This window comes from Acanthochromis polyacanthus, chromosome 10, assembly GCF_021347895.1.
Source record: "Acanthochromis polyacanthus isolate Apoly-LR-REF ecotype Palm Island chromosome 10, KAUST_Apoly_ChrSc, whole genome shotgun sequence".
NCBI lineage: Eukaryota > Metazoa > Chordata > Actinopteri > Pomacentridae > Acanthochromis > Acanthochromis polyacanthus.
Genome location: NC_067122.1, coordinates 25,032,810 through 25,176,988, shown reverse-complemented (window position 1 = coordinate 25,176,988; position 144,179 = coordinate 25,032,810). Strand labels below are relative to the sequence as shown.

Here is a 144,179-nt window from a genome sequence, read left to right as displayed (position 1 = left end):
CTCTGCAATCCATGTATTCATCTTTGTGCAGTTTATTAAGTCAAAGCTGCACAAATCAATAGTTTTAAATTAGAAGTGGATCAAATTACCACATTTAATACAAAAGGAGGTTTCTCATGACAACCTCGCAGAGAATTATCTCGGTGCCCGGCAGCTTTTTCAGAGCGGTTTAGCATCTTTCAAATGGTTTTGGTTTAGTTTTATCCGTCTCTCTGTTTTTATTTTTCATTCTACCAGCTTCAATATGCAGCAGTCCTCTGAAAGAAAGAAAGAAAAAAAACCCTGATAAAATCCATTGTGTGCTACCTGCAAAGCACCTGATAACTGATACAATTAGTGCCTAGCCGGTGAACACAGTCACATATTTCCCACAAGAACTGACTGGGACCAAAAAATGGCTCAAAACAGTCAAATTACATTCACTGAGGAGCAAAAAACAAATGAATTGCTAATGTGCTCATATTGCTTTGTCTCTTCTAGATGTGTAAACGGGAAACAATTTTTCAGGAAGTTGAGTAACTTATGCAAAGATTAGATGTAAATATTATGTGTACAGCTTCTTCTAATGCCCTTAAATGCTCTTTCCAAATAACTAACGTATTAATTTATAACACAAAAATGTTGTATATGGCCAAGATTAATAGCTTCTTCTATTTAAAAATGAATACCACAACGGATGACAACTTTATCAGTTTTACTGTAGGAAGCATTAGGAATGTATTCCGTGCAGGTGAATATGCGGTCAGTTTAAAACAATTTTCTAAAAACTGCACCAGAAAAAGGAGGATTAGAGGCTGGCCTGTAAGAGCTGCTGATTCTAAAGCAGAAATATTATCATGGCTGTTGCAAAAAGCTTTGGGGAGGAGGCCTGAACTGCGAGAACACTTTATTATAATGGTTGTTTCCTGGGAGACTGGAAGCTGGCTTTAAACAGCTTGGCTGGAATAGGGTCAAGAACACAAGTGAATGACTTCATCCTGCTAATTGCAATACTGATTGCATCTTCTGTCATCATATAATAAGATGACATTCTAGGTGGAGTTTCATGGACATGCAGATCTCAGGGAGTAGTTTCATCTACATTAGCAGCTCTTGCACCTACTGTCGCCATTTCTTCACTTAAAGTCTGTGTAAAGTGATAAAAAAGGAAAACGTTTTCTGCATTTGTCCCTGTGCCATTAGTATCCAGCAAATCTGAATGAATAAATGTCTAATACATTTTCAAAATTGTGACAAAATAAGCTTTATGCTTTGCTCTAAAATGCTGGGAGGATGTTCACTGAAGGTAGGGGCTGACAGCTTTCACAGCAGCCTAAATGAACCCTATTAGCAAACCAAACAGCTCAGAACTATTCCATATCTTTATTCAAGTTTTCAGTATTTGTCAGTTCACTTCGCATCTCTGGACACAGGATAATATTGATAATAGCCTGCATTAGCACAGTTAGTTATGACGATTAAGAGTAGGTTAAAAAAAGTAATAGAAAACTAAATAAACAGAAATTTCTAGAAGACAAAACCTTAAAACATGTACAAAAGTTGAGCAGGGGCGTGGGCACATTATGTTGAATCCAAGTACTGTAGATATGTTGGTGGTGATGCTCAGCATTCACTGTAGTTCCTCACAAAAATCAATCCGCTTCATCTTAATCCAACTTCATCTTTATCTCAACATTGTGAGGAAATTTTAAGTGTTACTTCCCTCCAGGGCGGACCCAAACTCCACCCACTGCTTAATTTTGAGCACACAGTGTGGATTGGCAGGAGTTAACGCAGAATCTGTCACACTGATTCCGAACAGGGATTTTTATCCTCCAGAATTCCTTAAAGCAGGCAGGAGGTCCATGGTGATCCGGAACAATATCAAAAGCACAAGCCCAAACCATTCTACTAAAATGGAAATTTACAAAATTAGCATACTAAAATAGAAGGTTATCCAAAAAAAAAAAAAAAATTGCATAAGATCCTGTGAATGATGAGTCTTGATGAGCACATACTGGTGTTGAAGTAAGAGCAGATTCCCAGACACCCACTCAAGGCCAGGGGCTGAAAGATGTAGGCCGCCCACCTCTGATTAGACACCATCATCATTCATTCATACATATATATATAAATGTCATGATGCAGACAAATTCCAAACAGTTGAATATGTCAGCTCTGGTCTTACAAACTTAGAATAGAATAGTCCTTTATTGTCATTGTAGCCAGTACAACGAAATTTAAAAGTGCCAGACAGTCAGTGCATCATTAAAAAAAGACAACACAAGTTAATAAAATAGAAAAACAATAAATACATAAATACTCAATCAGACATGACATTCCTTAAGGCATTGAGGGTAGTTATTGCTGTGGGGTAGAAACTGTTTTTCAGTCTATTTGTTCTTGATTTGAGTGTCCTGTAACGTCTGCCTGACGGCAAAAGTTCAAACAATGAGTGACCAGGATGGAAAATGTCTTTAACAATGCTCTGAGCTTTTTTAGCAGAGCAAGCACTGTGAAGGTCATCCAGTGAGGGAAGGGGGCAACCGATTATCTTCTGGGCTGTGTTGACGACTTGTTGGAGAGCCTTTTTCTGGGCCACAGTACAGCTGCTAAACCATACACACATACAGTTAGAGTGGCTTCTATGGAGCACCTGTAAAAGGACACCCACAGACTTCGTGTGATGTTGTAATTCCTGAGGGTCCTCAGGAAGTGGAGACACTGATGGGCCTTTTTAATCACCTTCATGGTGTTCACTGTCCAGGCCAGGCCCTCCTCGATCTGAACACCCAAGAACCGGATATCCGATACCTGCTCCACACAATCCCCGCTGATGATGAGTGGAGTGATGTCAGTCTTTGTCCTCCTGTAGTCAATCACCAGCTCCTTCGTTAACTTGAGAATTTTGATGTCGTGTTGAGCCATTATGAACTCATGGAATGTTTTTTTAAGAATAAATTTGGTAGGAATGTGCTTCATCACAGCAGATTCATATGAATTCATTTTAAAATTCCAAAACATCCATAGGAGTGAAGTACCACTTTGAAACTGTTGCATCCAGGGTTGAGGCATTTGGTGAATGAAGCCAGTAAACTAGACTGCAGTAGGTATAGTTGCTTGCAGTCAAACTAAAGAACTACTCATGCTGATGTCATTTTATACTATATATAGATAGAGATAAAGACAGAGAGATATAGAAAGAGAGATAGGTAGGTGTGTGTGTGTATATATATATATATATATATATATATATATATATATATATATATATATATAAACACATATGGAGATATATATATATATATATATATATATATATAGAGAGAGAGAGAGAGATACAGAGAGATAGAGATAGAGAGAGATATAGAGGTAGAATCATTCAGCCATTTGTGAGCACAAATGAAAGACTTCTTTGTGATCTAACTCCACAATTCAGGACAAAAAACAGTCTTTCCACAATCAATTTCTTCAGCAAGTCTTTAAAGTTTCTTCACATGGACTTAAAAATGGAGCCAATTCTTTTCATACGGCAAATAATGTTCCATTATTTAGCTTTAAAGCAAGGTGAATTTAGAATATTGTCAGTTGCGGACAGATTTTGGATAATTTTTGTTGAAAGAAGCAGCATGTGTTTTCCGATATGTGCAGGAGCCAACTGTATCTGCTGGGAGCCTTAGTGTATTGTTAAAATGTACAAGGTCATCAGCTGAGATATGTGGAGGTGTATCCACTAGTTGTGAAAATGTAGCTGAACCTTCACAGTCAGCGTCCTTTCGTGGGAAAACGAAGTGGTAATAAAGCGCTCTTACTCAAATACAGTCACACAGGGCACACGCTGCTGTAATAACCACAGCAAGCATTCAAGGTGCTGAAAAATGTCCAAAAAAGAACAGTTGGAGCAATTCTGCTTCCTCATTTTACCCTCTGTATATAAAAGCTTTCACTGGTGTGGCTGAGGCAATGAAAGAAATACAAATAAAGGGAATCTGAGACCCATTAATGAACACGAATAATTCAACCTGCTAACGTCAAGTTTTGGTCTACTCTGTGAACTACCTTAGTCAGCCAAGGATACAATGTTGCCGTTTCCTGCCATATCATTTTTTCATTTCTTGCACGATGTGGAAAGTGACAAACTCAAGATGTGTGCCTGTTCTCCAGCTCCAGCAGTGAGAAAATGTTCTTGCATTGGAATAATGGGAGTAGCAGTTGACAAAGTCAGGCAGGAGGGAGGTGGCCTCACTGAGGACACCAGCTCCACACGCCACATCGGGAGCAGTGGGTCGTGTTGTTGCCTACTTTATGGTGAACCTTGGATAGTCTCCGAAGGCGAGGGGGGAAGTGCAGCAACTCTCCACCTTATATGATCTCAGGTAATGACTTTGTGTTACGTTGGAGTCACGAGGAGGGCAAACATGTTCCTTCCCATCCTGAAGACCGTAAAAGCCAATATGCATTCGCTTCCATGTTTGCAGTAATACATAGGACTGATAGTAATCCAATTCTGTTAACTGGGATTGGAAATTAGAGCAGTAACGTTACTCTTAGTGCAATTATATTGTGTACAAATACAATTTTATGCAGGTTTTCAATGAGAATTGTTTTACTTTTCTCATTTAGAGCACTTATTTAGCAGCAAATAGACCACTTTCAAGACCAAGAATTTCCACCCAAAATATCTGATCAACTTATAGGGCATGATACACTTACATAAATGTAAAAAAAAAAACAACAACATAAAACTCAGAATTATTTCAAACAAAATCGGCTAAAACATTAAAATGCTGCTTGATATTGGCACTTTCAGTAGCTATTCTAATTCATCCTACATCACAGATGGGAATAAAGGGGCGGAAAGGAACCTCATCAGAAAACATGGATCAATTCTTGAAACAGAGTTTTCAGACGGATGTGCACAGAGCAGTTTGGCAAATTGCACTTCTGCTTTGTTTCCTTTAATGACAAAACTGTTGGCTCGATATCGAGGATTTGTAAGAACTGAGACCTGAAACTGCATCCCAGTCTTTTAAAACGTGGACCTCTGGAGATGAACTTTTTTCATTGGAGAAGCTGAAGTGTCTCAGAGTGAGTCGTGGCAAAGCAACAGTGAACCAGCACAAACAGTAAGTGGCGCCTTAAAACATTCAGCAGTCGTTCATTAATAAAACAGTATTTACACCTGTGTTTTTCTTCTTCTGTGCAAAAAAAAAAAAAAAATCTCCTCTGTTACAAAAAGGCCTGCTGTTGAGGATTGTGTGGAAAAGATGAGTGACCTCTGTTTCTGCTGTAATTCATATTTTATGTGAAGCAAAATAATGCCATGTCCCATGTTTTCCACCCATGTCCCATAAAATATACAAAAGTTGTTGCTACATTTTCAGGAGATACGATTATAAATATTTTAAATGACAGATCAATGATGAGAAAATACTACAATACTACAATTTCATTTAGCAGACGCTTTTGTCCAAAGCGACGCACAACACAAGCAAGAATTCAGACATAAGGAAAAAGGAAAACAGTTTATAAAACCACCAAGTTATTTTGTGTAAGATCCAAATGTAATTATTTCCTCTATAACAACTGCTTACCAGATTTTGTTTTTAGTCCTATATTGATTTTAGGGAGTAATAACTAATAAAGAAACAGATGGGGTCATTGTTTATTAACTTTCTAGTAATATATATTCTACAATTTCATTCAGCAGATGCTTTTATCCAGAGCGACGTACATCTGAGAGTAGATCCAACACAAAAAAAACAAGGAGCTAATCAGGAGAAAACACCCTGGATAAGAGCCATAACACTAGTTCAAGTGTGATAATAAGACCGTGGTGTGTACAGACAATGCAAACTAGTTTGCAATGTACTGTGAAGACACAACTCGTCTGCTCAACTGTGATACGCGCTCTGCAACATGTGCTGCAGACAGTTGAAGTAGCTCTACTAGACAAACTATGAATGAATTCAGGCTACTTTTCTGCATTATGTTTTGGAAAAAAGAAAGAAGTTTGGATATTGGCTCACTTTTGAAATCCTACACCAATGCTGATAAATCTGTAAAAAGCCAATAAGGACAAAAATAAAGTCAGGACAGAATTCATTAATGCTTGAATGAGCATTCCGATTTGTATGGAACTCTGAGAAACAAGTGACCTATATTGACATCCCACCTTTACATTACATTCCTCCCAGTGATCCTTTATGCATGAGCTGACCATGCAACTCGCATATAGATTTCCATGACGCACTCTTGAATAAATTAAAGGAAAAACATAGGAATGTTGATGATTATTCTGAATGTAATCAAACAGACCACTGAAACACCTGCTGGGCAGCTCTACAGCTTCCTGGTGGGACACTGGTTAGATGCTTTCGCGATCAGGCTTTGATTTCTGTTTGCCACTTTTTTAACAAGGTGTTAAAGAACACCACAGTTATTTAATCATCTCTCTCTTTGCCCCTCTGCGACTCGCCACCCATCTAAATCACTTTTCAGCGCAAAGTGTGTGTCATTAGATATGTAATTTAAAACCACATTACACTTTACAGGACCCCGGTGAGCTTTAAAACTGACTAACAAACATCCTATTGAGTATAAAGTAATAATACACGATTAAACAGATGTCCCATCTCAGGTATTATTTCAAGGCAATAACTGAATCCCTGCTCTGTAGGAACTGAGTTAAAGTGCACAGTAAGTGAAAAATATTTTGTACTAAAACCTGAGTCTGTACCCTGCAATAGCCCGAAATGAACAGTCAAGTTAATTATCATTCTCTGGTTCTTAAGTGTATAAAAAGTATATTAGCAAATGTGATTCGCTATCTTTTCTATATTTTATGGGAAGGGACTAAGCAGATAACAAGCAAATGGTACAATTAAAATTGGCCCATGGGTAATAGGAAATATAGGTCAGACAATGAGAGGAATGATGGCAAGAAAGCTCTTGATTTTCCGCTTCTAGTTAAAGGGTTGATAAGACAATAAAACTTCCAATTTTTCCAAAACAGCCCTTTTCACGGTCCCTAAAGCCAGTGAGACTTTCACTGCCTTGTGGTTTGAGCAGACCAGGCGGTTTTCGCATCGCTGGAGCCTGATGATCTTACGACCAGGGTTAAAAGGTCGAATAAGCAAGAAGCAAAGAGACCGTCATGACATACTGATCCCCACACACAGTGGAGGGAATCGGTCCAACACTGCAGACAAATTCACAAGCAAATTGGCAGCAACCAAGGTGGGAATTCGCTGGCCGGTCCCAGAGCTGCGGGGCTCAGGTGGAAATGGCATTTTGAGGGGAAAATTCCTCCCATACTTCGCAGCCGCGGCCAGAAGGCTTACACCTGCAGCCCTGACACACATCAAGGAGGTGAAGCACTTCTGGGGCAAATCCTGCAGGCAGGTATCCATCAAAGGACTGCAGTCAGTCATCTTTGATATCCTTCGTTTCAATTCAAACATAATGCAGATTAAATGACAGGAAACAGTTCTGTATGAAGTCCATTAACTGCTCTAAGATGCATCATTTACTTTGTACAGCATGTATGTTCCTCTCCATTTATATTTTTATAGTGTATTATCATTATATCATTTAATTGCTTCTTTAACTTTGATTCAATTCCAATTCAGTTGTATTTATATAGCATGAATTCACAACATCGGTCATCTCATAGTGCTTCACATAGCAAGGCAAACAGCTAAGGAATTTTATTTATCATTACTTGATTTCATTGTTCATTTTATTCTGTTTTACCCTTTGTTTAATTATGTTTGTATTTACTATCACCATTATTTTTTAGCCTGGTGTTTATCATCTTACCCTCCATTTTCCTTTTGTACCATTTGTTCTTTCCAATCCTTGGATCTGGCATTGTACTACTAATTTAGAGAATCTTACCATGGTTGAACTAACCAGCCTTCTGATGTATAATGTTCTCCTGAGTATCCTTTTCTTTTATGCACTGTCTGTAAAGCACTTTGTAAACTCTGTTTTTAAAAGGCACTATACAAATAAAGTTATCACTTTTATTACTGGTAGTGTTAATGGAAATAAGATGATGAAGAAAAAGAACAAAATTGCTACTTTTAAAGCTAAAACTTGACAATGTTTGAAAAACTTTTGCCGATTTAATTTGACTGAGGTATTTTTTAATTTAAAAAAAGAAAATTTACATAGTAACACTCTCTTACTATAAGTAATGTCCCTGAAAAATAGAGGGAAATGCATTAAGTCTTAGGAACGAAGCACAGTGCGTCTCATTCTTCTTATTGTGTCCCATTAGCCTAATCCTGAAGATCTGAAAGAGTTCTTGCTAATGCTCTGCATAATGGACTCCAAGGGAAAGCTCTTGTATAGGCAATAGCTGATAAAAAAAAAAGCGCTTGGTAAACTGCATGTACTGAACTCGTCCTGCACACCTCTCACTGCGCCCAAATGAGGTGTCTGAGCATATTAAATAAACATCATTTCTGCAGTTAGTTTATTTTCAAGAGAATATTTTGAAGCCGGTTCTTTATTAACGTGCAGCGGAACATGTCTGCAAAATCTGAATTTCAAATTAGTATCCTTTGAAGATGTGTTAAAAGAAAAAGTTAAAAAAAAAATTAAAAAGCCTCTTACGTTAAGAAAAAGAAGATATGTCCCAGTGGGAAGTGTGTGGTGCAGCCCAACGATTTCCTGTTGGTCAGGCAGCAACAGCGGGTCAAACAGGTACACACTGTGAATATGCTCTGAAAGTGGATAATAATTACACAGCTGAAGCAGAGCACTCTAGGATGCCGGCCAGTTGAGCTGATGAGTCCTGGGGATTGGAGATGTCGCTGCAGAGGCAGGCAGAGTTATCATGTGACGGGGAAGCTGAAGACTTCTCCATCTGACTGTGCTCTAGTCTAGTAGGAGCTCGTTTCAGATGTAGTGGCCTCCAAATGAAAACAAGATTAAAGCTATGATAGAAACATTTTTACAGCTGGTAGCACAGACTCAGCTTACCCTCCCTTAACACACTAGTACAGATGCTTCTGAGGGCTCTCTGGTGAGAAAAGGGTCATTTTATGTGTACTTTCCTCCTTGTGTTTACTTTGCTCACAAAATGAGAAGCTCCAAGTGGGAGAGAACAGGGTGACTATTACTGCCGGCAATATCAGAACATCCCCTTTTTTCTGTATTTAGCTGTAGGCTTGAGCACTGTCAGGTTCACAGATAAAGAAAACTTAATTTCCTGTATAGAATTGCCATATCTAAATTAAAAAGTAACACTTCTGGACTCAAATAAAAAGCCTAAAGTGAAAAATTAATGATTCAAGTTCCATGTCTGATGATACAATAGGCAGTTAATAACATGTTCAGGATCACCAGAATGAATAGTGATTCATAATAGAGTGTAATTTTTTTTCTCACTTTGGAAAAAAAAAAAAAAAAAGGTCTTCTGTTGACCAGAGATGTTCAAAGAAAGATTTAGAGCCAGTGGAGGAAGAGTGCATGGGAGAACATAATAATTAGCAGCTCAAATGTCACCGTCACCAAGGAGCAACCGATTTAGCATGCAGACATCACATCGCAGCCTCCTTCTATTTGGGACAGACAGATATGATAGCTGTCCTCAGGAAAGTAGACAGAAACCATCACTGACTAAAAAAAAAATAAAAAATAACAGTCTGTGGGGGGGATGTGACCCTCTACATGTTCCATCCCCGGAGAGGTTGCCCAGCCTGCCTGCCTCCCAGAGGGGCTGCAGCAGTCTGTAGGCTTGGCTAAGCTTCATCTGCCGGCCCTCCTGGGATGCCAGAGCCCTCCTGCAGCTGTACCAACACTCGAATCTCTGCTTCAGCAATCAGCCCGTACCCCATTTACAGTTTAGAGCCACACAAGCAGCGATTTCATTACAAAAAAGTTCGACAATGCGATGCTATCTGCGCGTTGTGTTCTACATTCGACGTCGTGTGATTGAAGTGAGGACTTGATGTGGGCTTGTATGTGGCCCGCGAGTGTTGTGGAGTGCTATCAGTACAGCACGGCTCAGCAGAATAAACCGCACTCAGGTTCTCCACACAGAGCTCTCATGATTAGATTCTCCAAGGGCTCCGGTAAAGATAACATTCGCGACGATAAGCCTTTGCATGGTGGGATATGTACAGTGTGTGAATGTGCGTCTGGGGGAGGCGGTGGTGGTGTGGAGGGTCACACACTTTGCCTGGTGAGCATGTAATGTTGTTGTCAAGGCCACAGACACCTCCACAGAGCGCGGGGAAGATGAAGGCTGATGCGTCTCTCCCGCCATTTCTAAGCAGATTATTTTCTCCCACCGCATTGAACTCTTCCCCTGCACTTGTTGAGCCCCCGCAGACGCACACGGGAAGCTGTGTTAATCTGGAGAGATTCGTTCAAAGGGTTAAAATGTCACAGTCAATATTAAAAGGAAGCCTATTGAGTGGTTGTAGCTGAATCCTGCGGAGACATTAAGTCTGAAGCTTCCACAGATCCAGGCGTCGCTGGATATAACGGGTTTAGACTATCGCAGACACCATCTTTATCGCATTAATCGGCCACGAAATGCAGCCTCCTATATTCACCTCACATAAGAAGTAGCAGCAACATAAAACGACACGCAGGGACGGATGTTAATTTCTGTTCAAAAATAGGACAAAAATATTAATCTTGATCATGATTTTGACTTCCTGTGACGAAGCAAGCATGATTGACTGCTATGTTGACATTTAACACCCTGAACCTCAAAGGGTAGTCTTTGATTTTTTTTCTTTCCCAAAATAACAGCACTTTTATTAGAGGCAGAAACTGACTGTCCTTGACTGTCCCACTACGTGTTATAATAGAGAAACTAACCAATTCAAAGCGTAAATTGATATTTAATCAGAATCCCATTATTCTACGCCTCATTTAAAAGTTTTCCAAAACTAAACCATTAGCAGTAACCAGGTTCTCTAAAAAATTAAAAATCCTCTCCCACCCAGCACAACCAGGAAGTCATTAGTGACTCAGATGCGACCAATATACTTGCGACAAAAAAAAAAAATCATGGTCTATACAGCTGAACTGGAGGCTTTGTTTACACAGAAAATATGAGACAGGGATGGAAACTAATAAAAAAATGAATATATATATATATAGTATGTAGAGCCTCCATTGTCTCAATGCTAATAACACCTGTGGGCACGTGGGAATGTGCCGTACCTACAGCATGGTAAGAGGGGGAACCACGCTACAGGAATTAAGAAACCCGGGCTACCACCCTGTTCATGAACAGGTCACACAGATTTAAATTTAAACTAGAAAGACATGTTTTAAAATTATGAACAAAAATATAATTTTATAAAATAATCTACTCAATACTTGCTTGCTGGGAGTTGGTTAAAAAAGGCTAAAGACTAAATTGAACCTAAAAATACACCAAAATATGTATTGTAATAATCTAATAATAATAGATAATAATTTTGTCATTATTTTTAAGAAAACACTTCCAGCACAATAAAAATCAGCAAATGGAGGTGAAAAGAGGGCGGAAGTCAGCATTGGGGAGGTAGCTAATTATTTAAGAGTGTTCCAGCAACAACTTAGTCACAGCTCTTCAACTCATGGCAATTAGGAAACACTGGAAACAGGCGTATAATACTGTGTCCCAATGGTTCTACCACTACAACCTGCGAAAGGAGCCACACTAGAGGCCTGCCTAGTGTCTGCCTACCTTGTTTAGCCTCCACCATTAGCCAGAAAACAGCTGCACTAGTCAGGGTTAATCACCAAGCAATGCTTAGACAAAAATGAAGGAATAATTGCCAAAAAATTTCAGCCAAACAGACACCAGACAGACACAATGAGGCAGACTGGAGACTGTCGCACAAATGCACCTTAGTCGCTATGTGCATAGAAATCAATGGAGATGGGACCTACTGTGCCAAGGCTTTTAAGCATGTGTCAAGAAATCCTGGAAGTCTTTTATGAGGTGTGTATTGAGGCTTTCTTCTTAACTGATGATGTCTGAAGCCTCGTTGCTTCAAGAAGTGTCCAAGTGTTGGTGTGAACATATATAAAGAGCACTGGATCGCCGCAAAATGTGCGTGTTCGTGTTGAAGTTTCACCAATTTACCTTCAACACAGAGGAACTTGTTTTCATGGAGCCTGCTAAAAGGAGAAGCATGTGGGATACTCGTGCGCCCCTGCCTACTCAGTACCATGTGAAAGGGTTTTCTCCAAAACCGGAGAGGCAATTTCCAAAAAGAGAAACCAACAGAGTCCAAGCACAGTGGAAAAAATACTGCTTTTGAATAAAAATGAATAAAGCCACCATCACACCAGTATTCACAAGCACAATCCCTACCGCATCTTTGAAAACACTGCCACAGTTTTAGCAAATATCTTAAGTCCTTTCAGATTTATTTAAACTTTGACTGAAATGATACATTAACAGAACTTAGTGCCATTGCTCACACATTAATCGAAAACAGATTATATGAATGATTGAAGTCAAATTAAAGTGTTTTTAGTTCTATTCTTGTCAATGATTATTCCAATGCAGACACTGCTGTAGTAGAATGACAATAGAGGACAAAGATTTTGACCAGGAGTGTGGTTTGTTTGCAAATGCAGCCTCGAGAAATGAACCTTTTTCCTGAACCAACCATCTAAGCATCACTACACATCAACAACAACACAGCCTTTAAACAATCCAAACTACATAGCTTACCTCAGAGTCACAAAGAAGAAGTCCATGTGGCGACCAGAAAGCATAGACAAAAGTCTCTCATGAAGCCACAGCTGATTTAAATACTTTCAGGTGAGGCCTGGAACATGGGAGGAATCGACCCACATCTGTGGTGGTGCATTCAACAACTATCAGAAATCACAAGATCTACCTGAACACACGTGTTCCTACTACATACAGGCTGATTCAATTTTTTTTTTCCAGTTACTGTTTTTTAATGATTTATCGAATTTTACACATTGTTCAGTGGACATCTCTGAGTTATTTCTACCTCTGGTATGCTGTTTCCATAGAGGTGCAGGACTCTTTATTGCAGTGAAAAATGAGCCCAAAGGGACAAAAAATTGTGACAGAAGCAAACATCCATCCATCCTCTATACACCGCTTTATCCTCACTAGGGTCGCGGGGGTGCTGGAGTCTATCCCAGCTGACTCTGGCGAAGGCAGGGGACACCCTGGACAGGTCGCCAGTCTGTCGCAGAGCTACATATACAGACAAATAATCACACTCACATTCACACCTACGGGCAATTTAGAGCAACCAATTAACCTCTGCATATTTTTGGACTGTGGGAGGAAGCTGGAGTACCCGGAGAAAACCCATGTATGCACAGGGAGAACAAGCAAACTCCATGCAGAAAGATCCCAGGCCGTGATTTGAACCGGAGATCTTCTTGCTGCAAGGCAAAAGTGCTAACCACTATCCACTGTGCAGCCCACAGGAGCAAACAAACATCCAGAAACTGCTTGGGGTTCAGAGAGTTAAAATTCAATTCAATTTCAATTCAATTTCTAAAACATTATTTGTCCCCTAGGGGTAAATTCAGGGCACATGGGGCAGTTAGACACAGAACAGTAGCAGCAATTGTAGTAGCAGGCATGTGGTGGTTAAAAAGGATTTACATTTAAATATTAAAAATGGAACACACAGTGATAAGAATTAAGTAGAATAACGTATTGACAGCAAATGCTAAATGCATGCTTGGCCATAACAAATTCGACTGCATATCAAATGAAGCTCTTCCAAGGCAGCCATTTATTTACTGGGGAGCCATCGAGATGTTTTGGCTTTACTTTTTGGTAGTTGTCATGCTGCTGCACATGTATTCATGCATTCTGTGTAAAGAAAATGCTGGATGTTTCAGCTTCTGACCAGTTTAGGGAAAGTAATATACAGTAAAACCAAATGTCTGGATCAGAAGGTGAAGAGCTACTTCTTGAAAATGGATCTCTTGTTTGGAAATATTTTGGATTTAAGGCCAGAAAGAACTTAAAATGTAAAGATTGTCTGCATAGCAGCACCACTAACTTGTGTAACCACCTGAAAAAATATCACAAACTGCAGCACCAAAAGCAGGAAGAGTTGTGTTGCTAATGTTAACTCACTAAATCACTGTCCTTGTCCAGCATCAACTCAGTCATCAGGAACACAATGCTTTGAAGTGCATCACTGTATTGCATAACAAGAAAAGTGAAAGCAGCGCTTCATTGAATGTGAATGTCTAAATCTGAGTGAAAAGTTTTGGTAAAATTTTATTCCTAATTTGCTTTCAGGAGCTTTTTGGAGACACTCTGCACAAGGAGCAGTCTTTATTTTTGACGCAAATACGTGAATTTTAGCAGGAATGAAGCACAACATGGAAGAGAAAGCAGGACTCTTTCAATGTGAAATCACAATAAGACATATTTTGTGTCATAAATAATGACTCCTCAGGATAAATAATCATGATTATCAATATTGATCAGAAAATACATGATTAGCAAAATTGTGCAGAACCTACTTTGCACATTCTTTCATTCACAAACCTTTTGCATGTTTGTGGGAACAAACAGATCCCAACACAGCACTTTACTGCATAGATATTCCAGTGAGAGGCAGCAGTGCAAAACATTTATGTATCACAATGCTATAAAACGCCGCTGCCTCTTAAAGTTAACAAGGGGAAATCAAAATCCTCTCCCCCTTCTTTTACTTCCTTTCAGAGATGCTCTTAGAGCTGTCGAACCGTTGTCAAAGTTTTTTTTTTTCCCAAACTGCAAGGAGCACTTCCATATCCTTTGTGAATAACATTGTCGGGGAAACAGCGTCCATCAGCAGCGCATTGAAAAAGAAATGCAAATGTTCCAGCATCTCTAGGTGCGATGCATTTTGTCAGTTGTGGCATAAAATGTACAGCGCAGTCCATCAACTCTGTGATCATGATTGTGTATTGACTGTTGAAAGGTTTGGCTGTATCTGTATGTTACCTGGCAACAGCTTCGGTTTCAGCATCTCTGTAGTGGTGTCATGGCTACACACAAAGTAAAGATCCCACTCTGCCTAGAGTGTCACAACTTTCTCAGCAAAGTGCCGCCTGGAAGTTGCTAAACACGGTACTTTTACGACTCTCACACTGCAAACTGTGCTCTTTTCCCTGATTGAGCGACTGAGCAGCTGGAAAATGTTGGGCCACGGTGGTATTCCTCTTCAACCAAGAAGTTTCTCCCTGCCTGCTGCAGATTTGCTATCACTTCATTCCCGGAAACGCTGTACCTTCAGGCATTTATTTATTAATTACCAGCCTGTTCAGTGGTTTGAATTGCTACTTCACCCCGTGCACGACCTTGTGAATTAACAGTACATTGCCAGAGAGATGTGAAGTAGAATCTTGCATGCTCCAGCAGCTGAGGCGACCGTGGCTGGTATATCCACACTCCTCCGTCTCCAACGCTGAGGCCCCAAGGCAGCAGTGTTAGCGCCAAATTGACAAAGCAACTAGATGTGACAGGGGGAGTCATAAAATTGCATTTTGTAGGATCAGTGTTTTCCCCTCCTCTCTCGTCCCTCAGCACTTCGACAATTAGATCATTGCTCAATTTAAACCGATATGATTTACCTTCGACTGCATCCACGTTCGCCACTCGTTGAGTTAAGATGGAAGACGATGAAACCTGCAGCCTCTGGGGCACAGAACATGTAGATTTGACGTGGTGGTACTCGCCGCACAATTTCTGTCCGGTCTTTGACAAATACACATCGTCTTTATGATTCTGTGAGACGTATTATGAGCGGGTATTTCCATCAGTGTCATTTCAGGGCAAATTGCAGTTTTCAGGTGACACATTTTATGTTTTTTTCAAAGCTATTACAAGGCCAGGTGATGACTGCAGCAGCACTGAAAGTTGTGCGCACAATCGTTTATAGAGAGATGGAAATGTTTGCCGTCGGCATCAGATGTGTTCACAATCTGGAAGATGGTCATGTGGTACGCCGCACCACAGTTGTGCAAGCATTCATTACAATGGAATAATTGTTGCCACCCAGGGAATATTCTATAAAACCCCAATGGCTTAGCAGGGATTCTTTCTGCAGGACCCTCTGGCTGCTAGACCCCAGCTTTCTGATTGCATGAGAGAGACAGCCCTCTAAGCAAAGATGAAATGTATCAATGCCACTGGAGCTACCCTCCCATCCCTAATTTCTCGGCTGCTACTGCTATAGATTGCAGAGAGGCTCCCTGAAGCATGAAGGCCTGGCTGAATACTAGGTCAGCTTACAATCTAAGACCACACAGACACAGAGGCCATGTTTCATATTGGTCCACACCTACTGTCCAGCAAACTGAGAGGAGATGCAATTGAAAACACGAAGCTGAAGCATTTTCTGCAACTCCTGAAAGCTAACCTCCAAGTTGTCGGGTTTTTTTCCTTCTCCTGTGTAAAATGAGGTCAAATTTCCTTCTGTAATTATCTTCTAAAGGACGCCGCGCTGCCACTTCCAGAGGTGTTACGGTGCATGTCTTTGCATTGCTTAAACATCTCATGGTGTGAAAGGGCAAGAACCTCCTGCCTTCAGTGATGAATTGCGGCATAGTCTGATCATGTAAATAATCTGCTCTTTATGCAAATCCACAACCACTTAATAGCTGCTGATTGGCGTACTGCTACTGATTGTTGGTGCTTAACATGATCACAGTAAAATACTGCAGCATGCCATTTATTTCCTACCACAAATACCCCGCAACAATCACATACCGGGGCGAGTGCATTTTGCAACATTAGTATCACAAGCCCTAATAAAAAAGAATAATGTGATGAATACGTCCACACATTCGCCTGGCTCTGAGACGAATAAAAAAAAAAGTCGCTTCCCTTTGCAGTGGAATTCTTCATGGCTGCAAGCAGACACCAGGAGGATGAAGTAGCATTTGGCTGCTCAATTAATTTTAAAGGTTTTTACACTATTAAGCACAATTTAACCAGCAGCTATTACATCCTCCTCTTTCTCTTTCTTGTTTCTCTTTGATATTTTTGGTGCACCAGCAAAAAAAATCCTGTATTTTAATCTTGTGTATTAACATGCCGTGCCGTTTGTCAGTCAGGTCCATTTCAGCAAAACCGCGCTTTTCATGTTGTGGGTGGACACATGACCACTGCAGCAGCCTGTCATCATTTTGTAATAATAGTAATCATAAGGAAAAGCAATCAAAAAAGTGCTTTTCTTCCTTTCTTCCTGTGTATAAATGACCTACCTGTGTGTGTGGTTATTGCAAATACTTACATAAAAGTGCATTTGAGAGATTTTAAAGGAAAAGCAGCCAAACTGGTGAACATTTGCTTCGTTCAAATAGCATCAAATATTCAGAAGATGGTGTGGATATTATCAAATTCAAACTATTAATTTTTCACTGCTTTGAGCAACACAAATGAAACTCTGGATTCATTGTAACGTAGGTGGTCTTCAATTAAAGCTCATGTTCCTCACTTTCAGTTTGTGCATCCATTAGCAATTTTTCTCACCAACACAGGGCTTGTAGGTAGAGAAGCAGCGTTTTCCTCGGACCGTTTCAAGACGTAAGCCAAAGTATTGTTCTTCAGCCTGAGCTCAATGAAGACAAAAATAACTAAGAGTAGAGATTAGTAGCTACTTTCATTTAGTCTCCAGGTCGATGAGCTACACGGCCAAAGAATTCCTCATCCAACCATTTCTTGTATCAGCTGTATATCATGCTATGCTGCTGCCTTTTTGGAGACGTGAGCAGAACAAATGCACAGCCAGCATCATATTATTTGACACTCTTTGTCTCTACAACCTGCAGCAGCTCAACAGCGAAGCACAGAGAACAGTGTCATGTGCAAAACATCAGCGATTTATTTAAATGACATTCACTGAAAGAAAATGCTCTCCTCTCTGTGCTCTTTAGCTGGTGCAGCTACAGCACACCTCCCTCAGGGGAGCAAATGGCACTTTTCCCCTGAACGCAAAAGGAAAAGTAAGTCATGACAGGGTTAATGAATGTCACAGAGCAGTGATAGAAATATGTGGTGAAAGCCCTGCAATCCTTCAGCAGAATGTCCACAGTTTAGGTTAATTACCTTCATTTCTATTAGAGTCAGTGTCATGCTTGTGTGGTAATTGGTCCCTAAATTACAATTACAATTACCAATTGTGTTATTAACCTCATGAGAACTAGTTGGATGATTGAATATGAAGTTATGCTTTTTGTCACACTAAAGAGTAACTGGGTGAATTTTGTTCTGTTATTGACTGAAATACAGTATTTTTTTTTTGTTTTGTTTTTTCTTTCCTGATCAAACAAACCTTCTTTTGATAAGGGATTTGAAACTGGATTCATATTTGATGAAATGCCACATCCCTGGCAGAGAGTTCTCTCTTGGAACGCAGCTTTGTTTTGCCAGTGCCGTTTTATATGGTGCACACTGCAGCAATGAACTTTAGCTTTTGGCTTTTCTTTCTGCTAATGTGGAAAAAGTACAAATTGTAAAGTTTTTCGTTTTGCAAAAATAAGTGAAACTGTGGGGGTTTTTGAGTCAAATCCAAACAAAACCTCACAAAAAGATTTATAGCGAGATTATCAGTGACCCTATAAATGTCCTTTATGACTAATTTAATGCCTTAATAGGGCTGAAAATGAAAACCGCAGACAGAACGTGCCACTCCATCATGAAAATTAATATTCGATTGTAAAAAGAGATCTACAGCAGCCTTGCGAGTGGTCGTTGCTGCACTGAATAACCTACATGATGGACATAAGTCACACCATGTCACGTTCATGGACTGAAATGTAGCTCAACCTGTAACAAGTGAATAATTCAACAACTGTGTGGTAATGATGGCAAAGTTCACAACCCAGCTCAACCTACCATTATACCAACGTTCCACCGCGAGCAACCCGAAGGCGCATCCCAGAAATGAGCACCAACATCAGTATCTGTTGTGTCACTCGTTTTTTGACTTCTTATGGACACAATGTGCAAAAATAGACACTTGATGGTTTGACCCGATGGTTATAACTGAACATCTTCTTTAGCCAATTTTGCTGCGCCTGAAGGCTGTGCTTCAACTCGCCAGTATATGAAGCAAACAGAGGTTTAGTTTTATTGCAGTCTCCTCGGTGCAGAGATTGAGGCACTTTTTTGGCATAATGTAGACAGATATTATGCTTTATTGTCCCAGTGGGAAACTTGTCTTGGGCTGGAAGCCACTGAAACTGATGCATATCCTGTATAAATTACACGCCCTGTCAAAAGTTTTGAGACACTTTCTCATTCAAATAAATTAGAACCTGTCTAAAAACGTTTGACAGGGGGTGTATATAAAAAGGTGCCTAATTTTGCCAAGAAAAAGTTACAATTATTTTTTTTTAAAATCACAAATAAGCAATAATTGCTAACTGTTTGAAAGCAATAAAAAAGATTGTAGATTTAAAACGTACAGTCAAATCAGTGATTCTATGCCATAAGAGGTGATACAGTTTGATAAAATAGATAATGAAATCACAAAGCCCTCTTACCTGCACCTAATTAACATCTTAATGGCAAATGTAATGATTGAATTCTTGTTTTGATGCAGTTTGCATTTTTGGTATCTTTGGCATAAAGTGGCAACACTTCTGGATTCATGATATGTTTGTAATCTCTTGAGCACACATTTTTCATTAAAAAAAACACAAAGTAGTCGTGTTTCTTTTAGCCTGATGTTTGAATAAGATGCGCAGACTAAGACTTTAACTGTTCTGACAGGTGCTACGTCATATACTAATACACTTTGTGATATTTAGCATCAGCCACTAACCTTTATGTATCTTATGTTTCATTTACATACACATGGCAATGAATACTTTGAGTTCCTGACTTTGCGAACTTGCTTGCATCAAATTGCTACTTAAGGGACAGAAAGACCTGTTTGAATTAAAAGCACTTCAAATGCACACAGTACATACAAAAAAATGAAACTATCCGCAAGGCCAGATAGCGCCAAGGGGTAAACTGACCCTTTGATTAGACCATTTTCAAAACAAAATACTGCAAATGAGCCCATTTGAAAGCTTAGCGGCTGCGTTTCAACAGTGTCTAAGTTTAATGCTACAGCCATCAAAGCAAAGGCAAATGTGTAGCAGCCACATCAAAACGAGTAAAAAAAAAAAAAAAGTGTTATCTGTCGCCAGAGCACCTAGGCATGTCAAAATAGGATATATATTATTTATCACACATCATGCTTTCAGTGAAAAAAAGAAAGAAAACCAACATGAAGCAACTTCTAAGCCCCAAAATTTTTTCAACAGCAGGTGTCACATTTCATCCCCGGCTTTGGTTGTTAGAAGGCAGCCCTCGCATTTGCAGTTGTTTCTTCTTGCTAGTTTTCCTATTCAAGTCCGCAGGGACGCGAATGCTACACTGATTCATACTGTACCTGTCTTCAAGGACTGTGACAGCAGAAGCAGGATGATTGCAAGGGTGATTTGGTTCCACAGAGTCTTGTTTATTGGCAGCAATTTAGCCAAGCGTGTCTTCAAAACCTCAACAGAATAATTTATCAGTATATGCAGCAGTATTCTCCGAGAGATACGCTCCAGAGCAAAGAAACTGTAGTGCTGGCAGGAGAAATGTCATGAGATTACAGATATCTTGTCTGGTCATAGTGTGGTGTGTGCACTGCTGGGAACTCAGCCTTGTCCAGTTTTTGTGGGGAAATATTCCATTTCGAGTTGAATAGACACAAAGTAAGCCCATATTTGCTGCTACAAACACGTGAGCTATTCTTTCCGTGACTCCTTTCATTAATTCTTTTTTTCTTCTTTTTTTCTTAAGATATCACATTTCATTAGAAAGGACCCTGCCCCTAATCCTAACAACAAAGCCACATAATGGGAACCGGCCCATGTCAAGTGATACTGCAATGAAGGGAAAGATTTAAGGATAAATCCTGCTTTTATTGGTGTGATATTCACACACGTCTTTTGAACGGTCTAAGACCAGATTAAACTGGAATACAAGCAGCGGCCCTCAGAGGAAATAAAAGAAACTGTGGTATTGTGGTTTTTCAGGTGTTTTGAAAAGGCACACGATAGCTGATACGTGACAGAAAAGCTGCAACATCTCTGAGCAGCCACATCGGTTTTGCGACTCCTGCATCATACTTTAATGTGAAGTGGTGCCAGTATAGCGGGGGAAAAAACAGCTATGCTGTGCCATTAAGTAACATGTTGTTTCTCAAGAAAACATGCCAACACGTCTCACGTGAACCCTGATCGTGACTGATAGCATTTCTTGCATGCAGTTATTTACAATCTGCTCCGAGATGACAAAAACTGGCACAGGACAGACCGTAATGGAATATAAGTGAAGAAATGGGAATTTCCGTCTTGGACTTAATCTTTTCGCACTGCCTGGGGCTTCATGTCCCACCTCAGGGGAGCCTTGGCAATCCCCAAACTCTCTCTGGAGACCCGCAGAGAGAACTGTGCAACAGAATGGAAATCTCTACACTCTCAGCCCTCCCAGATTGCTATTGAAAGCATTTACAGTACAGTGGGTAAGACATGCAACCAAGCATTGATAATGAGGAAGAGGGCGAGAGAGAGAAAGTGTTATATGGGCAATATTTGCAGGCAAATACAAGGCAGGAGAGTCGACGCTTATTTTTATTTACTCCTCGAGTGCAGCTGGCTATCAGCAGAGGCCTTTGCTCTCCATCTCTTTGATGCGGTGTTAGTGATCTTATGAATGACCATCATGTGGTGGGTGTGAGGGGATTTCAGATGCGGTGGGACTGGGAGACAGAGTTTCCTTAACAGTGGGGCTAACAGAACTGTGCAATCACCTGCCATACAGAGAGAGAGAGTGGACAGAAAGAGAGAGAGGGGCATCCATAAAACAATTATCATAGACAGGCTTGACGTGCCTTATAGGGCCGATCGCCTCCCCGGTGCCGGTGATGAGCGGGGTGGGGGGGTTCAGAGGGAGTACACTTGGCAGATGACTACATTATTTATAGATGAAAGAGGATCCAAAGCAGAGCGATCAGTGCACAGATGAGGCCGGCAACCAAATGACTCCAACCTGGGCGGCGCAGAATGTGATGTGAGCACTGCAGAACAGGCAGGTGCAGGGCTATTTTAATGGCTCCCTGCCCCCCATTCCCCTAAAACAAACCAGCTATTAAACGGCCACTTCTATCACTCTGACTGTGGGCGACAAAAAACCCCACTCTCGTCCTTATTTGGAAGAACTCGAGCAAATGAGCCGGCGTGACCACCGAGGAGTTACAACCATTTGGGGCAGATCCATCAGAGCAGTTTTGCGGGCCACGTTTCCGCGTTTGAACACATTCCTGCACACAAGCACCCTCACAAATCTTTTGTTATCACCAAAGTGGCCACCGTGAAAGCACTACACCATGTGTGATGCGGACCCCTCGCGCTAGCCAGGGAGGTGCCGAAGGGACAGGAAGTAGGACCTTGGAGAGTACATTAACCCGCACCGATCTGCCAAATACAGCAGCAATTTCACACCTGAGTGGATAAAAACATGACCATTCATTTTTGCTGGTGACAGGGAAAAAAAAAACCCTCACGGCTTGAATCCAACCATCGGGTTATGAGACATATGTTCCCCATCATTCAGGGCTGTGTTTTGCAGCAGCTGGGGAGGTTATTACATTTATTTTATTGTAATTATCTCTTCCATTATTTCATTATTTTCCTTGAAATCGCTTGTCTTCTCACAGACATTTTCTTCAGTTTGGGCAGATCACATGATTTAATGTTTAGTATGACTAACTCTAATTAGGCATGTCTGCAGTGTGGGCTGGTGAAAAACAAAACAACAGCCTTCAGAGATGGAACTCATTCATGATTGTTGTCAGCAGTCACCTGCAAACAAAAGACAGTGGGGTATTCTTTATCTTTTTTTTTAATTTATTTTGACGAAAACAAGATAAGAATTGTTAAACAGTTTTGGGAAAATGGTTATAAATGATGTAAAATGGTAGTTTTTTAAGGAGCCATTGTAATGCTGGATGACTTAAAAACACACTCTGCTGAACCAACAACATTAGTCTTAAGTGGTGCAGGTAAATCCCATCTCTACGAGATTACAGGGCATATGTCAAGTCACACTGGAATAATAAGAGCGTATGTTTACAGACACAATCTAAACCCCTCTAACATGCCCAGGCTCCATTTTCTCCTTTATTCTTCTATGAAATCACACAATAGTGCCACGCAGTTATTTTTCTCATGTAACTATCTCCTTGCATTAGCTCCAGCCAGTGTGTCTAAGGTGACAGGTTTTAGCGAGGATCTCAAAGGGCTCATCGATTTAACACTGTGTACTGTAGACTGTAAATATAATGCTGGATGGCTCCAATTTGTTCTTCTCTCCTTTTCCTTTCCTGCAAAATTTTTGATGTGCGGCTCTTATCAGGACCTCAGCGGTACGAACTTGGAGTTGACACCACGGGAGAGGAGTTTTTAGATCCTTTGATGTGTGATTTCTAGTGAACAAGGGCGAATGTGATGTATATGCGAGAAAAGACACCAATTAAGGAAGGCGCCACACTCCCAGGGAAGTCACACCATTATTTCTTTGAGACCCACTCAAACTCTGACAAAGGGCATGAATCAAACCAAACCCTTAGGCGAGGGCAGGAGAGGAAAATTTTGTGTGTGTGTGTGTGTGTGTGTGTGTGTGTGTGTGTGTGTGTGTGTGTGTGTGTGTGTGTGTGTGTGTGTGTGTGTGTGTGTGTGTGTGTGTGTGTGTGTGTCTGTGAGAGTTTGTGTGTGCATTTGTAGACTGCTATCTGGCACAGCCGAGCTCTGAGACTGGGCAGTAACAAACAAGATAAGACAGTCAGTGAAGGAAGAGAAGGGTGAAATTTCAGGGATCTTCAACACGAAGAAGCTCTTGAGACAGACAAGGTGATACTCAGAGCCATAAGGCATAAGGGCCATGCTCCCACTGAGCACTTTTGTGGCAGTTTACTTGAATTCTGAAAAGTTTATTCCTGTTAATTGGTTGTTTGAGAAAGTGTCAACATTGTGATTATCTGGCATGCACCAAATAACTGCTAATGGTTGGTCTGAAAATCTTTTCTCCTTTGGTGCAGTCAGAATGTAGGCTGAACCAAACTGTAGCACAAAAACAAGCAGCGTCTATGTGATGCCATTAAAGCAAGGATCTTGACATCCGGCTTTTAAAATGAGAAAGCGAAATGTGCCCATGTAAACAAAGGAACAAAGCCCAGAGTGATCAGATTTAGCCGTTTCTTAATGTATTTTTGAATTTACATGAAGCACCGAGGTAAAAGAGGTGAACTGAAGTTCCCAGTCCATCATTTTTAGCTAAAAAGACAGCAGTTCAATAGCATTGTACCTTCTAATGGAATTGTTTCAGGGGCTTTAATGTTGTCTCCAGACAGTTCACCAAAAAACAGGCCAGCAAAGAGGTAAACATAAATCAAAAGCAAGTCGGTGTTTTGCTTGTATTTGTACAGGATAAATCTATGCTGCTACACACTTTTCTGCTGAGTAGATTTTCAATTACTTTCATGCTGGGATGCACATTTTAAATGATTTGCAATAGTTGGTCCCAACAATGAACTAATCATTGAAACAAATAGTATATAATGGATGTTTGTCCATATGCTGATGAAACCATATTCAACCACTGACATGTGCAAAATCTGCTCAGCTACATTAGAAATATGAGCAACAAGTAAAGTAAACACAATGACTTTGTTAAAATTTCTATTTAACAATTGGCCCCAAACATGTTGAAAACAGCAAATGGGCTGCAGTTTTCCGCAGTAAATATTCTGTAATGTTATTAATCTCTTCTAAGCTGTTTTCTATGAAAATAGGCCACAAATCTGATCTACATGACTAATTGTTGTTAATGTAAGTTAAAGATGTCTACAAATATGGCTCCAGAAATTTTTATCAGTTCCACAAAATCTGTCAGTGTATTTATACATTTATACACATCATCGCTTTAGTTTGAATGGTGCTGGTAGCAGTGGTGTAGTCTAGCTTATTCTAGTGGGTATAATCTGATTTTTCCCCTCCCAGCCTTGTCCTGGAGCAACATCTGTCCGGCAGCAGCTGCACCAAAATGGCCCCACACAAGAACCACTACGCTCAGTAATGCATCCACATATAAAGACTGGTTACATATTATCTAAATGTAAATGTAGTGTAAGCAGCACAAGATGTGTATCAGTTAAAAACAGCTGGACTTTAATTAACCGTTGAACAACCAGTGATCCTTCCGGTAATTATCATGCATCCCTAAAGAAAATGCACGAAAAATAGACTAAAGGAGGCAAAAATTCCACTCTTTCAATAGCTCGAATTATGTGACAACTATAACATATCAGTTAGTCATTTAATGTTGTACATGTAACACATATTACTTTAACTTACTCTTAACTTTTTACATTTAAATAGTTTCTACTGGGTTTAAATGCCGTCTAATATTTAAATAATTTTACGTTTCTCCACTCTAAACAAGGAAGATTGTTTTTAAATTCCTTCACCTGACTCTTACTCCACAAGACTGGCCAGGTCAAGTTCTCATCCATACGTGTACACACACACACGCACAGCAGCAGCTCCTTAATTTCAACCAAACCACCAGTTAGCTAGTTGTAGCTGTAGTTCTATGTGTCAATCACCTGCTGCTACAATAGTGTTTACTATTATTATAACATACGCGATAGCGTCGGCAGGCTCCTCTTCCCCGCCATCAGGTAGAGCTGATGTGGCCTCTTCATCTAGCTCCTTTTCTGAAACGTTAACGTTAGCTCCAGCTGTAGTGTCCCCCGAAGTGGCAGTATTCACAGAACAAAGAGCAGGCCTATTGAAACACCAAAATAGTTTCATTATACCATCAAGGAACACGGCGGAGTTATGTGACGATCGGCGTACGTTTGTCTGTGAATCTGTCCTTCCGTCTGTGTGCAAAATGACTTAAAAATGGACCGACGGATTTGGATGAAATTTTCAGGGAAGGTCAGAAATGACACAAGGACCACCTCATTAGATTATAGCAGTCATACAGCTTATAGTCTGGAGCCACGGATTTGTTAAGGATTTCCCATTGCGACATATTGTGGCCAGCACTGCATCACCGTAACCATGACAACAAGTGAACGCTGTGTCAGTTGCCTGCATCAGTTCACTTGACTACATATTTTGGTCATGCAATGCGGTATCTGGACATTATATATATATGCATATCACGTCTGTACTCATGCAATGTAGTTTTTATTTACTTAGTTTGCGGGTTGATCTATATTAAATGTCCAGATTCTATGTTGCCGTGATTTCTGAACACACAAAGTGATGTATGAACAGTCTTGGCGGAGTACTGTGCTCTCTGACTGCATTTCTTGTTTGTTTTTTTCTTTCTTTTCATTGTTTTTCTCCACTGACTAGCGTCGGACCATTTACGGTTGTTAATTCGTGCCCCTCTTCTTCTAAGCCATACTCCATTTTTCTCGCCATACAACTTCACCGCTTCCTGAGTAGTTTACGTAGGGTTCATGTCACGCCTCACGGAAGCCCCTGTGGTCAAAAAGAGCCCACTTCGTAACACAGAGAAGGCGCATGTATGAACGGGAAAGTGAACTATTATGTCAAGAAACATAATAGTATGTACCTTTGTGCGTTTTTAAGAGGTTATATGGAAATTCGAGACCTTTTCTACTCAGTATGTGGCGTATACTTGCGGATCATGTAGACTACACCAGTGGCTGGCAGCATGTAATCAGAGTCCTGCTGCTCCTGACTGTTAGCAGTGATAGCAGATACAGCATCTCTCTACTAATAGACACTCAGCTCTTAGTTTAGCATTAACATTAGCATCGGGTAGCAAACACCTGACAACAGGTTGATGCTGCAGACCTCATCAACATGATTGTTAGCAGTTCAACATCAGGTCAGGCATGTTTGCTTTTTTCTGGGATTTTTTGCGCACATGACACATTTTTTGGCGGTCAGCAAACACACCTGTAACTCCATCTCATCAAACAACAAGAGGCTCCACCTGGTGACAAAGCTAGATACTACAGCAAATCTATAATACATTTTTGACCATCCACTGCTTGTGCCTCTTCTTCTGCCTTATTGGGTAACATAGTTTTAATTGATGAACAGCAAATAACAGACTAACAAATAATCCTCCCTGGCTGCTATAAGATAAATATTGTTTATATGCTATATGCTTGTTAAACTGTCAACGACCATAAAGATAAGGCTTCTTGTAGAGAGTGCAAATGTTTCACAACACTACATAACATAGATACTATACACGCCAAACAACATGTTCAAAACCAATGTCAGGTTTCCCAATGCATTTGGTAGCAACAGTAGCCACACTAGCATTACTGCAGTGAACTGGCTGGTGAATGGTTTCACTCAACTTGTGACATACTGCTGCTTTATCAAGACTCCTGGACATCAAGTTTGAGCCTTTGTTGAATCTTTCAGCCTGTATGGGCACTTTGACAGACCCATATATTTTCCTGAACATCTTAAATAGACACCATGAGACTGTAGACAAATCGTCACCACCTTGTAGTTTGCCTTGTAACGTGCTTAATGTTGTGATAGAGTGCATTTTCTTTGCCTAAACTTAATCAAACAGTGCTTAAAAATGGCAGTAGACAGTTAATGAACACCCAATTTGACTCACAAATCTAAATAAACGAGGGAAAAACTAAAGTTCCTACACAGTACACAACGTCTCAGTCTCTTGGGTAAAACTCCTGTGACATACGACACCACCAACCCCACAAACCCTTCTTGGGATTCTTGTTAACAGCAGAAAGAAAGTCATTTTCATTTCTCAGGTTTAAATAAGTGGCCTCGACATCAAAGGACACCTTTTGTGCGTCTCTCAGACTAGAGCAACTTTGGCAAAATGGCAGATTTTGACAACCTAAAAATGAAAATAGGTTGATAATGGAAACCTAAAAGAACCAAAAATGGAAATGTCACCTTCCCACGGTTCATCTAAATACTAATTGTCTTCAATGCAGACAAGCACCCATCTAAGCAGCACAGACACACAAATCACTGGACACGTGAAATCTTGACCATCCTACAGTAATAGCGGTAACTATAGTATTATGGATTAGAGATAAATAGTTATGGATCAGGATGTTCTACTTTGATATGTGCCTATTATCATCATTCTGGTTACACTAAATGTGCATGTAATATGTATCTAAGTCACAGTTATGTGTCAAAGTGTTAGAACACACATCAGTTGAGAGAGAGTGTCACTAGTTGTCAGGGAGCCCAGAAATCATAGTGGCTTTCCTCCAGACGGTGCTGCATGGCTGTGCAGAAAGGACAGGAAATATAAGTCACTTAGTACGTTTTAATAGCTGACACCTTAATGAAACAATGTACTTTTTCTATTTTACACGAAGTTACAAGCCCGTCCAGTCAATTTTAATGACTGAACTTCCTTCTCCAAAGACCTTAAATCAGCATATCACAAGGGGGATTTTGATACGTCGGCTTGAAGGAGGGATGGCTACATAGAAATTCATAATAATATAGCAACTGCTCATTTTCTTCATACTTTCCTGAGTTTAAAAGGATAAATAGAGAAAAATAATGACATTTTTCTAAACCTCTCAAACGGAAGAGGTTTAGCAATTGCTAAGTTACGGTTGCTATGGTACAGAATAATTAGAGAGTGTGTGCACGAGGGTGTGACTCAGCACTATCAGTGTACGAATGGGAGCCAGTGAATAAACATTAGAGGATGTGAAATAAAGCATTGTTTATGCAGCTGCTGCCTCCGTCGAGTAAGTAGCCTATGCCAGCATCTTAATTCTATTCCTGTTCTTCAAGACTGTCCAAGGAAGAGGGAAGTAAAAAGACCAGAAACCAGCTTTTATGGATGCTTATATAAATGCAGATGAGGAGTCCAGAGTCCTTAAATGTGGGGAAAAAAGTGAGTATAAGCGCTAGATAAGATGCAGGGGTTTGTGCTTTGAGCTGTGAGAATGCAGTGATCTGTTCGCAGTGTTGGTATATTTAGCAGAGATTAAAAACCATGTGATGCAACAGCAACACAAATGGTTGAAAGCTGCACTTTCTGTTTTCTGTTTCTGTGGGTAATTCATTGAAAAGAGGACAAGTCAATTCTACACAGCAGCAGGTAACATTAAAAGATGACTCATTCAGCACTTCTATGACAAACCTCACGCATACCGTCCTCCCTGCGTCTCTATTTCACATTTAAGCATGAGCCGTGCAGTCTCAATGCGTATCATGTATATGAAGCCAGACCTTAATTTCATAAGCTACATTCTCTTTAATTTACTCATTTCATTTTAGAATGAATATCCTCTCTAACATTTCACTTAATTGTATGTGAGAATTTAGCCCCTGAGGATTTTTCACACTAGAGCTATGTAATAACCACACAGTGAAGAGAGCGGCTCCAAACATCCATCATTCCCTGCTCTGCTATGATCCAGTTTAAACACTACTGGGCTTTGGCAGCAAAGCTGCAATAAAAGCAACTTGACATTGTACACTGTCACATGATTCCCTGCCTACAAAACTCTTTCTGTGAGAGCTCAGCATGAGAGGGATAAATCTGCATAAGCACCGCAAATATATAAACAACGATTCCAGAGAGCATTTGCAGAGATTTTAAAGTTTTGCTGCAGTTTCCCACCTGACATGTAAATTACACAAGCTCTGAAGTTTAAGGTGATTCGGTCCATAAATCCTCAGGGTCATCCTCAAGAAAGGCACCGTGTACTTTAGCAGAGGCAAATGGAGATCTACTGGTGCATGACCTGATCAATAAGTGAGACACGGACTCTAGGTAGGGGTGTTACACATTTCTTTGTATTTATCTATCTAATTCTGCCAGCGGGCACCAATGCGTCAATGTCAGTCTGTTACTGGAAGGCTCAGACAGAATGAGACTGAGGCAGTTCCAGGTCACATGGGGTGATGCGCTGGACTTCAAAGCTCTCCAAGCAGGACGAGAGAGAACTGCCACAGGCAGTGTGGTGCAAAGTTTCAGATTACACCCTGGTCGAGAAGCTAATTAGCCAGTGGTGTGTTTTAACTTTAGTCTGCTGATAATTTAACTCCTCCATTAATTGGTGTTAGCTTTTACAAACCCTCCACAGTGGCAACCAGCTAACATTAAAATGTCCATGGAAATAGTGTACGTACACACATTGAACTTATTTTCTGAAATGCTCATTGTGAAAGCACGTTGTGTTCTGCGGCAGGACACCAACTTAACCCCTGATCAAACACCTGAAGCTGGGTGTTGGTACACAACTCCAAAAACATACAGGATTAAATTACGAGCGATGAGTCTAGTGGGAAATTAGAGGATTCTTCAAATACGCAGGTTTGGTTGCAGTGATGGAACAGCCAACCCTCAACATAGTGAGACATTTTAACAAGGAGCTCAGGTCCAATTATTGACTGAACAGATGTTGCATTCTTATTTCAGGGCACGGTTGTCATGTCAACCAACGGAACTCAAAAGGAACTCATCCATTTCATTTTTCAGACCGACACTTACTGAAGGACAAACTAATAAGCTTTGGGGATGCACTGTCTGTTCCCTGGGAGAGGCCCATTTTAAAGCTTTCTTGACTGGAACAGAACAAATGCCATGAAAAGAGAAACCAGATCAGGACAATGAGAGTGCATCTATTTATAAATGATACAGTGCCAACTTTTCAGAATATATTTGGATTTGTTCAACCATACGCAGAGGCGAAGATGGGCCGCTGGCCGGAGTTATTGCAGGTCAATTAACCAGTGATTTTTGCAGTCATGAGCACTGAGTTCAGCACAACATCAGTTATGATGTACAATGACGGCTGCCAGTGCAGCTGTCACACTGAACACCAGTGCAGCTCAGGTGGCCACTGGCAGGCCATGGCTGACTGCTACAAAGCATTACGTTTTACAAAAACACCATCACACCTCACTGAAAGGTAATTTAAAACAGATAAAACCAGAAGGCATTGAAGTAAATGTATTCAAAAATGAAGCCAACCATTTGCTGTTGCACACTTACTGTCATAAGGGCGCAACTTCATGTCGAAAATAAAGCACACACTTATGCAAATACTTGCTTTGTTTAATGTCTAATTCAGATTGGTGCCTGTATCCTTATCACATATTCATAGAGCCCCTCAACATGCTATAAAGTATTTACATTAAGACTCTCTGAAAGGCATTCTACATAGTGGGGCTCTTTAAGTTACGTGCACAACCTGAGGGGAGAGCAGAAGCAGGAGGCTTTTGCAGATGCCACAGACTCACTGATTACCAAAGGCCAAAAATCACTGCAGCCACTGAAAAAGCAACAACAACAAAAACTGTGTATGCTCTTCATTTTGCTACACACCTATTACTTTGCACTCTGTCTGTCTGGGCAGAATCTATAGGGCAACAAAAATTACCCACACGCAGATGTTTGAGTGTTTCTCCGAAGCGTTTAAGACTTGATGTATGCTATTATAAAAGCAGTGTGACGGCAGCTGCATTGTCAGCATTCTGCAGCTCTGCTGGCTGACGGGGGGCTGAGGGCTGATTGAGAACCGGCTGACTGAGGATATGACAAGATAAAGAATATTGAATTACACACTTGCAACAATAATTACATTTTAAATTAAGCATCTACGTATTAAGCGATATTGGTTAATTTTTAATGATTCTCTGGAGACAACTTACACTCCCCTTTTTCCCCCCTTTTATTTGACACGGTAATTGCAGATTTTCTACATATCAAAAATATTTCTTAATACATTATCAGCTAAAATACAAATTTCCAACAGGAGTTAATTGCTGTTGGGGAATCCCTGCATGCACTTACTGATCCTTTTGCATGACAGACAGGCATGATATCATTGTGTCCGTCACATTAGGCTTAAAAATCTGACCGGCTGCTTTTAATTCAGGATATGTCTGCAGCATCATCCATAAGCACATGTGAAGACTTTCTAATGAGGCTGAATCATCTTGTAATGTATGACTTCATCCGAAGCTTCTGTGGGATGGCGTCAATCTCCAGGAAAGACAGGATCAGGCTGTCTGTCTGCATCTGCGTGATGCCATGACAAGTTCACTCAACCCCTCGACAAATTTAATAGCACTCCCCTCCCTCCACTTTCATATTGAACTGTCGTCCATATTACAGAGGCTTGAAGAAACACGGAGCAATCAAGGCAAGAAAGCAGACACTTCTGAGGCACTGCTCCAATGCAGATCATCATTTCTGCGCCTCACTTCACCAGAGATACATACAGAAAATCACCCTGATTCGCTCAGCCTGCAGAGGAGGGGTGATATTCTCAAACTCAACGTCAGAGGTGGTTTTCTTAGGCAAGATAAATCCTCCTCTTTTTCTGATAAATGCAGCTTCTCAAGTGTGCATGAAGACTGAAATCAGGCGTGGAGAAGAGCACCAGGTCGCACTGTGCGGCTGAGCTGAGTTCACAGCACCATCACCACAGAGAAATTATTTAACATCGCTTTTAATTAAGTCAGCCTACACGGCAGCTCATTACAATGGAGGCTTGATTTACTCAGTGCATCTCGGGCTCGGTTCAGTTCAGTGGTCTTTCACGCTCACCCCCCACCCTCCACGCTCGCTGTTGTCACTGCAGGCCTACCAACAGTACAACATACACGACAGCAGTAATATGGGAACTGACAGCAGAATAAGAATAGCACTGGTCTTTGCAATGCATTAGTCTAAACGACCTCTAAAGAGATAGTGAGCGCGGGCAGCTCAGGCATCTTGTGCATGCATTTTCCGAAGGTAAAGCCTGCCCTTCATGGAATTAATTCATTCTTAATGCACCAGCCCATCCTGCAGAAAATGTTGTTGAATAGGGATGATGTACAACAAGTGAAAAAATTTCCACAGTGTGAGAGGATTAGTAGTGTAGGAGAAGGCGTGGTGTTCAGAGGTATGAATCAACTCGTGTTCAACTCCCAGCATAGACCATATGTATTTTATTAAGCCCCAGGCTGGTGTTTGGATTTCTTTTACTTATTTAACTCTGACCAAAAATTGATATCACTTGAGTCGATCTGTAGTAAATTTTAAAAGAGGCATGTAGGGGGAAAAGACACTTCATCAGGAGCAATAAGAAAACCACTCGATACAGTGTTTGACAGGTTCACCTAGTGCGTCCAATGGAACTGAAGTGAAAGCATGGGACAAAAATGTAAAGTGTCTTCACCTTGTCTGTGTGCAGAAACTTCAAGCATGCTTTCTCAAGATAATGAACAGTATATCATAAAATGAAGCCGAATTGCCCTCTGTCGCTCCTACTGTGGCTTCCATAGATGCTTGCATGGCTTCCCAAGATGCGCTAGTAACAACTCTAAATCGTCTATCACCTCCATCTAGGCAACTCCTTCCTGGCAGCTAGTAACAAGGACTGAAGGACTTGAGGTTGGAAAACACTGCAAGGTTACCATACAGTGAACCTTAACCTCAAGGTGATGCATCAGCATCTCCAGTTTGTTTATCAAGGTGAAATCCTTCCGTTTTCTAAATTTAGTTTCATTCAGGTGTGTACATTTACGTGTATGCTTGTTGTTCTGTCCACAATAAATTCAAATTAACTATTATCGCCTGTGTAGCTAATATGCTAAAGTTGTAACATTCAAAGGTGTATGATCAAATTTAAATCATTTTTTCTCCTGGTCTTAATGAAAGAAACACGGAACTAAAATCATGAATAATTGGGTCAGTGATGTATCTTGCATACATTTTTATTAAAGTAAAAAAAATAGTGTTTTTCATGTTCCATAATAAACAATTTCATAATTATTTATTATGGAAACAGTCACTTATTAATAAAAAATGAATGGATATCACTAAAATGTCAACTAAATAACCATCCAAATTGAGTAACAACCACCTTCTAATTAGCTGAACGATAGTAAAAAGAGCTTTTTCAAAAACTATTTTGATCGTCTTCTTTTTAAGTTGAGATAATCATGACAGATATTTCTTTTATGCCAATAAATCCAATTTTATATGGAAAATAACAAATTGTACCCGTGTCTGAGAAATCACTTGCAACTAAGTTACCCCATTACAAAAACATCTCTGAAGAAAGTGTGTTCATTCCAGCTCACATGACCTGCTCCACATGATGTCATTTCCTCCTGAAGAAAAGACTGGAAGACTCCAAGGCTTTCTGAGTTATTCAATATAAAGTAGTGTGTGAGTCAAGTGTGGACAAGTTTATTACAATATCTTTACAAATAACTTTCCATTTAAATTTTACTCAATTGTATATTTAATATTTAGAAGAATCTTTCTCTAAAAATGCCGTGTGGTGTTTGGTTATAGGCGGCCATGTTGATTTTAGGCCTGAAAACAACAAAAATCTCAACTATGTCACAAAAAGTCCTGCAATTATATGTTGACCCAACTATTAAAATTGATTTGAAAGAAGCATTTTTATCATGATAAATTTTCCACCTTCATTCCCCAGCCCTTGGCTACGTAACTCAGAATCATTCTGAATATTGATGGGATTTGTTTTTTTCGTTTCTCCATTGTCTTCAGTGTAATATATTTGTGAGTCAATTTTAAAGAGTGCTAAAGTAGAAATTCTGGAGAACATATTAAGAATCAGACTAAAACATGGATAACAGCTTCATATCAACCAAAATTTACAATAGCATGGCCTTATTCTTTGATTGTAATGATGATTATTAATGTGGAAAAATATTTTTAAAAGGCAGAAACCATATCTACATTTTCTCTGGTTGGCTATATGTCCCCACCGGTTCACACTTCCACATGACACACAGGTGGAAATGGCTTGTCCAATCTGTGTTGTTGCAAGCAATCTAATTTGTGGTAGAGGAGCGTTATCTTCACACAGTTCCTGTCCACGCATCACAGAGTTTGTGCTCATTTCACAGAATTTTATGAGACTCTTTTGGAAGCATTGACATTTAGTTCATTAAATATTGAAATACACATAATGTATTAACTCCCCACCTGAGGGCTGCATTAGCCACTTGCATTGGGATGCAGATAATTTAGGCCAACACAGCAAAACAGCTGCTTATGTAGTTGGCAGAGAAAGAGCTCTTAGTGGGGTAAAAAATACAGAATAAACAATCCCACTGGTGTAAAGAGACAGGTTTCACAGCAGATAAAGTTGAGAAGTGGTGGGCATTAATAGCTGGAAAATAAGCCGTGTATTTGCTGCTGTGGTTGTTGTTGCAAGTCTTAATAATTAACATGCGACACCAGCAGTGCACGGCATCACAGGGAAAGAAACAGACCAATTAGTGATTTATATCTTGACTGTCCCTCTCTATCACTCCTAAGTCTGTCTCCATCAGACTAATTCTTGCCTAATAAATTGGTCGTCATGCGTATTGCTGGCTAAATGTCACAACTTTCACAGATAACCATGGTGACAGATGCAACCAGCCGATTGGTAAATCATCTCTTCCTGAGGAAGATGCTGCTCTCCGCTCTGATCGGGTAATGGCAGCACTGCATGCTGGTCTTTTTATCTGCACTCTCTATGACTGAACATTAGATAGCCTTCGCTCGGCGCCTACAAAGTCGATTCGGTCATGCTGTGCATTGTGGCCTTTGTTTCATTGGCGGCCAACTTGCTGCCCCCGAGCAAACATACATACAACTCTCGACCTAATTAGCCGCAAATCACTGAGTGCATTTTAAAATCATCACTAACCTTACCTATAAAGAACACCAATAAAAATGAGCAGGTCTTCGATTAAAGCATTTAAAGCCCATATGAAGAGTGGGGCAGTGGAGTACATTAAGTGATTGTAGTGGATTTCTATTGACATTATGCTATGAACAGGGAGGAAAGCACACACACACACCCACACAACACTGCAACCATAAGGTCCTTGGTTTCTCTGCTAAACTGCTCTATCATCTATTGCTGGGCTCTTTGCCTCTCAAAAACAACTCTCAATCAAAGTATTTTTTCCATCCTTTTAACTTTTCAAGGTCCAGAACCAAACATTTCTACTTTAAGGATCACACATCACTCAGAGCTCTGCTTTGCTTCACCAGATAATATTTCCATAATGCCTTTTGAGTAGTGTCAGGACGCAGTTTTTATGCCTTTCAGCACTGCCACACAGCAAAAAACACAAACAGGGATAAACAACATTAATATAATCAATAGGTCACGAGCATGCTTCCCGATGTGATGCATCTTCACTCAGGCTCCGTTTCAGAGATCCCTGAAATCCTTTTGACTTCCCACATCCATGTACAGTATGTGTGAGACGCTTACTAAACAAATAACCGGTGCTGCTTCACAGCCTGTTAGCACGGAGGAAGACATGTAGGACACCGTCGCTCAATCTCCAAATGCAGAGAATATGTCTGGCTATTTGATTAATGCAGCAGAAGGGAGCGAGATCTAATTGTAGAAGCTGGATAAACACTTACTCAGAGAAAGGAAACGGTGCAAATCAGACCACTCCCCAGAGTATTGAGGAAGGAAATTGGTTTAAGGATGAGACACAGGCGTGCGTACCAATGCGGAGCCTGTCACCCCTCTCTTACTCTCTCTATGTAACCCTCTCCACCCCTCTGCGTCACCTTTGCTTCCAAATATCGCTAAAAATTGGCAAAGTGACACAGCTCTTTTTCTTTTTCCCTCCTCTTTGTATTAGCTATGCCTGTCCAGCGAGCACAAAGTCTGATCCTTGGATCTGATTGTAACTGATGACTTGAGGAGATATAAATCACACTTGAATTGCAGCCCTGAGATGTCAGCCATTAAAATACAGCGCTGGCTAAAGTGGGTACCCGGAATACATATGAGATGATTGGTAGTCAGCAATCCTGTATGACACTGCTGGATAACCTTATGCAAAGGTGCTCAACTGAATGTTTAATAACGGAGTCGGTTTAAATAGCTGTCAGGTTGTATTTCAAGTGTCACTGAGGGAATCCTAACACCTAAAGTAAGGAGTATTATATATTTAAAGCAGTTCCTCTGTAAGGTTATAGAAATCCACATCAGGAAAAAAAAGAGCTGAGGAGCTGATTGAACAAGTCCAGCTCAGGACACTGGATTTAGGTGTTTGCAAATAATCCACTGGCCTTGACTGAAGACAACACGGTGCCATGGGGAAAATCCTGATCGCCACAAATCACTCGAGCCCAAAGTCAATTAAAGAGCCAGCTAAAAAGCATTTTACATCTAATTACATCACACAAATTGTCCCAGACAGCACACACATGTTCACCACGGCCATTTATTTCCAATACACTGACAGCAGCCCTCACTGCAAGCCTTACAGTATTATGATTTTTTTTTCTCCCAAGCTTTCGTTGTGAAAGGAGTTTTTAACATAATTACCCATGTCTGTGCCACTGCTGATTCTATTACTTTTTACTGCCTTTTTTTTTTGTGATTCCTCGGGAGCTGATTATAAAAGTGACTTTAAATGAAAAGATAGTGCTCTTTTTTTAATGCTGGCACCATCCCACTGGATTACATAGCATCCAGCTCTACTCCTCAGACCTACAGCCACATGGAGTGAATACCCCGGGCCCGCACTCACATTAAAAAGAGGTGATTTTCGGATAAGGGTTTTATGTATGTGGTCTGTGGAAGCTGTGCCATGAAAAGGTGAAGATACGAAATTGTGTTTAGCAAGGCAACCAGGACTGTCTTTGTAAAGGGGGAAAGTAATAGATTTTCCAGCTAGATGAGGAACTTCTCTGATGAGGAAATCCATTTTCTTCCCTTTATGCAGGGGTCTCGTCATGGTGGCAGCAGGCTGAACAGGTCATTCCAGATGTGTCTCTTTCCGGTTTTCAAGCTCCTCCTGGGGGATCCTAAGGCGTTCCAAGTCCGGATGAGATATGTAATCCCTCCGGTTGCTTTCAGGGTTGAAGGAGCAGCGACTCCACTCTGAGGTCCCTACGGACGTCTGAGCTCCTCCCTCTTCCTTTGAGCTCAGCCAGCAATGGACAAAATTCATTTTGGCCACCTGCACTGGCGATTGAGGCTTGAAACATGGATCGACAACCATCCCAGAGGACTAGCAAAACCTACTAAAGATGTGAACTAGAAAATTAGTTTCATTCCTGCTTAAAAAGAACAACTTGTGAAGGGGTGGAAGATCTCATAGCTGAGTGTGACAATGGTGGTGAGTCTCCAGTTTGATTACCAGCCTGCTGGACCTTTACTGCAGGTCATACCTTTGCTATCCTACCCCAAATTTCCTGTCTCTCTTGACTGCTACTACCAAAGATTAAGGCAAAATAGCAAAAAGAAGGCTCGAAGGGTTCACTGATAATCATAGTAGTCAACTAATTGTCTGATTGTGCCTGAATGCTGGCTTGGAGGAAGGAAAACAAGCTTCTCTGACTAAATAGAAATCAGGGCGTTCTAGATGGATCAAAATGTTCCCAGGCCAGATGAGATACATTATCTCTCCAGGGACTTCAAGATTGAAGGTACAGCGACTCAGCTTCGAGCTTATTCCAGATGCCCAAGCTGCTTGTTTTTTTGTCTAAGCCCAGAGAACAATGGAGGAAACCCATTTTTGGACCACTTCTGTCGACGATTTCATTCTTCCAGTCACTACTTCAGTAGGTAAAGAATGAAATGTGGATCGACTGGTAAATTGAAAGCTTTGCCTTTAGGACAGTGTTGATATTATGGCTGAAAATCAAAAAAATAATCAGTGAAGAAGAAATACTGATCAGGCAAATAGTATTGGACACACAAACACAAATATATATAGTCAGTCTCTGGTTGCTATATAGACGATGGTAGGCTGGAAAATTAAAAAACATACAAATGATCAACACATTACCCTACCATATTTTATCATTTTTAAGCTGGAGCCAGTGTTTAACTTAATAACCATTGCAAATATCCCTTGTCAGAAGCCCAATTTTCTTCACATTGTAGATCTCTGTTGCCATTTTATCCAGCCCTGACAGGCTGAGCTGCCTGTAACACTGAACTCTACATTGTCTTTGGCGAACACGGCTCACCACTGGCAGACTCAAGCCTATAAAAAGACCGACCATAAGACTCAGCAGCCACAATAAAAAAAATCTCTGACTGGCCAGCAGGGACGGAATTTTCAAGCTTTATGAGGGAATGTTACAGAGATTGAATGCCCAGTGCCACACCACTAATTACACTTTGACAAAGAAAAAGCAAAATGAAATCCCCCCCAAAGGACAACACTTACATTAAACATGATAAGTGGGTTACTGTGCTACTATAAACCTGACATGGCAGGCCGATATACAGTGCAGTAACTTATAACAGCCACCATTTTTCCTGCTGGCCTTCAGGTAATTAATGGTCCCCAAAATTCCCTCCTGTCAGCCGTTACTTGTGGCTTTGAGGGACTTCTGGAGCCTTTTTTCTGGCAAACATAAAAAGTGCAGATATGATTACTAATGACGCCCTACAAAGGTTAAACTCATAAGGTCAGACAAACTGATGCAAGACCTTGAAACTGGATTAAATACATCCCATTTACCTCTCAGTTTTGACATTGCTCAGTAGCCTCTGTTGTTTGTTAAATAAAGAGGATATATTTGGATGTCTGTGCTCTCACTGACTCGTCTGAATAAACAGATTATGATCCGACACCTTGTACGGTTTGATACTGCGTGTGTGAAACCTTCACCTGTCAAATTATTTCACTACAAAGTAGCTCGGCACCAAACAGAAGAGCCTCCCTGTGTGCTTGCTGGCCGTGGAGAGTATTAAAAGTACAAAATAAATGACGGTCTCCCTGGGTGTCCTGTTGCAGTCCTGGATCCTGTGTAAAGCTATTGACGTTTTAGTGAGGGCTACCTTATTTGGCATCATTGCTCTCTGGTATCTGGGTGGTTTGCTTCACTGGTCCTTTCAATCAGTCATATTTAACATTTATACTCCAGAAAGTAGAGCCAAATCTGAGACTTCCACTGACAGATTGACAGTCCGGCAGCCTGTGTTTATTGCTAGTTCTCTCCACTTGGTTCAGGGCTAATACTTGTGAAGCCCCTCTGTTACTGAGTTTATGTACAGCACAGCTCAACAGCTATAAGCTCAACACAACCCCCTTTCCTCAACAAGCTGCCCTCCCTTCGCTCCCCTCGCTCTTTCCGAGAGCCAGGCACCTCTAGCTTTAAAGAATAATCTCAGGGAAAACTTACCCTATTGATTAAACTGTCATACTTGACCACCGTGATTGATAAAACCCCATTCAAACGTGTCATGCGATGACAGCAGTCTGAGTGAAACAGCAAAACGCAAATAGGGGGAAACTAGCAGCAGGGGGGCTCTGACACGAGGAGCTGCTCTGTGTTGTCAGCTTTGCATCATATCTGCATTTAAATGCCTCATGCAGCTGCACTGTATTGTTTTACTTTGCAGTGGGTTTAGGTCTCCTGTTTCACATCAGAGGAGAATCCGTCTGCTTATTGACTGTCAGCGCTCGAGTCGTCTCCTGGTGCCAGCCATATTTACACAGACGCATTTGCCTGAGGAGAACCGTGTTGGGATCTGGCTTAAACATGAGAGCAGCGAGACACTAAACCAGGTTTAGATGCATAAGTATAGCCTCATAGCCATGTGCAGAAAATTCAGGAGTGCCTCAAAGAGCTTTGAGGCTAATCTTGTTTTGTGTGACTACCATTTGGCTAATATCAAATCCGATGAATTTAGCACTGCAGTTTTTTAGGAAATGTCCTAATAATGTGTCCTGTTTAACTAAACTGCTGCAAATAATGGACTATAATAGACAGCAAAAGTTCAATACAATTACATGTAACAGTGTCAGAGGGATATATGTAGTGGAATCTTACGTTACAGTGACAGAGGGATAAGTGTAGTATGTGCAATAATGATAGGGGAATATGTGCAATAACAACAAGGAGATGTTTGCAATATAGTCATGTGTAAATGTTAAATAATTACTGCTTGGTAGCTGCCTTGGACTCCCAGTTTTTGTCTGTTATGTGCACCACGTGTTATTGTTTGTTGTTTGTTTTTCTTTGTTGCATGTCTTTGTTCGGTTATGGTTTTATGTTATTTGTAAGTTCTTTATCTATGATCTGCCAATGGGACTCGAAATGGAAGTTAGTCATATGGCTACAATCTCTCGTATTTATGTGGAAATGTACATCAATACGAACTGTCCCCTTTTAAAAAATAAACAAACAAATAAAATAATGTGAGAATATGGATAAAAATATGCAATTCCTGTTGAAAGTATTCCGCCACTTGGAAGTTGTCCCCCGTTATTGCTTTGTAATACTAAATCATAGTCAATTTACAAAAAAAACAAAAACTTTAACATCAAAGTGAAAACAGATTCATTCAAAGTAATGTCAATTTTTTTAATTTAAAATTCTAAATTTACAATAAGCAGCATAGTCACCCAGTTTGTGAGGACGGCCTGCTGTATGGATGTGCCATATGCCTCTCATTTCTTTATTAGGGATCGAACTGTACTAAAAGAGCTTTTCAGTGATTTGGAAATGTTCTTGTATCCAACCCCTGATTTGTTTATTTCCATTAACCTTTTCACAGAGTTGTTGGGACAGTAGTTTGTCTTCACTGTGTAGTTACAGCCAGAAAAATGAATAAGGAATTGAGCAAGGAGAGTCACTTTAAATGAGGTGAATACTTACACAATCACTTATTTTAAACAAGCCATTCTCCAGCTAAACCCCCAAATAGCGTCTGTCTGCTATTGTCAAGAGAAAGACAAAATGCCAAAAATAAAACAAAAAAACAACTTGACGGGTTCACTGATAATCATATTAGTTGAATAATTGACTGGTTGTGCCTGACTAACGCTGACTTGGAGGAAGGAAAACAAGCTTATGACCAAATAAAAATCAGCACCACATGAGGTGGACAGCTCCACCTGAGGCGACAGCAGAACAAGAAGCCGAAGGCGCGGCAGAAAAAAAGTCTAAATATCAGAGGAGAGATGCTGGAATTATTCTAACGCTTTCTTGTCCAGTGATTAAGAAATGATTATGAATATGTGGGGTCTATAAAAAGGCTTCAATAACTGATGAGTAGACTGATGAGATCTGACCAAAATGTTGCATTAATTACAGGAACACAGGTTTAGCAAATTTCTTTTATTTTTTCTAATCAAAGACAACAAATGCTCATCACAAAGACTCCTCATGTTGGTCTGAGTAATGAATAATAAGGCAAGAAATTACAGGCAAAAACACTGCTCATGCACTATTCAGTTTTGAGATTTTGGGATATTTTGTTTTCATTACATGTATTTTCTCAGACTAAAGGAAGGAAAACAGTGACAATACATAATTAGGTGTTGGTTCTACTAAACTTGCATCTATTTGCATTTGTAAATTTCAAGAATAATACATATTTTTAAAGGCTCCACTTCAGTAGCACTTACAGACATCAAATTTTACAGTTTTATTCTCATCTATATTACAGAGGGGCTTGTTTATATGACATCCACAGACTGATTTTTATTTCATTGCCTCTTTTTAATTTATCTGACAGTATTTTCTAATTTGTGAAGCAATGAACCATGTAAACCTATAAAAACCTTTGACTTTAGTGGCTGAGTTCATCCAGTGATCACAGTTATGCAAATTAGATTTCTAATACTAAATTTGCATATTTAAATGCACAGTTTCTGAAAACTTGTAATACAAAACCTCATTTCCGTGTTGTAAATAATTACGGGGGAAGTTTCATGGTGATATCTATTGGTTAGAAATTTCCCCCTCTTCACCTGTGAGAATGAAAAAGCATCAACGTGATCAGAAATCCAGCTGGGAATGAAGGAATCTTTGTGAAATTAAAACGTCGCTATTATTATTATGTAGATATTAATGAAAAACAGCAAAATGTTTTGACTGACTTGAAATAATATCTGTTGTTTTCTGTTATTTGTCGCTTTATTGTTAGTCCAGCTACACATTTCACTTGGCTTACTCCTCCTTTCTGCCTAAATGTTTTGTAAATCATTCTCAACATGGGGAACAACAACAACAACCTCCAAGGAGCAATTTTTCATAATAAAAATTTTGAGTTTTGTTGAGGATTTGTGTCGTGTAGTAAGGCAGCTCTGCAGTTTTGTTTTGTTTTCTGTGAATTTGTCACCATTTTAAGTGGAAACGCTGTTGCATTCTTTGCTTAGCAACACCTAAGACAAATGTGATTGGTTCAAAGAAATACAGAGAAGCCAGTGTTTCTTCCTTCCTATAGCAGAATGCATATGAGGTGGTGTCAGACTGTTGTAGTCTGTGGCTAGATTGTTGTAAACATGTAATCAGGGTCCTGTTGGAAATATTGAGTTTATATTTTGAGCAATCAGATTGGTCAGTATTTAAGCTGAAGTTCCAGAGCAGATTATCCTCGCAACATATGTTACCATGGTGATCCATCCTGGTTAAAAAGGGAAGCAACTTTGTGTTCTCAGAAAAAAGCCCAAGGACAAATGGATAACCTCCTGAGCACACCTCAAGGTACGGGCCCCAGGAGAAACACATGGGTAATCAATAACATTAAAATCCACTGCATTCCATTTAGAGTCCTGTGCCGTGCACGCCGGCTCGCTGTCATGACTTACTGGGACACCTCATGGAACTTAACTATTGTTAAAAAAAAATTGCTCCCCTGAGTTTCTCCTGCTATGATCTGCTTGCTGTTTGACTTCATGGAGAAATGGAAACGCTGGTGGAGTCGACCACAAGGCAGGAAAGAGTGCTTGAGTGTGGCTGTCCCTAAAATCTTTATTGTCTTATTAAATTGCCTCGGGCCCACCTGCATGGTTTTTTGTTTTGTTTTCTTCACGCTCTACGACGCTGCCAAAGGCTACATCAGCACACAGGACTCACCGAGAGTCATGTGAGATTTATTATTACCATAAACTGATGTGTGAAGCCTTTACAGTTTCAAACTTTACTGCTGCTGCAGACTAATTCAAACCACCCTGGATATATTAACATTGTAGGGAGCAGATTTACTCCCAACATGGCTACTCATAATAGTCAGTGAGGGCATACTTGGAGATAAAGAGGCAGAGTTATATTTTAAAATTCTATTTATAATAATGAATATAAGTAATATCAAATGGGTCTTTATGGCGCTCCAGTCCTACAATGAATTTGAGGTGCAGGCCTTAATACCACTGTGAAACATAAAGTGCTATTTATTAGCCGCCTTCTTCTTCTTTTAACTCTGTGTGTGGCACCACTGCCTTTATGAAGCACAAGCTCTCGAAGGTTGTCAATGTGACATTTCTGGATAGTTTCAACTTGGCGGTGCAGGCACTTTTCAGGTCAGACGCTTGAATACAAGTAACAAAACAACAGCGTTAAAGTTGTGGATTACAAGCCTTGCATTCAAAGTTTAACTTGAAGCTGCACTTACACAGCACTTGACTACTAAAAAGCAGACTGACTGAAACGCAGAAACATAGCTCTCATTCAGGGAGCACTGAGGAAAGTTACCACAGCTCAAAACTGCGTGTCTGCTCTTACATCTGACACGAGCTGTGCAACAGAGGAGCAACTTATACACAGGTTGCTGGACAAAAAAGGGAGCTAGCAGACATAAATACATCAAGAAAGGAGGATTGTAGTACACGTGGAATGTGCAGAATAATCTCCACACCACAGAAGCCGAATAATATCAGTGGTCAACATAAATAAAAGCAAAAAGTTTCACTTACCGCTGAGCGTGGGTGTCGACACATCTGAGGTTACCATCCCTGCAGTCATTAGTGCTCTTGCAGGTGATGTCAGATGAAGCTACCACTAACTGGCCCTTCAGTGTTAAAGCATGGCGTGTTGATGCTCATTGAAGAACTTTAAAGTCACGTTTCACACAGCGGAGGGAACTGGAGGTGTCGGAAGCCGGAGCAGTATACGTTTGATCCGTATGCACTGAAGGCCGAGCTGTGAAAACGCTACATTAGCATATCCACCATGACACTAGCAGCAGCTATTCCTGCCTCTCTGAGGCGTTGAGCTCCTCAGGGACAATTTATCATTGTGTAAATGGACGAGGTGTCAGCACCCTTTGGTTGGACAGCTCCGCCAAGCAGGGAAAGAGAAGAGAGCAGCTAATTGATCATGTGACCAGCGTCTGCTTTAGGTGTGAGCATAGACTGTATATAAAGATGGAAGTAGCATCTGGCTCCATCTGAATTTTTTTTTTTTTTAAATTAGTAAAAATCTTCCAAAAAATCCTAAAAATATCTAAAGTGATTACATATATATCAGTAAAACTTCTAAAATTTTCTTTAAGAACATTTACAAAAAAATTTTGATTTTTATGTGAATGTTCTTAAGAATCATTTTTAACATTTCTTTTTTCTAACAAAAAATGTTCAAAGATTTCCCAGAAATATTGAAAATGTGGACATAAGAAGTTTCACTGTGGAAATATATATTTTTTCCACATTTTTAAACTTTAAAACCTGTCAATTTTAACCCGCAGGACAACACGAGGGTTAATCTTATTTTGAGTTTTCTTGTAAAATTCATCTCAAAACAAGATAATTAAAAAGATTGTTTGACTTAAGATATTTAAGATGCATTGTCTTAAAACAAGTCCCTCCATCTTGCTGAAAGGTCACTTGTTAAGTGAATTTATCATCAATCAAGTGGGATGAGACATTTTGACTAAAAATAAAACAAATAGACTTGGTAAGATTTTGAGTTTTTGCAGTGTGCTATGCAATGGTCATATTGTGCCTCAAAAATGCTAATAAACATTCACAAAATATTGTCACTTTGCTTTTTTTTTCTCAGGATATCGCAGTTAGTTAAAGATTGGGTTGTAGCACCGGTTTAATGTGATTATTCACAGTGGACAATTTATAACTTTTCACCCACAAATCCAAGTCCAAGTCCTTGAGCAACTACTTTAATTACAAATCTTTAACTGACGAATGATAAAGGTGTGGTTGAAGGAGAACATTTCAGCACAATCTCTCTTCATAACAAGCATTTGTTTAAAGTACCATTTGTTTTTCCTCACATTTAGGAGTACTTGCAGTGCAGAAAGTCTGTGTAGTCTCAAGTGTTGGGCTGCATGTAGACGTCCATGAAGGTCGCACCCTTGCAGACGTAAAAAGCATAAATTATTCTGTAGAAGGAATGAGGCACTTGGTGTAGTTGGTGAGCTGTGCAGTCCTACCTGCCCATCATCAGCTTGTTTTCAAGGATGACATCTCCTCAGAGTCATAGCCGTCATATAATCACACCAAGGAGAACATAATAGCATGTAGCATATTAGCTGTATTGTACATTTTAGACCCTGACGAGAAAAGTTTGACCTGTCTTGTGTCCTTCCTGCAAAATCCTATGAGAGCCTGCACAAACTTTAGATCAGTGTAGACATTGCTTTAGATTTCAAGGGGGATGCAGAGAATACATCCCTCTGAAAAATGTAGAACACGTTCATTCCTTTCTTGATTTCCTAAATATCCTCAATATACCAGAATTTTGTGTTTTCGGTGACATAAATCAAAACATTTTCAACATAAATTGATGCAGAAAAGGAATAAATTGGTGCATATAAATACTCAAATGTCAAAATGAAACATTCTCCAATGGATGCAGACACTAAGCATCAAGTAAAAACCTCAGGTCTCTCATCTTTTCCTGCCAATTATTCCTCCAAGGAATGCAGTGGAGTTATGTGACAATCGGCGTACGTTGGTCTGTCTGTTTGCAACGTTACTCAGAAACGGACTAACAGATTTGGATTAAATTTTCAGGGAAGGTCAGAAATTACACAAAGACCAAGTGATTAGATTTTGGCAGTGATGCGGCTCATAGTCTGGATCCACGGATTTGTTACAGATTTCTGTATCATTGTGAGATACCGGTATGTCACTGTAACTATGACAACAAGTGAACACTTCATCAGTTGTCTGTTGACGATCACATGATTGCGATCCCACACTCCAAATCTACCACTAAGCTAACCTAAACACAGTTTTTATAAATGCTGTTAAAATGAAGCATATGGATGATGTTTTTCTTTCATTACACCAAACAGCTTCTCTATTTGAACGAACAGTCCCACATGCCAAAACTAGCCCAAGTAAATGTCTGTATGTATCATTAGTATTATGTGATGTGAAGCATGAAAATCACTATAAGGCAGAAAATTACTCCCTGCCAGTACGTTCAATTCAAAATTTCAATCCACCTTGGGCTCATTACTTACATTACATACTCTCAGCCATCGCTAGCAAGGACTTAAAAGTGAGGTCACAGTCAAGAGGAGAGCAATGATACTAAAGGTTTTCCATTAGACATGAATTCCCAACCTTTCAGCACTGGATTCAAACAGCTAAAATTATATGCCGACTGCTGAAGCATTAAAAAAAGAAGAAAAAAGAACACGAGAAGGTCCTCCTGCATGTAGCAGTGGACATGGCATGTACCAAGTAATTCATTCATTTCAATAATCTGGACTTGGGGGTTGTTCCTATTTCATTCTGGTGACATTGGCTGCACCCCAGAGTGCTCATTAGGTATGCAGACACAGCAGGGATGTACGGCTTTTCAATGCTAATGCTCCCAGCTAATATGTGAAATGCACCATCGAGCTATATGCTATTTGTCTGTATTACACAAGCCCACAGTTTTACTCATGAGTCGGCCCACATTAGTGGTGGCAGCCTCAAGTGTTCCCTCAGGTCCTACAGCAGCTCACCTCACTGCAGGTTTAGACTTTGGGGTAGCAAAAGGAAAAACAGTATGAAGTCATTTATCCTATAGTCAGGTAGTCAGCGTTGGCAGCCGCTCTCCTGACAATAAGCCCTCTTCATCACAGACATTTTGACTTGTTAGAGCCAGAAAGGTGCAGAATTAACATTAGTCAGTTTCAGGGCCGTAGTTCTGCGCTGATCATTCACTGACACGACTAGCTGGCACATTTTAATTGAATGAAGCCATTGTTAATGTTATTACTTTCACCTGTGCTTCTCCCGCTTTGACGTGTCAAAATGTCTCCACAGTGAAAAGGTTCTATTATGTTCTGGGTATAACTGGAACATCTCATTTGTAATTCAGAAATGAAAAAAAGAAAAAGAAATCATGGCCCTTTTCTTTGTTTCAAAACCAAAAATGGGACGAAAATAACAATTTTACTTGTCAGAGAAGAAAAGAAAGGAACAATCAAACACAGCAGGTCCTTTCTTTGTTCATTATTTGGAAACCAAAAATGGAGGTCATGACATTTTAGATAGATAGATAGATAGATAGATAGATAGATAGATAGATAGATAGATAGATAGATAGATAGATAGATAGATAGATAGATAGATAGATAGATAGATAGATAGATAGATAGATAGATCCTGCCCTAACAGTAGAAAAATTCCCTCAAAAGCTAAAAGAAAAACAGAAAAAAATGCAAATATCTTGTTTGTCTTTGTGTAATGTATAATGCTATGAAAAATGCCAGCTTGACTGATGCAATGTTTAGCTTTAAAAGCCCCAAACAGGTCCTTAACTTTAAGAAATAAGGATGAAAGCATATACTGAGTCAATATATAATTGAGGGACTTTTGAAGTTCATGGGATAAATTTTGCATACATTTTTTATTAAAAGTTAAAAAAGGGTTTTTTTATGTTTATAATCATGTCATTGCAAATTCCATAATTATTTATTATGGAAACAATCACTTATTAATACAAAATGACAGGATATCACTAAATGTCAACTAAATAGTCAAAATAATAATCCGAATTTAATAACAACCACCTTCTACTTAGCTAAGCAATAATAAAATGAGCTTATTCAAACATTATTTGGATTGTGTCCTTTTTACTAAGTTGAGATAATCATGACAGATGTTTATTTTCTCTGGCAATATATCAACTTTTATATGGAAAATAACAAATTGTATCTGTGTCTGAGAAATTACTTTCAACAAAGTTACCCATTACAAAAACACCTCTGAAGGAAGTCTGTTCATTCCAGATCACATGACCTGCTCCACATGATGTCATTTCCTCCTGAAGAAAAGACTGGAAGACTCCAAGGCTTATTTAATTGTTCACTTTATCTCCCCCTCTTGTGTGATGTAAAGTAGAATATCCCTGGAATTTTCCTCTTTGTTGTATTTTTGTGTAAAATTGCAAATAAAATTGATTTTAAAAAAAAGACTCCAAGGCTTTCTTAGTTATTTAATATGAAGTAGTGTGTGAGTCAAGTGTGAACTTATTGCATGTCAACAGGTTTACTACAATATCTTTATAAATAATTTTCAATTTCAATGTTACTCAGTTCTATACATAATATTTTAGAAGAATCTTTCTGTAAAAATGCCATGTGGTGTTTGGTAATAGGCGGCCATGTTGATTTTAGGCCTGAAAACAGCAAAAATGTCAACTGTGATACAAAAAGTCCCATAATTATGTTGACCCTACGAATTAAGACATTTTGTTGTGTTATATTTTTGCTACAGATCATGCCTAAAAGAAACAGCTGTGGTGTATAGCTGAGTTTAATTCTGACAAGCGGTACATTTGCAGCTTTTCTGGATGCCATCTTTTGACTAAGTGGCAGATAATTTACGGCCAAAAAACTTTTTCTGGGACACTTAATAAAAAACAGATCCAACACTAATGATAATTAATCATCATGTCCCTCAACATATGTTGTCTCTCCATCTAAACATGTATGTAGCAATGACCCAGTTTACTGGAAACGCCGGCATCCTTCCAATTCGCCACTCACTGATGTTTTTCTGCAGCTATAGACCAAGATATTGTTCTCTGAAGTAAGATAAAATACCTCTAATTGCAGTTTTAACACAACACTGGGTCACCGGGGACGTTTTGACCTATAATCCTGTTCAGGGATTTAGTAATATTTTCCCAAATGACATTTTTAATGCTGCACAATCCCTAACCATGTGGGGAAAAAAATGTGCCAATCTAGATCAACAGAGCCCATTTGATAGAAATGTAACAGGACTTACGCTGACTTACACTCTATTTAAAAAAGTTATATGCCTCCCAAGTGTGATTCCAGTTTTCATTTTCAGTTCAGTCTTTGAGTAGTAGTTTGACAAGTGTTTTCCAGCTTCCTCAAATTGCATAAATATGCTCAGTCTTGGGGGGTTTTCTTTAGCTTTGCCACCTTAATATCTGTCCTTACTTTTTAGAGCAAATATATTTACATCTCATTAAATAAACAATCTGGTGGCATGGGAATATCCTCATCCATTTTAGGTGAGATTTTCGAGATTAAGTTTTAAATGGATGCGAATGAAGCAGTAAAAATAATCATCACAACACTGCAAAGCCCCTGAAACTCAAACTGACCTGCGTGTGTGTGAATATGAAAAGGTGGATTTGCCCCTCTGTGATGACTCAGACTCTTACTCGTGATCGCTGCACAACTTAGTCCAAACTCTTTGTTGCTTCTCGCTGTGAGCTTCCTCGGGTCCCTTCCCTGCATTTTCTCCACAGGATGCCGTTAAAGATGCACCACCACGAGGCTAAAGAATGTGTTTGATGTTAAAAGCTGCACTTATTTTATTTTATTTTTTTTGAAAGAGAAATAACCCACAACAGTAGAGCAACCCAATTATACATGCTACAGCAGCTCATTGTATACAGCCCTCGAGCCGGTAATGAAGACAATATGGAGGTATGTGTATATAATAAAGAACATAAAATCATTTTACACTGTAGCATATTTGGCGCTGCGCTAAAACTCACTTTGCCTTTGTGGGTGAAAATGACTCTCTGGGGGCTTTTATTTTGCAAAGACTAAAATATGTATGTATAATAGCAAAACTGTACATGTAAGGAAAAGCACAGGTTCTAGTGAGGGGAGAACAACATTACTTCATTCTGCAGTACAGAACAGAGGGGGTGCTGTACTGAAAAGTATTTAAAGTTACAGTTCTTCTATGGCCTATACTGTAAAATATTCTATCATCAGATCATTATAGTTGGTTGAAGCAGATCTCATTTTGAACTATTCTGTATCCTTAACTTCGATAGATATATATTTTTGTTTTGCAGGGATTGTTAATTTGGACCCACCAGCGCTCGGCTCCGTCTCCTTCACAGCATCGCCAACCCACATATAACTCGAGAAATCCAATTTCAGAGGCTGTGTCGCGCTGAGCAAACAAATGGAGAACGTCGCCTTCTCTTCGTGGCATTTATTAAACGGCCTCATACAGCAGCAGCACAGTCCTCGTTCTCTTGGAAGTGAGAGAGAAGTTCTGCACATACAGGTGACCACGTTGTTTAATCTTCTGACATGTCATTGCCATCTTAGGTTGTCTTTCTACACAGAATCACAGCTTCTTTGGGTGGAATACAGCACCATTAGAGCTGTCCACGCAATTCTTATCTCGGGACTATTTAATTAGGTGGATATTGTGAATTATTATGTAGTTGTCAGTTAAATGTAATATTTGTGGCATTATCGCAAGCATGAACTCTTCAACAACCTGTCTAATAGTTAAAACAGTGGTCAGTCAGGTGAAGTCAATGCAAGCACGTCTAGTTTGTACGTACGGCAGGAATGTCTGTTTTTGGAACCATAAGGTAAATGCAAAATACACAAATGAGGAAAAAATGACGTATCACTGCAGTGTTTGGGTGTCTATATAATTAGAGTGTTGTATTACTGTCCTTCGTACTGTCGCAGGTGAGCGAGTTTTGCTTCAAAATGATTTATGTTTCATCTAAACTACCAAAGGAGAAGTATGCAAATAGAAAAATGAAATTAAAGTGAGAAGTATCTGGCCTTTTCTTAGTGGAAGTTAGATTCAGTCGAAAACTTCTAATTATAAATATTCATCATTCCACAAGGTCACTGTTGTGTACTTTACATCACAGGCTGCTGCTATGGACACTTAACTGCTAATTTTGCCAATTTTGTAAACTTCAAAGTCCTAGGGATGTGTGAGTGGGGGGGTGTGTGATTGAAAAAGTGTGGGTGTTTTCAACCTAATTGCCTTAATTTGATCCTAGAAATGCCATCACAAGTGCTCGAAACGATCACCAAAATAGTTTCAGCTGCACTTTCATCAACTGTTGGGTATTTTTTTTCCACATTTTAGAAGCTATAAGTACAACTCAAACGTGTTACGAAAAGAAAAACTGAATTCAAATACAAATGTTTAGTTAAATCCCACCATTAGAAAAAATAATAAAAAAACTTAAAAAATAGACAATGGATTGAAATTACTTTAATCGTTTATTAAGATATAAAGCCGGCACATTATTATAAGAAATGTGTGCACTAATAAGTCAGCTCTCAATAACAAAAAAAAATCCACAGCAAAGTCGTTTGATATCACTCGAGATTCAAATCCAAACAATACAGCAAAAGATGAACAGTGAGGAAATAAATCTACTGAAAAACACGATTCCATCGTAAAAATATTCACCTGTCAAATAACCGTACATGCCCGTCCTGCTAGAGTTCAAAAAAGCAAAAGTTTGATCCCCAAGACTAAAGCAGCAGGATTTCAAAGCCTTGTTGTCGACCAACTATGCAGCACAACGCTGGAAAGCACACTGCACAGAGCACCTCCATCCCAGATGCTTTATACTTGAAGTGAAAAAACAAGAAAACAACAAATTTTCATTTCATTTTAAAGCTCCAACATCTGGCAAATTGTTTCTAAGTTTTTATAAAGATTGTGCATGACATAAAAAACCCCCACTTGATTAGTGTTCAAGCTTCAGGAGAAAGAATACAAACAATAAACAGAGTTTAAAGGCAGTGAGATCGCCTCCCTTCCGTGCCAAACTCTGAGCTGTAAAGAGAAAACATATTGATCCCTCAATTTGGACACATTCAGAATGTGGAGGTGTTTGGTCTCATTGACAGTTAACGAAGCTTGTCGGCTTTAGACTGTACCGACACGCGTTCTACTCATTCTTCAGTCTGCTGGGTTCTCCACAGACACAGAGGGGTTGGCGCTAATTTACAAAGATTGAGTGAACTGGGTGTCTGAGCACTAGTTATGTAAGAAAATACAAGGGGTGACAGGAATAATTTATCCCCTCTGGTTTTGTGAACATAAAAAAACATGGATAATATGAACTGAGATGGCTAGTGTTCAGAAAACAAATTAACAGTCCAAATGTTTCAGGGGTGTGAATCATTAGTCATAGAACAGTGAATATACCCTTTAAAATCAGTTTGGACTTCTTTGCAGTGTTTATCGTGGCTTGAAGTATTACAACAACGCATGCACACATGGAAACATGTTTAAATCTGACCAGTCCGCCCAGCATCCGCATTAACTACACTTATTGCTCAAGTTAAAATAAGGCAGTTGAAATTTTGCATAGTTGCCATTTGCAGTACAGAAGGTATTTTTGCCATAACTGAACGTTCTTAATGGAAAACATCAGACCCCGTAGGTTTACTGTAAAACTGGTTAGAACACAATAATCAAAAGCTTCTTGGAATTAGTCCCTACATCTATCAAACCTCCCCTATTTTCTCCCATTTACATGAAAGAAAATGAGAAATACATTTAAAAAAACAAACAACTTTGTCCAGTTGATTTCCCTCGTCACTGCAGTTTCCAGAGAATAGAGTTAATTCTAAAGACTAGAGCCTTTTACAACTTATGGAATAAAAATGAGTCAATGTAGGAATATAATGGGTCAAACAGACAAGATGTCTATGGAAAGATAGAAGAAATATGTCGAAACATTTTCTCTTTGATAGAACAATAAGCTCCATCTATATATAAACTCATTGGTCATATTTATGTGATCTCTTGAATGGAGCTTAGATACTATCCATGGCTTTAAATTCACTCAGAGCCTGAACAGGGTTGATGTGCTTCTTTTGGGAGGATCTCTTGACTCTGTTGGTCTGCCCGTCATCCTGCTTCTCTCTCTTCACCAGAGGCTTCTTCTCAGGCGCTTTCATCTTCCAAGAGATCGCCGGCATATTCAGGGACTCCATGCCTTTGTTCTTTTGGTATTTAGTGGATGCAACGTAGGAGGCTTTGACCGTAGACACCACGGTGTTCATCAAGTTCTTCGCAGCTTGAATGAGGGACATGGCGCTGTCCAGCTGATTACAGCGAATAGAAACGAGAAAAGAAGAGAAAATCTTAGCATTGTAAGATGGAGAAGTTACTTTTAATGAGCTCATCGCTGAATTCACATGGAGTTAAAAGTAAACGCTATCCATCCCTCTCAAGTCCTCCAGTATTGTAGGGAGAATTTGCTGGGGAGAAACCGAGACTCAACTGTTTGTACTGCAGAGTTAACAACCATTCCCCTCTCTGGCATACAAACATATGTGACAAATTTTAGAATATGTAAAAAGGTCACACTAATTTAATCTCCACACTTTAATAGCCCCAGAGACACTGGTGACACTTCGCTGGAAGTGTTGGAAGCATATTCTCATTTCAGCCCCACAGAGAGGAAGGAGGAATTCATTATTTCGAGCACAAAGAGCCAACGTTCATTCATTAATTTAAATGGCAAGTAAGTGGTTAATTCATGCTTAAAAGGGTCTGTAAACATTGGCTGTGTACAGTGTTATCTTAGGTGGTAAAAAGGTTAGGAGACACTTGGGCAACATTAGTTCTTTCTAGCAAAGTCATTAATTCTGTTATCTGTTTACTCAATTTAAAATATAACTTACAAATTACAGAGAGGAGAATAAACCCTTAACAACAACCAAAAGCCAATGTCATTAAGTTGTCGCATTTTTAATATATTTGGCCAGCAAGAGCTAATAAAACTTAAGAACTTCTGAAAGTAGCCAATGTATTCTATTGATTTAATAATCATTCCAGCAAAAATATTAAGGGCACCCTGTGGAGATTTTACTATAAACAGTTCTGGTGACACTGAATTTTTCTCTCCAAAATACAATGTGTGTGTATCCATGAGGCTTCAGGAAAAAGACTGAATATCCTGCCTCACCACATTTTCTGATACATGCCCTGTTAGCATCACTTTTCACTCTTATTTCTCACCCTTTTCCTGGCACTTTGGTCAGCTAGTCTTACCTGTTCAGCTTATTTTAAATATAATTTAATACCTCTTATCAACGGCGCCACTACTCCTTAGCTAACGATGTACACGCAGAAAGAGACCAACAGAGACCATGTGAATGTCGGCAATATTACCTCGGTAACCACAGCCTGAAATGTCCACTAGTATTTGTCAACAATCAGCTACAAATAGGCGAGGACTGGATTGTTTTATCTGGACGAGGCTTTCCTGTGGGGCTTTAACATTATGAAGGCTGTAATTTGCAGGAAATATGTGCCCTGTGGCTAAAATGAAGCCGAACTTACCCCAGACACAACCAGCTCTCCTCCCAGGTTCTGAACCTCAGCCTTGACTTTGCTGCAGATGTTGAGCTGGTGGCAATACAAGGCGATACGCTGCAGGTAGGCGAGCAGGTCCTGTTTACAGGTAGAGTCTGGGCACTGCAAGAGAGACAAACAAAATGCATTAAAGCAACATGTCAGCATCAGTTAGTATGTAACTACGGTTTGTGGTAACAAGGCTACCTGTTCGCAGGAGGCATTATGAATCAATTTTTATCACTTCAGTCACTTGCTGGCACAGTTGCTTCTGAATATTTATGTACTTCTACAGAGGCAATGATCCCACACTTTATCAAGATAAGATAGTAGCAGTGTGACAGGTAAGGTAGACACCCACATTAGGAACGTGCTCAGAGCCAAAATGACAAACACACGCCCACAACCTGGTAGATTGCTAACTCATCTTCACAAGGTTAAGCATGATCAAGTCACACAGAATGCAAATTGTACTAGGGAGGCAAACAACGCTGTCAATCAATCGGTGGTGGTAATAATCTTGTGTGAAGTCTTGGAAATAAAACCACCTCAACAGAAGCGCTGCTCATCAATGGCCAATGCTTTCAATATAATCGCCCTAGTTGTCAGTAATCTATGTTTTTAGGACAGAAAAGTTTCAAAATCCTCCATCCCAACAACTAAAACAATGACCTTAGTTGTGAATGTGCAAATGAATTGCTCAGGGCTGGAAAAGCACTCAAACAGGCCTCAGTAAATACAATTAATTTTGAGAGAAAGCATGCAATGGATGAGAGAAAGCTTAAAAAGTGTGGCAAAACAATTTTGAGGTTTAGTTTCAAGTTGAAAAAGCCTCTTTCTTTTGTTTACAACGAGACATAACGGCACTGTCAAAAGTCAGCTAGGAACGCAAAACACAATACACTGGAGCCATAAAAAAAATCCATCAACTTCAAGAAACCAAATAAATTATCATAAAACCTACTTCAAAGTGGCAGTATGTGAAGAGCTTCACAAATGCAGCTCATTTAGCAATGGTAATCTTTCTGAATTATTTCATCTCATCATAATTAGGCTTGGGTTCTACCTTAGAATGCCATTTCCAATCCCTTTTCTGGTTTGCTAAACAAGCCCCCTGCCAGCATAGTAATTAGGCCACAGTACTCTTCTTAGCTGCTCATCAAGTGAAGGATGTAAACAGTCTGATGGGGCTCTGACGGTTTACATCAGATCAGAGTGACCTGAGTCACAAAAGGTATGTCAGCAATGATCAGCAGACTGACTTATGAATCGTCTGAGGCTGGCAACTTTTTAACATCGCCACTAAACTGTCTGCATAACTTCATAAAGAACTAGGATGACCGTGTAAGAGGATGAGCCAAGAGAAAATCCTGACTAAGACACCAGTATTTGCAGGTGCATGGCTGTCTGAAGGAGGAGTCCTTTGGTAGCTGTTAATTCTGAGTGCAGGTAAAAGGTGAAAGAGAAGTAATAGCAGCCAAACTTTTAATTGATGAAGTCTCTGCAGGACAGAGCTGAGGAGGTTTGTGCTGTAGAACCTGAATATGAAAGAGTGACTGTGTGTCTCCATATAAAATGAATAGGCATTTTGTCTTGATATAAGTGAGCAAAATGACACCATGAGAGGGCGTCACAGTATTCTCCACTTGTCAATCATGGCCTTTATCTCTACTTAAGTGCACTAACCTAACACAAAGAGACAAAATTCCTGTTTTCTTTCCTCTATGCAAAGGAAGGAAGAGAAAACATCTCAGGGATCAGGATTTTTGGACACTTCAAACAGACTAGGACTTATGATGCGTCTAATCCTGCTGAGCACATCAGTATCCCTGGTGGGAGTACAGAACGTTTCACTGAATATAGTGCACTCACTCCCAGACATACAGCCATGCATGCATGCATTTACACCATCTCAGCCAGCACGACTGTGCTCATTCATACGCAGCGCACATCGGAGTGATGGAACATTACAGCAGACAAAAATTAGAACCAACACATCCTTTCACCTCATTCAAGGATTCTATCTACATACATAAACCCAAATTATAGGTTACAAAAATGAATACAACTAAACCCAATAAGATTATAAATGTACTTATTGAGGGTTCTATATATATCATGACCATTTTTATGAAATCGTGTAATTCCCCTCTATCTACCTACCATCCACTCCAGATTAATAGAAGGACAGGCTAAGTAGGGAGGACTGAGATGTAAGAGCTGACGTTCTATTAAAGCAAGGTATGCAAGAGGAGATGAGGGGAAAAAGGGCTGGAGGGGATGATCATCATACAGGAGAGGACTAATACATGGCTGTTAGACTGGAGAAAATGGGAGAGGGAGGAAGGTTAAAAAGAAGAGGAAAGAACCAGAGAAAAATAAGTCTGAGAAAAGACATGGATGAAGTGAGCCAGAGGGGGAACAGTGTGGAGGAGTAAATAAGGGGGAGAAATCCAACTGGGGAAAAGGAACGTAGACAAGAGGATTCAACTGTAGTTGGGAGGGGCATTTAAGTCAGAGGCAGAGAAAGAGAGTGTGTGTGCGAGTGTGTGTGTACAGATGCACACATGCAATAGCAAAGACCTGAGATGAGGCTGAATGCAGCAGCCATGCTAATGAAGGCTTGGGGAAGTATTCAGACGGCTGAGAGCAGGGCACTGTGAAAGCATCACTTGTGCTCATACTCAGCTCAGCTGCTGGCTTCACTCGGCACTCAGGAAACTCTGCAAGGCTGCTCTGACTGTGACATGTGAATACATAAGTTGCACGGGAAGAGACAAGAACACCTTGGATTGTTTTGGTAATGCAAATAGAAGCCTGTGCGTGATTAGTGCGGGTGGTAGTCACAGTATGAGGTTGTTTCAGAGGCTAAGCTACTTCAACTGCATTCACTCTGCAGATTAAAATTTACCAGAAAGCATATGTATCAACTGTAACTCGCATTGTACCGAGACATCCTTTAAGTCTCTGCTTTTGTACTTAATGGTATGAATAATTAATGGCACAAACAACAAATAGGGCATGTAATTTAAGTGTGTTTGTTCAGCCTATATGTCGCTGGATCTGCAGGCTGTGCAAACGCCATTACTTGGCAGTCTAGTCTGAAATCTTGCCTCACTATTTAAACAATTCATTTCCATTTCACAAAACAGAATCTGCTCTTGCATGAAAAGACTCAGTACTCCAACTGCACATCATTACATTTTTTGTGTTTGCTCCGAGTGCTATTAAATGCCCACCAATCCTCCTCACACAGCCTCTTGATTTTTCCACATGCTGTGTGGCCAGTTACAGGCTGGGACAGTTAGCCTTGCCTGGTCAGCTACTATTGAGAGATGCCAAAACAGGATGAGGCGCACTACAGACTTCAAAACACAACTCCAGATGTCTTTTCAAGGCAAACTAATAGAAAAGGTGAGTCACCATTTTTCAAAAGGAGCAAGCGGTATAGACAGAAATTTCAGACTTTCTTGTGTAGTTGTTCTTGAATCTTCACAGTTTGCTTTAAGTACTTGCTTTTAAGAAAAAAAACAAAGATGAACCAAAAGGTAAAGTTGTGTCAAAGGGGAAGAGATTATTTTTCTAATTTGCTAATTGAATCTTTTAACATCATGAAGCATATTCCATTTTTACAAAGGTTTCTTTTGGCAAATGGGTAGCTCTTCCTTTGTTTTGTGTTCTTTAGCATAGAGGCTGCTGCTCTAGAGGAGTTCAGAGAACAGGGAAATCCAAAGCATTTTTTTTTCTCAACAACCCTTAGCCCACAAAAGACAAAATGACATACAACTGAGGATGACAGTGCAGGATGCTGAACAAAAGTACATCCTACTTTATCTGCTGAGTAACAATCTAAATGATCCAAGTGATGATCAGGATGGTCAGGTCCCATCATTGGAAATGCCATGCAGTTCCACTGAATTCCATTATACAGAGCAGAGACACTGCTGCCACCGTCCAGCACTGACCTTTCAGGACGCATCACCCAGAGGAAATGCCAATTTCCAATATTTACTGACAGGGCAGCCTTCTAATGTGCTGCTGCCAGCAACCTGTTGGGAAGAGCCATGGGGCAGTGAAGTGTTTTCTGATATGTTTGTTTTTCAGTCTCTTCCCGTCATGACAAAATTTACACTCCCCCTGTCCACAGAGTCAGAGCGAGGTGATTCTCAAGGTTTTAGCTTACCTGCATCTTTATTCTGTGACTTTGATCTCGTCACTAAAAGCATGACAAAAAGCAGTAACAACCTAAAGTTGAGCCATGCGATCGCAGTAGTCTTGTTTATCCTACAGGATCTATTTATGCTACATATTAATTACGATGATAAAGAACAGTGACAAACACATGGGGAAGAAAAAAAACAGAACAAAGTACTAATACCTATGAATAACCCCATATCATAACAAAATGACAGCCCAATTTGTTCTCCTGCTGCAGTGAAAAGACAAGCTCAATCTAACAAAAACCTTTATTCAGGTGAGCTTGGCTGTGTGATGTTATAAGTGGATTTTTTGAGTTTAAAGGGAAATAAAGAAATCCAAAACCTTAGCCCAGCGGGCATGCTTCCCCATTCGGCTGTATTGCTCTGATGTATACAGTTGTATACAAAGGTGTGTTCACCCCTGGGCAAATTACTATTTTGGTGATTTTTGAAGTGAAAATAAGTAAACATACGCAGCAGCAAACAGACATTAAACCACTAGTACACAGCCACTGTTCACTTCAAAACAAACAAAACATATAATCTAAATTTGACTACCGTGTTTCTGTGTTTGTGGCGAAAGGTTGCGGACAATTGGCCAACATGAGAAAGGACCTCCAGGACAACTAGCCACTTTTATCTGCCATCACACCTCAAAACTGCCACAGGGGTTGTAGGAGCACAGAGATAAATGAGAGATACAGAGCATACTTTGTACTGCTGGAGAAAATAGTGTGACTGAGATCCATGGCAAAGTTTAAGGAGATACAGGAAACAAAGCACTGGAAAGACCGTTCTGTTTCTTCAGGCAAGAGCAGAGAGAGGAGATAAGGCTACAGAGGGACAGGAAATGATCAATTCCAAGCTGTGGTCTGTAGACACCTCAAGATAAATACACAATAACAAACAAAATATCTACTATAGTAGAAGGAATTTAAAGCCTGTAAGAACGGTAGCAATGAGTACAACTGTGACAAACCATTCAGTTGTATATGAATGTAAGATGGAAGAAAGGGAAGTGAATTTTAAAAATTCATGTACGAAGAAATTTGATCAAGCTTCACTGCTGGATAAAACCTAGAATAAAGCAGACTTCCAACTTGCAAGACCTCTGACAAAGTTAGTATTGCTGCTAAATGGGCTTTGCAGGGCTCATTCTTTGAATTTTGTTGGTGTGGTGAAGATTCTGTTACTGTTGAGAGCTAAAAATAAATCTCCCATATCAATATCAATCACCATTAATTTCAAACTAAGTGATGATGGTTAGATCTCCTCACAGCGTCTGCTAAAAAGATGCTCCATATTTGGATCGGGCCAATTCAATCACACTGGCACTTGGGAATGTTAATGTGACATTGAAGCAGACAGAGAGTCTGGGTATGACAGGAGAAAATCAAGCTGGGAGCAAGCAACACTGTAGAGGTAACCACAGGGACCAATTAAATGGCCCTCATCAATTTTTAATGTTCGTGCTGCACCTGTCAGTCAGGCATTTTACCGTCGTGCTGGCAAAACTGATAACTTAACACGGCTGTTACTGAATGAGCAAGTACAAAGAGTCACGTTAAAACATTTACACTTTTGACTTTGGCATTTAGACCTCCATTCTTTAAAGCTTTCTATGTATTCTACAACAAACACTATACTACTTAGGCGGTGCAGATCACAGGCATGTCTGCTCCTGAAGTTTCAGCCTCTATCCACAAGTAAGGAACCAACAACTTCATGTGACAACACCCTATTATTGAGCCGTTTTGCTCTTCGGGATTAACAAAAAACACACAAGAATTAAATCAGAACGGATAAATGCTTTCAAAACAATTAGCTGGGAGTTGATTAAACTCAATTAGCAAAGCAAAAAAGAGGGCTTCGCTTGGTTGGTTTTGTGACCCTTGAACTGCTGAGCTGAGAATTTGTGGGCTCTCTGGGTGATTTTACTTCTCCGCTGCAGTAGGTAATTTACAACCCTGTCTGCTGTAAAGCGTCTAGGGCCAGAGCCGGGATTAGACTGTGACCAGCAACAGAGCCCATGGATCACCATAAATCTCTACTGATTGAATGCAAATTGGAAAAGCACACTATGTATGTCAGTATACATCATGAGAATAAAGCTTGCACAACAAACACACACACACACACAGCAAGTGCATGCCCATTCTCTAAATATGCAAGCCTTATTTTATGTGCATGTGCTTGTATGTTGACATGCAAGTGTTTATGTGGTGAGGAGGCAAGCAGGAGAAATTTATGGGCTACACAGTGGCTAACACATTTGCATTATAAATCTCAATTACACAGCATTATTTGTTTACCAGCCACTCAGATGGAATTCTCATAAGGTGCCCTGCAGAGGAAGGTCATAAATTCTTAATAAACTGCAGTGCAGACCTTTGTACAGCAATGACCTAAATCCTGCAGCTCATCTCTGCACAACACTCATTTCTTTAAATTTTAATGGGGCTCCATTACACATATTTAACCGTTTTTCAGAAACCCCAAACTAGACCAAGTCCACCTGCACACTCCTGCTGAACACAATCTTCATGTACCAAAACACACCATGACATAGTCTTGCTGAGGAAAATGTGGGGGTGAGATGCTGTGCTATCAGTCTGGGACCATCTGCCAATGTGTTTTATATGAGGAGCAAACCCTCATAGGCCCTGCAGGCCAGAGGCACAGAGTGAAGTGATTAATATGCCTAGGTTAATGAGCAGCCCCAGCATTGCCTTTGCTCCTCTGACTATCAGTATGTGTGCAGCCTCATAGTGGTTCACCTAACTATTGCTGTTGGAGAATGTGGACCATCCCAATGTGCTATGTCTTTGCTGTAAGTGGGCCTGTGGCATCTCCTGCTTTGTTAGAGAAATGGCCCTAAATATAAACCGCCTGCGTAAATAAATTGAAAAAAACTGCCACCTGGCAATTATGCTGCTAATTAAAAGGCGAAGCACTCTTAATGGATTCATCTCTCAGGAGGGATGTACCTCTCTCCACATAAATGCACTGCCCCTTTTTTCTGCCTCTCCTATCCCTCCATCATTCTCCTCCCCTCTACCCCATGTCCATCCCTGGGAGCCCTGGCTGATGTGTAGTGGGTGAGTGTTGCCTGGTCTGCTGGTGTTTTGGTCTCTGCTGAGAGAGAAAGGCTAAGAGGGACAGCTGGATGGGTTCAGAGGCTGAAGGGGTCCTCACTACTGGCAAAGACTTCTGTTCCAACAGCCAAAGCTCTTCATTTATTCATACTTTGAGTGCTTCAAAACCCAAATCCTCTAATAGTGTGTACACACACAAATGACACATACAAAACACATACAAAGACAAGTACCTACAAACGGCTGAGGATGGAAAGGTAAAATAGTCACTTAAGTTTAACACATCCGTACATATGTGCCTGCAGAGATGCATGCCAGTCAACAGACGTGTTTGTATGCAGGCCTGCAAACACAGATACGCACACTCACACACCTGCACAGTTGCCCATCTGTTTTCTTTGGGGGATAACACTGTTTTCATTAAAGTGAATAAGCATCTTCAGAAGCAGCAGTGAGGCATATAAAAGTCGCTTTCCAGAGCGGCTTATTCCCTATTCAGATGATTCAAATGCAATTAGGTCAGTACAGGTAAGACTGCTACTTTGTGATAGACATGGGTCTGTAGCATTAAGGATCTGTGAGGGCACCTTAAATAAAATATCAGACGTGCAGGGCTCTGGGAGGCCAGTAGCTCATTATGTCAGACTACAGGGGAGAGAAATGCAGATGTTTCCAGTATGTAATGGAATAACTGAAAGCCCTGCTTGTGTAGCAGATTGGAACAGGAGAAACAGACATATACCTCTGCCCCCCTTCAGTCAGAATCAGTTGAAAAAAAATAAAATCCTGGAATCTTTTATAAAGCGTGTGTAGCAATGATAAGAATTTAGATTTTTTTCTTTACCAGCATCAATAAATGTCAAAAAAAACCAACTGCCTTGTCTAATAACATCTTAACTAATCAGAGACTAATATAAGACTATTTATATGCAACTCTGGTTGCAAACCTGATAAATGTAATAATGACAAGTGGAAAGCATTCAAATCCATGTGTTGTAGTCATCCCTGAAACATTCAGTTTGAATGAACTCATTACTTAAACAGGCTTTATACTGTGAGAACATTTTGCAAACATGATATCACTTGTCAACAAACCAGAGTAGCAGAGAGACTTAACAAAGCCAACCAATCTTATCCAAACTGAAATCCTACAGCAAACATCTAAAGTCAATGCGTGCCTTACTGGCCGACTGTGTGTTCTTGGATATAAGTGGCAGAAATCCACAGCTGGCACATCTCAGGCAAAGAAACAAGCAATGTCTTTACGGTAGAGGACCTCAATCTGGCAAACATGTCTAGTTGTAAACATCACAACTAAAGTCTTCCACGATTTAACAACAAAATGTATACATATTGCAGACACAGAAGCAATAAGTGTCTGCCTCAGAGATAGCACATGAATAAGTTGGGGGACAAATCATGTACAGTGTCTCCCTGAGGAGCAGTACACTGCAAGTATTTAAGTGAAATATGAGGCCATGGATAATTGAATATGTGTTTCCCTATGTCAAAGACCATGGTCTCTGGGGTAAGGAATAGATGTGGAGAGATGATGGAATCGGGAGTTGGAGAGTGGGAGATGGAAGAATGAAAATGTTTGATCCTGAAAGAAATTGGTAAAGAGCAAGGGCTGTTTCATGGATAATACAAATCACAGTGGTTGTTAACATCTCAAGGGCTTTACAGTGTGAGTCTCTTTATTGAATTTGCTCCAAAATGGGTAAATGAGCACAAACAAAATGAAACAAAAGAAAGAGCATGTGTGCAGAAAGAAATTCACTGCACCAAATGTTGTTTTGATACGGTAGACGTGGCTTCGAGAATAATCCAAAAGAAATGTTTGCCTCCTGCTCTGCAAGTCCGCTTACACAGTGGGATGGTAAAGGAGAATTCTGGTTTATTTCAGTGTGGTGCATTTTTCCTTAATGTAACTACTGTGGCTATGCGGGTCATGATTACTCCACACAATTCACCTGTGTTTTAGAGATTCAGGGAAATAAGGGCCGCACAGAACAGCTTGGGAAGTCTGTTTAGCAGGTAATTTAGCATGGGTTTCCTGCAGTTTTCCAAAGAAAATGATTAAATCATTTTAATCATTTGGTTTAATTACGATGAAGTCAAAACACAGGAAATAGCTGTCTGGTATCTGTCGGGTATCTTCTTTCAGGGACATTTAACTGCTGAACTAATCGTATTCAACAGTGGACACCGCTTTGTTTGCATGTGAGACAGACTTCCACTGTGGTCGTACCGTCTTATGGACAATCAGCAGTTAAATGCAATGGCGAATTATTCCATGGACAATTATGTAGACGGCAGTAGGTCAATTAGGTTTGATGATCAGCTGTGTTTATTGAAACAGGAGCCCACAGATGGGGAGCAAAATCAAATGGAAGACGAGAATTGGATGACAGAAGGATGCATCTCAGGAAACTAGCTATGTTCCTGGACTCACTGCACTTTGCAGGCAGAGAGGATTTTTTATTATGAATGTATTTTAATTACAGTGAGACCTGCTGATGCCAGTCTTGGAAAATCTACATATGTCTAGGGATGATCCTACCTATGTAGCTGCAACTAATGAATCTGCAGCTGGGGAAATATTGTCATCCTGGAGATGGTTTTTCACTTCCCCAAAATCAGCTGGAACAAAAAACCAAAACCAGGGGAATATAAGTTCTGATCTCCATATGGTAAGAGCTGATGCAGTTGGAAAAAATATGACAGCTCAAGGAAGGTAAAGTCTGTGTTTACATTGGGTGAGACTCAAAAACAAATGTTCAAAATGATTCCTGTAAAAATCGTCTTTCTTTGGAAAACATCAGGGAGCTCATGCTAAATGGCGAGCTGTTTTGAGCGACCCCTCTTTTCCTCAAATCTGTACAACGGAGGCAAAGACTGCAAAGTCAGCATGACACTTGTAGACAGAATAACTACATTAACAGAAAATACACCTGGTTGAAAAAAGCCAGGATTTTCTTTTAGGGACATTACGTAATAATGAATGGAAGGGGTGTCAAGATGAAATCAGAAAAAAAATTAGCATTCAAAAACTCAATGTGAGCACTAGGAGCATGACGGTATATCAGTACACAATTAATTGGCATTTAGGTAATGCGAAACAGTCAAGAGCACTTGAACCCACAGTGAACCCATTCATGACTCAATGGGTAAGGACCAACTTCTGATGTAAATGAATGATCATTACAATAATGAAATGCACCCCTTATTGACACTTTGTGCTGGCTGGAGTAGCATTAGTGATGCAATATGTGTTGATATGTGCTGCTGTGTCAAAACAGTGTCAAACAAAAGTGTGATTTAATATAATGAGTTGATATTATACCATAGTGAGTTCTACACAAGAAATGACTCAATTTGTGCCTTCATTTGTTTAACACCAACTTTCATGTCAGTAAGCAGCTTGAGATCTATAAATTGGCAGGGCACATGGTGCTATTTAACATGTTTATGCTGAAATTTCCCACACAAAAAATTGAAGAAATTTTCCTGTTATTCATACTACATGCAAGTGCCCTTGTTACTAATTTATCAGGCCCTGACCGTGTCAGTGGTACATCGCTACAAAGCTAATTATATATTGGACTTGGTAGCACAAAGGTGCAGCAATCGTTGGGGACAGAGGTTCATTATGACTTACATTGTCAGCGATGGTGCGGCCCAGCTTGTCCATTCTTGATCCTGCCTCTGCAATTTTCTTGGCAGCGCTGATGACATCAGACGTATTCTTCAGTGGACCTTTCCCCCTGGGTAGAAAACATGGGAAGATCAGTCGCTGTTTTTGATCGAAAGCAGACTCATTCAAAATGCAGGAGGAGCATCGCAGTCATGGAGCGGCTGTTGGTTTTGGAAGGCTGTTTTTCGGTCGGAGGCATGAACGTATGGCGAACCATGGGAATAGTACAGGGAAACGCTACAGAAATAAAAGTGTTTGTTGGTGAACAGATGCCTCCCCACACACACCAAACATTAACACACTCAGGCACCATATTGTTCAGTCGGAGCTGAGAACGTTTTGCTATCTAGTTAATACAGATGGGCAGACTTCACTCTCTAGTCTGTCCTTAAAGAACTGGACCATGACGATGTACCATCACACCCTTTTGGAGCATCATCAAGCCTCTAATAAAACAGGGTGTTGCACCATTTTCTTCTTGTTATTTTAGCATAACAAAACCTGTTTGAGCTAAATAAATACACAAAATAAATATACAGCACACGACAAAATACAGTATATTGGCAACGTGCTTGAAACTGAAACTGGCTGCGCTTTTATTCAGGCATTCTAGGGAAAAACAGATTCAAGAGGCCATCATATTATAGCAGTCACTAGTGCCATATGCTTTCTATCACAACAGAAATTCTCAGTACAGTCTATTTGGGTCTTTTCATTCAAGCAGCTTTGAAAGGTTTATTAGAGGACTAAGATGCAAGTTGAGCGGGTTTATTGTCTGCTAGTGGAGAAATATTGGATGTCCTCAAAAATCACCAAACACCCACACACTTTTGGATGGTCATTTTTGTCCAGGTTTGGAACAAAAGAGAGACAAAGAAAAAGGGAGAGAATTGAGAGCAGAGATTAAAGTCCAATTCAATTTAGAGGCTCTGTTCATTGCCCCGACATAACACATCCATCCTTGACCCTTCCTGAGCCAAACGGAGCCCGTCCCAACACAGGTCAGTCCAGCCCTGACCTGACCCACTGTAAAGCTTGTCAGCCATTTGCTATTTTTCTGCCCCCTCAAGGGACTCTGGGACACAGTTGGCAAGAGGCACAAATTGGATTCAAAGCTGCTCTCTCCAGGCTAAAAAATGAGCCATCCAACCCAGAACAGATGGAATTTTGTGTTCTGTTCTCTCACTTCCTCTTCCCTCCCCTCCTCTCTTCTCCTGCTCTCCCTCTGCTGCTCTGATGTAAAGCAAGCCAGGGTCCTAGAGGAAAAGGCCACGCGTCAGAGCACATACTGGAAGCTCCCTGGGGACAAGTCAACCCCTGGAGACAGAGCTGCAGACACTGTGATAGGTTATGGAAAAAGAGCGTTATACTAGGATAAAGAGTGGTAATAATAAGTGTTGCAGCTTGCCCCCAAAACAAACAGAGGTCAACCACTGATTTATAACTAACTGATGATGTCCTTTCTAAAAAAATATTTACCGCTTCAAGTTAAAGAAATAAACTTAAATTTTTAGCTCTTTCTCGGTGGTTGAGTAAAAAGTAGAAAAATCACAAAGATAAGACAAACAAGAGGCCACCCTAGTAAGATAAAGTGGATTTATACATACAGCCTAGTGAGAACTGCACGCATCCAGATGTGTGTAAACCAAGCCCTCCACAGCATAGAACTGTGACAGGTGGCTCCCAAATATGTTGCATGATTCCAAGCCACACATGCCTTATTCATGAGAGCTGCCATACTGCCATAAGCAATGCAGCAGTCAAGAATCTCTCTCACTCTAGGAAGATTTGTCAGGAGAGAGGTCCAGATCAATTACCTCATACAGCATTAACCTTGGCAGGGCTTTGTGCCAGCTCAAGGTTGAGGGGGCAATAATTTGGGTGCGAGCTGAATTAGCCAGCTACTGACCTTCTGTGTGCTGCCACCGCATGCGAGTGTGAAGGCATAATGTGAAGATATATATTCTGCCCCACAAGTGTCCATGTGTGTTCCCTGAGGCACACACACCCAAGTGTACACAGAGTGCAATCCAAAGTTAGAGGGCCAAATAAGAAAAGTCATAATACTAAGATGCGCAATACGCCACTAAATTAACAAACTCTGAGCGCCTCATTTGGCAATAGAACACAGTATTTCTTCCTCGTGTAATACTTGCATAAAAGCCACAGTAAAGCAATCCTTAATTTAGCATTCGCTTAAGTATAACAGACTAATAAATTAACTTTATTGAATTAATTTTTCTTGTGGTTTAAGACGCAAAAAAATATTTTTGCAAATGCAGCAATAAAAACTAGTTTTTAAAAAATAGCCAAATCTGATAAAACCTGAATTCAGTTTATTCTGCACAAGCACCTCCCATTTCTGTTGTTCTGCATGTCTAGCTTTCTTGTGTTCGATTGGAAACATCTGACAGACACATTTTAAATGCATTTGGAATTCTCTATACTGGACACATGTATTTGATAGAGACTCTTAGCTAGTAATGGCAGGCATGTAACTTTTAATTGTCTGAGATGCACCAGACTCACACGACAGCTGCTGAAGAATTTATACCGCTGTACAATAGAGAGCATCCTGACTTACGGGTGTACAGTCTGGTACTCAAGTTGAAAAGAAGGACCTAAGGACCTACAGCGTGTCGTCAAGACGCTCAATGAATTGCCGGTCCCTCATTCCAAAAACTGAGTGATATCTACTCAAGTCGTCTCCACAGACAAGCCGTCAACATCAGGAGAGACCTCTCTCAAGCTGGTCACCCCCACTGTTCACCTCCCTCACCTCAGGCAGACTCAGAACCATCTGTACTCAGACTAAAGAACAGCTTCTTCCTCAGAGCTGTGGAAAGTTTGAACTCACAATCCATAATAATGCACTAAAAAACATGCAATAATTGCTCAATGGACGCTTTGTATATGCACCTTACTGTTTACTACATCCTCGCTGCTACCTGTGTACATACTTGCATATTTGATTTTATTTACACACACACACACACACACACATACATATACATATATATGTTTTTTTTTTTTAGATTTCCAGAGATTCCCAACATAATTTTGCTGTATTTTAACGTACATTGAAAGTAAAGGCATTTTATCTTATCTGAAAAGAAGAAAATGTAGTTCAGTAAATACAGTATTGAAAAACCTTCTATAGACAGTATTTTCTCCAATTTTAGTTCCTTGGATCTGCTTTATGTTGTAAACAATATGAGAGAGGCAGCCTTTATATTATTTTAGCCTGTATATTAATTTTATATCTATCTATCCATCCATCCATCCACACATTAGATAAATAACAAAGAAACATGACTGGTAGTCTTAGATGAAAGCAGTGTCATTTGCATATCATTTGCATGTGCATCTACAGTGAACATAATATAAAAGGTAGCAATTATTCCTTTCCTTAGTCCTTTGGGTGAAAAAGAAGCAAATAAATATCTGCTGGCTTCTGTGTAACCTCAGTCAGTTCATTGGCTGCGTTCGAATGTGAAACTCTGCTACAGCTTTCCAGTATTTTACTTCTTTCGCCAAGGAGACGTGATCTTTGACCCATTCAGAAGATGAAGACTAAGACACAGCATTTCATCGTCATTACGGATATGACTCAGAGTTAGGCACAAAATGTCCTCTGAGTAATACACTTGAAAATTTAAAAAGACACAGTCATACAAATACAGTCAGGCGCAAACATAGACAGCCAGTCAAAATGTCCCTTCGCATACTCCGACACACAAACGCACTCGCACCACAAGAGCTGGATGGTGATGTAGAGATAAAAGAGCTGTCCAGACGTAATCTGAAAATGTCAATATTACCACAACCAGCCAAGTTTCCAATATGAGGTACACACATGCATGCACAACATTACACAGAAAACATGACAGAAAGGCTGAGATGATATCAGACGGTTCATGTTTGTGTAGCCAGTGTACTGCCTGGTGGACAAACTCCTGCTGTTTGTGTATTTTGCAAGGGTCACAGCTGATACTGTTCTCTCAACACAAGGGGATTATACTACCACTATTTGTTTAAATAAAAAAATATAAAGAAAAACTGTTGTCTGTTCTATCCTGGCATGTTGCTGGCATTTAAAAATAACACTTAAAACACTTACAGTATTAACAAATCATTACATAAATGTTGCCTGAGCAAGAGTATCAATTATTTTGGGGCTAATAAATCTGTTCTAATCCTGCTTTTACTTTGGTGATGGTGCTACCTTTCTGTTCACATGTGGATTACTGATTTTCTATTATAATTCTTCTAAAACCTGTCTGACTTCCAATACTTTTTCAGTCCGTTTTGTGAGTAGTCGAATACAACAGTTTTCTGCAGAAATCAATACTTGTGAGGTAGGAACCGAGTTTCTGAGTTCAGCAAACATCCACAACCACACAAACTTTCAGACACAATCACCGTTTTCAGTAGAGGTGTATTTTGAAGTGATATTTACTTCAAAGATGTTTTGTGCGTTCCAGGGTATGTCATGATGCCTGAGATTTGTTTTGTTTGTTTGTTTCAACCGTCAACCATCTTTATTGCCTCAACAAGCCACTGGTGAGGGTGAATGTGGCCAACTCACAGAGGCTCTGCTGAGGGAGACTGTCCATTTAAGATTTTCCGGTGCACACACAGCTTTATTCATTTACCAGGAGAGAGGGAGATTTGACGCACTGCTTATGGCTGTGCATATTAAGATTAGGGGAGGTTGGAAAAATAATCAAGAAGCAAATCCTACCTACAGTGCTGCTTAAGGAAAATGAAGAGCGTTGATGCATGAACAGTGGTGTTAAACTGGCTGCGCAGTATTGTGCAGATATGGGCGAATGTTGGGGAAACAAATGTACGCTTACTGGGTGATTGTATTTGACACAGGCTTAACATAAGCATGCCTTCTATCTTGGAGGCATTTTGCTTGAAGTGCACAGCTACTGGAATATTAATGTGAGGAAAGGGTAAGAGGACATATGTATATCGGCCCTGTAAATGGAAAAAAAAAAAGCACTACAAAGACCAAAGACAAAAAATAAACAGGACACTTTGAGTGACACTAATCACTGATCAAATAGATTATATAAAATATGCTGCCATACTTCAGTCCATTTATTCAGCTGCCTACTGAGGCCAGAAAACGCATACAATTATAAAATGGGCCGTCATTAGCTAGGAAAGAAAAATGGCTCTGGGTGTGAGCCAAGCTGTTAGTCCACACTCACCTGGTGAAGTCTGTCATCTCCATCATGATCATGCACATCTGCTTAGCCAACACAATGATGTCATTGCCGCTGTCATCCCACTTGGACACCTCTGCATCCAGCTTGCTCTTCTCTTCCTGGAAGCTAGCCACCTGTTCTGCAATCTTCGCCTTCTGCTCCTGGGGCAACTGGGCCATGATAGCCTGAAGGCGGAATTATGGAAATTATAAAGGGTTAGCAAGCTACACCTCAACATACTGTTGCACACAACATTTCTTGGCAGGAAAGAGTACGGTTCTGTATGAAACCACACCACAGTGAACTATGCTGTATTACAGTAGTACATGACTTTTGTCATACATTACTGTATTGTATATATCCTTAAATGTTAAATATACACCTACTAGGAGTTTTTGTCATCAAAATTCAGAAAGGCATGTCTGAATAAAGTTTTAAGACAGGTAACAAACACATCAATTGCAAGAGCATCATGAATAATTGTAACTGCTTTAAGACAGATGCACTACTGATTGGATGAGTTCTTTTGATACAAAAGCTGGGTTCAAAATAGTGCTAAGTGCTACAGAGTAGTATGTGACATATTACTGAAAAATATACATTAACTGAACTCTGCTGAAGAAGAGCAGTATCAGGACATTTAATTTGCAGTACTTGACAACATACGCAAACATTATTTCTATACGTCCTTTTTGGGCTGGACAGTTAGAGGGCAGCTTCCAAACAGGCAATCAGACATTCAGTGAATGAGCTTGTCAGGCCAAAGTAGGCAGACACTTAAGCGCAGGAAATCGAATATCATCGCACGAGTGTTCATTCCATTACTGGTAAATAGGACTCTCTCTCTAGAGTCACCTAAGCTTGAATAAAGCCGTTTAAGCAGTGCAAAGATGAAAAGACCCCACCTAACAAAACAGTCAGATAATCTTTGGTGAGCAAAACAAATCGCCTGGAAATGTACTGATGGATCGCTCTGCCACGAGGGGGTTCGAAGATTAAGTTATTACTCTCTATTCTTTAAATAATTAATGCAGCTAGTCTCTAAAGTTACAATTGAGTTTGACCTTGAGACACACTAAAGTGGTGTGCAGTACAACCACAGACACAATGGCAATACTGGCATATCTAGTTGATCATTGTGCAGCATAATGACAGACACATTCAGAGCAGCTATCTAAAGCACGGGAGCTTGCATTCACATTTGATTTTTCCTCTCATATTAATAAGGGCATGAAATACTACACTTATTACCTGCTGAGTTATTTTCAGGTAGGAGTGAAATCTAATCTGAACATTTAACATATCAAACACCAACATAAATTCATTAGTTTGGACTTAGACATTACACATGTATACCAGATGGCAGGGCTAAGTGAAATTATGAAAAAGTCTACAAGAATAAAGGGAGAGTGGTAATTGTTTAAATTATATGCAACAGCCATTTCAATCCAACAAATTAGACTCATTTGTACACAACAACCGCATGAGCAGCAGTGCTTTTTTCAAATATTTGGGTCCCATTAATTATTGTGGTGCCAAGTCAACTGTGCAGCAACAGTAAGCATGGGGGCGGAGTGTTTGGAAAAAAACACAACGCTATTATTGAATTGACTGTAAATAAAAGTGCATTTGTAGAAATAAAAAATTGCATACAAAATGTGTAAGCTTATACACTTTTCTCTAAAGTTAAAACTTTGTGAAAGAGATATCAACCTCTGTCTTTGGATTAAATAGTACTGCAAGACACATTTCATTGTACCAGCCAAGTTAGAACATTTTTTCTCCAATGCATTGTCAAACATACCACATTAATTTACTCAAGTCGCACTGCAATATTCAACTCAGTAACTGAGGCATATAATGCAAGTTTGTAAGTCAATTTAACCACCGTCAAGTGTGTGTTTGTTCTGTTGGGAACCAGTGAATGTAATTTCAAAGATGGAAAATTCTCATTTCTCACTAGCTATTAATAATGTCAGCTAACAATCAAAGATTTTAGAGGCAGTAGATGAGACTCAGGAATGCTGGCAAATAGTATCAGAAGCAGAGTACAACGTACGCGTGCACTTTGGCCGGCAATAAGTTGGTCGTCCTCCGTCTGCACGCTGGTCCTGCTGCGAACATCAAAGTCTTCAGTCTCAAAGTCAGAGTCATCCAATTCCTCTGGAGTCTGTAATGGGACAACGGAGAAGGAGTGAGTGGCAAAGGAAGAGACAAATCAAGAAGAGACAAAAGTCCAGGCAGGGGAAAGAGAAATGGTGGACAAAGCAGAATAAGGTAGGAAAAAGCAGTTTGTAAGTGGAAAACATAAAATAATATTGGCATGCTACAACATTGTGAGCACTATTAAATAACAAACCTGCTTACTATCTATGAGAAATGCCTTGCTGCTGCCAGCCAAGGCAGCATCAGATAAATGTATCCTTCCCTATAGCTTGGTACAGAAAGTGTAAACTCCAAATGAATTTGTAAATCAAGTGTAATGTGCTGCCTGTGCATTTTGAGAGGGAAAATGAAGGTACGAGCTGGTATGAAACATATTGGGAGCAAAACGCTTCAGAGGCCCATCTGTCGCTGCTATCAGTAGAAAGGCGGGTGAGGCATGAATTGTGTTCTTCTGGAATTTTGTTACTTCATCTCTGATCCTTTAGCTCTTCCCTTGCCCTGAATACAAAACAAGCCACGAGCAACAATTTACCATAACTACTAATATTCAAACGAATTTCTGTCTCAACAGGTCGTGCTTAGGGCAAAACGCAACACTGACAGACAGGGAAATGTATTTGCTGGTGATATAGGCACAGGGAAGATTATGTGGACAGATAAAAGTGCATTATCACGCCTGTGCCCCTACTTGTGCTTATCCAGCTGTCTCAATACCTCCCTTCTGTAATGGATTTGGAGCCCTCACATCTAAAAATAGCCGAAGGTCTCTGAACAACCTTACACTGCTTTATGGAATGTAGAGATGCTCTTGTTCTCAAGGGAATATGGGTATGGTTTCAGATACAAAGCTGGAGTGACTCACAGGTATCTCTTTCAACCCAGACAATGCTGTTCAGTGGGGCAGAGATATCACCTGCTGTGGCCTGTGCAACAGATAACCTGCAAATGTGGGAGGCTTAGAAATGAAAGCTCATGGTGGGCACCCAATGGGAAATTACTGTAGAGAAGTGACAACAATAGCGTGCAGTTTAATAACAAAAAAGGAGCACAGTGAATTTACTGCTGTCACAGTGAATGAAATTTTAAATTTTATCTTTCATGCTGTGGTAAAACATAATAATCAATATTTAATCTAGTAATTTCCAGCGTCTCCACTGCGTGTGAGAAAGGTGAAATATCCCATTTCACCTGTGTCACCCGTACGAGGCGTTTGTGACCAGATGGTATCTCAAGTGCAATAATTAAGAGAAGACAGGGAGCGAGCTGAAATAACAGTATCATAACAAAGCTAGAAAGCAGGTCTATCCTTATCTACTATTTTTGTCTGCCCTTATACATACAGACGGGCCAGCTCAATAGTAGAATCCCACACTGTCATTCTTTTTGTGACATTTTGCTCATAGCCTCTGTGGATTGAGCAGATTTTTTTCGTCTTCTTTTAGGACAGAGCCAGCAAAATCACCTTGGGCTGTGATGCACTGCACAAATCATAAGGTAACGACAGCTGCCCCCTGTATCTAACTGTCAGCAGCTCCCTGACTTTGAGACAGTTTCATGTCTGGGAGGCATATTCTCTGATGTCACTGCAGGTAGGAAAAGGGTTCTATCCGCTTGTCAAATAAGTGAGGGACGTCCAGCATTGACTGTCTATGCACCACTTATAGAGGTTAAAGCCGTGTCTCTATCTTGAGGAGACCCGGCCACACACTTGTCTGTTTTGATTTAAGACGAGGCCACTGTGTTGTGCATGCACGTGAGGGCTTATGGAAAGATAGCCAGAGAGTGTACTTGTACATTTGACTGGACATGCCCTCCAGAGAAGTTGTCTCATAACCATCTTAAATCTGCTGATTTGGGGCGTTTCACATTTCTTTGGACTCAGAGATGAAAACGTCTTGCTTCTCATATAAACTGGACTTAAAATATAGGTCAGGAAGCGCAGGGCTCTTCTTGATAGGCATGAATGTTTTCTAAGCAATTCTAATAATCTCATTACAAACAGCAGCAATTAGTAACAGCTGTGTAGATGCTGCTAGAAATAAGATAACTACAGGGCTAAAAAGCTAAGCCATTTCCTCCTGAATAATAACCATAAATCCTGTGATGATTACCTCTCACACCTGATCAAGAAACCCATGGGAACAGGAAAATTTGCTTTTCCAGATAATGAATAAAGTTTCAGTTGAGTCTTATCACTCTCTCCAGCTGTCAGTTAATGGCAGAATGAATCTGACAGATAAATTATAAGCAAGCAAGATCTTTCATAAATCCTCTGTTCGTTTGAACACACATGCAAACCTACACACATCCATTCATCCACCTGGTAGCGTTCGGGCAACCCCATAGGCCTGGTGTTAACAGCTTAATCAATCTGGATAACAGGAGCGGAGCTGGGGCAGATGGAAATTGAATGTAGTTCTCAGGCTTGCAGTCCAACTAAAGAATGCCAATTAAACTCAATCCTAAATCAGTTGCTGATTATAATGCAAATGCTGCATAATGGTCCATCTCTCATTTGTTTTCTTGTCTATGTCTGAGCAGCATTATTAATGGGAGCCCAGGAACAGCACTACCATCAACACAAAATGTGATGTCAGGACTAATGATTCCAATTCAAAAGATTAAAGTGTTGAAAATAATGGAAGATGGCATAACACAACCAACCAGCACGTTGACACTCAACACAGCAAGTATATAATTAGGCACCGCTGTATATGAAAAGTGGTTTAAGCAAATCAGCTTACTTCCTATATGAGAAATTAAATTTGGCAGCTTCAAGTTGTTAAGCCCGTTACACTGTAAGGCCTTAAGAACGGTACTTTTCTTTCTCTTTACAGATGCAATGGGTTTTGTTGTCAGCTCATTGTCAGTCAATTAGGTAACGCTTCAATGGTACCCAACTACCATCTGTCGCAGTTATGGTTCTACTCAAGCAAAAGCCATTAACGCACAGACAACTAAGGCGGTTGTTACACTAGATTGCAAGTCTGGTCAATTAGGTCGGCTCATGCCTGAGACAAGTTAATCTCTGGCTTGAAGGACCGCACGTATACAGTTTCTCACATACAATTAAAAGGAGCATCTGGTGCAGAGACCACTCGCATGCGTTACACTACAGTAACCAAGGACTCCCACAATGTTGTGAAGTGTATGGCTACAGCTCAAATGCTTTACATTAAGCCACGTCCATTAATGTCTGTTAATGGTCGAAGAAATCTGAGCCTTTACACAGGATTTGTGTAGCCTACAGCTTCTTAATTTGATGAAAGGCAAAACTTTATGTATACTTAAAAACAAATCTTGAAGCTAAGTAGCATTATTTACTCCTGACATCCTGGAACTTCCACTGCCAGAATTTAATACAGATGGGAGACAATCATTAAATCTAAAAAATATGTATACTGCTGCTGCTACTTCAAGCTGCTAGCAGGGTGAACACCAACACATGACATGTTAGACCAGGGGTGTCAAACTCCGTTCCTGGAGGGCCACTATCCTGCATGTTTTAGATGTTTCCCTCTTCCAACACACCTGATTCAAATGATCAGGCTCGTTATCAGGCTTCTGCAGAGCTTGATGATAAGCTGATTAAGCAGGACAGTGGCCCTCCAGGATCTGAGTTTGACACCCCTGTGTTAGACCCTCCAGAAAAACGCGATTATGCGATCGCATGAATTCCCACATTAATCACCAAAATGCGGCTGATTATGCGGGGGTCAGTTATTTCCCAAAAGGCCCCATAATTCCCGCAAAACAGCACATAATTCCCGCAAGAATCTCACATTTCCACGAAAAAAAAAGAGAAATATGCGGGTCCCGCTTGATTTCACATTTCCGCATTAAATGAGAAAACTATAACCAATATAAATGGAGTTGTGAGTGAGTTTTCATGTGACGCCCGGCCTGACGTCATCAGTACACACACACACACACACACACACACACACACACACACACACACACACACACACACACACACACACACACACACACACACACACACACACACACACACACACACACACACACACACACACACACACACACACACACGAAGCACGAGCTGATGCGGATCGCGGCGCCAGTGTTGCCAACTTAGCGACTTTCTTGCTAAATCTAGCGACTTTCCAAAGTGTCTTTGCGGCTTTTTTTTGTCAAAAGCGACTAGCCACCAATCTAGCGACTTTTTCTGCCGTTTTGGAGACTGACAGGAAAACTCGGATCATTCTGCAGTTACTGTGTTTTCAACAAGCAGCAGGTGCTGCTGTGAGCTTCTCCCCCTCCCAAAGCACAGGCTGTCAGTCCAGTAACCCCGCAGCAGTCCCAGTGTCTGATTAGAGGACACATCCCTCCGCGGCCAGACGGCAGGTGAATCGCGCATATTTTTGCATATTTCACAACTATTCGCATACTTTGCAACTTTCCGCAATTTCCCCACATAAAATGACATAAAAACCCCGCATATTTATTCGCATAATCAAGGATTTTAGCCCGCGTTTCTCTGGAGGGTCTAACATGTACAGAAAAACCTGTGTAACTTACTCTGATCATGAGGACAGCCTTACGAATGTCCCGAATGCCATCATATACCAGGCGGGATGCATCAATGAACTCATTCTCATCCACAGGTTGTGAGGGATTTGCACTCAGGGCCTCCACTGCAGACTCCACTTGTTCTGTGAACCGTGGCATGACTGAAAGAAAGAGAGGCGAAGGGTGGAAGGAAGCATGGGAAAAGAGAAAAAAGGCAGATAAAAAAATTCAGCCCTAAAATACAGAGAGGAAAATAACATGACTACAGACAGCACAGTGTGAACAGTGTTATACCTCATCAATATCTGAAAAAGTCAGAACAACATGTTGCATAAACCCACTCTCTCTAGCTACCACCTCCAACACATAACCAAAACAGAGCCTGTGGGTTTATGAAATCATTAGCACTAAAGTGTGAGAATTCACCATAACAGTTCACCTTGGTTCAGCTTTGTGTTTTATGACATTCCTCTTGAAACTGCAAGTCATCAAAGAGTATTTGACATAAACCATCAACAGTAAGTCTACAGGAAAAATATTGTTTTGTGAATAATATCTGTGACCTCAAAGACACTAATAAGAACCAATTGTGTTCTGTTAAAAAAAAAACCTTAAGCTGAACTGAAGATATTCATCTTTGAATGAATAATTAAAAGGTGTAGTGATTAAATTAAACTGACAGATGGGAATTTGCTCTGCTACTCTACGTACTGCCTTCAGTAGTTGCTTGGAAACATTAAACCAAGCTAAAGAGAACAAATCTTTGATTTGACATAAGAGAAGGCTTCACAAAGCTGTCCCAGCGGATATGTACTCTTCCCCGCTGACAGTTATAATATATACAACTGCTCTGGACGGTTCTCTGGCACATCTGCATTATTATTATTTCAGATTTAGTATGTACGGTTTAGCTAGCACTGGATGTAACAATGTAGATGTGGAGAGAGGAAGCAGCTGGATCAAGAAAAATAGAGGATTTGATTGTGTGCTTACAGACTCTTTAAACCTGCAGGCTTCTGTATATAAATTATGTTATAAAGAAATGTGAATGTCTGGTCATGTTGGGATTTTTACAGTCAGACATTATTATCTTTAGTCTTTCACAAACGACTCAATTCACAAAGCAGTAATGCTGCATTGGTATCCATGTTAAATGGAAAGCTAATGAACTCTGCGGCTGTCACACATCTTGCAAACAGCTGCTGATGCAGAGACTTCAAGATGTGTTTTCACTGTGGTCAATATGTTGCTTTTAAATGAATTGCAACTAAAGGGGAAGACATTTGGACTTTAATTCAGAAGACATTCCAAATAATGAAATGAACTCAAGAATTCAAAATTCTTAATCTTATTTACCTTGATCACCTTATTGTCTGACTGAAGTGACAGCAACAGTCTGTGTGACCAGCACTTAGTGGCTCTCTGAGCCTAGAATGAAATGATGCTTGAACTGCAGCCTGCATTTCCTGATTGTTAATAGGCCCACCCACAAGAAGCCCAAACCATTTTCAAATCTGACAACTAACAATTAATTCTGCCATTTTGTTAGCTTTCTGGTGATGGAAGCTAACAAGCCAAAAATATTACATTATGTGGCTGTAATGACTTGGGTTAGTATATTTAATTCTATCTGAAAAGTGAACAGCTACTGCTGTGCAGTCTAGTAAAGTCAGTTGAGACAGAGATTGGATAGCTCAGTGTGGCATATTAAACAGTGCAAAGGCGGAAAATGGTCTCAGCTTGAATTCTAGCGGTGCTAAAGTTTGCTTTTTGAAATGCCACTAAAACTCAAATGTACAATAATTTGCAAGGTAACAACAGCCACATTAAGGGCAGACCTCTGAGAAACAAGTAGACATTTCAGCATGGCTTTGGTACAAGACAACAAAGCAGGTGTGAAGTGAACTACCCATCAAGATGGATGGGTCCAGGTAATTAAGAGGATGCATCCACACTAGTTTACAATGCCTGCCTCATTGACAGGGATGTTTGGCATCTTGTCTCATCACATTGTGCCATCACTCAAGATCCCTGGAGATCCCACCACATTATATTTTTATGCAGCATTAGCATTCAATCATTGACATTAGTTATTGAAAATAAAGCACAGATTCTTCCATTTTAAGGTATCCATGAACTTCCTTGTACATGTGCAGAATTAATATACAATATGCTACAAAAATTCAAAAGTTGAGAAAGTAATTCAAGTGTATCTAATTAGGAGAAGAAAGAGCTTTCATACGCTGTCCTTTAATGCAATTAATATTACTAGAAATAACCGATGAAGGCCAATCGAAATGTTGTATTTCCAATTAACTTCATTGCAAGTAAATGACAGTGTATGGGAGTTTTCTCTACTCTTAGCTACGGATATTTCTTCCTTCACATATCTACAGGTAACCGTATTTATACGTCTGCCTTGACGCTCAAGGTGGTGTCTAAGCTCCAACAGTCATTCTTATCTGAACACCTAACAGGTATTTCATAGCATTTAGGTATAGATGCCAACTACTAGCAGGATTTAACATAAGTGTTCCTTGGACCATTAGATAATTATGTTTCTGCGGTACCTGTGTCAGTAAGAAGCTTGGTAGCCTCCAAGACCTTCTCTGTGTAGACTCCAGGTTCGTAATTGTCCATTTCAGAAGTGACAACGTGGACAACTCTGGCAGCACGGCCTCGAATGGCCCCAGCAGTACGATCCAAACCATCGACATCCTTTTCTTGCAGAGCGATGACACACTTATTCACATCTTCCAGGATGTGGTTCTCTGGGGACATGAAACAATGTGCGGCTAGTAGTGCATACTTTGTAGTTAAACACGTCGAAAACAACTTTGAATAGCAAGAAATGTAACTAAAATGATATTTTAATTTCTTCCATCCACAGCATGCTTCAGCCAAAGATGAAACATGTCTATAACTAACAAAAAAAAAAAACAGTCATGAAATTTTCAGTCTTCATTCGCTGTTTGCATAGTCCTGAAACTAGAAGGGCCATTGTGGAGCTCCAGTACATAGTACGGAGGGCTGAAGACAAATTCTCACACTGCTTATTAATGGGGTGCCTGTAAAATGCAAATGTTCACTGTGTAAATTACAGTCCATCCTTGGCTCGAGGTGAGAGAAGTCACTCTGCTTAATGCTTAATGAGAACTCTTTAAGGGTATGCCCGACAAACCATTTGTGTGCTTAAACACGTGACAGGAGGTCAATTCCCGATGTAGTTCTGCTGATGCTTCTGTGCTTTGCTCCGTAGAGCCCAATCAGCCGTGGTACAGATGACTCTCATCAGAAAAAGACTAGCACTGCAGATTGTTTAAAGGTGTTTTACCTCCTACTAAGAATGGTCTTAAATTGTCTGAGCAATCGTAATACTGACCAAAGGGTTGTCTACCAATAAAACATGCACTGCCTGTTCTTACAGTTTTAAAGATGCAGATCATTCCAACAGAATGAAACACTTCTTTTGCACCAGCATGACTATGACATGCAAAATAAATACCACTTACCAGACACACAAAGGAAGTCATCAATCGACGTTATGTCATCAACGGCATCAGTGAGGACGCGGACCTGCTTCTCCCACTGCTCCTTGAACAAATCCATATTGTCCTGGGCCACCTTACTGTTGGGCTTGGCAGCAAGGGCCAACGCTGCATTAATCACCTGTAATCACCCAATTACAACCATTAAAGCTCAATTACAGCATAGCCCTCAGCCACAACATTAGCATAGGTTGATTGCACGAAACCCCCTATTCCCCCACCTCAACGTGAGGATTGCATCAGCAGGCAAATTCATTCCTTGGAGTGATTATAGACACAGAGTGCTCTGAAGGACTGAAAGGAACAAAACTAAGAGCTGCTTGTTTTGGGGGAAGAAACATCTGTGGATATCAAAGCTCAGGATGAATGGAAGTCATTAGATGAGATTAAAAGGAGCAGCAGCAGCACAGTGAAGAGAGCTGGCATGGCCTACAAGTACAGATGAGGGGCTGGTAATTAGCATGGTAAGGTGTGTGAAAAGCCAAGCTCAATGATCAAAAGATTGACAAGCAATTCAGATCTTTTATTTGCATTATGATTTATCTGAATTTAACCCTAATTTAAGCCCTAATTAAGGTGTGGTACTTGCTAAATGGCAATTTAAAAATGTGGTTATAGAACTAAATGCCTGCACAATAAGAAAAAAGCTAGACATGTGATTTTAATCATTGTCTGCTGATGCCTGTAGGCTGTAGAACGCCATGTTTTTTATATTTAGAAATTCCTTGTGCTAGTATTTAAAGACAATGGTGCAAGCTCTCAAAGATGTTCACAATCAGTGAGCTGGGTAAAAGCTGGGGCAAAACAGCTAGGTACCTGGGGGCACAGCGTTTCCAGTTGAGATGCTGCCATGCGGACCAGCTTCACTCCCTCCTCATTGTTGGAAATAGAGCATGCCAGGTTGGCCACCTAAACAGAAAACACAAACACTATTTTTTAGCCAAAGACAGGGGACTCTCAAACAGATTTATTCTGAGGAAAACAAAAAAAGCAAAACATAGAAACATAATTAAACTTGGATAAGTTCATTATGGTAGCCTGGTTTAGGGATTCTTCTCTATCAGAAATGGAGCAGCTCTGCAATACAACTAATCCCTGTGGAATACAAGCCCACTGCTGAGGATTAATTTATAAAGCTGCTAAAATGATACAATATGATGGCACAGAGGGAGGAACCAGAAAAGTAGGAGGAAAAACAAAAGCAAAGCTATTGAATGAATAGATAAAATAAAAGTTCTGCATTTCTTTCCCTCCCCACCCCCAAAAAGCAAATTTCACGACATGCAAATATACTGTATGTTGTAACCGTTAACTCAAGATGTGGTTCTTCTAGATTGCCTTTACACTCCTGGTGAAGAAAATATTCCTGACACTTTCAAAAACAGACCAGCAGAATGAGAACTGGAGCGCTGAGCTAAGCAAGTCTCGCTTGCAGCTGTCAACATTTATGGTTTGAGAGTATATTTTAATGTATTGACCAACAAATCAAGCTCTGCTACAATTATTTCTTCATATTCTTGCATCTTCCAGAGTAACATTATGCATGCACTCATATTCACAAAAATTTAGGTCAGAGACTTTGAAGATTCCCATTTGTTGGTTGGGATGTGCTGGCAACAATACTGAAACAGAATGGATACAAAGAACTGTGCCAAAATGGGATTATCCAATGGACAGAAAATGTGCTGAAACATAATCAATTACAAAGGCAAAAAACAACTCATGACGGCACTATATCAGGAACGGGGACTGCAAGTTTGTTTTTGTTTTTTTTAACAGCTTGGGTCTTATTTTCAGTCATCAATCTGTTATATTTTGCTTGCAATTTTTACAGAGATCTGGGTCACAAAACAACATCAGCAGTAAGACATCTCCCACAATGTAAATAAAATACTACTTTTACCATAATGTCTAAAACTGAGAGTGACAGAACTGTCAGTTATGATCATACACTGCACTTAAACACATACATTCACAGCCATATGTCAGATTTAAACAAAACCAAAGCAGAGAGTTGCATTTAGAAATCAAGCCAATGTTTTCGATGGCCAGTTTGGGCATTAATTTTAAAACACTTTTCTTACTTATTTAATTACTTTCAAGTCAAAATGAGACAGGTTTATTTGTAATCTGTGGGATATTTGCATTGCTTGTGTCCTTCTCAGGTATACTGGGTTCTGGAATGGGATGGTTTGAGCTGGTAGATAAAATACTACTAAAAATGTAAACATGCCCATAGAAGAAGGCCTGTTAAAAAAAAAAAAAAAGGAAAAATGATTTTCCATTAAAGAGCTGGTGGAGGAATGCCTCACTGCCTATAGGAGTGGAAGAGTGACAGAGTGTGAAAGATCCTCTCCTCCTCAGTCTCTTCAATTCCACAAGAAGATACCAGCCTCCACCTCAAATTTCCTGAGCAACTTTGCTGATGAGAAGCACTGAAACATTGACATAAACACATTACTATGCAAACACATGCAAGGACCACAGGGAGAACATTCAGTAATCCATGAGGAGGTGTGACAGAGTGGTTACACAAAGAAAAGCTGGCACTTTGTGGAAAGACCTGTTTTTGCTTTCATGATCTTTCATCGGCTTTTACTGACTCTCACTGTGAACCACTGGGAAAGCAGCCATTTCAGCATGAAGGGACAATGGAGGAAGCCCAACAATGAAATCCTACCCTCAAGTCAACAAATGACATTCTACTTGCAGTACAAAACCATTTAAAGAGTCAAGGGAGGCAGACTTTGCAGAGTCTATGCAAACAATTCCCAAAGTACACCTATTTAAACTCTCACTTTCTTTAGACAGAAAAATACAACAGCAGCTTTGTCAAGCTACAAAGACATGCCGCCCTATTATAATCTCAGCATGTCTTCACTAACACTAAAGATCCTACAACACAACCCTTTAAAGACAAAAGACCATCAATTGTATGCATTTTACTGACAACAACAAACATGCCTCGTCATTTAAAATAAGAAAGGACGAGTAATTCAGATATTCTATTTATGCAGATACACAAAAGACAGAGAATCCTACAAAATGTAACTTCATGGTCTTGTCATTCTGTACTATTCTCACCAATCCACCTCTGGAACTCCTTGAAACCTTGGCCATTTTCTTAAATTGCCAACCAAAAAAAAAAAAAACAATTTAGTCTATAAAGCTGCAAAACTAGAGCCAAATTGAACATGTTGGGCTCATTTGATAAGAGACACCTGGGAGAAATTAAGGCTCTATATTCTTATCAGACCAGAGCAAGAATTGAAAACAGCAGCAAAACTAGACTACTTCTGTTGATTTTTAATCTCTGCCTAATCAAAACCATAAATTAGAGAGTAAATAACAGCCTTACAAATAATGAATCAGTAAACACTGATGTTATTGAACCCGTTCTTTAAATTCTCAGCTGAAACACAGCCAAATGTGATCCAACAGAGATGATGCACAGAGAAAGCTACACTCATTTCAGTGAATGCGCCACACATGGTAACCTTTGGAAAACGTTGCCGGTTTCGTTTTTATAACAGATATGGCCTTGTCGCAGTATAGAAAGGTCCAGGGTGGAAGGGGATAGCGAGCAATCAGTGCACTGCCGTAGCAGAAATACCATCTTTGTGAGTCTATGAATAACATGATGGACCTTGTGTAGATTTTAAATGGAGGACATGACAAAGCTGGTTTGATCAAAACATGTTCCACGACTGTCTCGGTATAGAGACCATCTAGGTAGCAGGGGGCTAACTAGCAATCAGTTCACTGGCTTAGTGGAAATGCTATCAGTGAGAGTCTATGAATAAGATGATGAACCTTATGCAGATTTTACACACATGAAAAGACAAAGAGCAAAAATTAGAAACATGTACTACCGCTGCCTCAACATTCCAACAGTATGTAGGTTCAATAAATCACAGCATCTCTCATATCATGCCACACAAATCATATTCTTCTTTAGAAACATGTTAACAACCACTTTAAATGCTTAGAAGATCCAGACAAAAAAAAAAAAAAACTCAAGGAAGCAAAGCTAAACAGGGGCAGATACCAGATCATATATATTTCTCTTGGTTGCCAGGAGCAGAGAGAACACAGGAGGGGGAGGAATATAATGTGTTTTGGTAGCTAAAAATGCAATATCATCATCACATTAAATAAATCAGTGGTAAAAATGTGAGGTTGTATTCCTTTTATGGTTTCTCTCCTAATAAAAAAAAGGCTGGGAACTTGATCAAACTGTGTCCTGTGATTAAAAACTGACATGAAATTAGCTTATTCTACATTCTTGTTATAATTTTAACAGAAAAAAAGTCTTCCATTATTTTATTATCACAGGGAAGACATAACATTTGAACATCCATTAGTTAACAAGTTAAATCTTCTGTCCTAATATATTAGGACATATGTCTGTTAAAATGCATGGAGAACAATTTTAGGACGATGTTCTGACTAAAATACTGAGTAGGATTCCCCCAGTAAATTCTGGCAATGCTGATTACACTACTCCATTGGATCAGTGGCCCATTGAGGCGTCTCTCCACCTTGACTTGTCATGTTGCCCATCTTGGACTTATAGCAGCTTTTTTTAATCCCGAAGCTCATAATCACAAAAGAACGGGCACTCAAAACAAACATGAACTCATCGAAATAACATAAACTAACCCCCTATCTGATGTCACTGCTATCCCTTTGTCTGGTTGAGAAAACCCCAAAGCTTGATGCATCTCAAACTGAATCCATGTCTTTATTCCTTTCATTCTCTGAATATGGGTCAGTCATACTGTGGCTTTCAAACAAATGTGTGTGAACTAATGGGCCACTTGCCGTAGGGCAGCCTACACTTGCACAACTCATGATGTCATCCAGACAGAGCCTCAGACTGACAGCTCTTTGCTGTTCCTACCACTGAACAGAGGACATACTGCACATTCATTCCTCATGTGATAAAGAACCAAATATGTTGTTACCTTTCACTTCAGGCATTGCAACTCCATTTATTTGCATCTATAGTGCTTGGCAATGGCTCTCTTCCAGGGCAGTTTATAGCACAGTTCAGTGTGTACTTTGCAGGATGCATTAGCAGGGAAATGTCAACCATTTTCAGTCAGAGGTGAAAGCAAGGAGTTCTACTGTGAATTACCTATTGCTCAGTCGACTGCATTGATGTTGGCTTGCAGTACAGGAATGTTTTTCCTGCAAAATGATCGAATGCTTCACTGTATACTTATGCCATTCATATTAGCTTGGGCTAAAAAAAAAAATCGAGAATCTAAAATGACAAAAAACAACACTGGCTGCTCTGAAAAAGGTGACAGTTTCTTCCAAAATGCGTTAAGACATGTAGCTTCCACATGTCAGGGCAGATAAAGTATAACATAACTACATCAGCTACTGAACAGGTGGTGAGCTTGAAATTTGTGGCTGAACGCAATAATAGTATTTTATAAATGAGATTTTGGCTTTAACAATGACCTCTTCAGTACACTCAACTCACAAACCCATATACTAGCTTCAATTTAGGTTAACAAATACGCTTTCAACTGAGATTAACTCAATTGTGCATATGCTCTTGTCTCTACTTTGCTTTTGGATGTAATCTTTTCTCCTCTACAAATTACATTTAAACATAAATTAATTTGGTTGTCTGCATGTCTTTTCTGTACTGCCATTATCTTGAAATTCCATTAGAATGTGTTCATGACTTCTATACAGTTGAGTGGGGCTTTAATAGAAAACAGAAATGTGAACTTAACTGTCTCACCATGATTTTTTTTTTATCAAACGGGAACACATGCTTTTAAAAAAAAAAAAAAAAAAAAAAAAAAAAAGATACCTTGAGGTTTTCAAACTGTCCCCAGCACACAGTTTGCATTACAATGTGTGCTACTGCACTTGCAAGGAATCATAAAAGATCTGAGTTTAATTCATAAGAACTTTGCAGTAACAACTGAACTAAGGTACCAGGCAGATTTAGATTTAGTTAAATTCTTAAAACTTAACTACCAGCATGACAGAGGGGCGGTCTTGTTTTTAATTAACTCATGTCCACTATACCAATATTGGCTGCAGTCTGTTTTTCTTAATGAGTGAAAAATGACTTTATTTTGGCCCTAAGTTTAGTTAAAACTGAAACGAAAAAGCAAAATTGATGATGCATCACATTAAGTTAGTGGAATTCCAGTTTAATCAGTTCTAACAACAAACCCAATGCTCGCATGTTATTCCAGTGATCCTCTTTGGATATGTAACGGGCATTTCTAATTTATGTGACAAAATATTCTTTTACTGATGAATATTCTAGTAAAAATTAGACCAAGTAGCAGCTCAGTTCTACTTTGCAGATATGCAGACTGTGCAAGTAAAATATTTAGGTTTACGTCACACAGTGTTTCCTTTATATTCATTTAGGAGTGACGGACCATCATTCCTAGATGCTAGCCGCCGCTCCTTCAAATTTCTTTTCTTTTTTTATTGTCGCAAATACACCATCGCCGCATGTCTCCACCTTCGCAGCAGAGTCCTGCACTAGGTCGGGTACTCACGAGTACTGACGTAAACTACAGATAACTATGTTGCTCAGTATCTACTCTGATACGTCGAGTTAATAGGACGTGAATTACTCGCGAGAGCGTGGCCTTCAAAATGACATCATGTCAAGCACTCAGGCACCAGGTCAGAGTCAGAGGAGTGTCGTCTTGGAAAATAGGGCAGCGACTTACCAGAGAAAAGGCAGACTTAATGACTTAAGATAACTCCTAATAGATTTCACAAGTTAAATAGACATTCGCAAATTATTGAGTCACAAGAGTGAAAACTTTCACAATCAGCCACTACTTGAACTATGTGACAGTATTTCTTGCAGTGAATTTTTTCTTCTTTTATTTAATTTACTGAGTACAGTTGTTTTGTCACATATGCTGCTGAAAAGCAATTTCAAGGCCTGTGTCCTCCATGCTTGCATAGATGTCACACAAAATGCATATTTCAATGCAAACACCATCAAGTTCATTGAGAAAGGAACTCCAGTACATTAAGCTGTACTTAAAGACTTATTACTAGAATTTGTCAGTAAATAAAAATCCTCTACAACATGAGTGATTTTTAACCAAAGCTGTGCATTCTGTTCTGCCTGTACTTTAAGTGTTGGGAGCAGAAGTAGCACCCAAGCATTAGCAAAGTCCACCGATGTCATGCTCCAATGCCACATCTGACACTAATGCCTTCAGCAGCTACTTCAGGGTCTACTCCCCAGCGTGGTCCCCTTTTCCCACTGATGCTTCAGCGGTTCCCCTGGTGAATGCGCATGTTGCCCTGCTCTGGCTGGAATAACTGATCCAGCTACACTCGCAGCTATCTGCCCATGGTGAGAAGTGACTTTGAAATGTCAGCATATGACGCTGTGACACAGACTGTAAAGAAATTAAAGGAAGGACCACTAATGAGCACAAGAAATGTTTCTGTATGCTTGTTGCCTATTCAAGTCTACCCCTGCTTTGCTTTCTTGTTGCCATACATACATTACTACAGAATTTTAAAAAAAAGAAGAAAAAAATATTCCTAAAACTTGCTCCTCTGTGCAAAAATCACCTTATGGTAACCCAGAAGCAATTCTTAAATTACTTCTCCAGTAACTGATTTAACCATTAAAAATTAATCTCTGTGTTTTCTAATTCCCATATTTAGAAGTTTGGTGTCCATGCCATAAAATAAATGTCGTTTATGCCTCTAGGATAAGCAGATCTATGAAGTATTTGCTTCTCTCCAAACACCTATCCGTACTTACAGCGGTGCAAGCACAACCAGCTCACTTATGACGCTGTTGTAACATTGAAAAACTACTGTATGATGCACAGTTGCAAGCTGCAATACTAGAGGAATTAAGCAATAACTAAATTAAGCATACATGTCTGAGCTGGAAAACAGTTCAGGAAAAAGTATAATGATATGCAAAAACCCACTCTGCAAACAGACAGAATAGGTTCCTCAGATTTGATTACATATGAAACTTTTCCTTGAGTTGTGGCTGTTTCACTCCTTTGGATCTGCTTAAAAATTTGCTGAATTTCTCTATAATCCTCCAGAAGTGTTCTGTTTGTCAGCTCAGTACTGTATCACAGCATCCGATTTGATCCAGCAGAGTTCTGAAGTGTTTTGTCTGTGTCAGACATATGAACTGAAATCACTTAAATGTGCATGGTTTTGTTTTAATTACAGAAAAAAAAAGACCCAAAATTGTGTGTTTTTCCAGGCACTGTAATCCTAAAGTTGTATCACAAGAGTATCTCTTCGAACAAAGCAATAGAGAGAACGAGGAAGTAGAACGTAGAATGAAGACTGAAGCTTCCTGTAAGCTAAACTAAAATGTCCAGAACTGAGGAGATGGAAAGAAAAAATGTCACTGTTCTGTATTTGGGTCAGAGCCTGTTTTGACTGTGAAAGCGTAAAATATTACATTACCTCGATCAACTTGTTGGCGTGCTCACGGAACACCTGTGCATATTCCTTTACTTCTTTTTCATTGCCATTCTTGGCAGCTTCAATCAGGACCAGAAGGGGAACATTGGTCTCCAGGAAGGAGTCAGAGACATGGTCCATCACAGCTTTACGCAGCTGTGAAATGAGAAATTAAGAAAAGAAAGGACACTGTTAAACTAATATATAACCTGTGCATATGGCCTGATGTCTTGTTGTACAGCTTGTTGACGTGACTACATAGTGCACTTTATTTCTTATACAAAACAGATACCAGCCTTGAAAGGACAGCTGGACAACTATTTTAGCTGAATGGATAAAGTATTTGTTTTGGTAGCAATCTCTTTTGATATCAAAGGTTCATTGAGCACAAACATGGAGGTTTAGAGGCAAGTTGAACAAATAGTGAGGGGGGGAAAAAAATCAAGCTTGAGCAAAACAAACCTGTCTGCGAAGGTCTCTGGTCTTCTTTGTCATCCTGTCGATGGCTGTGTTCAGAGCATCACTCCTGTCCTTCCTTCCCGCCTGAAACATAAACAATGAGAGGAATTAGTGAGGAGTGCGGTGCAGCGGCAGCTATGTCGACAAACAAATTTGCTGCGGAAGCTCATATAACATATACCCTGATAAGCCTACGGATCAGATTGAATTTAATCAATCCGTGTCCCAACCTGAAAAGATTAAATAGTCTAGACTTGGCAAAATGGAACAAATCTGCAGACACACCATTGCATCCGATCTCATAATTAATAGCATCGTTCACAGCTTTAAATCATCTCTCTCTCACATGCTTCCTTTATAGTATAATTGCTCCCTCTTACTTGGTGTCTTTTTTAGTTAATTTTTTATACATTAATAAGCTTGTTAGATAAATCAAAATGTTTTAGTGTTATTAAGCAATCCATTTTGGATTTTACTTTATGTGTCTCTGCTTTCTAAAATGAAAATAAAAAGGCAAAAATTCAAGTCTGTTGTTCAAAAAAGATAAAAAGTCAAGACTGTTTCAAGAGCTTCATGTGGGCAATTTATTATGCTGTGAGATGCTAGTGGACACAGAATTTATACTTTGTAACTCAGTGGGTGAATAATCCCATGGCAGATAAATGAATAATTTGTTGATTTGCATGATGCAATCATCATGCAAATCAACAAATTATTCATTTATCTGTATGTACTAGGTTCCGGTGAGACCAAAACTGATCTGTGAATATAAGTGCAGTTACTGTTCTGCAGATAGTCAGTTTGATCCACGTATAATTTCTGTACTCTACATAGGCCAGCTGTCAAAAGTGCCCCACTGACCTCCAATAAACGCTGGAATCATTTCCCAACCCACAGCACAGTGAGCGATCCATGGAGCACAAAGCAGCAGCAAACAGTTACAATTAATAATATACACTTAAAGCATGCACTGGGAGAAGGGAGTTGGGTTAAAAAACAGCTGATTCGCAGTATATCAGTGCTATAATTCATGTGCACTACATCCTCTTAAGTGCTGCCGTTGGTTGCAAACTGCATTCAAATCCAAAATGATATTCATGCATGAATCGAGAAAGGCTAATTCTATCCAAGAATTCCTGCCACCACAGCTCTCTTGGTGGATGCTGCACACAACATTACATAATGTATCACATTAAACCATTAAGAGCAACCTGTGATGCAGGCAAAGTTTCTTATTTACAGAACTACAGAGCTGTCACACTTGAAGTCATTATAGTTTACATTCTGTTATATTTACAATTCTAAGCATTCAATAAAGACAAAATGTCATTCAAGGCTCCTAATTTGAAAAAAGGGGATTTTGGTGATTTCCACCACTTTTCATTTATACCAACATCAGCTCCTGGAAGCAGAAACTGTATAAAAGCCGTTTGGACTGGACTGGTTACTGTCAGAGATGGCTTACAACATTACTGCTACTGTATGCAAGACCATGTTTGGAAAGTCAGACAACCTCACAATCATGTCAGTCAAAACACTTGCTCTCCCTGTAGAGGTAAGTATTTTCACAATTCTCCATTCCTAGGGTGCAAACAGCAGCTTGGATGCCATTTTTGATTGAAAATGCACAACTGAAGTAAAAAAAAAAGCATACTCAATTGCATCTACATCAGAATGGAGACAGTGCACTGTTTGCTCATAAATTAATAGTAGCTGTAAAAAGGCTGTGACAACAACTAAGCACTAATGTAGAGCAACACTAAAATTAATATTTTAATCTCTCCACATAGTGTAGAGATTCTCATCTTCAAAGAGAATATGTGGAAGGTTACAGTTTCTTACGCATGAATAAATGTGTAAATAACATACATTGCAACAGTTTAGCCAGTAGTTACACAGTGAAGTGTTACGCAGTAGTCGATGCCCAAATGAGTGCAGAAATGTTCAGTTACATTCTGCAAACTGCTTAGGCATTAGTAGAAAATATAAAACTTGTAGGAAAGATGGAGAGATTGAGTGAGAAAGAAAAACAGAGAGTGACAGATGCAGCGATACTGGAGAATCATAAAACTCGAGCAAAATTAGATGAACAGCAAAGGGCAACAGAGAAAAGGCAAATAACCAGTTGGACTATGGGCTGTTCACCCCCTTTACAATGCTTAAATCAAGTGCAACAGAATACCAGGATGGTGGTGGCATTGACCTACCCCATCCTCCACTGCCCTTTGCCCATTGGGGGGTTGTGCACATAGTTAGGGGCCAGGGAGCTCCAACACCACTAATCCCCTGTGATTTTGTGCCGGCTGGATGCAGTGCTGTGTAGGGCTTTAGCCTGCTCTGCCCCAACTCTTTCAATCCTATTTCATTCATGCCTAGCCTATATTTCATTTCCACGCCAGAGGGTTCTAAAGCACTTCTTCAGGTGCTCATTATGGAGGCAGTTTCTCTGCGGCATCTTTTATGATACTCAGGTGAGTCTCTATCCATCTCCTTTAGGACAGTTTTAGGAACATCCCTTTCTACAAAACCACTAGTCCGCTGGATTATTTCAAAAATTCAATGGAAATAAAGTATGCTCCAAGTGTCAAATGATCACAGAGCTCCACAACATTGCTCTTTAATATTTCAGAAAGCTCAGTTAATTGAGTGTCCATTTATAATTTCACCTTTTTTTCCTTTCACATTTGCTTTTCAGAAATCCTGTATTGTCAATGAAAAGCCAGCACACAAACACAGGGAATATCTCTCCAAGGTTTAAGTGTTTTTCCCATGTATTCCTTTCACCCATTCTGCAGAATGGTCCACATGGGAGTCTACCACAATGCATGTGCAGAATGACAGCAGCTTGCAGGTCAAATGGCTTGGAAAGTCAAAGCCAGACGTGTGAAAGAGCTGGAAACTGCTGTAATGAAGTTAACTGAGGATTTGAAAAATGTCAATATTTTTTTAAGTTCGGCATGCAGTTCAGAGACTTTGTGAAACAAGGTAGATTTGCAGTACTCGAATCTGACGTTCTGAAAAATACAAAACCATTTTTTCCACTATCATTTAAACAATGGACATTCTAATACTGGATTTCAATACATACAACTGATTGTAACAGGTCCAACAGGATTCTGAAAAAATAATTTTACTGTAGGGAAATTAAATTAGCACATATGAATCACGTAGGGGAACCTAAGGCTGGGTTTTTATAAAAGATGTAAGAGTAAAATAGAAGGCAAAATACGACAGAGAGAAAAAGTTAATGACAATACTATCTGTGCGTCATGCTTTTTTCTTCTATGTAGTCTTCAAATCAAACTTACTGCAAATGCCCTCACAGCTCACACAGCACAGCACATTAAATAATTGAAGACTGTAAGGGCTAGAAATTAACTACAGACATCCCATTCTCCTCAACACTCTAAATGGTTCTGAAATATTGTCTTCTTTTAACAAATCTACAAATCTAATTTATTTGTTCAAAGTCTGAAAGAAAATAATTGTTTGTTGCTCTGATCTCACCTTGTGCTTCACATCAGCAACCAAGTATTCAGCCTTGTCCATTACATTTTAAAAGCTAGTCTAATTAAGCTTCAGAGCAGCTGGCCATACATTGGATGCCAGTGCTCAAAAAAGACACTGCACTCAAGATATGTAAATTATGAATAAAAGCTAGACTTAGTATGTTAATATTAACATAGTATAGCCACTCTTGTGCAGAGATAAGGCTATGCAGAACACCTTGCTCGTGTTTTTGTTGTCTAGAGCCACAAGTTACCAACTATACCCGGCACTGTTATGTTATTTTGTTTATGTCTCTCGCATACATTCATACATAGTGCCTGCAGAACAACAGCAAGGCGAGGCTGAGATTTACAGCTGTGGTTAATTTCAACAGCAAGCTGCCGCAACACGTTCAGGATATCAATATTCTGATGGTGACGAGCCAGTGGGAGGGAAGGGGGATGCAAGGGGGAGGTGGAGGAAGACTAAGGTGCACAAGCACTGTGTATGAAGCAGAGAGCAAGTGACTGAGCAAGAGAGTGAGAGGGTGTTTGTGTGTGTGGGAGAGAAAAAGAGAGAGAGAGAAACAGTAGTGATGATCGACGCCAGGCTGCCACCACTCTGTAGCAGTGAGTGGCTGCAACAAAAAGCACAGAATAACATCCCTGACTCCCTGCTCTGCTTTTTTCTCTCTCCCTGCGTCTCAGCTAGCAGACGAGGGCTCCGCTCACAGCTCTGCAGAGGCTATGCTGAGACTGAGCCGGCGTCGGAAGCAGGATCTCTGGCTGCCATCAACAAGTTAGGGTTGGGAGACCACAGCAATGAAAGAGAAACACTTGATCTTCAATTAACCGTCTGAGCTGACATCATTGCGGTGGAAGGGAAACAAAAGGGTAAAAAAAAGAAAAAGAAGAAAAAGGGAGAGGGGGGGTCTGTTCGCTGGAGTCGCTCTGGATGCAACTGATCAACTTAAAAAAATATATATAATTATTTATTTCAAGGATTTGTGGGTTGAAGGAGAAAGATTCAACCTTTTCTTTGAGCTTGGATTTTAAAGGACAAAAGCAACTAACAGGAATAAACATCATCTTGGGACATGGAATTTCATATTTTGTTTCAATTGGGTGGGTTCAGAATTGCTATATTTCCAAAGAGGCTGATTCCTTTTGTGCTTACTCAAAAGGGCTTTTTCCCTTTGGATTTTTCTTCCATCTGGTTGCTCCAAGAGTCTGCGGAAAAGGACAGTTGAATGCAGCCTCCGATGTGCACAAAAGAATGGGTAAGTTAGCTCCTTTTATATGGCAGATCTGGGCATGAATAGAGAATACAAGTAAGAGTGAGCAAGGCTGAGGACTAAAAGCTCCTCTGCCAAGTCTATTTACTGCAATGGTCCTTCATTTTCTTTGAGTCACCGGCACACAGCTTGGAAAGACATACGATTTAAAAACCGTTAGTATTTTACAGATGACCTCTCAAGTGATAAAAAAGCTATTTAAAAAAAACCCTAAATCAATTTTTTTATTCAAAAGACGACAGCAGATGCAAGTCATTTAAACAACAAGCAGCAAAAAACTGACAAATAAATGACAAGGAAATTTGTATTCAAGGCGAATTGCAGAGCACAAAATGCCAAAGAGGCTAAATATAAACAGTGCGAGCAAAGTCCAGCTCATGCATGTGACTGATCATTAGATGAATAAGTAAATGACATCTCCATCCAAGTATTATGTTTACATCAATTGTGAAAGTTGCCAATGCAAAATATTCAACCGCTATATGTATGGTAAAGACTGAGAGCATACACAGAAAGCACAATCGCCATCATAAATTAGTAATAAGTGCTCTGCAGAGATTAGCTTTCCCGCCCCACAGTTCATTTTCTTGTCTTTGAACCCACCCAGGTTTCCATTCAAGGTGGCCATTGGTGGGACTTGCACCAGCGGCCGTGTGTGTGATCAGCATGCTCCTAGCGTGCCTGCTGTCTCCTGCATCGTGCACAACCTGCCCTCAAAAATGCCGCTGTGAGGACCTGCAGTTCTACTGCGACACCCAGGGGCTTACGGCACCCCCAGATGGTGTGGACAAGGGAGCCCTGGGGTTGTCACTACGCCACAATAGCATCACTGAGCTCAGCCCTGATCAATTCTATGGCTTCAGCCAGCTCACCTGGCTGCATCTCGACCACAACCAGATTACCACAGTACAAGAGGATGCCTTTCAAGGGCTCTATAAACTGAAGGACCTCAATCTGAGCTCCAACCGTATCACCAAGTTGCCCAACACAACCTTCATCCACCTCATCAACCTCCAGATATTGGACCTGTCCTTCAATCAGATGACTGCATTGGAACCTGAACTGTTTCATGGATTGAGGAAGCTCCAGATACTCCATCTCCGCTCCAACTTACTTCGCACCACACCTGTTCGAGCATTCTGGGACTGCCGCAGCCTGGAATATCTGGGCCTAAGCAGCAACCGTCTACGGAGCCTGGCCCGGAATGGATTTGCTGGGCTCATCAAGCTTAAAGAGCTCCACTTGGAACATAATCAGCTGACCAAGATTAACTTGGCCCATTTCCCTCGTCTTGTTGCCCTCCAGTTCCTATATCTGCAATGGAATAAGATCAGCAACCTAACATGTGGCATGGAATGGACCTGGACCACTTTAGAGAAGCTGGACCTGACAGGAAATGAAATTCGTGTCCTGACGCCTGATGTATTTCAAACGCTGCCAAATTTAAAAATTTTGCTGCTGGATAACAATAAACTAAGCAGTCTGGATCCTCAAGTCATGGATATGTGGCAGTCTTTGGGTACCATTGGGCTGTCTAGCAACCTTTGGGAATGTACCAAAAGGATTTGCTCTCTGGCCACTTGGCTAAGCACCTTTAAGGGAAGGTGGGAACATTCCATTCTCTGCCATAGTCCTGAATATGCCCAAGGTGAGGAAATACTTGATGCCGTTTATGGATTCCAGCTTTGCCAGAATTTTTCAGCACCGGTTGTTCAGACCATTAGTACGACCACAGACGCTACTACAGCTGCAGAGATGACAAGCTCCTTGTTTGGAATTATGCAGCCGACCCCCACACAGGACTATGCAGAGGATTTTGGGAGCTTTACCACAGTCATTACCACAACAACCACGACACAAACACCACGCACTGCTCAAGCAACCACTGCTCCATTGGAAGAGGCAGCTGTAACGGATGATTTCTCAGCTATGGACAACACTGTTATGACTCATAGGGTTATCATTGGAACTATGGCCCTCCTATTTTCATTCTTTTTCATCATTTTCGTTGTGTATATTTCACGGAAGTGCTGCCCTCCCACCCTGCGCCGGATACGCCACTGTTCGGCGATTCAGAACCGCAGACAGATGAGGACCCAGCAGCGGCAGCCTATGGCAGACCTAGCCACACAGGTACCCTATAATGAGTATGAGCCCAGCCATGAGGAAGGGGCACTCGTGATCATCAACGGCTATGGGCAGTGCAAGTGTCAGCAACTGCCTTACAAAGAGTGTGAAGTATGAACTCTTATTTATTCCTAGAGCATATGGTTTGTCATTTGACCATTTCAGATGATACAGGGTTTGCTTTTTTGATTTTTTTCCAGTTTATGTAAAAAGCATAATTTCTACAAGTGAGATTTGAGAATAAGTGAGAAATGTTGAATGCTACAATGACAGAGGTTGGACAGTTAAGGAAAGATGTAGAGATAGTCACAAATTTATTTTTCTATGAATGCAAGGTTGTTCATATCAGGCAGGGGCAATCATTTTAAAGAAGAAAAATTGTAAACTGTGAGATTTGTCTCCACATTGTCTCTATATTCTGCAGCACAGAGAAACTACTTCGCCAAATGGCCCTCTGCTAACAGAATACATTAAGTGAAGAAATGTGATTTATGTCGTATTTCTTTTAAAAAGTAAATATTTGAAATCATGTTTCTAACTGCACCACAGGCACTGTAAGCCAATCACTCAATCACTGGGGAAATGAATTGGATCAATCTTTAGGATGTTTTGTTTGATAGTGTCATGTCTATGATACACTGAAGGGCACGAAGACCAAACACAAACTCTGACTGTAAAATAAATGTCATTATTGTTATGTTACAAATAAAGATAAATTCTCTATTGGGAAGAGAGAAACCCTGAAGTTCTATTCAGTAAACACTAATGATATTACTTTTACCAGATCAGACATGATTCAGTTAGATAAATCAATATTGTTCCATCAGATCAAAAGGCTCTTAGTGTTCCCTTCTTAAAGAATATATTTGGGTGGCCACTTAAAAAAAAAAAACAGCTGCACTTAGCCAAAAAGAGATTATTATTTTGTTTTTAGAAATTTGGATTCCTTCCAAAAGTTCTTCTGTGTGGAAATGCAACTCAAAGTGTGTACCGAGAATGGAGAATTTATGTTCAATTATATAAATTGAAAAAATTACCTCTTTAATCAGACGTTAGCTCGTAAATGCAATGCTGTTATGCAGCTGACTCAAGTTGTTGGATGTTTGAGCTCCCACCCACAAGGGCCAATCGCCACAAATAAATTTTCGACCTATGGGACACACTAAGCATTGTTCAACTGTGGTTAATCTTCAATATACCACACTGCTTAGCTTAGCAAAAACTCATGGTTGTCAACTTCACCTTAGACTTTCAGGACAAATTACTAGACCTTTAATGTACAATGATCCGTACATGGATTCTCAATTTCTCAAATGCCATACAAAATGTGACCACAATATTTCTTAACCTAGTAAAGTACAATTTGCTGATTTGCTATTATATACCAGGATCGATATACAGAGGAACTCGTGTGAAGGTGGCAAGTGAAAGGGCAATGAACAGTGCAAATGCATTTCATTCTGAAAATAAAACCTTTCCCAGTAGCCCACGCTCTTTACCGCTTCCACACTAATCAGGACTGACAGCCTCAAGATTGAACCAATTAAGGCAAGGCAAAAAGAATCTAATATTCTGTCACCCACACCAGTGATCCAGCAACATTTAGCTGTTCAACCACTCAAAAATAGTTCTAGTATAATCATCCTTGACACCAAACAAAAACATCACTGACCCTTTTTTTAAAGACATTGTTCTTGTTGGGGAATTATCATTTCAGTCTTGAAAATGCTTTTACAGAGAATAATAAATATTATGACAGTTCCTAGGTTAGCATTCGCAAGTGTCAAGTTAAACTGCGGTCAATACCCTGAGAGCAAATGGAGATCCACTGATAAGCAAACAGCAAGCCTGGGTCAGGACACATTTGTATGCAGCAGGGAGAGGATGTGCATTAGCATCAGACTAAAGCTGCTGCCGCAGCTTCGCACTTCTTTGTGTTCAATTTGGTAGTGGGGGCAGGGTGAGAGAGAGAGAGAGGGATTGAGAGGAATTGATGGGACGACGGAGAAGGGGTATAACTACGGGGTAATATCTTAGTTCATTAAAACCAATGAGCATCCTTTTGGGCAAGTAAAGGTAGTAAAGAAAGGAATAACCGAATAACAGCATCTTGGGCTTGAAATGCACACTGACCACACAGCAGTAATAATTTCATTCCTTGTCAACTAATGAGCCATCCAGTGTTTGAACGTCAAAAAATTCAAATCAAATTCTTAACACTGGAAATAAGAATGACATGTAATCATATTCTTGACTCCTAACACTCTTTTTTCCCCAACTTTTAGATATGCTTATCAAAGTCGGCAATTATGATGGCAGGATGCTTCTGAGAGTGTAGCACCTTCATGCGAGACGTTTGGTTTTGAACAATTAGGATGCAGTTTATTGGCTGATGCCCCCTAGAGGTAGGCAGAAGGTACCATTTGTGGCTTCGTCTCTATTGAGCTTGTCAAAATTTGGCTTCAGACTTCTAAATGAATGCTTGTTTGTCAATGTGTTCCAGCACATGCTCATAGGATGCCTAAAACAACTTAAAAAGTGCTTATGTAAACCAAAAATTGCTACACTTCATGTTTGAATTCAATGAAAACCCATTGCATACACTGATCATAACTCCAAAGCACCTCCACTTTCTAATTTAGTTTTCTTCCAGCTTCGCACTGCTTTTACTATTGCCCTTCTAAACTGTCTTGCATGTTCAAAAGTCAAATTGAGTTGAGTATTTCTGAATGTCATTCAGCAAACGTTATGGAGAGACCTCATTTTTTGATAACTCCAAAAATGGAGATATATATGGAATTCTTATAATGCTCTGTCGATCATTTGACATTTCACTGTTTAAGACTACGGTTGTACTAAGAGACTGAAAATCCACAAAATTTGTAGAAATATGCATCCCTTTGCACTCTGGCTCTTTGTTAACTGTTTTTGTTTCCTCTTGTCATCCTCTAGCCCTTGTCCCTACCCTGCCTAAAAATAATTTTAAAAAAAGAAAAGAAAAAAAAAAAACAAGTGAACCAATCCCCTCTCTCTTACCCAACCTCTTTGTGCAAAATGAATGCTTTTCTCTTCCCATTTTCCTTTTGTATTGTAATATGTACAATTTCATATCTGTATAGTGGATAAGATGTGCCAAACTGAAAAAAACATTGTCCCCTCAAAACATATATTTTTTAAATAAAATGGTTATAATTTACAAAGTGTTTGCCAACTGATGGATGCTCACAACTTGGTTTTGGTCTTTCATTACATTTTGGTTCAACGGATAAATCTTTAGCTCACAAGAAATCTTAATCAAACAATTAAATCCAGCCCTTGTTAAAATTACCATAGCATATATTTTTGCCCATACACTGTTTAAAGCACTAAAGGATGAGGGACTAATGTGATCCCAACATCTTTCAACCAAAATGTGAACAAAAACATAAAATCATTTAGTTCACAAGTCACTGAGAAATAAATTCCAATTCCGATGTTGTGCAAAAGTCCTGTTTCTGGGTTATACAAGGAAGAGTAGCATGAAAACCCTTGCTTTAAGCCAGAGTGATGCTGCACTTTTTAAAGATCAGAACAGGTAATTTTAAAAAAAAAGGTACATGCTATTTACTGTTAGATTTTGAAAGCAAACGACTTTAAATCCACTGTTTTGTTTTTTACTAAATGCCACAAAATAATTAAAACATATCTATCAGAAGTTCTAAGAACCCATGGCCATGTTGTGAAATTGCTGATTTTGTACAGTCAAAAACTAGAAGGTTTTTTAATTTGTAAAATTTCGTTAGAAAAGTGTTTGTTCACATTTGGAAACAGTAAATTATTGAGTTTTTTTAACCACACTAGATTGAATAATCATTTGTCCGTTTTAAGCCTGCATTTCCTATGTTCAATAAGATTTGGGACTAATAGTATTAAAGACAACTAATAATTGTAGCACCTTAGATAAATTGACCATTTGGTTAATTTAGTCCATTTCAATGATTAAATATTTTAACAAATGAGTATGAGATTTATTAGACGTGAGCATTGCAGAGCAAGTGCAATAATACCTACCGATTAGCAGAGGATCTCAGCAACTGAGTAAGATCAAAAATGACTCAGAGCACATTGCCCACTGGATTTTGGAAAAGGGAGCATTAAAAAAATAAGTACAAAACAAGCTTTGCACTGATGTGGGCACAGCAGAAACCATCTGCAGATACAACCTTGAGTTTTCAAACTAATTCAATTGTATACATACTAGAAAAACTTTCAAGAAGTGAAGGTGGCTGAAATGAAATAAAGAATGCCATATTTCAATAAATGTGCAGACAAATGTATACATTTTATGTAACCCAGACCTGACATTAATTGTTTGCAAGAATACAAAGTTCAAAGCCATCTCTTCCTATGCCAATAAGGGAGACTTATGTTTACATAAATGCATTGCGACAAGAGAAAAAAACTACGGTACCTGGTAAGTGGAAGTCACTCTTCAACTATCCTCACTTTTTAACAAGACATTTATATACAGCATATGACATCTAATGGATGGAATGCTTTCTAGAATGGATTCTAGTTTGTAGATTAGCTAGTTTACCATTCCATGAATTTCAAAAATTAAGTCAACTGTGTAAGGAACTGAGTGGCAAACCTTGTTAAAAAGGTCTGAATTTTCTGTTTATTAAATACCCTTTTTCGTTACGATTTGCTACACTATGACAGTTTAAACTTAACAGGAACAAAGCTACATGTACAAGATGGAATCTAAAGCATATAGGATTCACCACTGTTAATTGTGGGACCTGATTTTAATATTGTTATAGTCAGTCTTTTTATGAAAATGAATACAAGTTCTATTCAAGTTTTAGTTCTTTCAAGGTTTTTGCACACTGAAAACCTTTTACTTGAGCTGTCATCAGTGATATTCTTGTCTCATTTTTATCGTTTACCTGTTATGCGGGTCTAACGCTGTCACCATCTTTGTGTTTAGTTACCATGGTTACAGTTGGAAAAAGGTCTGTACTTTGGCAGTTGCCTAATAATTTATGACTCTGGTCAACTTTGTCAAGATATCTCTAATCCAAGCGTTTCCAGATGGACAAAAAGTTCCTATAAAACTTAATTTTCCTTTAAATGGTTCAGATAGCCAGTTTCTGATCGACAATTTTACAGAGACATAAACTTCATCACAAGGCAACTTAGTTTACGCCAAGTAGTTTTGAAAGATGCAAACATTGTATAGGAAGTATAGTGTGACATGACTATCCAACTTTAAAAGCCACTTAAATTTTACTTGCTCTTTTCTGATGAGGTCTACAGAAAGTAAGCGTCAGTAATTAACCTGCAGAGTGTGCCCAAGTGGGGGAGGCACTAAACTGATGAGTCTGACTGCATGGCCTCAGTAGTCTGCAGGGTTCAAGGACTCAGAGCCTATGTATGCTTCAGGTATTCATTATGAGGCCTCCAATAAATCTAGAAAATGCTTACAGGGAAGGACATATTGATCTGGACTCTCATCAGCAAATACTCCCCTAATGTATTTATTGCTCAACAAATTTAAAGCCATTCCCCAAAGCATATCCTTGGGCTGTGGAGGGGTTCAAGTGCAAACAATAGAGAGACTTGCCCACCAAAAATCCTTATAGCATTTGTGGACAAGATGGCAAACCACTAAACTTCCCTGTTTGCTCTAGAAGAAAGTGGCAACATCACAGCACATTTTTAGATGACTATGTAGACTCATGATTCTCATCCACATAGAATTTAAAGCTATAAGAGACACAATCAAATTAGTCTTAACAGCAGACTAAGGGTGTTAGCTAATAAGTCATTCAAAACATGTTATTACAAGTACTACTAAATCCAGGATCAACGTACATGACATTTGCCAGCACCAGGAAAATAACTTTAAAGATTTCTGCTACAAAGTGCAAATGAGTAGATATTAAGCTAACAAGGTAATATTTTAGGTAAAATGTATGAATGCAATTATAAAACCATATTGTTATTCCATCCTTCCGTGGCTCACTCCTCTCTATGAGCAGTTACATCACTCTCAGATCGCTGCTGGAGCTTTTGAATCCCTCTGTGTGTGTTCTTTCTTGTAAGGTTAAAATGCAGTCAATAAGAAAATTCTTAGCATTCCAGACAGCATGTCTACCATTGCTGTGTCCTACCCAGCAAGAGCTGATGCTATGTTTGGCAGAGAGTCAAACTGTTTATGATGTGATACAATACTAATGAAAGCTACAAACAGTCAAGGGGTTTCATTGTGGACATGTAGATTAGGGGTCAACCAGTTATTAGCCTGGCCATTTATTGGATTCAATATTCAGTTTTATTTCCAATTATCAGAATCTGATTTCATATCAAGAAACCAACATAATAGTCTGTTACTTTGGCCTAACGCAGCCACCTTTCTATAGGTGTAGATGAGATTTAGCACAAATGAGTTACATGTCATTTCTGTCTCCATTACACGGTACACACAATGTTGCTATTTGTCAACCATGTAATGTTCATATATTTCAGATAATACACATAAGGCTGGTTTCTTGTTGCCAACAGGTGGCAATATGACTTCAAATATCGATGGCGTAGTAAATAGGATGGTAGAAAAGTCACGGTTTTCCTAACTTGGAAAAACTTGTTCAAGCACAACCACTGGAAATGGAATAGAACTGTGAAGCAAATTCAAAATAGATCAAGAGTATGGCTTGAAGAGGCTTCTTTGTTACTCTGGACATGCTGCATGCACCTACCAAATTAGATACACATTGGTAAAACCTTAGGTGGGAGTTGCATCTTTGAAGTTTTCTGGCAGGTCAGACAGGTAAGGGCATTTGCTTTGAACAGTAGCACCAGTAATCCATCATCACCTCTGCCTGAAGCCTAGAATACCACCAAAAGCTACCCGATAAACACCACAGGTTAGCTTTGTTTTCTGACAGCTAGAAGATCTTTCGTTGCAATTCAGGAGGCGACATTTCTGTGTGGAATCTGCATGTTCTGTCCATGTCTGTTAGCGCTTCTCCAGGTACGTTGGTTCTAATATAGCTCAAAGACATGCGGGTCAGGTGAGGTGGAAATGACCACAGCCTGCAGGTGCTTACACCGGTGTGAAAGTGTTGTGTATATGTGTGGTAGACCTGTGACTGAGCGGTGACTTGTTCACAGAGCATTTGCTGTTTATCTTTAGGTAGACTCTAGACTCCTGTTAAATGTTATGACAAATAACAGCAGTAGTAGCAGTGAGTATATGCTGAATGTATAGTGTTAGAAAAATGAGGCAAGAAGCAGCATGGTGCTTAATTTAATGAAGAAAATCAGTCCCATTTCTCATTTGTCGTTTAATATCAGAGCTGTGAACACAGTAATTGTTGTTATGAAGGTCAGTAGCATGTCTTATGAAAACAAAAAAAAACCTACTGCAGTTGAGAATTTTTGCGAATGTGTGTGCACCTGTTGGATGGACAGATGTAGTCTGCCTTCCATTAGACACATTCATCACAGCTCAATTCCCTTTGACTCAGTCTACTTCACCTTCAAGCCTATGTAGTTCACTGGCTATGCACACATGCAAACTGCAGAAACACATTCTGATTTGGCTGGAGGCCAAATGTTTATCCGACTGTCCCTAAACAGATTCAAAAGGTGGAACAATATTTGGTACAAAAATGCTTTTGTTGATTTTATTAATTTCTACATGAAATGGATTACAGTGCTGCTATGAACAATATTTCCCTACAGAGAATTGCATTAGGACAGCACTTTAATGCATGTTTAAACTCACTGTTTAGGTTTTATAGCTCAGACGTTTTGGTTTCCTCTCACTACTGTGTCATCAGCATAAAAAATTAGCTAAAAACCCACTGTGCAAAACAACAAATTGCTCGCCAATACATTTATCCTTGCAGCGTAAAAGGTGATTATCAGTCACTTGCACGAGTTATTTCCCCTGCCCTTCAGGGGCTAAGAACTGGTATAAATGAAAGTGAAAAGATCAGACAAAAAAACTAGATCAAACTGAATGCACATGTACTCATCTATAGAGGAAATGACTGTCAAACTTCCCAGTTAAATCATGCAGTACCAAGAGAGAGACAAGCGTGTAAAAACAAAAAGTGTGATATTGGATGAAATTCATTCATACACGAGTGTCAAAAGGGGAACGTCGACTGCAATGGTAGTATCACAAAATGTCTCTTTGTGAAGCCACAGCTTTCTTCTTCTGTTGAATTGCTGCAGACAAAGGGTGCATCTCATCTACCTGCCAGCAAAGCCAATCAGAAAGACTCAAATTCACCAGCAAAAGATCAAGGGCCAGGTCTGGGAACTGTTTCCTGACAGGCTGTTCCTGACAGACCAGTGTTTTATGGAGGCTGTAAATATACGAAAAGCCTTGGGGACACTAAATCTTTTCCCTGTTACATTGTGGTGTGTAATTTGGTTTAATTATGCATTTAGATGAGATTACAAATAGATAAATTGAACTGCCTTTCCGCTGGTCTTACATTAGTTCTTACATCTCTGAAACGTCTTCCATTTTTTCAACAGCATGGGTTAAAAAAAAGAAACAAACACTTCAAACAAACACTTCAGACCATTTCACTGCATTATCTATTCAGTCCCTGGACACATACTGTAATCTCACCCTCTGAGCACAACATCGTGCCTAATGTTTTAAAAACCTGTTCAAGCACAAATAAGAGCCCATATAAAATGCCAACTCACATCCCATTAGAAGTGTGTACCAATTCTAATTTTTTTTGTTGGGTTACACATAGCTTATAACAGAATTAGCTAAGCATTGTGGAGAGTCCAAGGCCCAAACCAAAAATCTATCTAAAATGAGAGGCAACTGCAGAGGCACAGAGAAATAGCAATAAAGCACAATTCTGCCATTCACTTTAGATGCCCAAGGCAAAAAAGACAGCAAGGGTTGGGTAGAGTGAGCCGTCGAGAGAAAAAGGTACACAAACAGAAGAGACGACTGAAGGAGGAAGCTGGAAACAGGATTCAGCAAGGAGACTGCAAAGTGTAAGAGAAATGCAAAAAGTTCCAAGTGGGACGACTGTGTTGAGATACAAATAATAACGGCATGTGAAGGGAAAGGCACTAGTCTAAACTAAAGTGTCCTAATGTCTTTTTAATGCAGGTGAAAATGATAATGTATCTTTTTAAGTCAAAGGAATTTAAATGATCGTAGCTGTATATGTCAAAACAACAGAGCACCAATCTACGACATGAAACAACAACAGATGCTGGGAATAAGGGATGCATTACTAATAAAAAGTGTCAGAAACAGTTACACTCAACACGTGCCACGCCAAACTGCCATGACAATATGGAATAATTGAGGTCACACTGTGTGGCGGTGCTGGGACAACATTACCCAACCAGCCTTTCCACTTCATTGGCTTAGTAGACAAGCTCTAGTCTTGCTAAATGATCATCATTAACACAGCATACTAGTTCCACAAACAAAGTAAAAAACACTTGGGTTTACCCCAGTGATTCAGTAGCATGATGTTTTCTGTACAAGGAGCCAAATTTGTAAAGTCAATCTTCCTTTCCATGACAATTGTAGATAAATACTGTATCACAGCTTTTCCAGTCAATGTGCTATGTCAAAGTTTTATCCGTTCTCATGAAGATGTTGTATACATTTTCCAAAACTACATTCACTGTTTATCTAGTGATGCAGTGATTTGTGTCAGTACCTATTGTCTATTAGGGGTGTGTACTATAAAGATAACTCAAAAATAGTCAAATTAACTCATATATTACACTTTTGCCTCAACAGTCATGTCTTCAGCCACAGAAGTAAAAGTGCACTAAATCACATGCTGTGAAATCTATAACACTCGGTTTGAAAACTTCAGAAAAAGAGCTGAAAAGAACACATGAAAAATCAATGACTATAAAGAAAAAAGTTTTATTATTGGGAAAATATGGCCTCTTGGTCTGGAAATAAAATAGAAGGCTTCAGTCTATTAAACTGAAATTGTACTTTTCAACCATTATGCTAATTAAATTGATTAGTCTCATTGCTTTTGTATGTAAAATCATGCAGATGTGCATTTAAGACCAGATTCAAATCAACTTTCTTTTAATAATCAGTTTAGTAATCAGTTTCAGCATGTCTGCAGACAGATAATTTGTACACAAATACTAGAGTTTCACCACTTGTATTATGCTTAATTAAACAAACTTTTACACAATTCAATGAAGAAGATAAACTGTTCCCATGTGTTAGCCTAAGGGTTAAGCCATATACCACAGAACTACAAAGCTTCTGCTTTTATTCTACACCGCTAACTCTTGTTTTACATTTAATAGCCCTCCTGTCTATGTGTCACTTGTCCAAATACAGCCAAAACTAAAACAATTTTCACTCTACACAAAGGTGTTGGGGTGCCAGAGCAAATGTTTAGAATGTGGTCATACTAGATCACAATTCTTCTGTAATGCAAAACATTAAAAAATACTTGGAATTTCTTGTGTTTCTTGGAATGTTTGCTGTTAAATTTTGATTTAAAAAAAGCTGGTCAAAGAACTTGAAGAAATGCCATCATGAAGCACAGATGTGAGAAAGCCTGCTGTGAGCTAAAAGTCAATATACTGAGGCTAGTTTTAGTGTAGCATCGTAACAAGAATTAGATTACATATCACAGCTGTCAAAAGGCTTGTTCGATATTTGTTAAAAAAAAAAAAAAGATTGAATTACGGCAAACACACCAAACAACAGATTCTATAACAGTAAGTAAACAGATTTGACCAAAGCCTCAGTATAAATCCGTCATAATTCCTTACTGAAAAGTGGTGAAAATTTTTGTTAGAAGGAGAGCAAGAAAAATGTAGAAGGGGGTAAACAAGTAGTAGCTAGAGGGAATGAAGAAACATACGGGATGGGAGAGGGACAGAGAATGAGTTAGGAGTCTCTCCAACAGCCTCAGTTGTGAGTGTAAACACATATGCTGTAATGGAAACATACTGTTTATTGCCTTGCAGTGCCCTATCTACAGACTTATATGCAGTCAACATTATGACCATCAGACACAAAACATTTCCAGACAAATCTGTGTAAAGCATGGACCACATAATTCACTGCACTTCATAGTTTTGCCTTAGAATGACAGCAAACATGCATATTCATCAAGCCAATGTGTCATTTGTTTAGTCTGCCAAGATTAATGAAAGACATGGTCAAGACATCTGTCACACTAACACTGGTTTAAGGCACCAGGTCGATACTCTGACCCTCTCACTCTGCCAACTGCATGTCAGTTTTCTAAGGCTACACGAGGCAATAGATGCAAACAATGAACGACGACATATCATATCTCATCTGTTTTCTTCATCTGGCCAATTGAATAATCACATCCCTGTTGTGTCCCCCCACAATCACCACAGTGATGATGAGATGTGTCTCTCTGTAAATTTATATATACAAGTCATACAGGACTAACACGAGTGGCATCGAGAAGTCCAGCAAAGTAGAAAACTTCTTCTGAAGCAAACCAGAGACACTGTGTGAATGACCTGAAGCTTTAAATAAACTTGCTGTGTTCTGGTAGGGTAATGAGCAAATAATGGCTCTACTGTCTGAGCTAAACATAATAGTATTGAGACAGAACATGCAACCTTAGTTGACAAATTACTGCTTAACATTTGTCTGTCCATATCCAATGAAAATCTGTTATAGCACACAAAAAACAGTAACTTGTCAGTGGGCTGCTATCAAATGATTTTGTCAACAGTAACTGGCTTTGCAGCAACTGACATGTTGCCATTGTAATATCCGCCAGCTTCAGAGCTGGTTGGTGTGAAAATTGTCCACAACCCTTTTTGGAATGTGCTACTGAGGACTGGCATTCAGACATGTATACAACTACATTATTCTATTTCTGCTGTCCAATGCGTCACATGGATTTATTCCAGTAAAATGGACATCAGTACAGAGAGAAATTCCAAACACTTCTATGTGGAGCACTAACAAAATCCAGGGATTTAGCTATAAGTGTATTTTTTAACATCACATACTTGTCCCAGAGTCAACTGAACTGCATCACCACTACTAGCACTACAACAATCCATTATGTTACTGTACTGAACAAAGCCACTACTCAAACTGTCAAGTTACTGCAACTGTTAAATAAATATTCAAGTACCAAGCTGATATGTAGTTATTATCTCCGACAAAGAGGTTGCGCTTTTGGCCCTGTATGCTTGTCTGTTTGCAGAATCCATCAAAAGCTGCTTAACAGATTTCACAGATATTGCGTGGAGAGTTAGGCCAAGGGCCAAGAAGACACAGATTACTTGTGGGTACAGGCTGAATTTCACTATTTCCCCATTAAATATGCAGACAGGCTTAGGCCAGTTCTCTGCTATAGTCAATAACCTTGTTCAGCAGATAAACATCACATCTGAAAGTCCTAAACTGACCTTTCACAGTAACAACCTACAGTTTCCTAAAATAATGCATTTGGATGAAACGGCAACCTCCGGGGCTGAAAAAAATGAAGCAAACACAGAAATGCCAAAAACTGCAGCTCCTTAAATGGCTAGTTGAGGATGGGTCCAAAAGCGAGTCAATCCCTACAGACTCCCATGTAAAGATGCCCAATTCTTCAGCAGAAATACACCCATTTACAGCCTGGTACAAAGACAGTGTGCATATAGTCTATGATATAGATTATGTTTGGTTTATGTCAAATTAAGTGAAAACTTAATTTTTTCACAGATTTCCATACACTGGGCTCTTCCACATTAGCTTCAATTTTCAGATCCAGAGGCTGCCTCACACTGACATTCTGATGTCATAGGGAGGGTATTTGGAAAACAGAGATATGTCTAAACAGAGAATATACAAATATGAATAAGTAAGATGCTAGGGGGGCATAAAATAAAAGGAAATTTAGAACAGTAGAAAAGTAAGGCTGTTGTTTTTTCAGTTTGATAGTTCCTTAAGACAAGGCCAAATAACAGGGTGGTAGCTGCTGTAAAGACTTCTTGTACTAGTTCAAATAATAATGCTAACTTCCCAAAAATAAAAAATAAAACACATTTTAAGTCTTCAAATGTCAAGTTATTAAATTAATGCAAAATAAAACACCTTTTTTTTTTTTACACTGAATACATGGGCAACTGTGGCTATGAGAGACAGAATATAGAATACTGATCTAACAGGGAAAAAAGTTATTTGGTCTTGTTACCTCAGGCGGTTTAAAGTTTGTAACTCAATATTCATATGACAGGATTCTCAGTTAGACACAAAACAGCAGCTTTACTGCTACTGAAACTAAACTAATTTGATATTGGAAATGTTTATAAGAAATACTACAGTACATTCAAACACTATTGATCATTTGATTACACAATAAACACTGACCAATATTTCATAATGACGTGTATTTTCTGACCCACTGCATTCACTAAAATGCAACAGATGACACTTAATCTACACATAATCTCAATGAATTGAAAAGTGCAGGATGGATTCGGCATCAGTATCATTTTTGAAATATTGGATCGAATATTTTTCTGTCACACAATTTATCACTGCTGAAGGCAATGATCTATGTTCTAAAAAAATGTTACATTAGTTGTTTTGTTTTTTCAAGTGTAATATTCGTTATCTACTGCCAGCAAGAGACACGAGCATTTTGATTTTTTTGGCTGAATGGATGGAAAATGAAACCTGCGACAGAGAGGACCGCTGCCATTTTCGGTGCTAAAAAGAGAGCATTTTATATTTGAATGGCTGCCCAATTATTACTCACTGCCTGGAAAATTGATTTCAATGACATAATGGCTCATTATTTTTAAACAAAAAGTAATAGATTAGGCAGTGTTTCCCAGAATCACACCAACTACATTAAAGTTTCGCTAAGTGCATCTGTGGTGGGACCAAATGGCTATCGGATATCAAAAAAAGCAACAAGAAAATGAAATGAAGTTTTCAAGATGGACTGAAAACTAAGTGCTCAAACTACCTCTATTGGTGGTTGGTTATAATCTAAGTAGATGTGAAAAATGTGTATACACATTAGGCTCTTCAAGATATATACATCATTTTTATCTCCCTTTATTGCAACCGTCAAAAAGCCATCAGTAAAAGAAGTCATTGTCATATTTTCTGTGTACATGCTTTATTGGCTGTCTTCTTTCTCCTTGTGATAACGGCAGCTAATTTTATACAAAAAAATACAATGAAATTAGCTATTGTTCTCTGTCTCATTAAAGCAACCAGAAAAATCATTCCAGCAATTTCTATACAGATGAGAACAGAAAGCGTTTATCTGATCACTGATCAGATTACCCACTGAATGATAAGTGTGGCTGAAAGAGCACTGAGCTGTATGGGTGAGGGAGGTGTGTGACAGAGACCAGAAGATAAAACTCGTCTTGCTTCCACTTCACTCGCACACATTTATGTTCTTTTGTTCGGTTATGGGAAGTTGTTAGCTAGTTAGAATGTGATTAGCATGAAGGATGTGAAAACATATTCAGATTCTAGTTAAATTTGAAGTCTGGCCAACAGAGGTGTGACATTTAAAGTGTGCATGTCGATGCATTTTATCAGGATATGAGACACTTAAAAAGACAAGTCTAAGTGGAGACCCAGATTTTCCACTGAAAATTCTGTAGTCAGCTGGCCATGTAGACACCATCCAGTTTAAGAACACAGCAGCTTAAAATCCCACTAGATCTAACAATGTATCAGTCCACATCAAAACCACCAAACTCCTACTCCAGCACAGAGCGAACAGTCACAGACGGAAAAAAGAAGTGTGTCTGGGCTTCTGTTTCCCTTAGGGGTTCCCCAGGGAAGGTCTTGGCCCTGGGTTGAGCCTTCCAGTCAGAATTTCTTCTGTTTTGTTCTTTGTACCAAACCAATGTCTTTTTTCCAGAGGTAAGTTTTACAGCATTAACTGACTCAACAGAGATTAGGAAAAGCAAGTGCCTAATTTTTAAGTATTGTTCACCACACAAGAAAATATTGTGTGAGAACAGACTTTGCACAGAATTAGACTATTTGTCATTTTGGTCTTTAGGACATCAAGCAAGGTAGGTACCTCCAAAAAAGCACTTTCTTTGGAAGACTGACGGTATCAGCAATGCATGTTAACTCTGTTTCCCCTTCCATATAACCGACGAAGCGGGCCGCCTCGCTGGTATAGGCCAGCGCCTCATTAAAATTCTGCCGACATTGCCGCCTCACTGGTCCGCGGCAAAAAAAAAAAAAAAAAAGTGCAGCGCAAAAACCCGCCGGACCAACAAGACCGTCCGCGGGGGGGTGCGCGGCTGCGGCGGAGACGGCCCGATAGTATGTATAATTCCTTCCTTCCTTCCTTCCTCCCCCCGTCAACAACTTTCAGCTGAAAGTGACCCCACCACCTCACAGCCATTTCAACCCAGGGGAAACACTTAACTAAAAGTACGTAAGTTTATTAGGCTCAACACAGAAGTTAAGTTGGCTGAAATTATTTGATTTTGCAGACTATTTTGTGTCTTTTGACCTCTGCTGTCCTCAAAGTAAAAGGTGGTGATGAGACAAGAGAAAGGAAAGAGAAAAAGTAAAGCACTTACATTGCCCATATACTCAGACAGAAGGTCCTGGAGAGCCTGGCGCACAGAATTACATTCGGCCACAATGCGCTCCCTGCGGTCATCACGTGTGCATGAAGAGTCAGCCATGAGGGCAGCACCACTGATAATGCTCTCAAGGCGCTCCTCCAGGGACGGACGGAAGCGCTCCTCGCTGAACGCCAGGGGGTCCACAATGATTTGTTTCTGTAAGGAAAGGGTCAGAGGGGAAATTACACAGGGAGCAAAAAAATGCAAAAAGTCAACATGGTACACTAGTCTCTCCCTCTCCAAGCCCAAAGAGAGAAATCTAGCAGGAAAGGGGATGGCTGATTTGACAGACTAACAGGTCAGCTGGAAAACCAAAAAGGGTAGGATGTGCTAAGCTGTCTTTTTGTGTCTGTAGGCCATAGTAATGTTATTTTAATAATAATAAGTGTATTTGCATAGCATCTTTCACAATAAGTGTTACAAAGTACATGAAAACATAAGGACGCGTGACCAAAAAGAGTTTAAGGAAGAAATTTACAAGAGGATGGTGATTTGGTGAGTCTGAGCTCCTCAGTAGAGACTGTACGGTTCTCTCTAGCTGTAAATATAGACACAGCCTGCAGATTCTTGTCTGAGGACATCACTCTGTGCCAGGGTACGCAAGGGGAGATCAACACTGAAATAAAGTCTGGAGTCGAGCCTTGCAGAGCTTTGAAAGTAATCAATAAAATGTTAAAATCAAACCTAAAACAAGCTAGCAGCCAGTGAAGCGAAGCCTTAAGTGGTGAGATTTGTTTTCTATTTTTTGTAAAAAGTCTAGCAGCCACAGTCTGTACTGACTGAAGCCTGTCAAGTGATTTCACAACTATTAAAAGTACATTGCAGTAGGCCAGTTGTGAGGGGAAGATATCATGTAAACCAACTTTTCTATCTTGAAGACATAAAAATGATTGTCTTTGAATTTTTGCAGATGGTTAAATTTAGATTGACCTAGCTTGTCAATACCCAAGGCTGAGGCCAGAATCAAAAAATACAAGCGTTTACCACAGGCTTGATGATGAGATATTGTTTGATCTGTGTGTACAGGCTTTCTTTACTAATAACAAGCATCTCCGTTTTGTCAGAATTTATTTGCTGAAATCTTTCAGGCATCCAGTCCTTCACATCTGCTAAATATCTAACCAGGTGGGAGAGCACAGAAGGCTTTAAGGGGAGACATTATCTAGGTAGCATCTGCGTAGCACCACGTCTGCAAATGATGTGACTAAGTGCAAGAACACAAAACAAAAATTAGATTAGGCCTAAAATTGATTGCCAAGACACTGTTACCCAAGACAGCCCGTCCAAAACAAAAAAATGCGCTGCAGACCACTGTACTGCAGTGTCAAACATCTGCCCAATGCTGAAGTCTGTTTATGAAGATATCATAATGCACAAGTCATGAAAAATGAGAATAGTTTCTAGAATTTGCATTCAGTAAAGGGCCATTTGTGACTTGGGGGCATTTTGAAAGCTTCACTGGATTTTTTCCAAAATACAGTTATCTAAGAATTTCCAGAAGTTGCTGTGTCTTTTCCATGATATTGGCAGTAAACAGTCACTTTGAAACAGCCTGCTGATACTGTTGAGGCAGGGATTAAAGCTAGGATTCTGAATAGTTTGTTGTTTCTCCACCAAGATGTGCATGTGAGAGAAGGTATAACCACACTTTCTTAAATTTTGAAATTGATTTAAACTTTTTTTTAAAAATGCTAAATAATACTGTATATTATAGCTGTTGCAATCTAAATGGTTTATGTACTCTGTCACAAATAAATACTAAAGTCACTCTTTCATCTGTTTCGAGTGTGTGACGAGTAACATTACAAGCATGCAGCTGTAGTCACTGTGAGGTACACGCTGGCAGAGACATTTAAGTTACTGTAACCAGTCATAAAGTGTCTGGACAGGCCACATTTCAGTGTAACAGTTATCCAGATATTGTGTGCCAAGTTCGCTGGCCCAGAAAAGGAAATAAAGGCCTGGTTCATGCAACATTACGATGGTGAATTTCTGTCTCTCCTAATCACTGAAAAGTCCAACGTTATGCCAAGTTCTGCCTGCCTGCCGAGAAGCACACGCCTGTTGTGGGACTGCACTCATCTAACACAAAAACACCCCAACACTGCAATTATATCTAAGCCAAAGTGCTGTTTGAAAAAGATACAATATTCTTTGTTGAGTTTATGAATACAGCAAATTATTCAAAGGTTATAGTCGAAAGGTATTAGACTGAGAGTAGCATTGTCAATATGCACCAATAACATATCTGACTATTAGTGCTTTATGAAACTATAGCAGGGAATATATAGATGGACTCCACAGGAAAACACTCTTACCAAACGCCCAAAGGAGATTAATAAATTGTGATTCTGAGCAAGAGCAGTGTGAGGGATCTTTCTAACCAAAGACTGAAGTTTTTTGAAATAATAAGTAACGGTACGTTAGTATTTGAAGAATTTTTGATTTTCAAGAGCAACAGAGGTTGCACTGGAAAACGAAAAATTGGTATTTATTTCTTTTCGCTAAAATCAACAAAACTTGCATTTGCCAATTGGTGGCCAAACTTTTACATAGAACTGTAAAATAACTTTTCTGAGATGCTTCAATTTCATAGCCTTTGTTACCTTTTATGTGAGTCACAAAAGTGCTATAACAACCTTCTCTACTTCCTTTATATCTGCAGGACAAGAGAGACCACTTAAATGTCTCATTTCACAGGGGCAAGCAAGCCTGCTGTGGAAGGCAACTCGTTGTCATTCTGGTGAGGTGCTGTGGAGGGTTAAGGTGTCACCATGACGTCTGTGGCAGCTAAAGAAAGAAACCAACTTCCCCAATGACAGATGAACTCTGCAGTGCTTGGGCAGATGCCTTACTGCTACAAAATATTCCACAATTCAGCTGTTAGAATTGTGGTTTATTAGGCAGCCCGCCCTCGATCACAGCCACCTCCAGCCCCCTCCGTTCGGTCTCATCTGACCTCCTCTGCTTGCGTGTCATATCACCATGGCAACAGGCACACGAGAGAGACATGGAGGAGGAAACAGAGAGAGAGGGAGAGAGGATGGGGGAGTTGACTCATTTTGCTAATTTTGCCTTGCACTTGAAAGTAGGCATCAGAAAGTAGGTATTCTGGAAAAGGCCTGCATTTTAATTTTTGCAAGGAGTGACTTTCTGTGTGATTACCTGTACAATAATCACTGATGCAACACAGCTAAGAGAGGGCACTGTTGCCACTTGATTTATGTTAATTATGCATTCAGCATATCATTTGTCATTAAGAAATGCATTTACTGTTTGTAATAGTTGAGCATAAATTTCCATAGAGTGATTGGCCAGCTATTAATTCATTCCCGAATACAAAACTGTGCAAACTGGCATTTCAACACTACAGACAGGAAAATCTAGTGAGTGAAGCCAACTGTGATATCATGTACCAAGTTTCTCTTCCCCAGCCATCGGCCGACTCCTGCCACAAAAATACAAATTTACTGAAAGCATAAATGGTGAGGTTGTATAAACTCACAAGTGGGACTACTTTGGTAAGCAATGCTCACTTGATGACAGATGCAGTAAGAGGAATGTCTAAAGTACCACATTTGCTACTTAAAAAGCTTAGTTTAAGTAAATATTTTATTAGGGTTGCTGGAAGCTACTGACTCAAATGGAGAACCTAAAGGTAGGCCCAAGCAGAAACAAGGCAAAGCATATTGGAGCTGAAGTATAAAAATACATGATACCCATCTTACAGTGCAATATTGACCAGGTTTCTCTTGAAAAAAAAAAAACATAATGGATTTCAAGAAACCTTCCGCTCAAATAGAGGTAAGGCACAATATAAAAGATATCACTATGATGTGATATGATTGGATGTGATCTAATCACATAGGCTAGAACGCTCTCAAATCAGCGGTCAGAATAAAATACGATGCTGCAAATTACACTGGGATGCAAAATGTGATATTTGAGCATCCCTTTGTGAAACACCACTTTCACTGTCACACTGCGAAAGGATAAAAAAAAAAAACACTACAAGAAAACTCAACACCTTTTATTCCCCACAGCACACAATCACACGAATTCCAGTGGGAATATTACGTTAATGCAGGCAACGCTTCTTGCAAAATTCAGTGTATTTAAAAACTGCATTTTCTCCAAACAGTTTGCTTGTCTAAGTGTCTACTTAGATTTTGAAGTTTGGATCAGTCAAATTCTCTGACACTTCATCAACCATGACAAAATAGGCAAAACTCTGAGCTGTATAATTCATACCACAGATGTTGCTCACTTACTCCTATTGCATTTTTCAAATACGCTGAGAGTGTTCTGGCAGAATCTGATTGTGTAGTTACCCTTTAAAGCCACTCTGGACAAGGCTAACCGTTTTATTGAAGTAATCTTTCGAGTAACATCAACCAAAAAAAAAAAGAAGCTTCCATACAAATGAGAGGTCACGCAGGGTCCTGCCATGAGTTCATCGTGTCATTCCCAGAGGGTGCAATATTTCATCCAAAATCATGAATCTCACTGAACAGCAACAAACTGCTACGGAACCTCATTGTAAAATTTGTAGGCAAGTTCCATCAGTTTAAGTAGTTTTAGTAAGAGTAATTCTGGTTGATATGGAGCTGGAGCCATCATTATAAAGTAAGTGCAAGGCACAACTTAACTGTCACCAGGTGGGACCTCAAAACTTACAGAACGGTACGTGGGAAATAGGCCGCACTTTCACAGCACAGACCAAAGCAGTTTACAAAACCTTGACAATTTCTTTCTCTCATTTATCTATTCACATACACTAGCCAAGGATGACAGAGCAACTTGGAACTCAGTGTCTTGCTCAAGGACACTTCAGCACATGCACAAAAAGAGCCAGGGATTGAAGCGCCAAATCAACAATTAGAAGAAAGTCAGCTCTACAACCTCGGTCTGTTTTTCAGTAGCATCAATTTTGGTGCATCTTTATTACTTTTCCTATGTTACCCTTGTTCATTGTTACACATGGCAAACTCAAGTCATGTTATGTCAGACAGACCCAGCGCCTGCAGCAGTGATCTCAAAGTCCTGAGTCACTGGCACCAATACATACAGCCCTTACAAACCTGTCTGACCACAGTTGTGCTCAGACAAAGCAGCAGGGAGCTTTTTAGGGCCAAACAGCTCCCTGTTCTAGACTGGCAAAGTCAGTCACTTGACTTTAATCCAAGTGAGCATGTGTTTCACAAAAAGCCCCAAAACAAGCAAGAGTTGAATTTGGCTGCAGTGCTGGCATGGCAAACTATCATCAGGAAAGATACCAAGTGCTTTGTGATGTCAATGGGTCGCACACTTCCGACAGATAAATTTGTGTTTTCTTCTCTATATCAAACACATGTAAACAAGTTCCCAGCACCTCATGTTCCACTAGCAGAAAAAAACACAAGGCTTGCAATAAGCATGTGTAATTAAATAGTGCATCATATGGCCAGGGGAATGTAAAACATGAGCACGCAGATGGCATCAATCACATGGATAAACAGTGACACAGCAGGAGTAACACATCCAGTTAGACACTGTTACTAAATTACTAAATAAACTAAATCAACACAAGATGAGTAGCGCATCTAGCGAAACAGAAAACACAGTGGAAACCTGCACCTCCATAAAGCTCAATATGTCACTGTGGAACTTTTGAATGCCTTTGGAATTGGTCTGAATATCAGCAAATCTCCTGTAAATAATAAGGTGCTTTGCAAGTCTAAAAGAAGTCAGTGACAAAAGAAGAAGAAAAAACAAGCTAATCATCTTTGCATTTATCACCCCAGGTAACATTAGAATGATTAGCTCTACGTTTTATCCAGCTGTTACCTTGATGTTGTTTCATGTCAATATTATGAGTAGTGTGTCACATGTTTCGTATACCTTTTTATTTATTTATTTTCATTCATATGTAACAATCTATTATTGAGTAAAACTTTAAAAATTCAGCTTGAAGTCAAACTTGAACGCACTGTAATTCAATTCAAGTTGAGAAAGGTCTAGAGAATAAAGAATAGAGAAAAAAAAAATCAACCTAATTAAAAAAAACATGTTTCAAACCAGCTCATCTGAGTTTGCTGTGGATTGTAGGAATATCCTGGATACAGTCTGCAGCACAAAAACTGGATAACCTTCAATGACTATCAGAGATGTAAAGGTTTTAAGAATGAATGTGGAACAAGACAGCAATATGTATAGTGTATTAGCAGATTAGTGTTGCTCCTAGTACTAAATGCCAACTTTAAGAACACTTTTGTCTTCAAGGTAATATTACCGTTTGCAATGTTTCCTGAACAGTAATGCATCTACAATATAATTCAGCTGAATTCTTCTCAGCCAATAACAGTAGAGCAGTTACATGCAGCGAGAGGTTTAATGTTTATGTATGTAAATGCAATCCATTTAAGTTGAGTTGACATAGAAGCAAATCACAGAATGAGGTAGTAGTGACTCAAGAATATATTCAATATTCCCTAAAGCCACGTCCCAATTTGTCCACATATCTCGCCCTAATTTCCACGTCGACCCCGGGCCCCTTCAAGGGGTTTTGGTCATTTTATGATTTCACTGGGTTTCCGCTATAAACAAAAAAAATCAGGGCGAACTCTAATCTTTCTGAACAAGCTCTCAGATATTTCTAAATGTATTTGATAAACAAATACATTTTTACCATGGCCTTGGAACCGAGACTTTTTCGGGGAAATATGATCTCAGATTTAGTTCTTCTTGATAAGGATGATGCATGAATATCTGTCTGGACACACAACAAGGAAAGGAGTTTGTGACTGGTAAATCACTCATTTGACTTACATCAAAATTGTTGAGGGCATAGGCAAGTTCTCCACCCCCTGCTGGCTGACTGAGGGCAGAGTCTTCAGTGGATGTGGCCTGGGCAGCATTGGAGATACCAGAGACGGCATGCTGCAGCTGCTTATAGATCAGGTCACGGTTGGCCTTGTAGGCTGCCACGTCAGGATGCTGCAGGCAGGCACGGGATGCTGTGTACAGCATGGGGATGTTCCTTTGAAGCACTCCACGAGCAGCAGCCATTTGGTCCTTGTGATGGACGTCCTTTAGCTCCTGGCAGGGTGAGATGAAAAGGAAAGCAGAAAAGGGTTAATCTGGAAGATAGAATACTTACAGGGGGCGGGGTGGTAATGTACTTTAGATTCAAAATGGGCTTGTCATGCCCTCACGGAGACACTAAGTGTGACAGAGTTTGTTCTGGATGACCCAGATTTATTTCTGTCCCCTGCGGTAACACAACACAGTCATAATCAGGCCATTATAATGTGCCTTTGCAATTTAATGCGTTGCTATTCAGACCTCGGCATTGTATTGCAATTACATCTTCATAGGAGGGAGGAGAAGAGATAGTGATCTTTGGCACAGATTTATGGCATTAAAAAAAGCTTGCATACACAAAATCAAAGCCTTGTCTCCAAATGGAACACTCCCAAGACTTTTTTCCCTTTCTACTGCTTGTTGTTAAGCCCCATTACTTCCTGCATTCACTTAGGTTACACACATTTACCATCCATAAAAAAAGTGCAATTACAAGTAAATTTCTCTCCGTATCATCAGTGATCATTTTGTCATGATCATCGATCACTTGTCTATTAAAAGAGGGCGTAATATTAAGCACAAAAATTGTCTCGTCTTGGTAGATACTGCTGACAGAGAAGATACTTAAGGGTTTTTGAAGCTTGACGCTGGTACTCATCACCACTTTACCTTTCTGACATAGTTCAATTACACAATTGAAGCATCTTAGAGGATGAGGTGGCGTACTTCACAAATCACCGTGATATTCTCTCTGACCTTTATGCTCACTCAAGGTCTCTCTTTTATTTTCATGATTTAGAAAATGTGCACGCCAAAATGTTAAAAACTTAACAGTATAATCTGAGTTCTTGATGTTTGTGAAACTGCACTACTTGTTATTAAAGATTTAAGCCCTCCTACCACTTGCTAGGTCAAGAGACACTCAAACATCCCTACATGATGTAGAGCACAGGCCAGCATGGACGGACACATTATTAAAAAAATACAGCACTTCTTTTGTATGACTTAATTATCATTTGTCAAGCTACAACCAAACCATCTGCTTGTCACCTGTTGTCAAAATCTCTCAATAAAAACAGCATTTATGAAGACACCATAATTTACAGTAATTAGAAGGTGTGTGCGTTTTTCTGATATAAACAAAAGAATCTTAGAAAGCTGCTCTAAGCCCCCAAAATAGATCAAGAAATGTACCTAATTTCCACTTACACCATAGTAGAGAAAATACAATTTGACATTGGAGGAAATGTGTTGTCACATTTAGAGTCAAGCCCTTATGGTCTTTTCTCCCAGTCTGCTTCACTGTAACTGGTAGTAAGAAGAATGTTCATGCTTACTGCATCCAATCACCCAGATAAAGCATAAGGCACTCTTCTTGTTTACTCCACTCCATTGTTTTACTTCCTGTTTTCTATTTGAGTTGGAGAGCCTATTTTGTCTTAAGTTGCACAACCACTAACACTCACTGATGCACCTGATAACCTCCAACCAATTAAATCCACCGGATTTCTGTGCTCCGACAATCTCCAACTCTCTATTTGCTAACTGTACATTACCTGCTGTCTCTTGGCTGCCATGATGTTCAGCTTGTCCACCTCTGGTTTCAAGGCCTTGTATTGGATTCCCAAGTCCTGCTCTGTTCCTGCATTGCGCACTTTAGTAAGACTGTCCTCCACCTGAGTCAGGTAGATGATAAATGTTAGACAATTCTTAAAACAGGAACAGTGACAAATACAGCCCTTTACTGCCTTTAGAAAATGCAAAGAAAATGAATAATAAGTTTGCATAATAACGTGCGATATCTACAAAAAATATAACTCTTTAGGAAAATGTTCACAGTAATGTTCAGAAGTGGGCTAGGCTTGAATACACTGAGATTTCAAATCAGGCCCATTTGGTATTATTCCATTATTTATACTTAAGTGTCCCTGAGTGAGTGACTAAAGAAATGTTAGTAAGTACAATGGCCCATCTACAATGTGACCATGAAAAAAAACACACTGCCACAGAGATACAGAGTGAAATAAATCTTTGATATTTTTGATGGTTTGTTTTGTCTTAGAAATTTTTACTCAGAGAAATTATTTGCTCTTCTAAAAAATGAATTGAAGCCAATTAAAAATATGAACTAGAAAGTAACTATCTCACCAGTTTCAGCTGCAGTAGCAGTTTGTAGACATCAGACATGTCCGCCAGCACCAACAGATGTGTGACTGCGGAAAGGAGGGCTCTGGCAGCTCGAACCATATTGCCCCTCTTCACAGAGGAGCAGGGGTCTTCTGCAAATTCTCCAGAAGCCAGCCGCATTGACTCACCTGAGAACAGGAGACAAAATAAACATCTGTTGCACCTTCGTTTAAAATGAAATTTGAAATTAAAAAAAAGTTCAAAACAGACTTTCACTCTTTGTTTCCATGGACTGTTAAAAAAGTGGCTTGAATGTTTTTTTTCTTTTATCATATCTATGAGAGTCCTGAAATAATTTTCCAATCTTTGGTGAACACAAAGGAAAAATGTCGTACTATGAAGCGGCTACATTTCAATTACCTTGAGATATAGCCATGATTCCTGTTATTCATTAAGGCAAAATAGTGCCACAGCATTCTTTATTCATTAACTGAAACAATATTAGATAGATTATCAACCTGGCTAACTACTGAATTGGATATTTAATCGTTTTCTATAATAAATATTAATTGAAAAACGTGTTCCTTTGACTGATGCAGCCACTTCTCCTTATCTATAGTTAAAACTGTGTGGTTTCAAGCAACGTCCCACCCAGAGCACAACATGAGTAGTTACATGTCATGAGTAATATACAACCAACGCTAAACAGAATAAATGTTTGAAATAAACATGTACGTACAACATAAATGAACAAACGCAAAAAATGTACATTGGCTGGATAATTATCTGCCTCTTTGACTTTATCCCTTTACTAATAAGCACAATCTGCCATGAAAAAAAACCACATATTCACTGATCCATGGTCAAAAGTCTCCATTTGAGATTTAGAGAAGCATGTGGGAGACACAGCAGACTGATGCATTTTTCCTGCCTGGTCAGGGTCAGCATGTGTCACACAGACTGTTTCTGCTTGCACACGGAGATGCACACACGAGAAAAGAGGTCAAAACCACAACAAAAGGCCCTCTGTCTGGTTTGTCCAGCACATGCTTTGTCCCGCATTGGATGGGCCTGCACAGTTGACTAGGCACACAAATAGACTTTGTAGTCTCACATCATGAACAAGACAGTAAATCCAAAGTTTACTTCAGCGGAGGCACAGCCACACTCAAACTCTAAAAAGGTCTTTAAAACCACCAGGGCTGCAGTATAGATCCAAAGTCAACAAAAAGACATGATCTTGTCTACATTCCTAAGCATAAAAACAAAAACACAGTAAGAGATGACAAGCAGCATGACATTTCTCACCCCTGTGAGGTATGCTGTAGTAAGGAGGCATGTGAAAACTAATTTAGCAGTTCATACTTAGCTGGTACCATCTTGCTAAATACTTCTTCAATGACAATCTGTGTATGTAGAAGGTGCCACTATTCTTTGTGCAAAGCTGCTTATTAAAATGATATGACGTAATGACAGAGGCTGTACTTCCTCCCTGCATGCCCAATTCATGCTGGGATTATCTAGATAGACTTGAACAGAGTCTATGCTGTGGTATATAACGTATGGCATATGACGGTCATTGTAAACATAGAGAAATAAAAATACACACATAACTGTGACATGGTAGTAATTTACAGTGACATCTAATATCAATTATTTGGGTTTACTGGAATCAAATATTTCTACACTGAGTTGCAGTACTATGCAGAAAGTTAACTGCTGTTAATCGTAAAAAACGACCAGACAAAACTTTAACGTCATTCAAAAATAGGTATAAAAAAACAAACAAGGTTGAATAATTGTGCTGAATTAAAACTTAGCTCACAAGAAAAAACTATCATCTACTGGTTTAACATATGTCTAGTTGACCTGATCAGCCAGTTTGGCTTGTTTTTACATTCTTAACCAAAGAAACGAGCATATTTACACCAGCTTTCTTTAGTTGAGTGCACTGCGGGGTAACTGTGTTCCCCACTGTGCTGTATATTTATTCAGGCGCTACCTTTGAAGTGCTGTTCAGAGGTATGTGCAGGTCACTTTGTGCCCTGTGCAGTAACGGTCTGATGTGCTACCTGCTTTAGCCAAAAGCTTCTTGAGCTATTGTTGCTTGTGTTGGGTGGTTGACCTCTATTATGAGCTCTGAAGCCAACAAATTCCCAAGCCCATTGCCAGTTTTATTTGTTGATAAAGCTGCCCTTGCATCCCTGGCCTCTGCAATACAGAATGTTAATACTGAAGCTCCTAATACAAAAGTCTTAATCTCTTAAAAAAGTGGGGGGAAAAAATCAGGCTCTCAAAATACTACAGTATTCCTTAATACTATTAAAGCAGCAAAGCCTACCTCCAGCCACCATGACACTCACAGTTTAGATACTAGTTGGTGCTTTTAAAAAGGAAAAACTGACACATCATATTAACTGTATATGCGAGTGGCTCAGAGAAAGAACAGAGTGCTGTGGAGTGCTTCTTTTCAAAGTCAAAGTGTCAGTGTCCTCTCTCACTCCAAGATAACGAGCAAGCTGTATTTAGATACAAAGTGAAGTAACTTCTTGGCTTAGACATCGAGAATGTTTTCCAAGTATTTTCTGGCCACAGGCAGTCAATAAGTTCCCCAACTGACTGAACAAGAGGTGAATGCATGTGTGACAGCTCAAACAGCCTGATGCCCAAACTCATCAGGAACTAGGGTTGGGAAATGAGCACCAGTTCCAAATTGTCAGATCAATCAGAATTGTCTGCCTCCAAGTTTATCAATTCCTTTTATCAATGCGGGCATGTTTCTTCTGACAGCTGCACTCTGAAAAACAATGATGTCAACCTGATGCATCAATGCTACTGGAAATCTTCAAGGAGTGGTCAGAGAGGAAGAAACGCTCCAAAGCGTGATTTCATATTCATAGGTCTGTGCATACTGGAGCAGAAAAAGGTGTAGAGTTGAAATATTTCCACATATGTAATTTTGATGGACAGAAATAAGTCACTTGGGGGTTTAATAACTGCCAGGAGAAGGATTTTTAAGTCCAGGAATGCCATACACAAATATCTGACACTCTATAGTACCAGTAACTCCCACCTGAGCAGCATGTCCATCAAAGAGGGTAAGTATCATGGTTAATAACAATAGCACCATGAATGCAAGCTTAGATTTGTTTCCATGACTGAAGAAACTCCAATGAAAACAAATGCTGCACAAATATCTCATTTCATCCATTTTAGATGCTAAGGCTACAGCCAGCTCAACTCTAACAACAGTTTCAAGTCAGCAAAACCCTTTCAGGCTCTCTGCACAGAAAGAGAAAATGATGAGCGAAGAATGGGTGAATGAGTGTCACCCTGCAGTCACAAAATCTGAAGTGAAACGTTGGCACCTTTTCTCCGCAGTACTAGAGCCAAAATCTCTGAAAGTTATCTGCTTTCCTGGAGGATAGTTATGTGCCAGTTCGTGTACAGCTTAAGGTAGATGTAGAGATACAGTCTTGAGCTTTTACATACCTGAGTCATACACATGCCTTTCATGCACTGTGTTCAGACTCAGAGATAACATAACAGTTGCATTTGAAGTCCTTGAAAATGTAAGACAAAGTTCATGGCGGTTCCTGCTTTCATAACCATCCATCCATCCATCCTCTATACACCGCTTTATCCTCATTAGGGTCGCGGGGGGTGCTGGAGCCTATCCCAGCTGACTCGGGTGAAGGCAGGGGACACCCAGGACAGGTCGCCAGTCTGTCACAGGGCTACATACACAGACGAACAATCACACTCGCATTCACACCTACGGACAATTTAGAGTACTCAATTAACCTCAGCATGTTTTTGGACTGTGGGAGGAAGCTGGAGTACCCAGAGAAAACCCACGCATGCTCAGGGAGAACATGCAAACTCCATGCAGAAAGATCCCAGGCCCACCCCAGGATTCGAACCAGGGATCTTCTTGCTGCAAGGCAAAAGTGCTAACCACTACTCCACTGAGCAGCCCGCTTTCATAACCATGAATGGTGAAAAAACACATAATAATTTCACTTAGTACAAGATGTCTTTGAAACACTGGAAATGGCAGACATCGCAAAAACTGAATCTGTATGCTCTGTAACCTGCACAAAATAACATTTTTCTTGTATTTGATGGATCTTTTGGGGGATTTATAGAGTACATCCAAACTACAAAGAATCATGTTAAAGTAGAAATCTAATGCATTTGCTTTCAGAGGGGGACCCACAGGGAATGATGCATTTTCAAACTTATACAACTTAAGTCATAAGAAATTGTGTTAATTATTCAATAACAAAACCCCATATTAAATAGTGTTGCTCATTTTCAAAGATGTCAGCTGACAACTTACAAGCATTAGACAAATAACATATTTATAGTAAATTACAAAAAAAAACAGCAGTAAAAAACAACAACAAAGGACCCGAGTTAATTCCTTAGTATGAAATAAATTGGCTGCAGAATAATTGTCAGCAGAATGAGCCACACTTTGCCGCTGTGCCTTCTGCTGCAGAATATGCTGGTAAACCATGTTTTATCAGTCTGCCATTCTGTGGTTCTTTCTAAATGTTTTAAATTACAGATAAACACACATAGGTCCGTAAATCCTAAAAAATTGAAGATCATCAGTTCAACAATTCCTGCAATCTCAAGCTCTCTTAATACAGCTCCCTCTTCGAAGCAAATACTAATAATTCTGTTGGAGGCATTTATATAAAAGAAAACATTTCTTTAACCAGTGTGACATTTAGTGAATCATTCACAGCAGAGTTTTCAGAGAGCGTATTCAGGTTTTGTATCAGCTTTACCCACAATGACTGGATCTAAAAAAAAAATGTATTAGAATTTTTTTTTGGAGAAAACATTAGACTCTTATTTAAAATTTCAGCTAAGGTTTTCAAAAGAGCCAGAGCATAACGTTTTTCTGGGGAATGTGCTTTTTTCTTTTTTACTGTCTAACCACATTGTTCAGCTTATTCTTATAAATCATAGATTTTTTTCTTTCTATGGAGTGGGCTGTAAATAATACCTTATAAACTGTCTTTTTTCAGAAATAGCAGTCTTCGTGCGGCCATGACTTAACCAGTGTTTACTGTGCTAAACTGAAAACTAGATGTGACTTAAAATGGGAGAGATTTATCACTGCACTCAACCATTTCATCTAACAGTTTCAGCTTTGATGGGTGAAACCAGTTCAGTTCTTACCTTGCATAGTTGCTCAGAATGGTCTTCATTGCTGTATTTTTCAAGATAGATCGTGCCTTGGATAAAATCAATTGCTTGTCTTTAAAATGGAGCAGTCTGACAACAACTGTCCTTGGTTTTCTATTGTCTGATATGAGCCCACCCAATCTGGTGGATCGTTCAATTTCAGTTCATGGCAGCTCTGTTGCCATTTCTGTACAAGTGTGTGTGGGTGAATGAATGAAGGAGGCAAAACATTGTAAAGCACTTTGTTGACTGCTTTGAAACAAAGTACTATATAAGTGTAATTTATAGACCATCTTTTAGTCTAATTTTCAAGGTATTCCAGCTCCTCCAATCATCCACAGTCACTGGCAGGCTCTTTGGCAGTAGCTGAATTTGAGAATAATTTGTCCATTGGATATTTTAAAATCATCAGTTTGCATGAATTTTAAAGTGTTCTCATATTTGTTGAATCCATCATTTCTTAATAAAAACGGCAACTTTTTGCTCTTGCCTGTTGAATAGTTATTCACTGTTCCACTAGTTTAGCCACTAAAGCAGTCTTCTTCAAGAGGAATTTCTTTCCTGGCAAACATACTTTTGACCTCTGACAATATATCCGATTTTAAAGTGATTGTGTATTTATCAGGAGGCAATTCATCAGTGGATACAATGGCAGGCAAATTTCTGGTGAAATAGTCCTAAATGCCCCTCGCAATCTGTGAGCTACACTCAAACAACCAGTAGGACTTCAGACCAACTTTTTACGTTTGTTGCACAGGTGCCCCTAACATTTTTACTTAGATGCCACCAAAAACTTTAACCATATCTTTTAGCATCAAATAATACATTTGAAGCATTACCGGTTTCTAAATTCTCATACAGTAATGTCTCAATACATTATGTAAATTATTGCAGGGAAGAATAAAGGCCCAGTTAACCGTGTCCATTTATAGGTGATAGTTAACCTATTCTTTTTACTAAGGATGATCTGGGACATATAGTTAGTAAAAAGTAGCTCTTCTTTGGCTATATGATAAGCCGTGCTACATTTTCTACCATTTCTGATGCCTCACTGGCTTGGTTTGCCGCTGCCTGGCACTGACACACTGAGGAGGAGAGGCACACTGCTCACTCAGCCACACACCTGCCACAGCACACTCCAGGCCAAGTTTCTTCTTTGCAATAAAAGCAATGCATAATGTTGGTCATTTTATCATATCACAGTTTTTCACCACAGGGTGGGTATTGGTAGCAGCAGGTGGTGCAGCTTGTCCGATGTGCACAGAGACTAGTGCAGCTTAGAGGGATAGAGTGTAATCCAGGTTGTTTTCTGAAGCTATAATTTAGAGATGCCCCCTGAACGCCTCACATGCATGCTATCATTAGACAACAATTTACCAATGTTCTCTAAATGCTCCACATGCATCGGTAGATGCTACAAGGAAGCTGGGCACAGTAGCTTCCAGTCCCAACTGAGTAACGGCCAGAGCAATCTGACAGGTGTGTGGGCAGAAACTGTCTAGTTTGAAAACGGTGAAACAAGCTGTAGATCTGTGGAATAAGGGGTAAAATTTACCACAGTAAAATTTTGTGTGACTTCGTCGATGTATACTTGGGCACACCAGCCCCACACCCACACCCACCCACACACCCCCACACCCCCACACACCCCCACACACACCCCCACACCCCCACACCCCCCCCACACACACACACACACACAGCACTGCTAAATTCCAGATGCCCAGATGCACCTTCAACAACTCTGTGTGTATCTGACAGATTTTTGTTGCAAATGCTACAAAAATGAGATCATGCTGCAGCCTTGACAAGAAGAAACTATTAAAAAAACACCTAAAACTTTACCAACGGGCTGCGTTCCATAACCACAATGTTGTTTGTGCAGAATAGAATTTATACAAACATATTTAACCAAGCTGCATAAATGATATAAAACATCCATCCATCCTCTGTACACCACGCAATCCTCAATATCATCGAGGGGGGCTGGAGTTTATCCATGACTTAGGGCAAAGTCAGGGGACACCCTGGACAGGTCACCAGTCTATCACAGGCCTACACATACACACTAACAATTACACTCGCATTCAAACCTTTAGTTATTAATTAAACACGTCTTTAGACTGTGGGACGAAGCAGGATACCAAAATTAATATCCGGACAGTGCCGTAGCGAATGAATATTCGGATATTTGGGAAGTTCGGGTCCAGCCCTAATATTGAACTGAACTGAGAAACGTCCATGTTGTAACAAAAATACCCACTACGAGGGTTAGGAAATGAAATATTAAAAAAAACATCAATGGACCCCCCTTGGGGATAGTAAACTGACAACGTGTGTTTACAGTATCACCAGAACCAACAGAGTCCACGGTACCAAACCATGACACTAGAAACCAAAGTGCATACCAATAGTGCACTGTTGCACCATTAGTAGAAAGAGTTTTCGTCCCTTCAAAACTCAGTATGCCTTTTCAGTCTAGCGCACACTGCTGTAAACTGGGTGTGACACAGAAGCGATTGTGGCTTTAGCAACACCACATCAGCAGCAATTTTAATCATATCATCAAATACTTCATCTTTATTTTAAAAAAAACACTCCAGTTGCAGAAGCTGCTTCTTCGACTTTAACTATTTCAATTACAGTAAGAGCTAGAAATTTTCTAGCTACAATCTAATTAAAATTATTAAAATTATTTAAAAAAGATCTGTCCACACATTTTTTTCATAACTAAGGCTTGTAACTAAGGCTGGAGCCATTTATTGTCTTAATAGTGCTAAATTCTATTCTCTCTATTCATCATTTTGTCTAGAAATTAGAATGAGGTCAATACTATATTAAAAGAAACAAGTTTGGCATTTTTACATTTGAATATGGCTAAATCTACTAATAAATATTGACAATTATCTTTATTCAGCCACCAAACAAGCGGGCCAACTGTTCATCTCAGGTCTAAAACAGAACCAAGGTGAAGATAACCAAGTTAAGTACATTGAAAACTACTAAATTCTCAGATTAATACATGAAGTTGGAAACATTTACTGGGCAATTACTTCAAACCATTAATACCAAAATGTTAATCACTTTTTTGTTCATGAACAAATCAATAATTTGCTATATTACCATTCTAGGAAAGAAAGTGAATTTTTACATTCACATTTGGAGATGTCCTCCCAATTCAGAGAAGTGCTGTAACTCCCAATCAGACTCTGCAATGTTACCGATTTGTCTGATTTCAGTTTTGACAAAGAGCTAACGCAGTTTTTACAAATGATGGACAACAAAGACCTCCAACGCAGTCCTACCCCTCAGGCTGTTCTTCCCCCCGTGAACAAAATCAATAAGGCCATTTTCAGAGGGCAGATAGTGATCAGTGCTCCTTTAATAAACTTCCATCAATCTAATGCTCACCTGCGGCCCACCAAGTGCACGATGAAATGATTAAAATGTATATCACACAATAAGCCTTCCAAACAGCATGACAATAAAGACACAGACAGGGAGGGAAGGGCAAGATGGGGTGAACAAGGACAAGAGCAGACAGCAATGGCTGAGAAAAGAAAAACAGCGTAAGAAATATCCACTGATGTGTGAGACAACTGACTTATTAGCAATGCCAAAATATAATATCTGAATATATGAAATATTCCAAAATCATTAAGTGTAGAAAACTACACACGAGCATTAAAATAAGTTAAGAAAAAAATACTGCGTCCACTAGCCACTTCAATAAGCATTGTAAGCACAGTCATCCTTTATCATCGCGTCAATTTTTTCTCCCATTTTAAACAGCTGGTAAGCCACAGCTGGGTGGAAAATGCTCTCTGAATCCAGGAGTGGTGGGGGGGTGTTACCCTACTCAATGGCCGTATTATCAGTCCAGGCACGCTCCACTGAGCAGCATGGCATAGCTGACAGCCAGGCCTAGGCACCAGCTAACAACAGTCACTGAATTCCAGCCCAGTGACAGCTTACCACGACTACAGTAACATTCCTGGGCACTGAGCACTGCACAGGCTATCTAGAGACATGTTTTCCACCTCCCAACTACTCAGAGCAGAGCTCGAGCAGGAGCCATCTAACTCGCTGGGCATCTGGGGGGGAAAAAAAGACACAGTGACACAGATGTCACTTCAAAAGGTGATAACAGCCACCCTCGAGTCATAGCTCCCTGGTCTCGATGGTCTGCGAGTGTGTCAAAATACAGAGAGATATACGGAGTAGAAACAAGTAAATTAGACTTGTTCACATGGTTGTTACATGATGAAGCCTGCTACTGCAAGACAAATGGTAATTTCATTGGCGGGTGGTTTGATGGTTGATTCCTGTCTCGAGACTTGTGGGAGTCATGAAATTGAATAGGAAATGGACTGTGTGTGGGTGGACTCCCACCAGGCAGGTGGATATAGCCATTTAAATACATCTCACATCATTGGTGGCATCTGCAAACTTGCTTCCTGTATCGCTTCTTGCACTACCCAGTTGTGATCTCAGAGGCAACAGCTAAAAAGGGAAGTGTTTTGATTAAAAAGCAGGAACAGTGGCTAGCTTGTGTGTTACTTTTTTCACACAATGATTAGGTTCTCCACTAAGCAGCAAAGTAAATAATCTTTTACATAGAATACTAGATGAATTTCCACTACCATAACAGCAATCTTTAAATCATTTCCATAAACAAGACAAGGTTCCTGGCATGTGATGATAAAGACAAACGATTTTGGCTTCCACCTAATACAGTTTACAGACCTAAATTTATTTTTTACCACAGGCATGGCCAAGATGAAGGCCTAAACTTATTGAACCCAATTTTTTTTCCTCATGCAATCATTTGAAAATTTAAAATTACTGCAGAATGATACTGTTCCAACTCAATGTATATATCATCTGAATGTCAAAATCTAGGATTCAAGCTCTTTTTAAGCTTGGCTGAAAACCCACTGAGGGCGATAGCCAATAAAAGTCAGCTACTTGTGTAATGTGGCATGACATCAGTGACTCTGCGCTTAATCAACACGCACAGCATGGTGGACCAACTGCTAGATCTTGTCCTATCTACTTCGGTACGGTCTCCATCTTGATGTGCTTTTCATGGAGCGAAAAGTGACGTAATGGGAGTATGTTTCTTGCAACTAGCGATTTAGCATTATTCATCTTGTTCTTTATGACTCATGCAGCCAGAACAGGTCATAACTCTGACACATCAAGCTGACATATATTTCTGTTTCTGACAAGAGTGTATCAAAGACGTGACACAACTCGGGTTTTTATAATAAAAGGTTGGCTATTATGGAATCACTGTATATCACAGAGACTAATGATAAAGATAGGATTGGGCAAATATATCTGAAATTATCCTTACAGAATCAGCATGAGACAGAAACGCTTCCAATGAGTAAATAAAACAAAAATCTTAACTATTTAATCCATTACTTTATGAATTAGAAATAATTCATTACAGAACAATTCTGTTTGAATCATATTTTACTGAATTAGATGATAGAGAATAATTCTGAGTTACTGCGCAGCCCTAACTTAAGGAGTATTTTTCTCTTTTCTGGCCAAGACTTAAAACTATAATGTGTTCTGTATCAGGTATACTTTAATTCTACATTAATGGCAGTTAAATACGGCTCTCTACAAGTCACACCAACCGCAGCACAAAAACTAATTGAATGAGCGCACACACAGCCACAAACATGTTAAATCCTACTGTGTTGATGACATTTTCTCTGTTATACTAACCATTTCTTATTTTTTGTCACAGAAGCACACAACAGGGCAGCAACAGGGCATGGAGTACCACACAAAAATCAAGACTAAAAACAGAAACCTCCTGAGCAACTTTACACTAGACGACCATGATGCAGATTTCTAAGGGGAAACGTGCATAAATTGGATTTTGGCAGAAGGTGAACAAATGACAGTGTCTAGCCTGAAATTAATGTAAACTGTCTGCATGCTTAAATCAAAAGTCTATTAATGGGTTCCCTGAAAACCCCATAGCTGAAAGAAATCTATCAGGCTCAAGGCATATTTTTATGTCAAGGTCCTCTACTGTGGCAGCTCATATGTACATAGCTTATGATTTATTTATCAGACATCCTATCTTAAGAAGCACTCTGTACAAGCTGGAGATCACACACTGTTGCAATACGTATTTCCAATATACCTTGCTTGCGGACATCCTCCACAGCAGCAGTCAGCTCATCCTTAAGGAACTGACTTTCCTTGGCAATTTTTTCTCCCTTCTCAAGGAAGTTTTGCGTTGCGGTCTCCACTGACGCAGCCAAAACATGAGCCTTCTTGGAGCGCCCCTTCTTCTTGTTAGATGGACCTTTGTTGCTGGAGTTTACCAAAGTAGTGACCTACAGCAGTGATAAAAAATGTTTCATCAACAGAAACAGCTGCTTAACAATCTCTCTTAAATGTATTTGGAAGACTATATTTCAATAGCCCTTTTCACACACAAACCCTATGAAAGAGCTGCTTTAGCTCAAATAGTTAAAATGAAGGAAAACATCTCTGTTTATATAATTACCTTAATATGGCAACTTCTGTTGTTTGGGAAAATGTAGCAAGTGAGGAGCTACTTTTTGAATACTATTAATAGTTGCTACACTTTAGCATAACATTAAAGTTACTGTATTTTGAGGCATTTTAGTAACAAAGTCTGTGCGCCCGTTCTACCTATGACCTATCAACCACATAAAAATACACGTGTTTACATTACCTGGGTGACTAGGGGCTCCAGTAGCCTCTCCACTGCCAGAGTACGGATCTCTAGACTCTTTGGGTCCCATTTAAAGTTGATGTTAGCTGTGTTGATGCTTGTCATGATGTCTGGTTATCTGGGAGTAAAAATAATGAACAATGTCAAAGTAAAAAAGCTGAACCAGGAAACCAGGCTTAAAAAAAACAATAATAATTCTCCGAATGCAACAAAATAAAGACTATATCAAACATAACATCTTCTTTCAAAACAAAGAATATCGACTGTCATATAAAATTATTGTGGCTGTATATTCAAGAGGATAAGCTTTTGTTTTGCCATTACAAAAAAGTTTATTTCGCAATATTCAGACAAGTCCCGAAAACTCTGTGCAAAATTCTAAATATTAAGATCCCTGTAAGAGCCAGCAATGCTTCATCCCTCACAACATGATTGTCAAAGGCAGCGCACAGTTACACTGTGGCCCAATTTCGATTTCTCTTTTCATTCACTGACTGCAACTAAATTGATTAGCTATCAAACATGGAGGGGCAGGGATAATAAGTAAGCCCTGAGGGCCAGGGGGCTTCAACCAAAAAGTTGGTCAGCTGTGTTATGAGAACAATGTCATAGCCTAGATTGTCAACAAAGAGGCAAAAATATTAAAAGCAATGAAAGAGCATGTGAATGAGAACTTTCTAAAGTAATACTGACCTGTTAAATGTTGGATTATGTACTTTCTGCTTTGCCTTCAAGAATCCTAACCACAAATATCTTTTGTGACTAAACCAAAAGATACCTGCTAAAATAGATGGATGCAAATTGTCTGGCACAGGTGTAACTCATTTCAATGTCTGGTACTTCTCAACTACTCACCGACCACTTAGTATCTTCACATGAAGAAAGCTTTGGCTAGATTTTCAGGAGGCTTTAAAAAAAAGGCCAGAATACAATACAAGCAAACGGAATAGTTCATGATGTGAAAAGCACTGAAAAATTAAAATTGAAAAAGTCGGTTATCAAGGGCTCTTTGCACAAACACTGGAGGTAGCTTGTACTAATACACAAATATCAACATGGACCGTTTCCACTGAAACCACGTTCTACCTAAAAAAAAAAAAAAGAAAAAAAAAAAAGCAGAACAAAAGCTGCGTTTAAAAGGGTCTGATGATTTATCCAAGTAAGTGTAGGAGTGGAAAGGAAACTGCGCACACTTCCACTGTATGGGTGTGGCAGGTAGAGTCCCAGCGAGAATTATCTAAAATCTGGGAAACTGAAAGTTATTTGAAGAGAAACCACAACATGCATTTACGCCATTTAATAAGTAAAGAAAGTACGTATATCCATAGCCATAACACTGACTTAGAGAGAAGGGACGGCAAGGTGGGTCAAACACCTGGTTAGCGAATGTCGTATGCTAACACCAGCGTTAAGTAGCTAGTTACACCTGTTGTAGCGAAGTGTCGGTTTAACACGCTTAGGGAAACGTGGGAGTTTAAATAAAAGACACGCTTGCGTAAAGTTAGTCGATTTTCGACAGGTATTTTCGTCGTAACTTTTCGCAGGTAACATTTGAGCCAACTCCGCCTAACGCACGTATGTTACCTGCTACCAGATAACGTACAGTGATCCTAACACGGCATTTTGCTAAAGCTAATGCTAATCGACAAACAACAACAACGGTAACTGAGCTAGTCTGCTTTAAAGCTGTGGAAAAATACTCATCTGTCGTGATAATATGCTGTCCGGGTAACTTCTTCATGTAAAGACGGTTTAAAATGTACAGTTTGGAAAGTAATAAGGACACCTTTTAAACTTACCGACAACAATCCGCTAGACAAACGGAGTTTAAAAGTTCAAAATGGAGGAATGTGAATTACGGAATTCCTCGCCTGGAAAGTTTTCCTCCCTCTTCCTCACCTCGCAGACTCAACTGTGCTCCTCACGTCCGACTCCGAGGTTACTTCCACTCGAAAGTATTTCGAAAAAGTAAATAAGAGGGCAGTGAAAAGAAGTCTTGAGCTCGTACTGACCTAAAAAGTTTCGGTTCAGACCGTTTCGATGGAGCAGACTATTGCCTAACAATGGATGAGGCGGAGGGGGGCCGGGGCGGTGACCGAGTTCCTGAACTTCCTGGCAGAGGGGCAGGCCGACCACAGGCCGCAGCAAGCCCGAGCAGCGAGGAGGTGTTTCGGGCGTGGCGCTGACTGTAAGTGTCCATATATGGATTAATTATTGCTTAGGACCAGGCCAAGCAGTGGGATAACAGTTTAACCATTTTAACACAGAGTCTGAAGTAGAAGTTTTTAAAATCCAAATGACAGGACAGCTGAAAAAAGTAACACAGTTGTTTGGAATCCTGATGTTAAATAGTGGCAGTAACAGAATATCTTCATACAGTGCAATGTAAGTCTATGTAATGTCTTTATTTCTGCTGATTTCTTGTCCAGAAATGCCAAACATAGCATATGTGTATATATAGTTTATCCTGAAAGCATATTTAGCTACTGCAGTCTTTGTGCCCTGAGCAAACACTAACCTTCAGCAAGCCTTCAAACATTACTAGAAAGTTTTTTTTTTCTTGTAGCCTTCAGGGAACAATCTACAAATGCTCAGTAGATGATTGGAGACAGCTGCCATTGAATGTGTTTTGTTTGTTTGTTTGTTTGTTTGTTTTTCTAAAAATGTTCTGAGAATATTGTGCAAAATTGTAGTAATGTTTTCAGATGTAAGTTTTATTTTAGTTCCCAGAATTTTCCCCTTAATGGTAATATTATTTTTCTAAATCCAAATGTTGCATTGAGCATGTTCCTCCTTTTTTATTTTGCAACACGTCAGGGACATTTTATTGAAGAATTTTCTCAAAAGCAACATCCCCCTTTAATACGTTTTATAAAAACATTCTGTCATTTCAGGCCTGAGGAACATCTTCTTTTGTTATCATGGACTATAATGTCATAACATCCTTCACATATTCTCTGAATATTAAAACGTTCTGTCCAAGTTTACTTTTATAGGAACATTATTTTAAATAAATAAATATCATTGAACCCGTTCGAAGAACACTTAGAGGATGTTGTTAGGCACATGTTGCATGCTCACAATGGAACAAAGTTTTAACCAACATTTGAAAAATATTTTTCAGCATCAAGGCTTTAGATGATACATATATATATGTATGTATGTATATGTATGTATATATCAGGCGTAAACTAACCGTGACGTCACCCGTCGGTTTTAACGCCGAGAAAATGAAGCCTGGATTTTGCTACTTCCTGGTCGCCGTTTTGGATTTTTTGGAGCCAGTGATGTAAAAAGCGTCATCAAACAGGCTGGACCGGAGAGCAACTAGGGGCAGGATTGGCTGAGGACTCTCTTATCCCGCCCACATTTTACCGCACAGGCTTCTGTTGCTGTCTATCAAGTATAGCCACGCCCCCTGGCTCTGCCAACTTTAACAATTTATTTAAAATTCAGTATGGATTTATTTTAAGATCGGCCAACTGATCTCTCATTTTGACCATGAAAACTAACGGGAAAAAAATCCTGAGCTGTAGAAAATCAGTCTATCAAATTTTATTTTTTTCAAAAATGAATTGGGGTCTATGGAGCAAAAGCTTTTTGGAGCCAACCCTAGCGGACGGCGTGATATTGCAAGTTTTTGACACTTCCGGGTTGGCTTCAATTCTGGAGCCAGATGCTACGTCCACTATATATACAGTCTATGGTATGTATATATATATATATATATATGTATGTATGTATTTAGAAAATGCTATTCTAACTTTAAGGAGAACATTCTGGGAACGTCAGAAAAACTTTACATTACTAGAACTTTGCAGAAATTTCTTAGAATGTTTTTAGAGAGAAACAAAAATCTGACCTTGGCAGTAATCAAGTCCCACATGTTCCTGGGGAAGTGTGAGCAGTAATTGTTTTGTGAATGTTACCCAATCTGTTTTCTCCGGACACTCCGGCTTCCTCCCACAGTCCAAAAATATGCTGAGGTTAATTGGTTACTCTAAATTGCCCGTAGGTGTGAATGTGAGTGTGATTGTCTGTATATGTGGCCCTGCGATAGACTGGTGACCTATCCAGGGTGTCCCCTGCCTTCGCCCGAGTCAGCTGGGATAGACTCCAGCACCCCCCACGACCCTAGTGAGGATAAAGCGGTGTATAGAGAATGGATGGATGGATGGATGTTACCCAATCTACCGCTCTTAATATATGAGGAACGTTCCATAAAAATCCAGCAAACAGTCCAGGACAGTTTCACAAACCTTTCCTCAGGATCCGGTGAACATTCACTGCACCTTCTCTGCGGATGTTTGTCAACCATCATTTTATTTTAGAGAGTGTTCTTGACATTTCTCAGAACATTTCCCCTACAATCCATTGTTTGCTGCTCTGAGGGAAAAACAAACCTTGGGATAGCTTGAAAAGACAAAATAAAAAGCATTGTAACACCACAATGTAAATCAGCAGGATCAGGGTTTTTAGTTTTATTTGAATTCAATGTGGTTTTATTTAAAATCCACAGTCAAAATTATTGAGAAAAATAGTGTTGGTTACATACATAGTATGTTCATCTTAACTCTAAGTTCGGCAGTCTTAATAAAAAGGGATTTGAATCAAAGATTTTATTCTAAAACATTGCGTATCCACTGTTTGTCTGTTAGTGAACTATTTTAAATCATATGTGAGTGTAATCTTTTACATATTTTTTTCTTGACATGCAGTTTTAGTCAACTGGAAGTTGTTGTCTTTTTGTCTCACAGGAAGTTCAAATTGAAACCATCTTTCTGTCAATGTCAAAGTTGTCAGATGTGGCTTCAGTCATCTAGATTTTACAATTATTTATTCAGCAGTTTGTCTTAACTTCCTGGCTAACACGTAGCCTTTTCAGTTTCAGCGTTAATGAAATTTAGAGCAGCTTTGTGTCAGAGGTCTCTCGAACACTATTTTGCGTTCATCTCATGCCAGCTGTAAATTAAGATTTTGTATACATTTGCCTGTTTGTTTTTGTTTTATTTTTTTATGTCACCAGGTTCAAATACTAACACATTCAAGTCACAGATGCCCCCCAGAAGAAGACAACGCTCCAGAGCCAGCTGATGCAGCATCAGGTGCACATAGGCAACGAGCACAATGCTGCCTCGGTTTCTCATATTTCATTAATGTGTAATAAACATCTTACTACAGCGGCACTGACATTTCGGATGAGAATTTTTGTTCAGGTAGGTTGTACATGTTACAAATTTTACAATTCCAAGGTCAAGAAACAAGCATGGCTGTGATCAGTATGCTGTAGTCGCACTTTTATGGTTTGTTGCAGCTGTGACTGATAACACTGAGACATTTGATAAACATATTCAAGAGCCAAGTATTTTGGTTTGGGCTTAATGAAGTGTGAAATACATAAATAGATTATCTAAAGAGGCCAGGTGCCACCCCTCCCGCCTCACTTTTCCAAATGACACACACACACACACACATACACACACACACACACACACACACACACACACACACACACACACACACACACACACACACACACACACACACACACACACACACACTGTTGGCATCACGGTTACAGATTTTGCTTCTTGGTTCTATAAAGTAACTGGAAAGGTAGTGGCAGTCGGTAATTAAGTTTCAACGCTCTGCATCCTCCTATTATTGTGTGTGCTCAGTCAGCCTTGTTGGCCAAAGATGTGTCCATGTACAAAAGAAATATTATAACCAAGTATGACAAAGCACTGAAAGCAGATATGAAAAATGCTAAATAAAAAAAAACCACACAAAAGAAAGGGAAAAAAAATAGGAGACGGTCATCAGCTATTCAAAGCCGTGGACACAGAGAACATTACAAACAACAATAGTGTTTTGTTCTGCAGGCAAGTACAACTAACACACTTCTATTTGTTGGCTTGAGTAGGTGTTAATTAAGAAGCTCCACCAGTGCAGCATGAATTACAGTCCTGACGAGAATGAGCTTACAAATGTACTTACGAAGCTCTTAATGAAGGCCTCAGAATATAATTATCTTCTTGAAAGACACTCCTGAACGTTTTTTTCTCTTTTTTTGTGTGTGCAATAATAATTTGCGGAGTAATTGTTTTCTCCATTGGGTTTTGCTCATGCTGAAACTTAAGGGTCGTGCATTAAATTGCATATTAAATTCTCGCAGACGTAGATATATCAGTGAACTGTTTTGCGTGCAATATTAATTCAGTCAAGAACAGAGGAGACTGCCACATACATAGTGCAACAGAGATTTGTTTATCCAATTAATACTCTGCAGAGAAGACGGATTAGATGTGGTGCAACTGTGTGCTTGAATGATGAATGTTTGTCCAAGTAACAGCTTGCTGGGAGGACAAGTTTGAGTGTCCTTGAACTTCATCTTTTTGTACCTGTTGGGCTCGACAAATGATAAGAGCACAGCATGCTATAAATAATTCCTTCTCATAATGAGGAAGTGCACATGTTTGTCACACACTGAATGTATAATTGAGCAAATGCAAATCTGTCGTGTGTTGCACTCGATAAACAGAGAGGGTGGTGAATATATATTATGTTTTGCCTGTGTTATGATAAAACTACATTAAAATTACATTCGTGGTACCGTTATATTCTCAGCTTGCATTGATTTTTAAAGATTGCATTTCTATTCAAACCTACAGCATCTTATCGAATGACAGTCCTCGCAGAGCCCCGTGCTGATAAGAGCAGCACTTATGATTACAGCCACAGGTGAGCACCTTTCATGCTATCGTCTATTGTCTGGCAGACATGGAAGTTACTGCAGCCTCCTGTCAGAGCCGTTACTCATACTTTGACACTGAGTGAATCGGAACCTCCCTCACTGCAGGAGGATTTTGTTCCCTGACATGAAGAACACAGCGAATTTCAGTCTGCCCACATTCACCTGACTCATCCTGACAGCTGTCCATGGAGCTGCATGATGTCATCTGCAGGCTTTCCCTTCCTTCCTTCCTTCCTACGGTAAGAACTTGTACCTCTACGATCAGAAATGAACGTGTGGAGATGTAGGCGTCACTCTTCCACAGCAATACTCATGGGGTGGGGAGCAGAGTCAGCAGGCTAGCAGCGCTAATGATAATCCTTGATAGTAGCCATTCACTGTGACTTCCCTGCAGAGGTGAAAACAAACATACCTTGTCGGGGCGGATTAACGAAAAGTCCCTCGGGAGGACACATCAGACATGTTTGCAGTTAGGTGTTGGGACAGTGATGTCATGGTATCAAAAAGGCATCTGATTGGACCATCCAGAAGGTCACAGTTGTTATGAGTCAACTGCTGCGAAACCATTGTTGGCAGTCTGCTGAGCTCCACCTGCTGGTTTGGGCCGTGGTATCAGACTGATGCCTTCTGTTCTGGTGAAGTCTGTCTGAGTAGAACCTCTCCTCGGCTTTGGAAAGTAACTGTTTGATGCTTTCGCCTGCTGCTGGACCACGAGTTAAACTTTAATATTGTACCGCTTGTGTCAGATTGTATGTGTACAGAGTGTAGAGTATGAAACTTATCTGGAAGTGCCCATCTTAAGCGTTATTTTTAGCCTGGAGGAGTCTTCAAAGCCATACAAGTGTTTGTTGCAGAACAAGAGTTCCACTTGAGAAGGTTCTGCTGATATTTCTGGAAAGCAATGCTGCGGATTCTATTAAAAAGGTGTCCGCTATTTTTTGTCTGCTGTCCTATCAGTCATTTTTATGATAATAGTTCCACTGCAAGATAGGTTTCACAGATTAAAATACAATAGCATATTCATAATCTTTTTTACAATTACAGCCTGAAGTGCAATTACTGGGAGACCACCAACCATAAAAATTCTTGTCATTCACACTACACAGTACTATTTCAGAAACCTTGTTTTATTCCAAAATTCTCTCGGGACACGCTGCCCTAATTTTTAGCTTTCCAAGTGGGATTCAGGCTAAAAGGAAGGTGAAGAATGGGGAGGAAGCCAAGTAATGAAACATAAACGCATTTCAAAGCAGTAATGAGTCACAGGTTCAGATATCCTTCAAAGTGTTTGAACCAAACATACCCGTGAGCATCAGAAATACAGTGTGTGGTGCACACTTCGCTTTGTGCATGCGTTTAGTGCTTTATCGCCATTGATATGACAAAAGAAAGCTTATAGAACCTCAGATTGCACCTAATAGGATGGTTTTTAATATTTTCAATGAGTGCTGAGGAAATCTCTGCATCACAGCATGTTCATATTTGAATCTGTGACATTTGATAGTGCATTGTATACACAGCATGTGAAAAGATAGAAATGCATTTTTTGAACATTTTATCTGCCAGTTAAATTCACGCGAGTGTTAGATGAACAGGCATATTTTTAGGTGAAACTGGTATGAAAATGGGGAAAAAAGTGGAATGCAGGGAGGGATTTGGGCTGACAGAAAGTAAGACTTCTTTGAGGTTTCAGAATTAATCATGCTCATAAAAGTAGCAGTATAGCCTGGGGTTCCTATTAGAACGCTACAAAGCAACCTAAAAAAATAGAAGAAAAAAGAAAGAGTGTGTTGTTGCTTGCGACTTCGAATGTGCAATAATAGCTGAAGCAGGCATTATCACGTGCATAGGAAACATGAAAACAAATCAAGCAATAAAATGGTGTAATTATACTTACTCAGATTGAAGCTACATGTGGAGTTGGTATGGTGGATTTATTTTTTTTTGCATCTTTGATGGCTACACATTAAATCAAAGCAGGATTGTAACACATAATACAGAAAATGTAAGAGCTTTTTCATATATATATATATATATATATATATATATATATATTATATGCATGTATTGTGGGGATTAAGATGTCTTTTGGTAAGTTTTAAAAAATGTTCTATCCAAGAAAAATGGCAAAATGCCATGAGTCTGACAAGAGCAGCCCGTCCAAGTCAGGAGCTCTATAAGCAACCATAAGGGAAGTAATTTCCAGAGGAATTTTATAAAACTGCGAGGTTGTCTTCTCCCAGATAAATAGTAAGAATGACCCGGGGAGTCTTGTGGCAAATTGGAAATTGAATCCAGCATGTGATAGACACAGCTTCCATGTAGGGGAAATGACCTTTCAATATTAATGATGCAGAGCGCAATGACATCATCAGGACCTGATTGGGTCCATGTGATCCATAGGAAATGAATAGATGTGCCTGCATGAGAACACCAGCTCACCCACAGACCCATTCAAGCCATTTTGTTTTAATAAAAAAGTATCAAACCAGCTACCGTACTCGAAGCTTGAGTCACTCTCTACTGAATGCAGCAGCAGGAGTGTAGTAATTCAGTCGGCACTTCCTACCACTTTGCGCACAGATGATTAAAAGTCAAATGATGTGCTGTTGAAATGCAGCAGTTTTTGTTTTGTTTCTTCCTCATACCCACAAATATTTATTGGCTTTCTTTGCAAGTACTAAACATAATTCATTGTAGAATCTAATTTTCTCTAAATATAACACACACAATCACCTCCACAGATCTACAGAAGTCTCCCTTAGGTGACAAAAGAGCGAAAAAAAGGGGGTGGAAGTAATGTTGTTCTTTCTGTGTACTCGGCCGTGCCTTGTGTTTGCTACACTTCAAAGTACGGGTCACTGAAAGCGTAAAAAAATCTCACACATCACAGAAAATGCAGTGAGGAAAAGCGATGCTCCGTCGGTCTGACATTGATTCTTTCCGATGTAAGGACTCCTGGAGGGGACGATGTCACCAGCATCATCGTTTATTTGTGGTTTCCATCTTGAGCTGTTGTCAGTCACTTTCACCTGATGTGCAGCTGTGATTTGAATGGATAA

At 39.6% G+C, this 144,179-nt stretch overlaps 2 protein-coding genes across 3 annotated transcripts; one reads left to right on the top strand and one right to left on the bottom strand.

Moving 5' to 3' along the window:
* Nucleotides 1–52,219: 52,219 nt before the first annotated feature.
* ctnna1 (catenin (cadherin-associated protein), alpha 1) lies at nt 52,220–136,453 on the bottom strand. Of its 2 annotated transcripts, none has more exons than XM_022205942.2 (18): nt 136,163–136,453; nt 134,364–134,481; nt 133,803–133,998; nt 122,453–122,619; nt 121,861–121,980; nt 120,050–120,319; nt 113,195–113,398; nt 90,712–90,792; nt 90,253–90,405; nt 82,612–82,704; nt 81,760–81,916; nt 80,818–81,018; nt 78,257–78,408; nt 73,608–73,718; nt 71,552–71,733; nt 66,294–66,399; nt 55,327–55,461; nt 52,220–54,083 (listed from the first exon to the last, which is right to left on the bottom strand). In XM_022205942.2, the coding sequence occupies exons 2-18, from the start codon at nt 134,466–134,468 to the stop codon at nt 53,793–53,795; spliced, it is 2,724 nt and encodes a 907-aa protein (XP_022061634.1). In that variant the 5' UTR covers nt 134,469–134,481; nt 136,163–136,453; the 3' UTR covers nt 52,220–53,792. The 2 variants fall into 2 exon arrangements, with proteins under 2 accessions (XP_022061634.1, XP_022061635.1); XM_022205943.2 differs by having other exon boundaries at nt 136,263–136,453.
* On the top strand, nt 94,752–100,833 carry lrrtm2 (leucine rich repeat transmembrane neuronal 2). The gene is made up of 2 exons (XM_022205945.2): nt 94,752–95,476; nt 96,099–100,833. Exons 1-2 carry the CDS (start codon nt 95,473–95,475, stop codon nt 97,733–97,735), a joined length of 1,641 nt encoding a protein of 546 aa, XP_022061637.1. The 5' UTR covers nt 94,752–95,472; the 3' UTR covers nt 97,736–100,833.
* Nucleotides 136,454–144,179: the final 7,726 nt, after the last annotated feature.

What these genes read in the sequence shown, in the direction of transcription:
- ctnna1 (XM_022205942.2), bottom strand. Translation starts at nt 134,468, where the DNA reads ATGACAAGCATCAACACAGCTAACATCAACTTTAAATGGGACCCAAAG. An exon ending in TGGAAACGCTGTGCCCCCAG is followed by an intron (nt 81,917 to 82,611) that starts GTACCTAGCTGT and finishes GGGTGATTACAG; the next exon opens with GTGATTAATGCAGCGTTGGC. An exon ending in TGACTTCCTTTGTGTGTCTG is followed by an intron (nt 81,019 to 81,759) that starts GTAAGTGGTATT and finishes TCATGTCCCCAG; the next exon opens with AGAACCACATCCTGGAAGAT.